The sequence below is a fragment of the Grampus griseus genome (assembly GCF_964374135.1).
Source record: "Grampus griseus genome assembly, chromosome: 1".
Taxonomy (NCBI): Eukaryota; Metazoa; Chordata; class Mammalia; order Artiodactyla; family Delphinidae; genus Grampus; species Grampus griseus.
Window position 1 is genome coordinate 74,279,415 of NC_139017.1, and position 103,315 is coordinate 74,382,729.

General features: G+C 40.5%; 1 protein-coding gene and 1 pseudogene across 2 annotated transcripts; one reads left to right on the top strand and one right to left on the bottom strand.

Moving 5' to 3' along the window:
• Nucleotides 1-10,263: 10,263 nt before the first annotated feature.
• Nucleotides 10,264-93,069, bottom strand: SNX27 (sorting nexin 27). Its single transcript, XM_082656790.1, has 12 exons — nt 92,604-93,069; nt 68,919-69,150; nt 39,980-40,172; nt 38,305-38,369; nt 36,390-36,494; nt 33,360-33,438; nt 30,955-31,118; nt 23,284-23,373; nt 12,556-12,705; nt 12,098-12,226; nt 11,655-11,714; nt 10,264-10,756 (listed from the first exon to the last, which is right to left on the bottom strand). Exons 1-12 carry the CDS (start codon nt 92,918-92,920, stop codon nt 10,709-10,711), a joined length of 1,632 nt encoding a protein of 543 aa, XP_082512916.1. The 5' UTR covers nt 92,921-93,069; the 3' UTR covers nt 10,264-10,708.
• Nucleotides 44,173-45,534, top strand: LOC309829511 (protein FAM117A-like; annotated as a pseudogene). Its single transcript has one exon. The product of its transcript is annotated as a protein FAM117A-like (transcript).
• Nucleotides 93,070-103,315: the final 10,246 nt, after the last annotated feature.

Genomic DNA, 103,315 nt, shown 5'->3' on the forward strand with positions numbered 1-103,315 from the left:
CCCGTGTCCATTGTCGGCCGAAGCCCCCATCCCCGGACCCCTGCTCCGGGCCCCTGTAAGTTGCATGGAACGAGCGTGTTGTCTTTGGAGCCGATTGTTTGTTATTTGGGGAGGGGTCCGCGGAGGGAAGCGCCCCCCAGCCCAGAGTCAGGGCCGGGGGCAGCTCGCGGGATGTGCTTGGTCAACAGTGGTTGGTGACTGTGGTCTGTGTTCCGTGCATTTCTCTCTCGCTTTCTTTGTTCCTTTCCAAAAAGGAATGAGAGCGCCCCCTAGGGGCTGGGGGGGGTCTCGCTCGCCCCCACTAGACTCCAGCCCTAAGTCCAGCCCTGGTTCCACCCTGGCCTGCTCTGCCGCCCTTTTGCGGATGCCCCCTTGCTCTTTTTCCAGGTGTCTGTCCCGACACTGCACCCTCCTCCTTTCTCTGAGTCACCTCTGCCTGCCTGTTTGTTGTCTCATTTCTTTGCCCCTCCTCCTCTAGTCCCTGTCTCCGTTATCTTCCATGTTCCTTCCCTCACGGGCTGTTTGAGTATTTCCTTCCTAATATCCTTTGGTTTCTTGTGTCATTCGCCCCTCCCTCCCGTCTCCTCCATCCCTGCCCCTTGTCGAATGGCTGGGGGGCCGGATGGTTCAGTTTGGACGGAGGCCTTTCTGATGACCTGCCTTCCTCAGCCGCCCCAGCTCCCTCTCCTCACCCAGGGCCTGGGACCTGCCTCAGCTGCCATCTTCTCCATAGCTTCACCCACGTTTCCTTCCTTCACAGGCCTGGAGACACCAGAGGAAGGGGCGCCTCACCCCCTCGCCCCACGACTGGCCCCAGCCCTCTCTGCACATCCGCCCTGGGCCTTGATTGGGCTCTGGGGCAAACGCTGCTTCATGGCCCTGGGGGCACAGGACACCGGCCCACTCCCACCACCCCGCCTCCCCGAAGGGCCTGTTTCCTCCCAGGTGCCCTTTTGGCCTTTGTGAGGGAGCAAGGAACAGGCTCGAAGGCTCTGGGGTATCTGCCTTCTGCTGGGGCTCCTGTGACGGGCCTTCTGCGCCCAGCCTTCGCACTTGCCTCCCCCAGCAGCGGGCCTCTTCTACCTGTGCGGCCCGGGAGGGCAGCAGGGGCCTCCCACATGCTCCCTGCCCACCCTCGCCCCAGCCTCGCCCCCATATTCGGGGTTTCTCAGAAGCTGGTTGTCACACTCCCTGTGGCCACCCTCAGCTCGAGGTAGGATATCCCTGAACCCTGGGCTCCCAGCCCTAAAACTCACTGCCTCCCCCAAGGGCCCCCTCCAAGGAGAACGTGGAGGAGCCCTGAGGGCTGCCTCTCCGCCAGTCAGCCACAGAGACCCTCCTCCTTTCACGAGGAAAAGACCTCCCCCAAACCCCTAAAAATGTTTACAGTCTCTGCTGGCCCCTCCGTGTAAATAGCACTACCACCCGTGCGTTATCCAGCCCGGCCCAGCCCGGACGCTGCCATTTCTCTTTCTGGGGGTTTAGACAATGTTTCCCTTGGATTTTCTCTCTCTCTTGAGTTCTCCCTTTGCTTTGGGGGGTAATTGGGTATTTGGGAGGAGGGGTGTGGGGCGGGCTAAAGGGGTTTATTACCTGATCATTTTCTCTAGAAAGAGGTTTTAGGGAAGAGAAATGGGGTGGGGGTGGGAGTGGTCCGGGGAGAGTGGGGAGTCCGTTTCAGACACTTCTCTATGCTTAACTTATTTATTTATTGCATTTTACTTTTAAAGAGTTGGTCTTTTCTGTCTAAATAAAGAAAAAGTTTAAAAGCATCAAATAAGTGTCTTGGGAGGTTGAAGGTAGGGGATGGATCGGGGACGGGGTGGGAGGGACGTGAGGAGAGTGAGGTTTGGGAGAGAAAACTCTATCAGGAAGGCCCAGCCCTTGCCTTTGAGCAGTGTCCAGGCACTGATCACGGCTTCATGATCCTATTCTTCTGCCCTTCTTTTGGGCTTAATTCTGGAATGCTCTGTAGAGCTGGGCACAGAGGGAAGAAAGCAGGTCAGCAGGCCTCTCTCCCGCATCCAGCCCTGTCCCCCGCATCCAGCCCTGTCCTTCTGAAGGCTGAGGACGTGCAGCCTCACACTCCAGACCTCCACTTCTCCCTTGTTCGTGTGAGGGAGCTGTCCCAGCACCCAGCCAGTGGGGCTACTGGGAGCTGACTATACCATCACCGTTTATGAAGCAGTTGCTCTGCATGTGATTCTGTTCTAGGCCCGTAATGTGCATTTTCTCATTTAACCTCCCAACAGCCCTATGAGGCAGGACAGAATTTTACAGACAGGGAAACGGAGGATTTGGAGGTTAGTTAACTTACCCAGTGTCACAGAGCGACTAAGGGATGGCTGCAGGAATAGAACCCAGGCCCCAAAGCCCATGAGGTGCTTGTCTCATAGCTTCAACTACCTGTTCTGTGACCTGAGGCAAAGATCCCAAGGAGTATCTAGCAGGCTGGAGCAGTGAAGGTGGACGCATTAGCCCTAAGGTCCCTGCAGTTTCTAGATTCCTCTCTGTGAATTGCTTTCAGGCTGGGCTTCACACAGGTATCGTCTTTAACTTCACAACATACGGGCCATTTGCTTCTAGGCAGCTACCTGCTACCCCACCCTCACTACGTCCTGCTTATAAAGTTGCTCACTTTCCAGCCCAGATCTGGCCTGAGGCCAGGATGAGTAAATCCCCACAACTCACCCCTCACTCTGCCCCATACTTCTGCCTTCTCTTAAACTGCCCCAAACTAAGAAGAGTTAAAAACAGAAGTAACATGTGCAGCACTATAGGGACTATCTGTGGACATTGTTTCAGGAAAAAACGTCTCTCGGATTGGAAAGACATCAGGGATGGGACTTACTCAGAAGAAAGAGAATCCAGTCAGGATTCTGAACCAAGTACGCAGCATCTGAAATCTGTTAAATAGAGAGATGTGTGTGTGTGTGTGTGCGCGCGCGTGCACGCGCATGTGCGTGCAGTCAGAGATGGGAAGAAGTGTGCAAGGAGGAAGGTAACAGGAGTTGGTATTAACACTATGAATTTTCCCCTGAGCTGCTCACCGTGGCTTTGCAACAGTTTCTGGTCAGGACAGAGAGATGGAAGGTTGGGTTTAAACCAAAGGGCATCTCCCAGAGTGATTTACTGACTGGTGGGTTCTCCTGAGATGTGGGAGCTGGGGAGACTCGGAAGTCTCCTCCTTCCTGGTATCTTTCCAGATCTCAGGCAGCCCCTCAGTGTGGTAGCCCTTCACACAAACATTGAAGACTACACTTATTGTCTGTCACTGCTCACTGCTGTCCCCTCTCCCTGCAAGGCTGCAGCCAGATTTTCTCCAGAGGAGCAGTAGATAAGTCAGGCTGAATGATGGGGATGAAGAAGACACAAAGGGTTCTTCTGGGGAGTCAAAACAACATCTGGGCAGGGATTCTCCAGGCCCTTTGACAGCAAAACATAGGAGGCCATCTGAGACGGAAAAGGAAGCTCCTAACTTGTTTCTTGTATGAACACAGACTTTTTCAGACATCATACTGGCTTCAAATGTAGTAGGAAGGGTATAAAGGAGGGATAGTTCTGCTAACTACCAAAGTTCACTAACATCTCTTCTGAGCAGAAGAGGCCCCAGTAATAAAATGCAGAAGAAACAGAAAATGATGACAATAGGATCTCCTAACTTCAGACCAAACAAGATGAAACTCAGCACCAGTTTCTTCTAAAATAATCAAGTTACTGTTCAAATGTTAATGGCAGAATAAAGAGAAGAGAGAAGGAAAATAACTTCTCGAGGCAGAAGAGTGGAGCTGACAGGTTAGTAGCAGGGATTGGGAGAAGCCTTCTAGTTTTAGAAACAAAAACAGACATTTAGAAAAACATCCTCACTTAGGGGGGACTGTGGTGATGAGAATGTGGCAGGGGAAGCCCTGGATCGTTCCTTCAATGCATTCTCATCCCGTCTGTATTTTCTGAGCTTTAAAATGTATGAATGTGATGCAAAGTGTCTTGCTTCCTTAGGGTTGGACCCTTCAGTAGCTTGACACCCTCTCTCTGACTTTCAGGGTTGCCTTTGTCTTTTCATCCTCCTGCTAAAATTTCAAAGGCTGTCACAGCCTTGGCTGCTTGTATTTGTGATTGAAGGAATTGCCACTCATGGCCAAGCCTCATTCTCGTCTCCAAATCTGAGAACTTGAGCAGCCCTGGCTCAAGCTCCCGGCTCTTAGATTCTCCCTTCTCTGGCCCCTCTTTCGGTCTATCTCCCTGAGTAGTCAGCTCCCTCTTGCTCCCCATAAATGGGGTTGCATCTTCCCATCTGCTCAGTGAAAACAACTCCCAGCTATGTGTTTCTAACCTAATGTTTCTCCTGAACTCAGTTTCAGTAGTGCCTTTCCTCGCTCAGTCCTCCTTGCTTGTAAAGATCACCAGTGTGTATCCACCCAGGCCAAAACTCTGATCACACCCTTTCTCTCACATTTCATATCCAACCCCACTGCAAAGCCCTCCTGGTTCTCTAAAATGCATTGGTGATGTACTCACGTCTGTCTCTCCATCTCCACCGCCATCAACACTGTCCAGGTCACCCTCGCCCACCTTGGCCTGCAGTATCCTCCTTACCTGTCTCTGCATTTCCCCTCCTCCTCTCCTACAACGTGCTCTCCAGAGAAGACACCTGTCTTCTACGAATTCATTCACAGGTATTTACTCTGCCTTATCACCCCTGTATCCCCACCATCCTCATCAGTGCCCAGAACATTAGAAGGTGCTCAGCAAATAATTAAGAAATAACTGCTGGACACCTGTATCTAGATTTCTCACACATGCCTGAATTATAATCGGTCCAAAGCTAAAATATTTTCTTCCCCAAGGTTCACCTAGCCGTGAAACCTTGGGAGTCTTTTACTCCTCTCACATCAACTCAGTGTTTAATGCTAAATCATAAATGATTGTACTTCCACAGTTTTTTCATACCCATTTCTCTCGTTTCAAGTTATCACTGCCTCCACTTACTAACTAATCACGGCAGTCTCCTAATTGATCCCTCTGTACGTATTCTGAAATATCAGTGTTTCTAAAGCGGAGCTGATGAAAAACAAAACTTCTCTGGTTCTTTTTTCTGGCTGTGCCGTGGCTTGTGGGATCTTAGTTCCCCAACCAGGGATTGAACCTGGGCCATCAGGAGTGACAGCGAAGAGTCCTAACCACTGGGCCGCCAGGGAATCCCCCCTCCCTTTTCTTTTTTTTAACGTAGAGCACTTCACCTGGCATTTAAGGCTCTTCGAAGGCTTATCTTCTGTTTTATTCCTACACACACCTTCAGTTCTAATCAAACAGGACTATTCGTTGTTCATCTGGCCAAGTTTGATCCCCACCACACCCATGTCTTTTCATTCCCAATTACTAGTGTCTGGCACATAATGGCTCAGTAAAGCTTGCTGAATGCCTTCCTGTTGAAATTCTGCTCATTCTAAACAGTTCACTTTCTTCATCAAGATTTCCTTCATTGGGCTTCCCTGGTGGCGCAGTGGTTGAGAGTCCGCCTGCCGATGCAGGGGACACGGGTTCGTGCCCCGGTCTGGGAAGATCCCACATGCCGCGGAGCGGCTGGGCCCGTGAGCCATGGCCGCTGAGCCTACGCGTCCAGAGCCTGTGCTCCACAACGGGAGAGGCCACAACAGTGAGAGGCCCGCGTACCGCAAAAAAAAAAAAAAAAAAGATTTCCTTCATTGCCTTCACCCAGAGATCTTTCTCCCCTCCTTTTCTAGTCCTTCCGGCACTTAACCCTTCCACAGCTAGGTCATATGGTCATTCCTCTGAGAGGCTGCAAGTTAGCACAGTGTCTCTTACTTCGCTTCTGTATCTATTGCAGTATCTAACACAATACCCTGCACACAGTAGATGTTCAATAAATGTTTGACTTTAACTTCTATAATTCTAACTCTGGAGTTCCACTTTCTACTTCTCTGTGGATTCTTCCCTTGTTAAAGAAAAAAAAAATTTTTTTCCCCATTAGCACAGTAATATGTACCAGATTTCAATTATTGAATGCTGACGGCTCAGTGAGAGACCCACAGCAATGTCTCTCCCCGAACTGCCAAACCAAATGTCAGACTACACCTTGCTCTTATGGTCTCCAATCAAGGAGCAAAAGCACATGGCTAGGGATTAGAAAAACAAAACAGGAAGGTTTATAAAAAATAATTTTAAATATCCGACCTAACACAAATGCTGAGCTTTTCAGAATAGATTCAGCCCATAAACTAACACAAAGACAGAGTAGGGTAGGCATCCTTAAGAGTAGTACTCAGGCTACAACACCTGAGATTCCTCCGCAAAAGCAAAGAACATGCAAGACCACGCTTATTCTCAGGAGTGTGGGCAGAGGGGAGAATATAATCACCCAGAGGACACGGTATTGAGCTGGCATTCGTTAGGGGTAATATTAAGGTACCATTCAGTTCAGATTCCAGAGAGAAGTTTCCTAAGTAACTTGAAAAATGAAAAAGTATATACATGTGGCTGGGGGCAGGCGGACAGTGCTAAGATCTGTCCCAAGGGCTCTGCCAGGCTCTATCTGCATAAGGCTGAGGAACAGAAGTCCTGTGAGTCTTAACGTGGAGTTTGTGCAAGCTGGCACAACCAACCCTGAGGGTTGAGGGGGAAGAAGGAATTTTCAAAGGAGGAATTTTCTGGAAATAGAACTTTGGACCAGGGGCCTCCCAGCTTCTCCTTTTCCCACCCTTCCCCATCTCCTGCTCTCAAACAACCGCCTCACTAGCTAGTTGGTCAGGAGAACTAGTCAGATGTTCCTTCCCATTTTCAGACTGATCATTCAAACTCAAATCTCAAACGTGTTTCTTCACCTCTTCCCACACAACCCGAAGGATTTGTAAGTCTAGGAAACCAAAGAATAGTTTCATCAATAAATCAATTTATTTAAAAGAATATGTTACAATTAATTACACTAAGTGACATTACCAAACAATTTTAGAGTGGTTAGCTCTAGAACAAGGAATGAAAGAAACACTGTTAGCCATTATGTGTCTGTGTATTTTCTCTTCACATTTCTTAAATCACAAATAAAAAATACAAGATACTGCAGTGAAAATACAATTAGAGTTTCTCTCAAATAAATTAAAAGTGTGCATGGTCTGGGGAAAACTGAAGCCCTGCTCACTGGCTTACAAAGGGGGATGTGATATAAAACTGGTGTCCAAGTTTAGCAGTTAGTTGGCCAGTGCCTCCACCCACATCATCCCCTCTTCGATTCTGTTCTTCCCCAGAGCCTTAAGCTTCCCACACACCCTAGATTACTGCTGAGGAGTGAGCTGACACCATCCTGTATGAGTGAGGCCTGGCATGATGTGCTCAGGTTTAGGGCAAGAGGAGGGCAGGAGGTGAAACCGGAAGATGGGGAACTAAAGATGCGCACCCACTGCCTCTGCTATCTGAGTATTTAACCACGTCACCCTCCCTCCAAAAGGAAGCTAATGTGACACAGTGACTCTGGAAGGAACCTAGCGGTATGCTGGGGTGCAAAAGACCAAATGGTTTCTACCGCTGAATCAATCCAGCCAGAGAACATGAAGCAGAGAAGGGAGGGCACAGTTGTCCCTCTAGGTCTGGAGACTTCGGGTCACCCAGGATGCAGTCCCCTTTAAGAAAACTGCCTTCAAGAGCCAGGCCCCTAAGCTGGCAAATTCTGAAATGAAAGAGAGAGGTATCACCTCCTGTTAGAGCTGCTGCTCCAAGCATTGGGTTTGCAGATATAAGAGGGGATAACCCGAAGCTACTGGCCTGCGTAACTAAAGGATGAAACTGGATGGGCCAGGCACGGGGATGCTGAACATTTCTCTAATTCCTCCCTGAGAGCTGTCCAGGCCTAGGAGCTGCCCCGAGCACTCGCCTGTGCTGAGCTTAGACCTAGGGCAAGGGGAGGGCAGAAAAATGGAGAGTAAAATAAAAATATAAGGAGCAGAAAACCCAAAGCATGGCCCAAGGGAACCCTTTCTGCAGGGATAGGTGTCTCAGGGCCTGCATTTTCTCCTGATCCATAAAAACTCTGAGTTTTTATGGATAGAAACTCTCCGTTGGGAAGGGAGGACAACAAGAGATCAGAGAGATCCTGCTGGCTCTGCTGGGGCAAAGTAGGGGGAAAGGGGAGCCTCTCTATTTCCCGGAGACAAACTGCAAAAAGAGACTGAGCAGAAGACTCCCTGGGCAGAACCCTGGACTGAGAAAGGTGGTAGGGATTCAAGAAAGGAAGTGCAGAGCAAGGGGGAAAGGGTATCACACTAACACTGCTTCGTGCAAAGAAGAGCTTGACTGGATGGAGCTGTACAGCCACAGCGACCTCTGCCTCCATTGCAGGACGCTGCTGTGGGTGGGAGAGAAGGCGGCGCTGTCCTCCAGGGCTTCCCTGCTTTCCCCTTCTCACTGTAGCTGGGGCTTTGTTAGTGGTACAGCCTCAAGCAGGGGCCAAACAGGCTAACTACCTACAGGGCCCTCACCCAATCTCCAAGCACCAAGTGAGTGCCAGGTCAGAACGACACAGGAGCAGCGTCTATGCACGCTAAAGGCATCCCCGCTACTCTCACATCACAGGTCAGCATCTGGGCTTCCCACGGACTCCCGGATTTGTTCATTCCTCTCCCACTCTGAAGGAATAGGGGCAAACTGCTATTTTTAAAGTTTGAACGAAGCTGGTGCCAAAAGCCTCTTCAGCATCTTGGAGTGGGCAATCAACATACCTTCTTTCCAGGGTCCCTTGGCTCATTATTAAATTTATTTAAGCCAGAAGAAGTTAATTCTGTGCCAAAGCCTCCAAATCAGGGATCACGCCCTGCAATTTTAAACATTCAGCTTTCTTACATTTTGTACTCTGTGATTCCACCTGGGTTTGGAGAAGGTGAGGAAAGATAGGATGTCCTATATGATCCCACACCCCCTGGGGCAAGCGCCTGCCAAGACAACAGAGTGAGAGAGAAAGCAAAGTGGCCTCACAACAATCTGCAAAAACAAGTTACAAAAACAGAAACTTCAAACCACCCCAACACTGCTCAGTGGAGTCGACTACAACCAACTATGGTTGCCTCCCAGTTAGACAAAGCAAAAGATGCCATCCTATGGAGGTTTCTGCTTAGAAGGTAGAGAAGGAAAAAAGTAAAGAAGGCTCAAAAATGTTTCAGGTGCATCGGAGCCTGACTGCATCAGAGCTCCCAATGCAGTACCTTTGGAGGCTGGGGGTTGAGAATGTTGCTCTACCCCAGTCAGCCCTGGCCCCAGATCCTGGCATGTAGCTCTCAGGTCTCAAAAGGTCTAACTGCAAGATCAGATGAGGAGCTCTTTGAGGGACAAAAAGATTTTCCTTCAGGTTCCTTTTAATTCAAAGCTGAGATCCAACCCAAATCAACCGTATTACTACTGCTCCTTCCTGGGTCCTCAGCTGGCTTGGACGGGGTATGGTTTGCCCGGCATGGGCCACCGACCCTTCCAAGTTTCCCCAAGGCCTTGGGGATGCTGTCAGATCCTTCCCCAACATGGGCGTTTAAGGAAGTCACAGAGAATGTAATAGTTATGGGTGGTTATTGGTCAGCAATGGAGTAGGGAAAAGCTTATATTCATAGGGACTTTCTTCTTTCCCTCCCCCTACTTAAGTCCAATCTTTGTGCCTAAAGGTATCAGCTTTAACTCTGGTCCCGAGTACCATCCCTGCTTCAGAACGAGCGGGGAAATGGGAAATCATGACCACTGAGTGTTTCAGGTGTCTGTGGCGTCAACCTCCTGAGCCCGCCCTCCCCTTCATTCTAGGCCTGTTGAGGGAAACCATACAGGGGGCCCTCGGGAAGCAGGAAGATGTGGAATGTGGCTAAAAGCCATGAGTGGAAGAGACAGAGATGGACCAGGAAAGTTGTCTTGGAATCAAGAGAGACCACACCAAGTCTTTAGACTCTCGCTGCAGATCTGCAGCCTTGCTGCCCTTGAGAAACACACCTCTTTCTCCTCCCCAGCAGCCTCTTGGAAGATAAAGAAACTATGCTCCTTGCTCCTCAGACTCTATGGCAACCCATGATCCAGAATCTTCATTCAATACAAAAAAGGGGGGAAAAACCCAAGCAGGTTGTAAACTTTTCGAGTCCTTCATGAGGAGAGGTATTTTTCCCTGTAAATTTTTTTTTTCCTTTTTAAAGTTTGTTTCAAAATAAAGAGAGCAAGAGAGAAGTCATGAATTCTAGTGAAAGGTGTGTAAAAACACAAGCTAAAAAAGGTACTGCCATCAATATGAAATTTAAAAAGAAATATATATATGTATATACGTGCAGCTAATTTGTGTATATATAATTTTTACATACATACATATATATGCCTGAACAGTGCAAATGGATGGAGTTCATAGTTCCAGTTCTAAAAATATAGTACAAGGAGAGTCTGTTGGTATGAGGCCCAGTTGAAAAGACAAAGATACCTTTGGCGAGTCGGTTGGGCTTATTTCTTTTCCTGTCTTAACTCAGTTGACTCCTGGTGCTGACCCATCTGTTGTTCTCTACCAGCTCAATTCCAGAGATATGAAATTCAGAGGGATTATTAATAATATTTAGTTTAGGGCTTTTGAATATAATGACTTTTTTCCTTTTTCTCTTCTTTCGTGTTAATGGTTACTCTGTCTGACATGGGAGACGAAAGGGATAAGAGGATGAGGGTGAAGAGAAGGGAAGAGGGTAACGAAAGGCTAGGTGGCCACATCCCTCTGCTGTGACCTCGCCATCTGGAAAATGTTCTGAAAGGAAAAAAAGAAAAGAGTTACTGGGAAGCCTTAGGTGTCCTCATCTCCTCCCATCTAGAGACAACCCCTCACACAGAAAACGTATGACTGGATGGATGACTTGATCTGATTGGCCTCTTCACTTGATATAACTTTCCATCAAGAATCATAGCCTTTTAGAGTTGGAAGGGACCTAGGATATTAACTATCTGGTTCAGCCTTCCTGTCTCACAGATGAGGAAAGATGAGAAGACTGAGATCCAGGGAGGCTGATTTGTCCAAGATCACAGAGAGAAAAAAAGCTGGGAGAGAATCCAGATCTGATTGCCAGAGCCCAATGTTCTTTCTACTATACCAAGAATATAAATTTTCTTATTCCTGACTTTACCCTCTGAACCTTGGAAACATCTTCTCTGAGAGTAAGTAGCTAATTATTCTGAATGTTTTAAATTCTGTTCCAGCACTGGCATATACAGACAGCAGGAAAGCAGCAGCAAAAACCTTCTCATGCACACGCACTCCTGGTTAGCCTAGACAGACTCTTTCACGTCTCACCCAGTCAGAATGGCTAAAACTGAGGACAGCTGCCCTTCTGGGTCAGGAAGAACACGGAGGGCGACTGACAAAAAACAAGCAGAGGAGGGTGCATGAAGTCATGAGAGATGGAACAGCCTGTAGCCAATGGCCAATCTCTAGACGATGGAAGAAGGGCTTTTTGGCATAGTCCGTTTAGCGTCCAAGGCTAATAACCTCTCTGGAAGAAGATCCTGGCTCACATGGGATAACCAGTCTCTAACTAATACTCCTAGACAGATGGAGATGAGGGCCCCAGGTATTTGGCCACAGGACTATACATTTTAAACAAACAAACAAAAAAAGATAAAAAGGTCAATTCAAGATTGTTTAGAATTACCTCTTTTCTCCACTTGAGCTCGCAGAACACCCTCTCGAAGCATTCATGCATGTAATTGAACTGAAAAAAAAAACAGAGCAACACTCACTGGCTTCTCAAGACCAGGCACCAAAGGACCATGCCTTTGAACTCCTGCCCAGAGTCACCTTCCAAACTTGCTCAGCCTAGAGAAAAACCTTAACAAGCTCCATAAAACCCAGGCCTGGCTCATCTGCTATTCTCTGGCTCCTTCTAGTGGTTAACTGTGAGTCAAGTGGGATATGAAATTGCCAATCCTACTCAGGCCTAAAGGAAAGTCAGGAAGAACCTGGGGCTCTAGGATTCAAACAGATTCAGATCTCAAAACAACAGCTCTACAGCTCTCTCCATTTACGCATTTAGCTTAAGGAGAACTTTAAGCCCAATCTACTTTCCCCGTGCATGCTTCCCCAACTACCACTCACATATGGTGTGAAGATTTTAACCCATCGAGGCTTCTTCTCTCCTCGAGCATATTCAAAACAGAAGGCCATTCCTTCTTCATCTGTATCCCATCGTTGCATCTCATCCCATTCAAATGCTATTACCTGGTTCTAAACAACCGAGAACAAGAGCATAAGTTTGAGAATGCTGGGGAGCTTAGGTAAGATGGTTCTGAACCAGACAGCAGAAAAGAAATCAGTAGAGATGTCTACATCATTTCAGGGAAAAGACTGTGACAGAAGAATAAAAGTCAGTGTAAGCAGCCAGTGAAGGTGAGGAGCAGTGTAGATCCAGAGCCTATTTACCCCAGTCAAAACAGTCTTGATATCATTTCCCCCACAAGGAGGAATTAAAACATAGCAAGTGAGTATCAAAGTATTCCCGGTGTTCCTGGACCATGCCCCCTGACTTCCCAGCTACATGCTAAATGAACTCTCACCTCCAGCTGTCCTTCTTCAGTGCAGGCATGCAGTTTAAAGTGCGTGATGCTGATGGCTGTGATAACATGCCCCTTTCTCCTGGAGTCGCAGGCACAGTGGGGGAAGATGATTTCATTGTAGCCCTCACAAGTCCTTAGCATGTTGAGGTACTAGAGAAAAAAGGAAAGAGAAACAGTGTTACTATGGAACTACACCGTCATCAGGAGCTGCTGCGATGGCACACAAAAGAACCGAGAGAAACCTCGCAACCTGGAGACCTTGCCTCTGGTCTCACGTCCATTGCCAAGCTGGGACAGGGCTCCTAGATGATCCACTATCCTTCTAACTTCCAACTCCATACTTCCAACCCTGCTCTCTTTCTCTACTTATATATATAAATGAAGCCAGAAGAGATACCGCAACCAAGAGCCCTAGGACTAGAGGGAACTCACAATGCCATTTAGTCCAGCCCTCTATTTTCACTGTACCTAAGGGATGGAATCAAATCTATCCTTATAATTAAGGTAAGAGAGCTAATGTTTCTCATCTCTTCTCCAATCAAAAGTTAGAATGATCTCAGTGATGAGGATTAAGCTATCCCAAATCTCATATTCATAAAAAGTTTAAGCTGAAGGAAACTTTAAAAGTTAGTCATTTTACAGAAACTCAGAATAATAATGAGACTTGCTTAATGTCACAGGTAATAGTAAGTGGCACAACCAGGATTAGAAGCCAGGTTTAATTTCTAGGCCTCTGATCCTTTCTCTATTACCAACTAGTCCCATTTAGCCCCACTGCCCCTGGGTCTCCCGCATATATGTCTCCTTAAAAAGCATCTAGACCCAGAACAAGTGACATACGTGACCCTCACAGGTACAATGCGCCAAGACTGACCCAGAGAGGCCTCTGAACTCTTTGTCCCTTCTCCTCTACAGTTAAGGCTGGCCTCTCTCTTACTTAACTCACTATGTTGAGTTGAGAGGGGAGAGAGTAAAAGATAATGAATGGGAAGGAGAGAAGAGAAATAGGGAAAGATGATAAGGAAAAAAGAAGATGCAGGGACTCTGACCTGGTTTCCTCAGTGATTGCCGGGGAAACAAGCAAATAGTCTCAAGTCTGTGTGACACCCCCATCTGCATGTCACACAGGAAGAACAAGGCATAGTGGTGACGTGCGCAGAGAGTTAGAGAGAAGACAAAGGTCTAGCACCCTAGTTGATTTCACCTAGATGGGTACGGAGGTTAGAATACACTGGAGAGCTGCCTTCCGCCTCACCAAGAGAAAAGAAGAGACAGGCACAAAAAGGACCCTAGGCAACCTATGGCTCTGGTACCAAGGAATCGCACCTAAGACTGTCTCTACTGCCACCAGGGACTTTCCGGGAAGACCTAAGGGCCCAGGGGGAAAAAAATTACACCACAGGCTCCCTTCCCTACTTTGTATTTACTTCTGCTTGGGTAAAATAATAGCAACTTTAAAGGTGAAAACTTATAAAGGGGTAGCAAGAACACAGGGACAGGGTCAATACAGAAGTGCCAAAATACTTCATTTGCATCATTTTTCTTCTCTGTCTCCCTCCATTACCCCATCCATCCCCCTTGACCATCACCCATCCTGAACCAGTGATAAACTGCTTAGGCCTTCTACTGGCACTATGAACAAAAATAAATCGCTGGCTACTATCTATACTTTGGTAAATATGACAGGCAGTGGATGATAGGAGAGAACTCTTCTGGGGTTATAACAAGCAGCAAACAGCACAGAGTAGTGATCAAGAGCCTGGGCCCAGAACGCCCCAGGCTTGAATCCTGGACCCATAACTTCCTAACTCTGTAACCTTGGGCAAGTTATTTGAACTCTAGCAAATTATTAAATCCTAGGAGCCTTTGTTTCCTCTTCCATAAAAAGGGAAATAATAGGGCTTCCCTGGTGGCGCAGTGGTTGACAGTCCGCCTGCCAATGCAGGGGACGCGAGTTCGTGCCCCGGTCCGGGAGGATCCCACGTGCTGCGGAGCGGCTGGGCCCGTGAGGCATGGCCGCTGAGCCTGCGCGTCCAGAGCCCGTGCCCCGCAATGGGAGAGGCCACAACAGTGAGAGGCCCGCGTACCGCAAAAAAAATAATAAATAAATAAAATAAATTTTTTTAAAAAAAGGGAAATAATAATAGCATCTATACCATACAGTTATTTGTGACCTTGAAAAGTATCTAGCATAGTACTTAGAACATAATTAGGTATTCAATACATGACAGCTTTAAAAAAAAATTTTAAAGCCTCCATTAAGGTAAGGTGTCATTGGGGAAATTTAAGGTTTTCCCGAGATTATCAGGTCAGGTAGTATCTCTCAGTTTTAAGTGGGCAATCTCTACATTCCTCGATTTGCAGAAAACATAGAGAAGAAATATTTAAAATTTTACATACATCCAAATTTCCAAAGGAAAGTTAATTTTTGTTTTCAAACATGTTTACATAAGGGTGTAGCTATGTACTTCAAACAAAAAATTATCCTGTCTATTCTCCTTTCATATTAAATTCTGAGTAGCTAAATATGTATCCCAAATTACCCTCCTTGACTTGTATACCACTTAGATGATGGTGCACATCAGGCAAGAGAAGAGGACAGGTATGGCATGGGACATTTTATAAATGTTCAATGTTCAGCAAGATAGGTAAATACTGAAACAGGACGGTTATTAAAGCAGAGACAGTACTTAACAGAGCAAAACACTTTAGGTGAGGGATGGAGGTCCATTCTGGAGAACTCTCTGTTCTCCCAAACAACCTGCCAAGGGTCAAACCAGATCTAAAATTGAAATAAAGGCCTGAGAGGAAACTTGGAAGCCAACTCTCCCAAATTCCAAGGGTAGTGTTTCTCAAGCACCTAAAGTTGCAGACTCACTAGGGTGCTTCTGTAAAAATCTTCACAAATATTTCTAGGTCATACCCGTAGAGGTTCTGGTTTAGTAAATGTGAGGTGGGCTCCAGAAATCTGCATTTTGAGCAGGCTTGACAAGTGATTCCCATGTAACTGGGCTGGCAACTACACTTTGAGAAACACTGACTTCCACATAATACTGCCTTTTGTGAAATCATTAAAAATTATGTTGACAAACACAAACCCAGAAACTTTTTTTCTTTTTTAATAAGTTTATTTATTTTATTTATTTATCTATGGCTGTGTTGGGTCTTCGTTGCTGCATGCAGGCTTTCTCTATTTGCGGCGAGTGGAGGCTACTCTTCGTTGCAGTGCGCGGGCTTCTCATTGCAGTGGCTTCTCTTGTTGTGGAGCACGGGCTCTAGGCGTGCAGCTTCAGTAGTTGTGGCGCACAGGCTTATTTGCTCCGCGGCATGTGGGATCTTCCTGGACCAGGGCTCGAACCCACGTCCTCTGCATCGGCAGGCGGATTCTTAACCACTGCGCCACCAGGGAACCCCAAACCCAGAAACTTCTTATTTGTCAGTTCAACAATGGCAAGATATAAGTTACACATGTTCACTGCTTGTGTGAGAGTTGAAAAAAAAGAGAGAGGGACTTCCCTGGTGGTGCAGTTGTTATGAATCCGCCTGCCAATGCAGGGGACACGGGTTCAAGCTCTGGTCCGGGAAGATCCCACATGCCACAGAGCAACTAAGCCTGTGTGCAACAGCTACTGAGCCTGCACTCTAGAGCCTGCAAGCTACAACTACGGAGCCCGCGAGCCACAACTACTGAAGCCTGCGCGCCCAGAGCCCGTGCTCCGCAACAAGAGAAGCCACTGTAATGAGAAGCCCGTGCACCGCAACGAAGAGTAGCCCCCGCTCGCTGCAACTAGAGAAAGCCCACGTGCAGCAACGAAGACCCAACGCAGCCAAAAATAAGATAAATAAATATTAAAGACTTAAAAAAAAGAGAGAGAGAGAAAAAAGAAAAAACAAGTCTTATGTACACTATATTCTCAACCATCCTAATTTGAGATTCAATCTAACTTTGCAAACCGGTAAAAAACAAAAACATTTTGATCACACTGGGTATTACAAACTATGGCAAAGGTATGAGCTGTCCTCTGTATTCGGAGAGCAAGGGAACTTACACAAAGCTTATTTATCTGTTAACTTTGGAATATTTTGTCAAGATTCTACTTGAGAGCTAACAACCTGAACATCCCCAATTTACAGAAAAGAAACTGAAAGTGACAAGTTTGTGAATTGCTGAAGGTCTCACAGTGATCTGGCAACTAATCGTAGTGATACGGCCTAATCTCAGGCCTATCAACTGTGCTAAGTTGTTATAATGGTATCAAGACCTACGGGCTCTGAAGGGTCCATCTGAGGTGGTAGTTTCAATGTATTGACCATTGACTAGGCTAATGTCTTTGAACACTGATACCTGAATAAAACCCAAACTTTTGTCAGGGGGGAGGTCTTTAAAATAGGACTGCAGTATTATGGGGCCGGTACACACTTGTACACTGGCACTAGGTTTTCAAGAGAAGCATATTTTATACTCAGTTCAGATGACCCACGGGGAAACCTATCAATGTACTAACTGCACTTGTGTTCTTAACTGAGGATTACAAGATACAAACTTGAGTCTAAAAAATAATTTCATAATAGATTACTATGCTTGTTAAACTCAGATTTTCTATATTTTGCCACAGAACAACCCAAACCTATTTATTTCTCTAGCACTTTGCACTGTGCTTGGCACACACTTGGTGCTCAACAAATATTTTTTGTTAAATGTATAAATGGAAGCTAGTGTGTTTAGAGTGCTATATGTGCAAAGAAACGATCTGTATTCCATATTCAGAAGGCCTTATGAAATTACTTTGATTCTGCTGGCTTTGACAAAGGCAAAGAACTATTGCAGAGGTGGATAGCCCTTTTCAGTAGAAGATGCAGATGTGTTGGTCAGAATCATGCATTAATATATAGAAGACAATACCATTATCTTAAAGAAGAGGTGGAAGTTGAGTTTTAAAATCCTGTCTCCCACATAGCAAAATTCCCTTTACCAAAATTCTGCCAAGACTTTATTCTATTTTTTAAAAAACATTTTTATTTATTTTCAAATATTTATTTATTTATTTGGCTGCCCCGTAGCACACGGGATCTTCGTTGCAGTGTGCGGGATCTTTTTAGTTGAGGCTCTTAGCTGTGGCATGTGGGATCTAGTTCCCTGACCAGGGATTGAACCCAGGCCCCCTGCATTGGGAGCATGGAGTCTTAACCACTGGACCACCAGGGAAGTCCCAAAACTTAATTCTATTTAAAAGATTTTTGTGTTGTCTATTTCAGCCTGTTGGTATGCAGAACATTGGTGGATGGTTCCCTTTTTGTTACGTGAGTGATAAAATAACTATTCCACCTAGATATAAGACTATGAGCTTAAGTTCAGTGGCTAACTTGTTTCCATTCTTATTCCAATACAATTAATTAATTTAAAAAATAAATAAAGTTATTTATTTATTTTTGGCTGCGTTGGGTATTCATCGCAGTGCGCGGGTTTCTCATTGTGGTGGCTTCTCTTGCTGCCGAGCACAGGTTCTAGGCGCACAGGCTTCAGCAGTTGTGGCACACCAGCTCAGTAGTTGTGGTTCACAGGCTCTAGAGCACAGGCTCAGCAGTTGTGGTGCATGGGCTTAGCTGCTCCGTGGCATGTGGTATCTTCCCGGACCAGGGCTCGAACCCATGTCCCCTGCATTGGCAGGCAGATTCTTAACCACTGTGCCACCAGGGAAGTCCCAATACAATTAATTTAGATAGATCAACATTCCCTCCTAAGAACTGCTCAGAAAGTACAAAAGAAATTCAAGTGACCTATCAGAATTATTACCAATGCAATTACTGCCTTGTGTAAAAACTGTACGAAAACTATTATGAAAAACTATAACTGGAAAATTTTCAACTATCTGAATTGGCCAAGAAAGAAGTTTTAAGATGATATGAGTGGAAGTTTTCATAAATGTTCTTCACAAATTTTATTTTTGACAATTTTCATCCCTCTATTTACAGCAGATACCAATTCAAAACTAATTTTGAAATATTCCAAGAACATCATAGGTAGCCCTCTCCAACAGAACTTTCTGTGATGATGAAAATGTTCCATATCTGGGCTGTCCAATACAGTAGCTACTAGCCACATGTGACTACTCAACACCTGAAATGTGCTAATGCATCGGAAGAACTGGATTTTAAATTTTATTTAAGTTAAATGAATTTAAAATTAAATTTAAATAGCCACATGAGGCTAGCAGCTATGGAATCAAACAACACAGCTCTAGGATATCATACTAACCAAACGCACTACTGAGCGTAAATGTTTAAGCAACTACACAGATGGGAGTTAGGAAAACAAATGATTTTGTGATTGCTAAATCACAACTAAAATAATTTCTAATGTTAAACATCCAAATATTAATTCTTACAGAATCTTATTTTTATCATATTAAATGTTTTACACATCTAATTTTAGGACTTTTTATTATCAAAAAGAATACTGTTTGGTTATTATTAATAATAAAGTTATATACCTATATATACCACAATAAGCTTTCTGTGTGCTAAATGGAGGAACACAATGGACTTTATATCAAGGTCTGTATCTCCCTCCTTCTTTTTAAATCAGTTAAGCCACTGACCAGGTTGTAAACATCTTTCAAAAATGACTAGAATAGGTTTCAGAGATAAGAAGGGGCATTTTCAAAAAGCACATGAAAAGATGCTCAACATCACTAATTATTAGAGAAATGCAAATCAAAACTACAATGAGGTATCACCTCACACCAGTCAGAATGGCCATCATCAAAAAGTCTACAAATAACAAATACTGGAGAGGGTGTGGAGAAAAGGGAACCCTCTTACACTGTTGGTGGAAATGTAAGCTGATGCAGCCACTGTGGAAAACAGTATGGCAGTTCCTCATAAAACTAAAAATAGAACTACCATATGACCCAGCAACTCCACTCCTGGGCATATATCTATACAAAACCGTCATTCAAAAAGATATATGCGGGCTTCCCTGGTGGTGCAGTGGTTAAGAATCCGCCTGCCAATGCAGGGGACATGGGTTAGAGCCCTGGTCTGGGAAGATCCCACATGCAGCAGAACAACTAAGCCCGTGCGTCACAGCTTCTGAGCCTGTGCTCTAGAGCCCGCGAGTCACAACTACTGAGCTGGTGTGCCACAACTACTAAAGCCCATGCCCCTAGAGCCTGTGCTCGGCAACAAGAGAAGCCACTGCAATGAGAAGCCCACGCACCTCAATGAAGAGTAGCCCCCACTCATCACAACAAGAGAAAGCCCGCACACAGCAACAGAGACCCAACACAGCCAAAAATGAAAATAAATAAAATAAATTTATAAAAAAAAATGCACCCCTATGTTCATAGCAGCACTATTCACAATAGCCAAGACATAGAAACAACCTAAATGTCCATCAACAGATGAATGGATAAAGATGTGTTACATATATACAATGGAATACTACTCAGTGCTATAAAAAAGAACAAAATAATGCCATTTGCAGCAACATGGATGCAACTAGAGATTATCATACTAAATGAAGTCAGAAGGAGAAAGACAAATACCATACAATATCACTTATATGTGGAATCTAAATTATGACACAAATGAACCTATCTACAAAACAGAAACACAGACACAGAGACCAGACTGGTGGTTGCCAAGGGGGAGGAGGTTGAAGGAAAAATGGAGTGGGAGGTTGGTGTTAGCAGATGTAAGCTTTTATATACAGAATGGATGAACAACAAGGTCCTACTGTACAGCACAGAGAACTATATTCAATATCCTATGATAAACCATAATGAAAAAGAATATTAAAATGAAGTATGTGTATATGTGTGTGTGTATATATATATATATTTTTATATATATATATATATATATATATATATATATATATAGCTGAATCACTTTGCTGTGCAGCAGGAATTAACACAACATTGTAAATCAACTATACTTCATTAAAAAATATTGAAAAATAAAATCTATAAAACAATAAATACTGGAGAGGGTATGGAGAAAAGGGAACCCTCCTGCACTGTTGGTGGGAATGTAAATTGGTATAGCCACTATGGAGAACGGTATGGAGGTTCCTTAAAAAACTAAAAATAGAGCTACCATATGACCCAGGAATCCCACTCCTGGGCACATACCCTGAGAAAGCCATAATTCAAAAAGAGACATGTACCACAATGTTCACTGCAGCTCTATTTACAATGGCCAGGACATGGAAGCAACCTAAGTGTCCACTGACAGATGAATGGATAAAGAAGATGCGGCACATATATACAATGGAATATTACTCAGCCATAAAAAGAAACGAAATTGAGTTATTTGTAGTGAGGTGGATGGACCTAGAGTCTGTCATACAGAGTGAAGTAAGTCAGAAAGAGAAAAACAAATACCATATGCTAACACATATATATGGAATCTAAGAAAAAAAAAACACAGTTATGAAGAACCTAGGGGCAGGACAGGAATAATGACGCAGATGTAGAGAATGGACTTGAGGACACGGGGAGGGGGAAGGGTAAGCTGGGATGAAATGAGAGAGTGGCATGGACTCATATATACTACCAAATGTAAAATAGATAGCTAGTGGGAACCAGCCGCATAGTACAGGGAGATAAGTTCAGTGCTTTGTGACCACCTAGAGGGGTGGGATAGGGAGGGTGGGAGGGAGACGCAAGAGGGAGGAGATATGGGGATACATGTATATGTATAGCTGATTCACTTTGTTATAAAGCAGAAACTAACACAGCATTGTAAAGCAATTATACTCCAATAGAGATGTTTAAAAAAAAAAAGTGTGTGTGTATGTATATATATATACACACACACACACACACACACACATATATACATACACACACACACACACACACACACATATACATATATGGCTGAATCACTTTGCTGTGCAGTAGAATTAACACAACATTGTAAATCAACTATACTTCAATTAAAAATATATCGAAAAATAAAATCTATAAACAGTAAATGCTGGAGAGGGTATGGAGAAAAGGGAAGCCTCCTGCACTGTTGGTGGGAATGTAAATTGGTACAACCACTATGGAGAACAGTATGGAGGTTCCTTAAAAAACTAAAAATAGAGCTACCATATGACCTAGCAATCCCACTCCTGGGCATATATCCGGAGAAAACCATAATTCAAAAAGATACATGGACCCCAATGTTCACTGCAGCACTATTTACAATAGCCAGGACATGGAAGCAACCTAAGTGTCCATCGACAGATGAATGGATAAAGAAGATGTGGCACATGTATACAATGGAATATTACTCAGCCATAAAAAGGAACAAAATTGAGTTATTTGTAATGAGGTGGATGGATCTAGAGTCTGTCATACAGAGTGAAGTAAGTCAGAAAAAGAAAAACAAATACTGTATGCTAACGCACATATATGGAATCTAAAAAAATGGTACTGATGAACCTAGTGGCAAGGCAGGAATAAAGACGCAAACATAAAGAACGGACTTGAGGAGGGAAGAGGAAGCTGGGACGAAGTAAGAGAGTAGCATTGACATATATACACTACTAAATGTAAAATGGATGGCTAGTGGGAAGCTGCTGCAGAGCACAGGAGATCAGCTCAATGCTTTGTGACAACCTAGAGGGGTGGGATAGGGAGGGCAGGAGGGAGGCTCAACAAGGAGGGGATATGGGGATATATGTATATATGTATACACATAGCTGATTCACTTTGTTGTACAGCAGAAACTAACACAACATTGTAAAGCAATTATATTCCAATAAAGATGTAAAAAAAAAGTAAAGAAATTAATAATTGTTGGACTTTAGTTAATATATAACAAGTGTACCATATTAAGTAAGATAGGAACTCTGTACTATCTCCTTAGTTTTTTCTGTAATATGAAACTGCTATAAATTCTGTCAATAAAAAAGTAAAAAAACCAAAAAACAAAAAAAAACTAAAAATAGAACTACCATATGATACAGCAATCCCACTCCTGGGCATGTATCTGGAGAAAACCAAAATTCAGAAAGATACATGCACCCCGATGTTTACTGCAGCACTATTCACAATAGCCAAGACACGGAAACAACTAAATGTCCATCAGCAGAGGAATGGATAAAGAAGATGTGGTACATATATACAATGGAATATTACTCAGCCATAAAAAAGAATGAAATAATGCCATTTGCAGCAACATGGATGGACCTAGAGATTATCATACTAAATGAAGGAAGTCAGGAGGTGAAAGACAAATACCATATGATATCACCCATATGTGAAATCTAAAAAATAATACAAATGAATGTATATACAAAACAGAAACTGACTCACAGACTTTGAAAACAAACTTATGGTTACCAAAGGGGAACGGTGCGGGGGAGGGATAAATTAGGAGGTTTGGGATTAACATATACACACTATATGTATTAAAGTAGGAGGTTTAGGATTAACATATACACACTAACACATACACTCTATATTTTACTATATGTAAAATAGGGATAAATAGATAATCAACAAGGACGTACTGTATAGCACAGGGAACTCTACTCAATATTCTGTAATAACCTATATGGGAAAAGAATCTGAAAAAGAATGGATATATGTATAACTGAGTCACTTTGTTGTATATCTGAAACTAACACAACTTTGTAAATCAACTATACTCCAATATAAAATTAAATTAAATAAAAAAAAGAGATAAAAAGGGGCATTTTATAAAGAGATTATGGGGACATAAACCTACCATGACCATTTTCCTTTGTTCATACAGCTTCTGTAATTGGTAGGATTTTTCCTCTGCTTTGATGTAACCTTTTTTCACATCATCAACAGCCTGTCACCAAAACAAGGCAGGGAAGAAAGAAATGTAAAAATTAGTATCAAGTACATTCTTGATAAAAATAAAGAGACATAGATTCATTTTCACAATAACTCTTATCCATCTGGTTATCACCAGTAAACTCTGCCACATGGGTATATTTACTGGAATAAGTAGTATTTAATGAGTGTCTGGTATGTGCTCAAGGATTGTTCTAGGCACGTGAGGGATCTGGTTTCTCCTGTAAAGAGATTTAAATTCTGGTTAATTTATACATGAGAAAGAATTACAGAACACTGCAAGATAGTATACAATACTGTATTAAAGATAATAGTGAAGTAGCAAAAAATGTGTGACATAGATAGTAAGTGATACATGCAGCCAGAACAGGAGAGCTTATTGCTAACCGTAGTTATCAAGGAAGTCTCGGTTGGACCTCAAAGGAGAGGTTGAATAGAAGAAACTACAAGCTAAAGTCAGGAAACAGGAATGGGTTTGACCTTAAATACATTCAGGAGACAGACTTGCCTGATTTGAATAAAGGGTACATGTTAGGGGACAATGAAAAATAATTCTGAATGGGTAGGTTAATAGGGTATGAAGGATCCTAAAGAGCAGGCACAGGAATTTAGACTTAAGGAGAGTAGAGAGCTAAAATAAATAATAAAAAAACTGTTGTTATTGTTGTTTTTTAAGAAAGATTGATCTGTATATGACTGCCCAAATGATTTAAGCCAAGGAGAGAATGAAACAAGGGAGATCAACGATGTTGTGGTACTTTAAGCATGAAATGAAACAAGACCTTAATCTAGGGTGGTAACAACTGGAAGAGAGGAAGTGATAAATCTGAGACCATGAACCAAAAAACTTTCAGAGAGGACTTGATACAGGCATGAAGGTACCCAGATATAATATTCTAATATGCTAATTCTAAACTATTCCTGGTTCAGCCATATGAAACATACGTCCCCTTTCCAACCTTACTCTACTCCTCCACTCCAAGAAAAACGTAAAAAATCTAATGGAAGGGAAAACTGATCTTTGGAAGGAAAAAAAGAAAAAGAACAAATAGAACCATTTGTCTAGGGCATTCAGGATCTAACCTCAGTGAGTTACTGAAAGGACAACTCTACACAGACACCAGGCAGGGGCCCACTTGAATCTTTATCAGAAAACTGCTGATTTCCTTAAGGCAGAAATCATTCCCCATAGTCTTTTAAGGGAAAATATTTGCATAACAGAATGAATTCAGGACTGAAGTTAAGAGACTAGTTCAAATTCTAGCTGTCACCTACCAATATGCACTTGAGTAAGTCACTTAAACCCTCTCAGTCTGTAAAACAGGAATAACATTCATCTTGTAGGTGGACAACAAAATGAGATAAAAGATGTTAATAGTTTTGTAAAGTATATATAAATATATATAAATAGTTACTATTACTATCATTTATATTAGCATCATTTAGCTGTTAAAATTCCTCTAAGAACCACACAAGGATATTAATATCCTGCCTGGGACTGCCTAATGGAAAGATTATGGCAGTGTCTCCCCAGTCCTAGCCGTATAAGCAAGGATTCACTTAGTCAGAGAGGATTATATTCACAGAGGCGATGCTCAATAAGAACTGCCACCAATGTCCTGAAGAACCTGAACATTCTGTTGTTTATCACCAAAAGACTCAGCTGCTCCAGGTCAAATTTAAATCAGTTACTGAAAAGCTGGGAGAGAAGTAAAGAGGGAAAACAAACAAATGAATACTGGTTTATCTATTCAGTTTCCCCAATACCTAGAACTGTGTCTGACTAGTAATAGCACTTAAATATTGATGAATGTTTCCCCAGGGCAGAGGTGGGTCATCTACCCAGAGTGAACATCTACTCCAGCAGCTCTAAGTGACCTATTTTCACATGGGGCAGTAAAAATGTTCTCTCCTCACTCATTTCTAATCAAGATTATACTGCTTGACTAGCCCTGAGTGAAAAACATAAATATTACCACACTAGATTCCTTTTTCCCTTAATTAAAAATTTTTTATTAAGGTAAAAGACATACATAATTTTTTAAAATGTGTATTACTAAGAGGTGCCTAATAAAAATAAGTCTCCTGATTCCACAGCCTCATTACACAGATACTTTAAAGCACTGTAAACAGTTTTTTGTGATATTCCTTTCATAATTCTAAATGTCATGCCTATGCTGCTAATTCCTAACTTATCAATTTTAGACAATGTTGACTTGCTGTTAAAAATAGTAAGTTTTAGGGACTTCCCTGGAGGTCCAGTGGTTGAGAATCCATGCTTCCACTGCAGAGGGCATGGGTTCGATCCCTAGTCAGGGAACTAGGATCCCACAGGCCACACAGTGTGGCCAAAAAAAATAATAATAATAAAATAAATAAATAAGTTTTAGCTTTCTTATACCACTCCTACACTCTCACTTCTTCTTCCTTCAACACCTCAATAAAAATTAAATCAAGGGCTTCCCTGGTGGCGCAGTGGTTGAGAGTCCGCCTGCCGATGCAGGGGACACGGGTTCGTGCCCTGGCCTGGGAAGATCCCACATGCCGTGGAGCGGCTGGGCCCGTGAGCCATGGCCACTGAGCCTGCGCATCCGGAGCCTGTGCTCCGCAATGGGAGAGGTCACAACAGTGAGAGGCCCACGTACCGCCAAAAAAAAAATTAATTAATTAATTAAATCAATAATGAGTATTGATTATTGTAAGCATGTAAACATTGTTCACAACTAAATCATGTACTGTACCAGGGCTTCCTCTCTTGTACATTTTTTTTTTCCTCTTAGGTTAACTGCCTGTTTGTTTGTAACCTTCCACATGCCTCTCACCAATTCTTCCATGATAACCAAAGTCATGTTGATTCATTCAAACATTCATTTTCTAAAAACTGTTGACTGTTCTCATCTGCTGTGTCTCATCCTCTTCTCTTTGCAGGTTTATGCCTCTTAAAATCCATTAATGTTACTTTAGTGAGCTTTCAGGAAGAAGTAGTTTAAAAGTATGTTTAGTCTGCCAGGCTTAGCCAGAAATTAAATATATCCTACTATGGATTTTGACCTTATCAATTTTTTAAGGAAAAGGCACATTACTATCATTATTATCCAGTATTTCATCAATTCTAAGGTGCACATTTTTTCACATTTTATTGTTCCTAAAATTGGGATGCATCTTATAATCAACGTGTGTTGTTTAATTGGTAGCTTTTTTCTCTTGGCAGTACATAAAATACTAGCGCATCTTACAACTGATGGCATCTTAGAATTGACGAGATGCATGAGATATTCCCAACATCAACATATGATACAAAAAAATAACTAAAATTAAGTGAGGGAAAAAATTTAGTATTATTTTCCAAAAGGCACAACTGTTTACCTAGTCAATCAAAAAAATCATTTGAGCTGTTGTGCACTGCTGGGAATGTAAAATGGTACAGCTGCTATGGAAAACAGTGTGGCGATTTCCTCAAAATTTAAAAATAGAATTACCATATGATCCAGCAATCCCAATTCTGGGTATATTAAAAGCAGAAGTTTGAAGAGATATTTACATAACCATGTTCATGACAGCATTATTCATAACAGCCAAGAGGTGGAAGCAACCTAAATGTCCATCCACAGATGAATAAACAAAATGTGATATACATGTACAATGAAATATAATTATTCAGCCTTAATAAGGAAGGAAATCCTGTCATATGCTACAACATGAAAAAGCCTTAAGGACATTACGCTAAATGAAATAAGCAAGTCACAAAAGGAAAAATAACGTATGATTCTACTTACATGAGATACCTAAAGTAAGTCAAATTCACAGAGTGTAGAATGGTAGTTGCCAGAGGTAGGGGAGGGGGAAATGAGTTGTTTAATGGGTAGAGTTTTAGTTTTGCAAGATGAAAAATTTCTGAGATTCCACTGACAATAATGTGAATATATTTAATACTACTGAACTGTACATTTTAAAATGGTTAAGGGGGTAAAAAAAAACGTATTAAATTATAAATTTTAAATATGTTCAGTTTATTGTATGTCAATTATACCTCAATAAAGTTGTTTAAAAAATTGTTTGAAGAAACAGAAGAGTTCAGAAAAGTTGTTGCATATGAGATACTGCTACAAAAGTAACAGCTTTTCTTTCTATATACCTAAATATTTTATTTTTGCTTTACAGTTTTATAATTCAAAAAGTAATTTCACAAGCTCTGCTTTGTTTAAATTTTGACACTGATTAAAAAAATGTGAGGTACTACTATTACCCTTTAATAGATCATAAAACAGATCTCAGCAAAGCTATGTTAAGGATTTACCCAATGGAGAGCTTGTACTTGAACCAGATATTCTGACTCCTGGTAAATAATTACTCCGTTCCAACAATACAAAGAAAAAATATCCCATTCATAATTGTAATAAAAATATAAAATACTTGGGAATAATTTAAAGGGGCATATGTGAAACATAAAATGACAGAACTTTATTTGGGGAAACAAGATGAGATGAATAAAACAGAAACTTTATTTGGGGAAACAAAAGATGAGATGAATAAAACAGAAACATCACACATTTAGTTGGGAATACCACATTTAATAAAAATAGTGACTCTTCTTCAGTTAAACTATAAATTTAACAAAAACCCAATTAGAATTGTAATGGGATACTTTATAAAGTGTTATGAAATGGGTTAATTATTTTCAAAATAATTTTAAAACAAAATGTTTAAAAGAAAGTAAAAAGTAAGGATAGTATTCTCTATGTGGCTCTGCTAAATTCATTATTTACAGTCACAGCAGTACAAACACTGACTATTAATCTAACAAATATTGTAATTTGACTATAGTAAGAAGATAGGACAGATGAAAAGGTACGAATATGTAGTGGAGTGGGGGAGGAAATGGAGCTAAAGTCCCATCTTCAATAGCAGGTAATTAAGCAATATTGCTTGAATAGGAAACATCAAGTAGGAGTAATATAATCAAATTATAATAGAGGTATGGAAGTAAATATAAAATGAAATAAATATCCCATATTCTTGGATTGGAAGAATTAATATTGTTAAAAAGGCCATACTACCCAAAGCTATCCACAGATTTTATGTGAGCCTTATCAAATTACCCATGACATTTTTCACAGAACTAGAATAAATAATCCTAAAATTTATATGGAACCATAAAAGACCCAGAATTGCCAAAGAAATCCAAAAGGAAAAATGACAAAGCTGGAGGCATAATCTTCCTAGACTTTGGACAATACTGCAAAGCTACAGTAATCAAAACAGTGTGGTACTGGCACAAAAACAGATATATGGATCAATGGAACAGAATAGAGAGCCCAGAAATAAACCCACACACCTATGGTCACTTAATCTTTGAAAAGGAAGCAAGAATATACAGTGGAGAAAAGATAGTCTCTTTAGCAAGTGGTGTTGGGATAGCTGGACAGCCGTGTGCAAATCAATGAAGCTAGAACACTCCCTTACACCATGCACAAAAATAAACTCAAAATGGCTTAAAGACTTAAATATAAGACATGACACAATAAAACTCCTAGAAGAGAACATAGTCAAAACATTCTCAGACATAAATTGTAGCAATGTGTTCTTAGGTCAGTCTCCCCAAGGCAATAGAAATAAAAGCAAAAATAAACGAATGGGAGCTAATCAAACTTTTAAGCTTTTGCACAGCAAAGGAAGCCATAAACAAAACAAAATGACAACCTACATACTGGGAGAAAATATCTGCAAACCATGCTACTGACAAGGGCTTAATTTCCAAAATATACAAGCAGCTCATACAACTCAATAACAAAAAAATAAACAACCCAATCAAAAAATGGGCAGAAGATCTAAACAGCCATTTCTCCCAAGAAGACATACAGATGGCCAATACGCACATGGAAAGATGCTCAACATCGCTAATTATTAGAGAAATACAAATCAAAACTACAATAAGATACCACTTAACACCAATCAGAATGGCCATCGTTAAAAAAATCTACAAATAACAAATGCTGGAGAGGATGTGGAGAAAAGGGAACCCTCCTATACCTGTTTGTGGGAATGTAAGTTGGGGTAGCCACTATGGAAAACAGTATGGAGGTTCCTCAGTAAACTAAAAATAGAATTACCATAATACCCAGCAATCCCACTCTCGGGCATACATCTGAAGAAAACTCTAATTTGAAAAGATACATGCGCCCCAATGTTCATAGCAGCACTATTTATAATAGCCAAGTCATGGAAGCAACCTAAATGTCCGTGGACAGATGAATGGATAAAGAAGATGTGGTATGTGTGTGTGTATACACACACTCACACACACACACATACACACACACACACACACACACAATGGAATATTACTCAACCATAAAAAAGAATGAAACAATGCCACTTGCAGCAACATGGATGGAGCTAGAGATTATCATACTGAGTGAAGTCAGACAGAGAAAGACAAATATCATATGATATCATTTATATGTGGGATCTAAAATATGACACAAATGAACTTCTTTACAAAACAGAAACAGACTCACAGACATAAAAAACAAACTTCATGGTTACCAAAGGGGAAACAGGCTGGGGGAGGGATAAACTAAGAGTTTAGGATTAGCAGGTACACACTACTATATATAAAACAGATAACCAACAAGGACCTACTATGTAGCGCAGGGAACTATATTCAATATCTTGTAATAAACCGTAATGGAAAAGACTATGAAAAAGAATATATATGTATAACTGAATCACTCTGCTGTACACCAGAAATTAACACAACATTATGAATAAACTATACTTCAATAAAATTTTTTAAAAAGATGAAATAAAACAAAAAACAAGCTAAAAGAGATGAAATGGTTGCCTATGAGAGGAAAAGAAGTGGGAATAACTAATATTTTTCATAATAACCTGTGTAGAACTATTTGATACTTTAAGCTCTGTGTATGTATAATTGTGATGAAAAATTTTTTGAAAAAGAACATAGCCCCATAATGTTCATTTGTTATTGCTTTAAAAAATAATAATAAATACATTTTGAACTCCAGGATATCCCCTTATTAAACTTTTTTTTTTTTTAATGGCTTTATTTATTTATTTTTGGCTGCGTTGGTTCTTCATTGCTGTGCACCGGCTTTCTTTAGTTGCAGTGAGTGGTCGCTACTCTTCAATGCAGTGTGAGGGCTTCTCATCACGATGGCCTCTCTTGTTGCGGAGCACAGGCTCGAGGCGTGTGGGCTTCAGTAGTTGTGGCACACAGGCTCCGTAGTTGTGGCTTGTGGGCTCTAGAGCACAGGCTCAGTAGTTGTGGTGCACTGGCTTAGCTGCTCTGCAGCACGTGGGATCTTCTTGGACCAGGGCTCGGACCCGTGTCCCCTGCACTGGCAGGCGGATTCTTAACCAGTGCACCACCAGGGAAGTCCCCCCACCTTCTTAAACTTATCTTTTGTCAAAATGGGACAGAACATTTTACAAATTTAACTAAGATCCAGGAGACAAAACAGCTTACTCAAGGATTCACACTGTATTGGCAAATGACCACTACATACAAACAGAAAAAGAAATCAGGCCTTTCCAGGGAGATCAGTTCACCCACCTGATGAAAGAAGTAGGTAACAGCAAGGTCATTGTCATTTAAGAGGATTTCTTCTTCTGTCGTAAAAAGCCACTTTCGAATGGTTAGGCAGGTGCCTGGCACAGCTGATGTGTAATTCTGGACGTAGAGTTTATGAGGAAATTCATTAGGTGCCAGCTTACGTACTAAAGAGAAGACAAAGCAAAGAAAGCTAGAGTGAGAAGACATACAAGGCATCTCCCTAGTATGAACTGTGTAAAGCAGACAAGAATGGAAGTTATCATTAACCAGCACATCAGCTTAGTTCCATCCAGGAGCTCTGCCTTGGGACCACAAAATATCAATTTGCCTAGCCAAATCTACGCCTTCTAATATGACTGGCCAACTGAGCCTCAAGCTAACTGAAATCTTTCACCTGAATGACATGCCTTTCAGTTAACATGCTGACTTTGCAGACATCAGCTACTCCAAAGTCAGTTAAAAAATCTGATCCATAACTGAGTTAAGTTACAGCAATGTCCACTGAACATCTTTACAGCAAGCCTCCCCCTCTTACCCAGTTATGGTGCATTCAGAGTCTCTCATGTGGCAGTTCTCAATGAACAGCTTTTATTGTTAAGAGCTGAAAGGCTCTCCACATCCCCCCACAAGTCTAGACATTTACCAAAGAAAAGTGACTTCTGGGTAGCCTTACTTCCTCTTCCTAACAATACTCAAGCAGTATAAAACACTACCACTTTTAATTTCTATATTGTTTTTCTTTAAAAAGGCGGAGTTTTCTTCTCTTGATGTTTACTTGGCTTTATAACAGAGCAAAAGACAGATTTAATATTTCCCATTTTATTTGTTAACTAAAGCTTAGAGAAGAAGGTAAGATTAGAATCCAAGTGTCCTGGATCCTTAGCAATCCTTTGTAATATTTATATCTGCCTAGTTAGACTGTAGAGATTTGGGAAGACAATAAACAATTGGGAGATAGCTGCTTTAGGGGGCATCAAAGTTGTTCTACCTTGACCTGGGATGGCAAGGCGACTCAAATCTACCAAACTCTCTCCCTTTCCGGGATGAGGAAGTTCTGATCAGTCAATATTATCTGTTGTTTCTGGCCTTAGCCCTGTACATATATGATGTGGAAAAGACCCATAAACCGTAGGAAATCTGTCATTTAAAGCAAGCCTTCCAACTTCCTCCCCTTTGTGGTCTCAGTGCAACTATCCCTAGCTTTTATAAAAGAATATATAAGAGAAAATCTCTGTCACAGTGCAATAAAACTTCCTAGGAAGAGGATATCTGTTTACACAAACTTAAACACCGGGTTGGCCAAAAAGTTCGTTCGGTCTTTTCCATAAAATGGCTCCAGTAGTGCTTGGTTGTCTTTAACTTCATTCGAAACAGACTGTATTGTGACAGCTATCATATCAGCATGCATTTAAAAAAACTTATCAAAATTGGTGAATTTTTGTATAGCCATTTTAATATTGAAGATGGAAGAAAAAAGCAACATTTTCGGCATATTATGCTTTATTATTTCAAGAAAGGTAAAAGCGCAACTGAAACGCAAAAAAAGATTTGTGCAATGTATGGAGAAGGTGCTGTGACTGATCAAACGTGTCAAAAGTGGTTTGCAGGACTTCTCTCGTGGAGCGGTGGTTAAGAATCCACCTGCCAATGCAGGGGACATGGGTTCGAGCCCTGGTCCAGGAAGATCCCACATGCCACGGAGTAACTGAGCCCGCGCACCACAACTACTGAGCGTGCACTCTAGAGCCCAAGAGCCACAAGTACTGAGCCCGCGTGCCACAACTACTGAAGCCCGCCCGCCTAGAGCTCGTGCTCCACAACGAGAAGCCACCGCAATGAGAAGCCCACGCACTGCAGCGAAGAGTAGCCCCCACTCGCCGCAACTAGAGAAAGCCTGCACGCAGCAACGAAGACCCAACACAGCCAAAAATAAACTAATTTTTTTAAAAAGCAAAGGCTTTTAATCAACATATTTCTTTCTAACTCCTGAAAACAAAAAGCTATTCTTAAAAATCTACAAAAACCATAAAGTACGCTAAAACAAGCTGTGGCTAAGTAGAAAATCCCCTCTTTTTAAGGTTGTTTCATTGGAATATATTAATTTTGAACTCTGATTTTTAAAAATCTCATGAAAGTATCTGATTCAGTGCTGGGTGTAAGTAACTGATACTGCCAACAGAGGAAAAAGGGGTGATCAGGTATCTAGCCTTAGTGGGATTATGCTTAATGGGATTTGTCCTGTCTGCTTGTTAGAAACAGTCCCAATTAGTGGGATTGCCCCTTGTCTTCAAGATCTTCTTCTCTAGGCAAACAGTTTCAATTTGACAGCTTTTGGGAGCTTCAGTTTCTTAGTATTAGGATAAAATATCCTCAAACAAAACGTAATATTAGTTACTGGCACTTACCAAAGGAATGATTGATCACTTCAAATAAGGCAAAGTAATTCACTGTCGTACTGTCCATGCCAACCTTTGCTGCAATAGCCTAAAGTGTAAACAGGATAGATTAGTTTCAGGAAAACAAAATCAGACAGTGCTGTGGGAAAAGACAGGTATATGCATGAGGAGCAGGGAGAAGAGAAGGGTTTTGCCATCTTGGTTTCATAGAAACTAAATTCATGGTCCACAGCTACTCTTTTTTGTATGTATGAATACATATGCATGAAATAAAAGAGAAAAATACCTTTATTTGATCCAAACAGCTATGATCTCTAAATATGAGTTTCTCCCCTCCAATTAAAGCTAATAACAGTCTCTCCTTAAATATCAGCTTTGCTCTCTGAAACAGGACTTCATATCATGAGGATCTTTTAGAATAGCACTTACAAAAAATGTGCTACATAAGGACAGATTTTAAAAAGAAAATAAATTCTTAAATATCTAGTCTCACACATTCAGCCTACATTTAATATACAGGCTGTTAACATACAAGATCTATATCTTTGGTTCTTGAGCTTAAAACATTGTTTATCAATTTTGCTCATACTTCACAAATTATTCTTGTTTACTTTTCAGATGATCCACGTCTCATGCTGGGGACCTCTATATCCTAAGAATTATCATCATCCTTATCCATGTGAAAATAGCAAAATGTTGGGACAACAGAGACATTTTAAACAAGTATCAGTCCTTCTCTCTAGGAACTAAGGTCCCAACATGATAAATAAAAAGAAATTGAAAGACTCCATATGCAAATAAAGGAAAATTGAAATTACATACAAATAACAACAAGAAAACACAAAGCAAAAAACACAAACTAGTAGTACCAAAATTCCTTTTCAAGATCAATCCCAAAATGTATAAATAAGGTGTTAATTAAACAAGAGAAAATTATTGAGTATTAGTGTCTCAGTAAACCAAATATGATATCCTTCTTCCTGTATCTACTCACATATCAGACCTAGGTTCATCCCTGATGTGAGGCAGAAACTGGAGACTGTAAGTGTTCTAAGTTACCATTCTATACTGCACTAGATAGAAACTGAAATCTTCTCAAGGTTTGGAAAACGGCTTATAGCTAGAAGTCTCAGTAACAGGGTGAGGAGAGAAGTGAAAGAAAAAGTTGGGCCTTGCTAGAGAAGTATTGAAAATGAAACAAAACATCAATAAGCTATATAAAATTAATGTTTTCCTTGCAATCAATCCACCATTTTATAATTTCTGAAATACCTCAGATCCTGTACATATCCTTTGCCATGGTATACAGTAAATATTTGGGGGGTAAAGTTTTTGTTTGCCACAAAGGAGAAATAAGTACTAATATCCAGAAACCCACTAGTCTCCCTGAAAATCTTGATCAAATCAGGATTAAAGACCAATGAAAAGGCCTAAAAGAAACAATTATACCCAGCACCCGGATCATGATCTTTAAATATCATTCCTCACTGAAAGGAAAGACTCCTTGGGGAAATGACTCATTCAAGATCTAGTATAGGAAATATACAAAGATGAGCCCAGAGCATCTTGTTCTACCAAAAAGCCAGGATGCTATCATAAACAAATGGGTTGCACCACAAAAATACAGGAGCAGACGTGAAGGAGATTCCACTGACCAAAGACAGAACAATGTGAGCACCAAAAAGAATATATGTTCTTGATTAAATCATACTGAGTATCTAAAAAGCCACATGACACTAAAAAAATAATTATCTCATTGGACATCACTGGAATCAGCTAGGGCATTGATCCTTTATGCCAAAAACTGACAATAAAAGGGAAGAATTACATATTTATCCCCCTTTTCCTATAAACTGTATTTCAGGATACTAAATAGCCTCAGTTGATAAGGGGAAGTTCTTTACAGAAGAATTCTAGTTAATAAATGTGAAGAAATGAGAAAATTGGAAAATCAGCGTTTTGCAACCCTTAATGAAATCACTGGTTAGGACAGTAATCATCAGTGATACACTTATTGGATAAAAGATCAGTGAAGAACTTAACAATGGAGACATCAGGTTATTACCATGTAAACCTACTGATTAATCACTAAAAGTGGATAACCAGATATTGTGTTCCTCCGGTTGAGAAGCAATATGAAGTACACAGCACCGATTATGAAGTACTCTCATCAAAAAGCTGAACCTGAATCTAATCAAGCCTCTAGAGAAAAATTCCATTGATAGAAAATATAAGTAGACAGAAAGGCATATTAAATGACACAAATAGACAAAAGAAGCAAACAAATAAATTCAGAATGTGGGACATTCCACAGGACACAGACCCAATTTCTGCAATAAAACAATAACATAAGGGAAAAAAGTTGGGTAAGGGAAGGGAAGGCAGACTGCTCTATATTAAAACAAACATAAAAACCAAATGTTTTTTAAGGACATAAGGACCTTGTTTAGATCCAAATTATAACAAACCAACTGTTAAAAATCATTTTTAGACAATTGGGAAAACTTGACTATGGATTTATTATTAGTTAATACCATGGAAGTAGTTAATTTTTTAGGTTTGATAATGGCTTTGTGATTATGTAAGAGGAACATCCATATTTTTTAGAGATGTATACTGAAATATACACAGGTCGAAAAACATGGAATTTGCTTTAAAATATTTAAACAAAGGAAAAGGAAAAAAGGATATATAACACAAATGTGGCAAAATCTTGAGGATTATTAAATATGAGTGATGAGTACATGGAGTTTCACTGTACTATTCTATTTTCACATACATTAGAAAGTCTTTTACAATTAAAAAGAGGGGGTGCTAATCACAACCATTACAACCTGGGGATATTTATTGTATCTTTCTTTCAAGGAGGACAAAGTACTTCCACGTTAATAATCATAACATCAACAGCAGCAGCTAACATTTAATAAATTTAATACATGCCAGATACTCCAAGCTCCTTATATGTATTAACTCATTTAATCTATCTTTCTTAGTTTTAAACCAACCAATGTCAAGCCTACTTGTTCAAGTTTAATTTACCTGATATACTTGGTCTGTAGTACTGTTCTTTTTAACCCTGACTGTAACTGTTGTTCCATCTGGTAATGCTACTCTCAGCTCTACGTCAGACACACCATTGTAGTTCTGGGGAAAAGGCAGAAAAAGAATTAATTAAAAAAAAAAAAAGAATTTATGACCCAGTATATCCTCATTCTCCTTGCAACATGCTAGCTAAACAACCTAAACTTGTGATAGAAAGAAAGTGAGTTCCAATGAAAAGGGGAAAAAAGACATAAGTCAATACATTTCAAGTCATAAAGCTGACTTTAGGCTGCAGCAGAAGTTAACCTTTAAGATGAACAGGGAGGAAAGAAATATGTTGAACCCAACGTGTTCATATCTCAAAACAGAAAACTTGTGTGAATCAGTCTAGGTCAAACACAGATAAGATTTTTGGCTTACTTTCAAACATTCAGAACTCACAAATGAGAAAAGAAAACAACCAAAAGCAGTAGTTTCAACAAATATTCTTTGGTTTTAAATGGTTAGGCATGCTAGATTGGCTCAAGAGGTATCCTAAGTTCCTTTCTGAACCCTGAAATAATCATGACACCTTTGAAAGGAAAAATTGATGAAACTCAGGAATCTGAGTTAGTCTGATGTCCAATTTTCTTCTAGCAAAGAGTAAACAATTCTTATCCTCCTTAATTCGAAAGAAGTCTTTCTCTCTTACTGCTTTTGAAAATTAACACATTCCTCTAACAAATTTGTGACCTTGTAATTTTTATTACAGAGAAACAACTATTTAGAAACAAGTCCATCTTCATTTACCACTTTAAAAAAACTACTATTCATTGCCTAAAACTATCCTAAGCATTACTTTGTTATAAAAGCCCTTGTCTGCAAGAAACTTATAATCTAGCTGGGGAAATAAAACATATACATATAAAATAATTAGTGGATGACACACTATTTAATACAGCAGCATTACATAGTCATTCTTCTATTTAATTAATATTTATTAAGCACCTACAAAATGCCTGACATTGTGGTAAGGCACTGGGAATATAAAGATGTTCAAGATTTAGCTCTTGTTCTGAAGATCTAATGTACAGCGTGGTGATCATAGTTAACAATACTATATTCTATATTTGAAATTTGCTAAGGGGGTAGATCTGAAGTGAAGAAAGGAAGGAAGGAAAGAAGAGAAAAGGGAGGAGGAAATGGTAATGAGATGATGGATAGGTTAGTTAACTTGATTATGGTGATCATTTCACAATGTATACAGATATCAAAACATCAAGTTGTACACCTTAATATATACAATTCATATTTGACAATTATATTCAAAAAGCTGAAAAAAAAAAGATTTAGCTCTTACCTACAGGTAGCTCATGATCTAGTAAAGTAAAATTATAAAGGGATCATCTGACTATATGTATAAAAAATTAGAGGGCTTCCCGGGTGGCGCAGTGGTTGAGAGTCCGCCTGCCGATGCAGGGGACACAGGTTTGTGCCCTGGTCCAGGAAGATCCCACATGCCGCGGAGCGGCTAGGCCCGTGAGACACGGCCACTGAGCCTGCACATCCGGAGCCTGTGCTCCGCAACGGGAGAGGCCACAACAGTGAGAGGCCCGCGTATCGCAAAAAAAAAAAAAAAAAAAAAAAAAAATTAGAGACTGAGATAGCAACAAGGTGATAATTATGTGTACTGACTGCAGAAGTTCTTGGTGGAATGAAAAATCAATGTGTATCCCCTGAATATCAGGGGAGGCTTCAAAGAGAAGGTGGACCTAGCACCAGGTCTTGAAGGATAAGCAGGACACATAACAAAAGGAAGTTGAAAAAACAGTCATTTAGAGAATTTATGGCAATTCAATCCATCATCGATATCTTTATTTTCCCCCACAAGGAGCCAAGAGGTAAACAGTCACTATAGTGGGTATTCACCTACCTCATCTGATTCTGATAAGAATTCCTGCATGATGTCACTCTCACCAATGACTCGTATTGAGCACACTATAGAAAACAAAGACAGAATCTGGCATGAGGCCCTAAAATCAAGAATATAAAGTCAAGAACATATCAAGGTTTAAGTATAAATCATCATTAGCAGGCAGTGCTGAGGTAGTATGCCATCCCTGACACATGATATTTTACGGCACAACAAACATTTATATAAATATGAACCAGAACAGAGGAATAATAGACGTACAAAGATGTAGCTTATTAAAAACATTAAACATAGACAAAGGAAGTTACCTGTAAAAGAAAAATAAAAGTTCAGTAAATCTAACTTTGCTGTCTTGTGTTAACTATTAATAAGCTAGACAATAGAGCAAGGGTAAGGTCAATTAGGAATAAACACAAAATTAAAATACAAAGAAAAATATCTATTTGGCCTAGGAGCAGGCCAGTAAGAGAATCATAAGCATTTAAAGCCACTTTGGAAAAAAATGGGTAGGTAATCAAGTATTAAGCTGAGCACATCTTCTCATCTTCTCACCTCACTAACTTTAACTTCAAAACAACTACAACTAAAAAAAAGAGAGAGAGAGAAAGGGAGAAGGAAGGAAAAGAAAACAGGCAGGTAGGTAGGTAATCATCTAAATCTAAGAGAGTTAATTTCCTAACATTCTCCTGAGGATAATAAATTACACTGCTGATTTTACTTCATTTTATTAAAAAAAAAATTGTACTCTTTCTCATTTCCCAAAGGCTGTGTTAGGAGGCCATTCCATGTTAGAGAAAAGCTAAAAATAGATGAAGTTTAACTACCTTCTATGGGGGAAATGGTTTTTCTTCAGGGATAAAGCTCTCTACCAAAGTTTAAAAAAAATTCAACTAGGTCAATTAGTTCTTCTACAAGGACACAGAATTATTAAATACCACATAAGACCATTATTCTGTTAAATTAGTATTTTAAAGAAAAGCCTATTGCATGCCTAGCAAATTATGTAACTATAACGTAGCAAAACAAGGTCTCTTCTCTGAGCCACAAACTGAACCATCTTATTCAGGAGATCTGTGTCATTTCTCCCTGCCTTTCTAGACAAACGTTTCAGCATCCACATCCAAAGACTCCTATGTATTGTTTGGAGGTCCTGAGATAACAAATAAGTTTTAATATTTCTACCTATAACCTACTTAGAAAAAGGGAACATTAGCTTACCTACAACTCATCAAACCTATCCATGGACACGTGTAAGAGGAATAAGGAATTTTCAAGTAGGACATGCCAGTGAACCAAAATCACTTTCATAAAAATGTCTTAAATACTGCCCATCTAGTTCCCAAATCAATTTAGCATGTTGCTGAGTCTGTATATGTTTGCTGTGTGCAAAAATATAACCCTACAAATAAATAAAGGTCCTTAATGCATCAAAAAATAATTATGCAGTTTTCTGTTGTTGTTAAGTGTTTGGCGAGTCAATAAAATAGGCTATTAATTGCTGTACTGAACATTTTACTCTTGGCTTCAAAGCTCAGATCATTCAACATCTAAGTCAAAAACTTGATTTACTTTCACTGTTGAGTTTCAGGAAACTTAGCTATGCAGTTTAGGAGCTGCAATATATACCTAGACCCTATTTTTACTCAAGATAGTAGAGTTTAATAGCCTGGCTTACCTTTTTCTAGATATTCTTCCAACCCCCGACGTCGGGCATCTAATTGCTGTTCTGATAAAGAGAATGGCCACTTCCCTGGAAGTCGGGGAAATGTAAAGTTGGCAAACTCTCTCTTCAGGTTCTGGTGTAGGATGGCAAACTCCCGGTACCGCTTAGAACACAACTGCCTCCCTGCCATGTAAACATTGTATACCTGGTGAGGGTGAAGAACAAAAAAAAGCCTACTTACTGCAAATTAAATCACAGAATCACCTACAGTCAGGCTCAGATTGATACCGGTTAGGCATATTCTGATACACACTTAACAGAGAATATATGTTCAAGGTCACTGTAAAACAAGATTTACTTTTAATAAAGATGCCTGAAATTATATGTACAAAAGAGGGCTACTGCCTTCAGGGGGCCCATGATCTTATTTTTGATATTACAATTACCTCCAACACATTGTTTTAAATATCTTCAGAGGCAATTACCAGATTTTAAGGGTAGATTTTATTTTCAGAAAGTGAAAGATCATTCAAAGCCAATGTGGTAAGTAAAGTGAATGAACAAGCAGGCAAATTTGGAGAGAGATGTAAAAAATTAGAATTGATTATAAAGCAATGTGACTAATATTTGTGTGTGAACCACACTTCCAAAGACAAGATCTAAAATTGATGTAAGCAATAGTGACATTTTTGTTACCAAATAGATCATTTTTGCAAAAACTCCTTTCCTGAAGTCAGATATCCCTAGTTTTGTTCTTCTCCCTTCCATCATTAAAACAGGGTTAACAAAAAGTTGAAGAATAAATGTACTCTAAGGACCTCCTCATATAAACAGTTAATAATCCTCATAAAGAAATAGGTAGAGGGACTTCCCTGGTGGTCCAGTGGGTAAGACTCCGAGCTCCCAATGCAGGGGCCCTGGATTCAATCCCTGGTCGGGGAACTAGATCCTGCATGCATGCCACAACTAAGAGTTCACATGCCATGACTAAGAGTCCGCATGCCACAAATAAGGAGTCCGCATGCCACAACTAAGGAGTCCGCACACCATAACTAAGAAGCCCACATGCCGCAACTATGAGCCTGCATGCCGCAACTTACAGATCCCGCATGCCACAACTTAAAAGATCCCGCATGCCACAACAAAGATCCCACGTGCCACAACTAAGACCCAGCACAGCCTAAATAAATAAATAAATATTTTAAAAATAAAAAAGAAATAGGTAGAGATTTCTGTCTACTGTTCACAGGTGCATGCCAAACTTCTAGAACAGGGCCTGGCACACAGTAGGCACTCAGTAAATATTTGATGAAGAAATGAATGTATGTATGTGTAATTCTTAAATATGTGTCCTCATAAAGGAAAGTGGTGGGATGCATAATCCAAAAACATCAAATAATCTAAGTTACTTTGTATTCTCAGAACATATCAAATTATGCAGAGATGGGAAAATTAGCCCCAAATCACATTTACTGGCTTAGCAAAAATCATTCAAAAATTTAAATGTGCACAAAATAGGTCATCTACTCATGTAATCAAGACTTAGTCACTGAGCATAGAGAACAGACTGGTGGTTGCCAAGGGAGAGGGGGTTGCGGGAGGGATAGAGTGGGAGGTGGGTGTTAGCAGATGTAAGCTTTTATACACAGAATGGATAAACAACAAGGTCCTACTGTACAGCACAGAGAACTATATTCAATATCCTATGATAAACCATAATGGAAAAGAATACAAAAAAAAGTATATTTATGTATAATTGAATCACTTTGCTGTGCAGCAGTAATTAGCACAATACGGTAAATCAACGATACTTCAATTTAATAAATAAATCAATAAAGACTTAGTCACTGAGAATGTATACACCAAAGCCCTTCCTTCAATCTCAGGAAGAATCTTTTCCATGCTTCTGTGATTTAGGAAGTATAAATTAAATGCAACAATAATTTAAAAACTCCTCTCTCACAACTCTCCTCCTATGATCCCTCCCCTACTTGAAAGCAAAGCCTCTAACCACTATCAAATAGTGTCCAGGGATGAGTATGATCCTGATCAATGAGTTTTCTTCTTATAATTATCGCTCAAATTTATAACTGATTGTAATGAATCACACATATTACCAAGTATTCCTTCTTAAGTACAAAAGCATTAAAAGGAAAACAGTCTTCCCCTCAGACAAGACCACACATTCTCTTAAGGGCAGGCAGTCTCAAGAAAGTCTTATTCAGTCAACCTGGTCTTATATACTTACTTCTCAAACTAAACTTCCCAAATTTCTCAAGAACATCACCATTCCTTTGCTTAAAAAGCAAGTCTACAACCCTACTGGTGTTAAAAATCAGTCTGAGTTCCTCACACAAGGAAGGAAGGAAGGGAGTAAAGCTAGCTTAGTGGCATTGGTGAATTAGGTATTCCCCAATGTCTTTTTCCAGGGAAGAGTAGACTAGGTCTTTGATAACACACAGAAAGACTATGACTGGATTTCCTCAATGATGATGACTTGAGTGATCGCAAGTCTAGAAAAACATTTCCTAGGGTAGAAAGAACCCTACAACTTGAGAGGCCTTTGTGACAATTTCAATCCTAAAATTTCAGTTTCTTATAAGGTGAGAAGAGTAACATCAAATAGCCTCTCACCACCCACCTCTTTCCACTTAAATGTGAAGTCAAAGGGAACAGAACTATAAATAGGATGCCTGACAGTTCAGTAATACTTTAATGCAGGTAGGAATGGCTTCCAAAAGAGCCAAACCGTTGTTGTTTTTTTAATAGACCTTTATTGGAGGATAACTGCTTCATAATACTGTTAGTTTCTGTTGTACAACAAAGTGAATCAGTCATATGCATACATATATCCCCATATCCCCTCCCTCTTGAGCCTCCCTCCCATCCTCCCTATCCCACATTTCTAGGTCATCTCAAAGCACTGAACTGATCTCCCTGTGCTATGCTGCTGCTTCCCATAACTATTTTACATTCAGTAGTGTATATATGTCGATGCTAATCTCACTTCGCCCCAGCTTCCCCCTCCGCCCTGTGTCCTCAAGTCCATTCTCTATGTCTACATCTTTATTCCTGCCCTGTCACTAGGTTCATCAGTACCATTCTTTTTTTTTGAATTCCATATATATATATATATGTGTTAGCATATGGTATTTGTTTTTCTCTTTCTTACTTCACTCTGTATGAGACTCTAGGTCCATCCACCTCACTAAAAATAATTCAATTTCATTTCTTTTTATGGCTGAGTAATATTTCATTGTATATATATGCCATATCTTCTTTAACCATTCATCTGTCGATGGACATTTAGGTTGCTTCCATGTCCTGGCTATTATAAATAGTGCTGCAATGAACATTGTGGTACATGTCTCTTTTTGAATTATGGTTTTCTCAGGCTAAAACACTGATGAAAGAAATCAAAGATGACATAAACAGATGGAGAAATATACCATGTTCTTGGATTGGAAGAATCAATATTGTGAAAATGACTGTACTACCCAAATCAACCTACAGATTCAATGCAATCCCTATCAAACTACCAATGGCACTCTTCACAGAATTAGAACAAAAAATTTTACAATTCGTATGGAAACACAAACTGTTTGTAAGTTAACTGTGCTTATTAGCAAATGAGAAACATACAAAAAGAGATCACAACAGACTACTTTGTTCTTCACTTGCCCTTAAAATTAACCAAGATCCATTAGCATCCATTTCCCTGGTTTGGACACACTCATTTGCAAAGAAAATGACTGACTCCCTGCTGAATCAACTCATGAATGTCCATGATCCATGAGAAACGACCATAGTCTCATTACAAATGAAAATATCCGTCAAAAAATATATTCTCTGGACTTGAAGGAAGATTATCAAATAGGAACTAAAGATATACACAGGCTGACAGTGCTTCTAGAATTTTTCCACCTTAATGTAAACCCTCAGACTGGCTGGCTCATACACGGAATTAGATGATGTTTGTCAAGCTTGCGATAGCACGCTGAATTTAATGATCACTGGTCACTGTCTTCTCCAATTGACCATATCCTACAAAACTTCAAAAGTTAGAATATTCATACAGATGGGCAAGAGGCACATGAAAAGATGCTCAACATCACTAATTATTAGAGAAATGCAAATCAAAACTACAATGAGAGTGTGGGGCTCGCTGTGGGGCCGAGGCAGGCCAGCAGTCAGGCGGGCGGGCGATGGCGGGGGCCGCAGTGGGCGGCAGAGGCGGAGGTGCCTGGGGGCCAGGGCACGGAGGGGCAGGGGGCCTCCGGCGGGGCTGCTCTCCCCCAGCCCCCGCCGGCTTTCCCCGGGCTGGGCTGCAGCCGCTCAGGGCCACCGTCCCTTTCCAGCTGCAGCAGCCGCACCAGCGCCGGGACGGGAGTGGCCGCGCAGCCAGCGTCCCGTGTTCCGTGGCCCCAGAAAAGCCAGTGTGTAGGCCTTAGCCACCCCAGGTCCGGCGTACATTCTCCCTGGACACCATCCTCAGCTCCTACCTTCTGGGCCAGTGGCCACGAGATGCTGATGGGGCCTTCACCTGCTGTACCAATGACAAGGCCACCCAGACCCCCCTGTCCTGGCAAGAGCTTGAAGGTGAGCGGGCCAGCTCGTGTACACACAAGCGCTCAGCGTCCTGGGGCAGCACAGACCACCGAAAAGAGATTACCAAGTTGAAGCAACAGCTGCAGAGGACAAAGCTTAGCCGCAGCGGGAAAGAGAAGGAGCGGGGCTCCCCCTCCAAGGGGACCATGCTGTGCGGGGAGCACTGAGGGCGTCCCCTCCCAGCTTCCCCTCAGGGTCCTCTGTCCTGCGACTGAGCCCCTGCCTGCACCGGAGCCTGGAAGGGCTCAACCAAGAGCTGGAGGAGGTGTTTGTGAAAGAGCAGGGTGAGGAGGAGCTGCTGCGGATCCTTGAAATCCCTGACGGACACCGAGCCCCAGGTCCCCTCCAGAGCGGCAGCTGTGATCATCCCCTCCTCCTCCTGGAGCCTGGAAACCTTGCCAGCTCTCCCTCCATGCCCCTGGCATCCCCCCAGTCTTCTGGCCAGACTGGCCGTGAGGAACACCAGGGTGCAGCCGAGGAGCTGACGTCCATCCCCAGTGACAAAGCTTCCCCTCCAGGCCACCCAGCCTTCCTTGAAGAGGGCAGCCCATCTCCAGTCCTTGCCTTTGCCGCCTCCCCTCAGCCCAATCACAGCTACATCTTCAAACGGGAACCCCCGGAAGGCTGTGAGAGACTGCGGGTGTTTGAAGAGGCCACGTCCCCAGGTCCTGACCTGGCCTTCCTGACTTCCTGTCCTGACAAGAACAAAGTCCGTTTCAACCCAACCGGCTCGGCTTTCTGCCCCGTCAGCTTGATGAAGCCCCTCTTCCCCAGCATGGGCTTCATCTTCCGTAACTGCCCCTCAAGCCCGGGGTCCCCCCTTCCCCCGGCCAGCCCCAGGCCACCGCCTCAGAAGGATCCAGAGGCCCCCCCAAGGCCTCCTCGCTGCCATTTGAGTCTTGGCAGCGCCCCCACCGTCAGAAGAGCCTGCGCTTTTCCAGAGCTCCCTGGTGGTCTGAGGGCCCCACTCCCACTTCACCATGGAGATCAGAGCCTTGGTGGCAGGCCCCTCCCGAGCTCCCCTGAGATGGGGGATGAAGGAGCCCTTCCCTCCTGGCCTTTGAGCACTTTCATTTATTGTGTCAAAGCCCTGGGTCCGCTTTCCGATGGACCCCTGCCCCTTCGAATGTGAGGGGACCTGCCTCCTCCACTAGAAGCTGGGCAGCTCACAAGTCACACCCGTGTTCTTGTCACCCCCTCACTTGGTGGAAAACTCAACCAGAAGGTCTTGGGTCCCCCACCCCTGGGTGTGAGTCCGAAGGACAGTGTATGGGGCCCATGTCTTTATCATGGAGCAAGCTAGCCATGATTAAAGGAGAGGGGACACCACAGATTTCCTTACCTCTCCTCCCCAGACACAGATGAGGAGACCCGAATAGATTCCCCGATCCTCTCAGTCCCATCCCCCTACCTCCCTCTCATTGGAGGAGCTGACCAAAGCAGCTCGAAAGGGCCATAATACTTGACCAATCCAGCTGCTGGCAGAGGGGGAACCAAGCGTTTTCCTAAGTGGCATTTTCATCTCGCTTTCACCCTAAGATTGTCTTAAGCAGCAGCCCAGCCTGCCCAGCCCCAGGTGGGTAGTAGGGGAGAGGGAGAACTGGCATTCCTCCAGGTGGCAAGTGGTGACTCTCCACCCTCCACCTGCCCCAGGACTGGGCTGGGTTAGAAAAATGCCTATTTTTCTTGTATCGATGTAGAAACTCTATTTTCTCCCAAAGACACTATTTTTGCAGCTGTTTGAAGTCTGTATATTTTCCATACTGCAGAGCTTACACAAAATCGAAGAAGAATGTTAATGTTCAAGTTTTATTATCCTGTGTTTAGAAGTTGTGTTTTTTTGTTTGTTTTTTGCAGATCTTGGTGTTAATAGACCAAATAAATAAGTATTCCCAGGGGAAAAAAAAAAAAACTACAATGAGGTATCACCTCATGCCAGTCAGAATGGCTATCATCAAAAAATCTAGAAACAATAAATGCTGGAAAGGGTGTGGTGAAAAGGGAACCCTCCTGCACTGTCGGTGAGAATGTAAATTGATACAACCACTATGGAAAACAGTATGGAGGTTCCTTAAAAAACTAAAAATAGAACTACCATATGACCCAGCAATCCCACTACTGGACATATACCCAGAGAAAACCATAATTCAAAAAGAGACATGTACCACAATGTTCACTGCAGCACTATTTACAATAGCCAGGACATGGAAGCAACCTAAATGTCCATCGACAGATGAATGGATAAAGAAGATGTGGCACATATATACAATGTAATATTACTTAGCCATAAAAAGAAACGAAATTGAGTTATTTGTAGTGAGGTGGATGGACCCAGAGTCTGTCATACAGAGTGAAGTAAGTCAGAAAGAGAAAAGCAAATACCATATTCTAACACATATATATGGAATCTAAAAAAAAAAAAAAAAAAGGTACTGATGAACCTAGTTGCAGGGCAGGAATAAAGATGTAGACATAGAAAATGGACTTGAGGACACAGGGTGGGAGGGGGAAGCTGGGGCGCAGTGAGATTAGCATCAACATTTATACACTACCAAATGTAAAACAGTTATGGGAAGCAGCAGCATAGCACAGGGAGATCAGCTCGGTGATTTGCGATGACCTAGAAGGGTGGGATAGGGAAGATGGGAGGGAGGCTCAAGAGGGAGGGCATATGGGGACATATGTATGCATATGGCTGATTCACTTTGGTGTGCAACAGAAACTAACACAGTATTGTGAAGTAATTATACTCCAATAAAGAGCTCTTAAAAAAAAAAGTTAGAATGTTCAGATTGCAAAGCCAGCTTCCAAGGGTAACAAGTTACAGCCCTCCTGAGATACTCTTTGCTGAGTTAGACCCCAATAAGGGAAAAGGAATGAATTACGAGTGGGCAAAGTGTACAACTTATCTCTGATCAGTGATCTAATTTTGTCTCTCTGGATTCTGCAAGTCAAAGTTTCAAACTTCAGCTTTGAAATAATTTCCAAATTTCTCAATATGTAAATGTTGAAAATCCACACCATGCCATTTCTCTCTTTATCCTCATGAATTAATTCTATGGAATGAATGCCAGAAGACAGTAACTGATAAATTCTCACAATAGCACAAACCACTGAAGGGAAAGCAATTCTAGTAATATCTGGGCTCTGTATTCAATAGCAAAACCCAAAATTCCAGATATCAGAGATCTTTATTTTGTTGCTTCCTTAATTCCCACCTACAGATTTCTTAAGGCTTTTAAATGGTAACATCTCATTCTATGTAGGATCTGAATATTAAAATGTTCTCACTTTCTCAAACCTCTAGTAACCAACAGGAATTGTGCTACTGAACACACAGAAGAGACTCTCCTTATACAATGCAAAAGTGATTAGAAGAAAAGAATGATGACAATTTGGCCATGACAACATCACCCAAGTTCTGCTTACATATGTCAAATAGACCCTGATCTAGTCCATGCTATTGATCTGAATGAATCTTCAATGTACATTATGATCAACAAATTGTTTCCAATGCTCCCTTGCCATTTAATCTTGTTTTTAGCTGAAAATTCATCTTCAAAGGACACATTATTTGCTATTCATAAGCTGCTTATAATAGCAAAAGGAGATACAGCACTCTTAGCTGATTTCTGGGTGAAAGGTGTGAGATCCTTAACTAAGGGATTCTTCCCAAATACTGAAGTATTTAGGCTTCTTCTTGGAAAGAAAAAAAGCAAAAGGAAACAACATGATCCTAAAGAACTTAGGTTTAGTGTGTATGTGTGTGTGTGTGTGTATGTGTTTTCCCTAATGTAGGTCATAAATGGTATCTATTTTCTTTATTTGGACCTCAGGTGTACAGAACTGGATTAATCACAATCCTTGGTTCATAACACAGTCTCATTTTGGCAAACTCTTTGTTTGGATATTTAATTTGGTTATTTTTATTTTACTTTTATTTTTTTGACCATGCCATACATGATGTGGGATCTTAGTTCCCCAACCAGGGATTGAACCTGTGCCACCTACAGTGGAAGTGCAGAGTCTTAACCACTGGACCACCACGAAAGTCCCTATTTAGTTATTTTTAACATTGTGAAAAGCAAACTAAAAGCTAAGACCTTGACAAAAACATTTCTAACCATATAGTCTCTGCCTCCTTCACCCTATCTCCCTGTTTCTCTAACTCCCAAAATTATTATGCTCAACCATGTTTCGTTATTCCCTTGTTTTTCTTTTTATAGTTTTTTCCTGCATTTATATGTAATCCTTATATTTTTTATTTTAATTTTTGAAGGGTATTTTAGTTTTATGAAAAGGCTATCATGCAGAATGAGACCTTTTGGGACTTATTTTTTCACTTAGTCTCATCCACAACGTTATATATCTTTGTTGTTTATTCTGTTGTATACGACACTTCGTTGTTTCGCTTTTCAAAAATCTGTTCTTTTGATGGGTATTCAGGTTGTTTCTGGGTTTTACTACTTCTTAGTTTTGGCTATTATGAACAATGCTGCTATGAACATTTGTGCATATGTCCCCTGTAGTACATATATAAGAGATTCTCCTGGGTATACCCTAGAAGAGGAACTGCAGAGTTATAAGGTATGTGAATATTCAACCTAAGGAGATAATGCCAAACTGTAAGCTAAAGCAGTTACATCAATTTTTACTCCTTTCAGTAATAATATAAAAAGATTCTCTTAATTTTTACCAGTGGAATGGGTATGAAAAGATTTCTCACTATGGTCCTAATTTACATTTCCATGATTAGTAATGATGCTGATCATCACCTCTCCATATATTTATTGGCCAGCTACCCAGGGATCCAGCCCCACCTACCAGTGGGTCAATATCAACTCTGGGAAACCCTGGGCCCCACAGCCAGCGAAGTCAGGAACTGGCCCCACTCACCAGCAGGCTGACACCAGCCCCAGAACCTTCCCAGGACATGGCCCCACCCACCAGTCACTGGCAACTTCTGCACTAGGCAAGGCCTGGCAACCAACCTGATCAGGGGCCACCCATGCTTACCAAGGCACCCACAGTAGTCAGCCTGACACAACAGAAGGGCCCATGCAGCCCACATAGATGGCACCCCTAAAGCATAGAGGTCTGGTGACCAGAGGGGAGTATGCTGCTGGCCCATAGGCATTTCCTACATAAGGCCACTTCTCCACGATCAGGAAACATACCAACCTACCAAATACATAGAAATAAGAACACAGAATTTGGCAAAATGAGGCGATAGAGGAATATGTTCCAAACAAAGAAACAAGACAAAACCCTAGAAGAAGAACTAAGTGAAATGGAGATAAGCAATTTATGCAATAGAGTTCAAGGTAATGATCATAAAAATGTTCAAAGAACTTTGGAGAAGACTGGATGAACACAGTGAGAAGTTAGAAGTTTCTAACAAAGAGTTAGAAAATATAAAGAAGAACCAAGCCGAGATGAAAAATACAATAACTAAAATTAAAAATACACTAGAAGGATTCAACAGGAGATTAGATGATACAGAGGAATGGATCAGAAAACTGGAAGACAGAGTGGAGGAAATCACTCAAGCTGAACAGAAAAAAGGACAAATAATTTTCAAAAATGAGGACAGTTTAAGACACCTCTAGGACAACATCAAGCTTATAACATTCACATAACAGGGGTCCCAGAAGGAGAAGAGAGAGAAAAAGGTGCAGAGAACGTATTAGAAGACATAATAGCTAAAAACTTCCCTAACTTGGGAAAGAAAGCAGACATCCATATCCAGGAAGCACAGAGAGTCCCAAACAAGATCAACCCAAAGAGGACCACACCAAGACACATTGTAATTAAAATAGCAAAAATTAAAGATAAAGAGAGAATATTAAAAGCAGCAAGGGAAAAGCAACTAGTTATGCACAAGGGAACTCCCATAAGGCTATCAGTTGACTTTTCAGCAGAAACTCTGCAGGCCAGAAGGGAGTGGCACAATATATTTACAGTGATGAAAAGAAAAAACCTGCAACCAAGAATACTCTACCTGGCAAATTATTCAATAATTTGAATAATTATTCAAATCATTCAGATTTGAAGGAGAAATCAAAAGTTTTACAGACAGGAAAAAGCTGAAAGAGTTTAGCACCATGAAACCAACTTTACAAGAAATGTTAAAGGGATGTCTCTATGCAGAAAAGACCACAACTAGAAAGAAGAAATTATGAAAGGAAAAATCTCGTTGGTAAAGGCAAACATACAATGAAGGTAGTTGATCAGCTACTTATAAAGATAGTAGGAAGGTTAAAAGACAAAAGTATCGTAATCATCAATATCACAATAAGCAGTTAATGGATACACACACCAAAAAAGGATGTACAAGATGATGTTAAAAACAGTAAACGTGGGCTTCCCTGGTGGCGCAGTGGTTGGGAGTCCGCCTGCCGATGCAGGGGACGCGGGTTCGTGCCCCAGTCCGGGAGGATCCCACATGCCGCGGAGTGGCTGGGCCCGTGAGCCATGGCCGCTGAGCCTGCGCGTCCGGAGCCTGTGCTCCGCAATGGGAGAGGCCACAACGGTGAGAGGCCCACGTACCACAAAAAAAAAAACCAGTAAATGTGGCGAGGAGTAAAAACGCAGGATTGTTAAAATGCATTCGAAATTAAGAGATCAGCAACTTAAAATAATCATATAAATAGATGGACAGATAGATTGCTATATATATACTTCATGGTAATCACAAACCAAAAGTCTATAAAAGATATACACACAAAGAAGAGAAAGGAATCCAAACATAACACTAGGGATATGGAAAGAGAGCCAAAAAAAAAAAAGAAGAAAAGAACAATAAGAGCCATAAAAGCAACCCCAAAACAATAAAATGGCAATAAGTACAAACCTATCAATAATTACTTCAAATGTAAATGGGCTAAATGCTCCAATCAAAAGACATATGGGCTTCCCTGGTGGCGCAGTGGTTGAGAGTCCGCCTGCCGACGCAGGGGACACAGGTTTGTGCTCCGGTCCGGGAAGATCCCACATGCCGCGGAGCGGCTGGGCCCGTCAGCCATGGCTGCTGAGCCTGGGCGTCCGGAGCCTGTGCTCCACAACGGGAGAGGCCACAACAGTGAGAGGCCCGCATACAGCAAAAAAAAAAAAAAAGACATAGAGTTGGGCTTCCCTGGTGGCGCAGTGGTTGAGGGTCCACCTGCTGATGCAGGAGACGCAGGTTCGTGCCCCGGTCCGGGAGGATCCCACATGCTGCGGAGCTGCTGGGCCTGTGAGCCATGGCCGCTGAGCCTGCGCGTCCGGAGCCTGTGCTCCGCAACAGGAGAGCACACAACAGTGAGAGGCCCACGTACCGCAAAAAAAAAAAAAAAAAAAGACATAGAGTTGCTGAATGGATACAAAAACAAGAACCATATATATGTTGCCTAAAAGAGACTTACTTCAGATATAAAGACACACACAGGCAGAAAGTGAGGGAATAGAAAAAGGTACTCCATGCAAATGAAAATGTAAAGAAAGCCAGAATAGCAATACTTATATCAGACCAAATAGACTATAAAACAAGGACTGTAATAAGAGATAAAGAAGGACATTACATAACGATCAATGAATAAATCCAAGAAGAAGATATAACAACTGTAAATATATATGCACCCAACATAGGAGCAGTGAATACATAAAGCAAACATTAACAGACACAGAGGAGGAGAAACTGACAGTAACACAATGACAGTAGGGGACTTTAACACCCCACCTACAACAATGGACAGATGATCCAAACAGAAGATCAATAACAGAACACTAGCCTTAAATGACCCATTAGATTAGATAGACTTAACAGATATATATATAGAACATTCCATCCAAAAGCAGCAAATTGCTCATTCTTTTCAAGTGCACATGGAACATTCTCCAGAACAGATAACATGCTAGATCACAAAACAAGTCTCAGTAAATTTAAAACTGAAACCATATCAAGCATCTTTTCTGACCACAATGCTATGAGACTAGAAATGAACTACAAGAAAAACCTGCAAAAAACACAAACACATGGAGGCTAAACAATGTGCTACTCAACACCCAATGGGTCACTGAAGAAATCAAAGAAATTTAAAAATACCTGGAGACAAATGAAAATGAAAACACAACGATCCAAAATCTATGTGACACAGGAAAAGCAGTTCTAAGAGCAAAGTTTATAGCGATACAAGTCTACCACAGGAGAAAAGAAATATCTCAAATAAACAAGCTAATTTTACACCTAAAGTAACTAGAAAAAGAGCAAACAAAACAAAGTTAGTAGAAGAAATCATACAGATCAGAGCAGAAATAAATGAAATAGAGACTAAATAACAACAATGACAACAACAAAACAATAGAAAAAATTGACGAAACTAAGAGTGGTTCCTTGGTGTGACATTTTTAAAGTACTGAAAGAAAACACCATCACCCCAGAATATTATGCCCTGTAAAAATATCTTTAAAACATAAGGGTGGACCAGAGGGCAGAGAATAGAAGCAAGAAGAACTACAATCCTGCAGCCTGTGGAACAAAAACCACATTCACAGAAAGATAGACAAGATGAAAAGGCAGAGGGCTATGTATCAGATTAAGGAAAAAGATAAAACCCCAGAAAAACAATTAAATGAAGTGGAGATAGGCAACCTTCCAGAAAAAGAATTCAGAATATGATAGTGAAAATGATCCAGGACTTCGGAAAAAGAATGGAGGCAAAAATCGAGAAGATGCAAGAAATGTTTAACAAAGACTTAGAAGAAGTAAAGAACAAACAAACAGAGATGAACGATACAATAACTGAAATGAAAACTACACTAGAAGGAATCAATAGCAGAATAACTGAGGCAGAAGCATGGATAAGTGACCTAGAAGACAGAATGGTGGAATTCACTGCTGCAGACCAGAATAAAGAAAAAAGAATGAAAAGCAATGAAGACAGCCTAAGAGACCTCTGGGACAACATTAAACGCAACAACATTTGCATTATAGGGGTCCCAGAAGAAGAAGGGAGAGAGAAAGGACCAGAGAAAATATTTGAAGTGATTATAATCGAAAACTTCCTTAACATGGGAAAGGAAATAGCCAGCCAAGTTCAGGAAGCGCAGAGTCCCATACAGGATAAACCCAAGGAGAAACATGCTGACACATAGTAATCAAACTGGCAAAAATTAAAGACAAAGAAAAATTATTGAAAGCAGCAAGGGAAAAATGACATATAACATACAAGGGAACTCCCATAAGGTTAACAGCTGATTTCTCAGCAGAAACTCTACAAGCCAGAAGGGAGTGGCATGATATACTTAACGTGATGAAAAGGAAGAAACTACAACCAAGATTACTCTACCCGGCAAGGATCTCATTCAGATTCGCTGGAGAAATCAAAAGCTTTACAGAGAAGTGAGAGCTAAGAGAATTCAGCACCACCAGACCAGCTCTACAACAAATGCTAAAGGAACTTCTCTAAGTGAGAAACATAAGAGAAGAAAAGGACCTACAAAAACAAACCCAAAACAATTAAGACAATGGTCACAGGAATATACATATCGATAATTACCTTAAACGTGAATGGATTAAATGCTCCAACCAAAAGACACAGGCTTGCTGAATGGATACAAAAATAAGACCCATATATATGCTGTCTACAAGAGACCCACGTCAGACGTAGGGACACATACAGACTGAAAGTGACAGGATGGAAAAAGATATTCCATGCAAATGGAAATCAAAAGAAAGCTGGAGTAACAATATTCATATCAGATAAAATACACTTTAAAATAAAGAATGTTACAAGAGACAAGGACGGACAGTACATAATGATCAAGGGATCAATTCAAGAAGAAGATATAACAATTATAAATATATATGCACCCAACACAGGAGCACCTCAATCCATACGGCAACTGCTAACAGCTCTAAAAGAGGAAATCGACAGTAACACAATAATAGTGGGGGACTTTAACACCTCATTTACACCAATGGACAGATCATCCAAAATGAAAATAAATAAGGAAACAGAAGCTTTAAATGACACAATAGACCGACAGATTTAATTGATATTTTTAGGACATTCCATCCAAAAACGGCAGATTATACTTTCTTCTCAAGTGCGCATGGAACATTCTCCAGGAGAGATCACATCTTGGGTCACAAATCAAGCCTCAGTAAGTTTACGAAAACTAAAATCACATCAAGCATCTTTTTGACCACAATGCTATGAGATTAGAAATGAATTACAGGGAAAAAAAGTAAAAAACACAAACACATGAAGGCTAAACAATACGTTACTAAATAACCAAGAGATCACTGAAGAAATCAAAGAGAAAATCAAAAAATACCTAGAGACAAATGACAGTTAAAACACAATGATCCAAAACCTATGGGATACAGCAAAAGCAGTTCTAAGAGGGAAGTTTATAGCTACACAAGCCTACATCAAGAAACAGGAAAAATCTCAAATAAACAATCTAACCTTACACCTAAAGGAACTAGAGAAAGAAGAAAAAACAAAACCCAAAGTTAGCAGTAGGAAAGAAATCATAAAGATCAGAGCAAAAATAAATGAAATAGAAACAAATAAAACAATAACAAAGATCAATAAAACTAAAAGCTGATTCTTTAAGAAGATAAACAAAATTGATAAACCACTAGCCAGACTCATCAAGAAAAAGAGGGAGAGGACTCAAATCAATAAAATTAGAAATGAAAAAGGAGAAGTTACAAGAGACACCACAGAAATCCAGAACATCCTAAGAGACTACTACAAGCAACTCTACACCAATAAAATGGACAACCTGGAAGAAATGGACAAATTCTTAGAAAGGTATAACCTTCCAAGACTAAAGGAGGAAGAAATAGAAAATATGAACAGACCAATCACAAGTAATGAAATTGAAACTGTGATTAAAAATTTTCCAACAAACAAAAGTCCAGGACCAGACAGCTTTCCAGGTGAATTCTATTAAACATTTAGAGAAAAGCTAATACCCATCCTTCTCAAACTCTTCCAAAAAATTGCAGAGGAAGGAACACTCCCAAACTCATTCTATGAAACCACCATCACCCTGATACCAAAACCAGACAAAGATACTACAAAAAAAGAAAATTACAGACCAATATCACTGATGAATATAGATGCAAAAATCCTCAACAAAATACTAGCAAAGAGAATCCAATAACACATTAAAAGGATCATACACCATGATCAAGTGGGATTTATCCCAGGGATGCAAGGATTCTTCAATATACACAAATCAATCAATGTGATACAGCATATTAACAAAGTGAAAAGTAAAAACCATATGATCATCTCAATAGATGCAGAAAAAACTTTTGACAAAATTCAACACCCATTTATGATAACTCTTCAGAAAGTGGGCATAGAGAGAACCTACCTCAACATAATAAAGGCCATATACGACAAACCACAGCAAACATCGTTGTCAATGGTGAAAAACTGAAAGCATTTCCTCTAAAATCAGGAAGAAAACAAGGATGTCCACTCTCACCACTATTATTCAATATAGTTTTGGAAGTCCTAGCCACAGCAATCAGAGAAGAAAAAGAAATAAAAGGAATACAAATTGGAAAAGAAGAAGTAAAACTGTCACTGTTTGCAGATGACATGATACTGTACATAGAGAATCCTAAAGATGCCACCAGAAAACTACTAGAGCTAATCAATTAATTTGGTAAAGTTGCAGGATACAAAATTAATGCACAGAAATCTCTTGCATTCCTATACACTAATGATGAAAAAGCCAAAAGAGAAATTTAGGAAACACTCCCATTTACCATTGCAACAAAAAGAATAAAATACCTAGGAATAAACCTACCAAGGGAGACAAAAGACCTGTATGCAGAGAACTATAAGACAGTGATGAAAGAAATTAAAGATGATACCAACAGATGAAGAGATATACCATGTTCTTGGACTGGAAGAATCAATATTGAGAAAATGACTATACTACCCAAAGCAATCTACAGATTCAATGCAATCCCTATCAAATTACCAATGGCATTTTTTACGGAACTAGAACAAAAAATCTTAAAATTCGTATGGAGACACAAAAGACCCAGAACAGCCAAAGCAGTCTTGAGGGAAAAAAACGGAGCTGGAGGAATTCAACTCCCTGACTTCAGACTATACTACAAAGCTACAGTAATCAAGACAATATGGTACTGGCACAAAAAACAGAAACACAGATCAATGGAACAAGATAGAAAGCCCAGAGATAAACCCATGCACCTATGGTCAACTAATCTATGACAAAGGAGGCAAGGATATACAATGGAGAAAAGACATTCCCTTCAATAAGTGGTGCTGGGAAAACTGGACAGGTACATGTAAAAGAATGAAATTAGAACACTCCCTAACACCATACACGAAAATAAACTCAAAATGGATGAGAGACCTAAACATAAGACCGGACACTATAAAACTCTCCGAGGAAAACATAGGAAGAACACTCTTTGACATAACTCACAGCAAGATCTTTTTTGATCCACCTCCTAGAGTAATGGAGATAAAAACAAAAATAAACAAATGGGACCTAATGAAACTTCAAAGCTTTTGCACAGCAAAGGAAACCATAGGGTTTCCCTGGTGGCGCAGTGGTTGAGAATCTGCCTGCCAATGCAGGGGACACGGGTTCCAGCCCTGGTCTGGGAAGACCCCACATGCCACGGAGTAACTAGGCCCGTGAGCCACAGTTAATGAGCCTGCGCATCTGGAGCCTGTGCTCCACAACAAGAGAGGCCTCGACAGTGAGAGGCCTGCGCACCGCCATGAAGAGTGGCCCCCACTTGCTGCAACTAGAGAAAGCCCTCACACAGAAACGAAGACCCAACACAGCCATAAATAAATAAATAAAATTTTTTTAAAAAAAGGAAACCATTAACAAGACGAAAAGACAACCCTCAGAATGGGAGAAAATATTTGCAAATGAATCGACAAAGGATTAATCTCCAAAATATATAAACAGCTCATGCAGCTCAATATTAAAAAAACAAACAACCCAATCCAAAAACGGGCAGAAGACCTAAATAGACATTTCTCCAAAGAAGACATACAGATAGCCAAGAAGCAAATGAAAAGCTCCTCAACATCACTAATTATTAGAGAAATGCAAATCAAAACTACAATGAGGTATCACCTCACACCAGTTAGAATGGGCATCATCAGAAAATCTACAAACAATAAATGCTGGAAAAGGTGTGGAGAAAAGGGAACCCTCTTGCACTGTTGGTGGGAATGTAAATTGATACAGCCACTATGGAGAACAGCATGGAGGTTCCTTAAAAAACTAAAAATAGAATTACCATATGACCCAGCAATCCCACTACTGGGCATATACCCATAGAAAACCATAATTCAAAAAGACACATGCACCCCAATGTTCACTGCAGCACTGTTTAAAATAGCCAGGTCATGGAAGCAACCTAAATGCCCATTGACAGACGAATGGATAAAAAAGATGTGGTACATATATACAATGGAATATTACTCAGCTCTAAAAAGGAACGATATTGGGTCATTTGTTGAGACGTGGATGGATCTAGAGACTGTCATACAGAGTGAAGTAAGTCAGAAAGAAAAAAACAAATATCGTATATTAACGCATGTATGTGGAACCTAGAAAAATGGTACAGATGAACCAGTCTGCAGGGCAGAAATTGAGACACAGATGTAGAGAACAAACGTATGGACACCAAGGGGGGAAAGCGGTGGGGGGGGGTGGGGGGTGGGGATGGTGGTGTGATGAATTGGGCGATTGGGATTGAAATGTATACAATGATGTGTATAAAATTGATGACTAATAAAAATCTGCCGTATAAAAAAATAAAAATTCAAAAATTTTAAAAGAAAAAGGAATATGAAAAATAGTATATATAGATATACATATAGATATATGTATGTATAACTGTGTCACTTTGCTGTACAGCAGAAACTGGCACACCATTGTAAATCAACTACACTTCAATAATTTTTTTTTTTTTTTTTTTGCGGTACGCGGGCCTCTCACTGTTGTGGCCTCTCCTGTTGCGGAGCACAGGCTCTGGACGTGCAGGCTCAGCTGTCATGGCTCACAGGCCCAGCCGCTCCGCAGCATGTGGGATCTTCCCGGACCGGGGCACGAACCCGTGTCCCCTGCATCAGCAGGCGGACTCTCAACCACTGCGCCACCAGGGAAGCCCCAATAAAAATTTTAAAATAAATAAAAATCTCCTAAGGGAAAATGAAACTAGACCCTTTTAAACCCAGCTCTTACCACAGGTTTAGTTTGGGTCAAGTTATGTCCCTGACATAACTGCCCATTTTAAAAAGGTGTCAGAACACAACTTACAAACTCCGAAAAAAAATAAAATAAAATAAGGGTGAAATAAAGCCTTTTTCAGATCAACAAAAGCTGAGAGAATTCATTGCCAGCAGATCTACACTACAAGAATATTAATGGAAATTCTTCAGGCAGAATCAATATGATACCAGATGGAAACTGCAGTTACACAAAGGAATGAAGTACACCAGGAATGGTAAATATGTGCTTGAATATAAAGAAACTCTTCTCATTTTCAATCTCTTTAATTATTTTTTTAATATTTATTTACTTAGGCTGTGCCAGGTCTTAGCTGCGGCACACGGGATCTTCGTTGTGGCGTGTTTAGTTGCCACATGCGGGATCTTTAGCTGCAGTATGCAGGCTTCTTAGTTACAGCATGCAGACTCTTAGTTGCCACACGTGGACTCTTAGTTGCAGCACGTGGACTCTTAGTTGCAGCACGTGGACTCTTAGTTGCAGCGTGCGGACTCTTAGTTGCAGCATGCAGACTCCTTGTTGTGGCATGCATGTGGGATCTAGTTCCCAGACCAGGGATCGAACCCAGGCCCCCTGCACTGGGAGTGCAGATTCTTACCCAGTGGACCACCAGGGAAGTCCCCTCTTTAATTATTTAAAGCAAAGACAACAAGAAAATATCATGGACTTTATAGTACATATAGAAGTAAAATGTATAACAACAGCACAAAGGATAGAAAGTGGAAATGAAATGTACTGCTATAAAATTCTTATACTAAATGATAAGTAATATTGTATTATTTGAAGATAATACTTAAAAAGATGTATCCTGTAAATGTAGAACAACCACTAACAAAATAAAACAACAATTATATGGAGATAATATAGGATCATTAAAAATACTCTATTAATCGAAAAGAAGGCAAGAAAGGAGGAAAAAGGAATAAAGAGCACATGAGATATAGATAATAAAGAATATGGTAGATTTAAACCTAACTACATCAATAATTATACTGGGACTTCCCTGGTGGCACAGTGGTTAAGAATCTGCCTACCAACGCAGGGGACACAGCTTCGAGCCCTGGTCCGGGAAGATCCCACATGCCGCGGAGCAACTAAGCCCATGCGCCACAACTATTGAGCCTGCACTCTAGAGCCCGCGAGCCACAACTACTGAACCCATGTGCCACAACTACTGAGCCTGCACTCTAGAGTCTGCGAGCCACAACTACTGAAGCCTGCGCGCCTAGAGCCTGTGCTCCGCAACAAGAGAAGCCACCACAATGAGAAGCCCGCGCACCACAACGAAGAGTAGCCCCTGCTCACCACAACTAGAGAAAGCCTGTGCACAGCAAAGAAGACCCCATGCAGCCAAAAATAAATTGATTAATTTAAAAATAAATAAATAAAATAATTATACTAAGTATGCAGACTATACACTCCAAGTAAAAGACCAAGATTGCCAGATTGCACAAAAAAAGCAAGATACAACTATATGGTGTCTACAAGAAACCCATTTTGAGTATAATTATACAGATCGGTTAAAAGTAAAAGAATGGAAAAGATATCCAATGAAAACAATAACCAAAAGAAAGCTGAAGCGGCTATTAGTGGCTATATGTTAATATTAGAGACAGACTTCAGAACAAAGAACAATGCAAGAGATGTTTAAGGTGTCAATTCAATTTAAGACATAATGACTTCATTATACATAAAGAAAACATGGATAGAACTGAAGATTCTGCTTCAGGTAAACTCTCTATAGACCAACCCTCCCAGTGAACAACTACAAGCTCTGGAAAAAATACAAAAACCAATAACCTGAGGATTCTGAATGGTACACTAAAATTGTAAAGGGGAGTCAAAACATGAAGCAATTGACAGAGTTGGGGAGTTTCCTGCTTTTAGGGGATTTTGCCCTGAGAGGGAGTATCAGTCACAAATTAGCATAACTTAAGCAACTAAAACTCCAAGAAAAACTGTGACATCTTTCTGGCCAGAGGAAAGAGAGAAAGGTTCTGGGCAATCATGGATGCCACCAAAATGAGTAGAGAATCCCAAAAGAGACAGAACCAGAAAAGGGGATGCCTTAATTCTGTGAACGAACATCACATACATCTCAGGCTGATCCCTCCCTAAATGATATATACACAAGACAGACTCAAAAGTAGCACAGCAAAAGCTGAAAGAATTGAAATGAGACTTGAAGTGCAACTCACAGAAGCTGACACAGCTTACAGTTAACTGCCAAGTAAAACAAATACATCAATATTCCTCAGAGGAATATCACAGAATCCAGAGTCTACACAATGTAACATTCACAATACCCAGGATACAATCCAAAATTACTCACTGTACAAAGAACCAAGAAGATATGACCCATTCCCAATGAAAAAGACACTAAAAAGAGAAGAACATCAAAATGACATAAATATTAAAATGTTCAGACATACACTCAATGGAACAGAACAGTATACAGAAATAAAACCACACATATATGTTCAACTGATCTTCAACAATAATGTCAAGGTATTTCAGTGCGGAAAGAATATTCTTTTCAACACAAGTTGCTAAAACTGGATACCCATATGGGGGAAAAAATAACCTTGACCCTTAAATCATACAATATACAACAATCAACTCAAAATGGATCACAGACCTAAACATAAGAATAAAACTATGATGCGGCCACTTTGGAAAACAGTTTGGCATTTCCTCAAAAGGTTAAACATAAGAGTTACCATATGACCCAGCAATTCTACTCCTAAGTATTTCTTTCCAAGAGAAATGAAAACAGGTATCCACACAAAAACTCATACACACATGCTCATACCAGCAATATACACAAGAGGCAAAAAATATAAAGAACCCCAAATGTCCATCAATAGAAGAAGAGATAAATTAAATGTGCTATATTCATACAATGGAGTGTCATTTGGCTGATACATGCTACAACATGGATAAACCTTGAAAATACATATGGCTTCACTTATATGAAACATCCAGAATAGGCAAATCTATAGAGATGGAAAGTAGATTAGTGGTTGCCTAGGACTAGAGGGGATAGGAGGTTTGGAGAATGATGGCTAAAGGGTATAGAGTTTCTTTTTTTTTTTTTAAAATAAATTTATTTATTTATTTATGGCTATGTTGGGTCTTCGTTTCTGTGAGAGGGCTTTCTCCAGTTGCGGTGAGCAGGGGCCACTCTTCATGGCGGTGCGCGGGACTCTCACTGTCGCGGCCTCTCGTTGCGGAGCACAGGCTCCAGACGCACAGGCTCAGTAGCTGTGGCTCACGGACCTAGTTGCTCCACGGCATGTGGGATTCTCCAAGACCAGGGCTCGAACCTGTGTCCCCTGCATTGGCAGGCAGATTCTCAACCACTGCGCCACCAGGGAAGCCCCTAGAGTTTCTTTTTGAGATGATGAAAATGTTCTAAAATTGTGGTGATAGTTGCACAATTCTGTGAGCATATTAAGAACCACTGAATTGTACACTTTAAATGGGTGAATTTATGGTATGTGAATCGTACTTCGAAATAAAGTTATTACAAAATCAGAAAGCTAAAACTATAAAACTTTTAGAAGAAAACATAAAAATTTGTGTTCTTGAGGTAGGCAGATTTCTTAGAACACAAAAAGCATTATTCATAAAAGAAAGAAATTGACAAACTACACTTCATCAGAGTTTAAAACTTGTTTTTTTGAAAGACACTGTTAAAAATAAAATAAAAAGGCAAGCCTCAGACTGGGAGAAATATTTTACAAAGCATTTATCTGATAAAAGACTTATATACAGTATACATAAATAACACTTAAAACAAAATAAGACAAACAGCCCTTTTTTTTTTTTTGGTACGCGGGCCTCTCACTGTTGTGGCCTCTCCCATTGCGGAGCACAGGATCCAGACATGCAGGCTCAGCGGCCATGGCTCACAGGCCCAGCCGCTCCGCGGCATGTGGGATCTTCCCGGACCGGGGCACGAACCCGTGTCCCCTGCATCGGCAGGTGGACTCTCAACCACTGCACCACCAGGGAAGCCCCAGCCCAATTTTTTAAATGGGCAAGAGCAGAACAGATACTTTAACAATGAAGATATAAGAAAAGCCATTAAGCACATGAAAATACACTCATCATGAGTCATTAGGCAAATGCAAAATTAAAATCAGAATGAAACACCACTATACTCACTAGAATGGCTAGAATTTAAAAATCTGAAAATACCAAGTATTCAAGAGGTTACGGAGCAACTGGAACGCTCCACTACAGATGAGAATACAAAAACAGTACAGCCTCTTTGGAAAACAGTTTGACATTTTCTCATTTGACCCTGCAATTCCACTTCTAGCTGTGTATGTACTCAAGAGAAATGAAAACATAAATCTACATAAAGACCTGTACATTAATGTTATTTCATGGCAGCGTCATTAATAATAGCCCCAAACTGGAAACAACACAAATGGGCAACAACAAGCGAACAGATAAATAAACTGTAGTAAATCCATCCAATGGAATACTATCAGTAATTAAAAAGGAATAAACTATTGATATATGCAACAACACGTATCAATCTTTTTTTTTTTTTTTCAGTACGCGGGCCTCTCACTCTTGTGGCCTCTCCCGTTGCAGAGCACAGGCTCCGGACGTGCAGGCTCAGCGGCCATGGCGCACGGGCCCAGCCACTCTGCAGCATGTGGGATCTTCCCAGACCGGGGCACGAACCTGTGTCCCCTGCATCGGCAGGCGGACTCTCAACCACTGCGCCACCAGGGAAGCCCTCATGTATCAATCTTAAAGGACTATACTAAGTGAACAAAGCTAGACATGAAAGACTACATATTGTATGCTTCCATTTATTTGACATTCTAAAAAAGGCAGAATACAGTAACAGAAAGGTGATCAGTGGTTGACAGAGGCAGTGGAAGGGAAAGAGGACTGACTACAAAGGGGCATGAGGGAACTTCCTGGGACAATGAAAATGTTCTATATCTTGATTGTGGTGATTATAAAACTATGTGCTTTAATTAAAACTCATGAAACTAGACATTTAACATGGGTGAATGTTAATGTTAGTAAATTATGCTCAATAAAGTTGATTTTTTAAAAAAGGACAATTAGTAGTTTCATTCCTTTTCTAAGTCTACAGAGGTTCTCGAGGTCTCAGGTAATTCCCCAAAGGTCTCAATATCCAATCTGCTCCATTTTTAGGGCCCAATCTTGATTTCTACTTCTTACATGTCTTATGATTAAAAGTATAGCACCTCTACAAAGGATCATGAGAGACTACTACGAGAAACTATACATCCATAAAATGGACAACCTAGAAGAAATGGACATATTCTTAGAATGGTACAATCTCCCAAGACTGAAGCAGGAAGAAATAGAAAATATAAAGAGACCAATTACCAGTACTGAAATTGAATCAGTAATTTAAAAACTCCCAACAAACAAAAGTCCAAGACCAGATGGCTTCACAGGTGAATTCTACTAACATCTACAGAAGAGTTAACACCTATCCTTCTGAAACTATTCTAAAAAATTGCAGAGGAACGAACACTTACTAACTCATTCTATGAGGCCACCATCACCCTGATACCAAAACCAAACAAAGATATCACAAAAAAGGAAAATTACAGGCCAGTATCACTGATGAACACAAAAATCCTCAACAAAATACTAGCAAACTGGGACTTTCCTGGTGGCAAAGTGGTTAAGGAACTGCCTGCCAACGCAGAGGACACGGGTTCGAGCCCTGGTGCGGGAAGATCCACATGCCTCAAAGCAACTAAGCCTGTGCACCACACCTACTGAGCCTGTGCTCTAGAGCCCGCGAGCCACAACTACTGAGCCCGCATGCCACAACTACTGAAGCCCACACGCCCACAGCCCATGCTCCGCAACAAGAGAAGCCACTGCAATGAGAAGTCCGCACACCGCAATGAAGAGTAGCCCCCGCTCGCCACAACTAGAGAAAAGCCCTTGCGCAGCAACGAAGATCCAATGCAGCCAAAAATAAATAATAAATTAATTTTTAAAAAATACTAGCAAACCGACTCCAACAATACATTAAAAGGGTCATACACCATGACCAAGTGGGACTTATTCCAGGGATCCAAGTATTCTTCAACATCTGCAAATCAATGTGATACACCACACTAACAAACTGAAGAATAAAACCATATGATCATCTCAATAGATGCAGAAAAAGCTTTTGATAAAATTCAACATCCATTTATGATAAAATCTCTTCAGAAAGTGGACACAGAGGAAACATACTTCAACATAATAAAGGCCATATAGGGACTTCCCTGGTGGCGCAGTGGTTAAGAATCTGCCTGCCAATGCAGGAGACACGGGTTCTATCCGTGGTCCAGGAAGATCCCACATGCCGTGGAGCAACTAAGCCCATGCACCACAACTACTGAGCCTGCACTCTACAGCCCTCGAGCCACGACTACTGAGCCCGCGTGCCACAACTACTGAAGCCCATGGTCCCGTGCTCGGCAACAAGAAAGAAGAGAAGCCACCACGATGAGAAGCGCACACACCGCAATGAACAGTAGCCCCCACTCACCGCAACTAGAGAAAAGCCTGCGCGTAGCAACGAAGCCCCAATGTAGCCCAAAATAAATAAATTAAATAAATAAATTTTAAAATAAAATAAATAAAGGTCATATATGACAAACCCACAGCTAACATCATACTCAATGATGAAAAGCTGAAAGCATTTCCTCTAAGATCAGGAACAAGACAAGGATGCCCACTCTCATCACTTTTATTCAACACAGTTTTGGAAGCCCTAGCCACAGCAATCAGAGACAAAAAGAAATAAAAGGAATCCAAATTGGAAAAGAAGAAACAGAACTGTCACTGTTTGCAATTGACATGATGCTACACATAGAAAATCCTAAAGATGCTACCAGAAAACTACTAGAGCTCATCAGTGAATTCAGTAAAGTTGCTGGATACAAAATTAATATACAGAAATCTGTTGCATTTCTATACACTAAAAATGAAATATCAGAAAGAGAAATTAAGGAAACAATCCCATTTACCATATCAAAAAGAATAAAATACTTAGGAATAAACCTAGCTAAGGAGGCAAAAGATTTGTATTACAAAAACTATAAGACACTGATAACAGAAACTGAAGATGACACAAACAGATGGAAAAATATACCATGTTCTTGGATTGGAATAATCAATATTGTTAAAATTACCATGACTACCCAAGGCAATATACAGATTCAACACAATCCCTATCAAATTACCAGTGGCATTTTTCACAAAACTAGAACAAAAAAATTTTTTATTTGTATGGAAACACAAAACACCTTAAATAGCCAAAACCATCTTGAGAAAGAAGAATGGAGCTAGAGGAATCATGCTCCCTGGCTTCAGACTGTACTACAAAGCTACAGTAATCAAAACAGTGTAGTATTGGCACAAAAACAGACATATAGATCAATGGAACAGGATAGAAAGCGCAGGAAAAAACCCACACACTTATGATCAATTAATCTATGACAAATGAGGCAAAAATATACAATGGAGAAAAGGCAGTCTCTTCAATAAGTGGTGCTGGGGAAACTGGATAGCTACGTGTAAAAGAATGAATTAGAACATTCTCTAACACCAGATACAAAAATAAACTCAAAATGGATTAAAGACCTAAATGTAAGACCAGATACTATAAAACTCCTAGAGGAAAACATAGGCAGAACACTCTTTGACAAAACAAAATCACAGCAATATTTTTTTGGATGCATCTTCTAGAGTAATGGAAGTAAAAACAAAAATAAACAAATGGGACCTAATTAAACTTAAAAGCTTTTGCACAGCAAAGGAAATCATAAACAAAATGAAAAGACAACCTACAGACTGGGAGAAAATATTTGCAAATGATGCTACCGATGAGGGATTAACTTCCAAAATATACAAACAGTTCATACAGCTTAATATCAAAAAAACCCCAAACAACCCAATCAAAAAATGGGCAGAAGACTTAAAAAGACATTTCTCCAAAGAAGACACAGAGGCACATGAAAAGATGCTCAACATTGCTAATTATGAGAGAAATGCAAATCAAAACTATAATGAGGTATGACCTCACACCAGTCAAAAAGGCCACCATTAAAAAAAATCTACAAATAATAAACGCTGGAGAGGGTGTGGAGAAAAAGGAACCTTCCTACACTGTTGGTGGGAATGTAAACTGGTGCCACCGCTATGAAAAACAGTATGGAGGTTCCTTAAAAAATTAAAAATAGAGTTATCATATGACACAGCAATCCACTCGTGGGCATATATCGGGAGAAAAACTCTAATTTGAAAGGATACATGCACACCAATGTTCATCGAAGCACTATGTACAACAGCCAAGACATGGAAGCAACCTAAGTGTCCATTGACAGATGAATGGATAAAGAAGATGTGCTACATATACAGAATGGAATATTACTCAGCCATAAAAAAGAATGAAATAATGCCATTTGCAGCAACGTGGATGGACCTATAGATTATCATACTAAGTGAAGTAAGTCAGAAAAAGACAAATATTATATGATACCACTTATATGCAGAATCTAAAAAAAATGATACAAATGAATTTATTTACAAAACAGAAATAGACTCACAGACACAGAAAACAGACTTATGGTTAACAAAGGGGATAGTGGGGCACGAGGTTGGGGTGGGAGAGATAAATCAGGAGTTTGGGATTAACATATATACACTACTATATACAGAATAGATGAATAACAAGGACCTACTTGGGAAACACAGGGAACTATCCTGTAATAACCTATAATGGAAAATAATCTGAAAAAGAATAGATATATATGTGTATGTATAACTGAATCACTTTGCTGTACACCTGAAACTAACACAACATTGTAAATTAACTATACTTCAATTTAAAAAATGGTTAAAAAAAAGTATAGCACCTCTGAAACACAAAACTCTAAATTTTGTGTGTATAGTTCGGAGAATACATAGACCAGACTGACATAAAACCTACACGCTATCATCTCCAGCTAAATTACAGATGCAGTCAAACATTATTTGATCCTTCTGGAACTTTTCAGGCTTCCTTGCTTGCTTTTCTCATGTCCCCATTAAAAAGAATTTACCATAAATATCTAGTAGCTCATTCCTATACAGGGGACAAATCTCAGTTTCAGAGACTGCAACATTAAACAGCAGATCAGCTTTAAACACATGTCAGCTTTAAACACATGTCGTCGTTTGCCAATACCTACAGAATGCACTGCATTTTCCACAAAGATTAATGAATTTCTCATTATACCATCACTCCCAAAATAATCAAAGGCAAATAAAGAATACTGCAACCAAGGGAAAAATTAAGCAGATTGGGCTATCAGTTGTAATTAGGTTTTAAAGAACAAACAAAGGCATTTGGGAAAGGGGCTGGCACACATCATCCAGAATTCAAGATGGGCTTTCCTGCATATCTACAACAGCAAGAAACTGGAAATGTATAAAATAGCCCATGTGAATTGCATGCAGAATATAATGAGGACCTTGGAGAAAACCAGAATTAATCATTCACACAGATATCTCCAAAGAAAATGAAAAAGAACAAGATATGAAGTGGGGTATAGGGCACTTGTAGGTTCTGACATGGACAAACTCTGTATTACCCAAATGTTTTGGAAGACACACCACACTTTAAAATTAATCTTGCTCTATAACTCTACAGAGTCAACAGTGAGAGACTGCTATTAGCAAAGAGATATGACAACCAATAAAAGAACAAACAAAATAAACTCACACATGATTGCAAAAGGCCCAAATCCAAACTTAAAACTGTCTAGAATAAAATGGAGTTATACTAAGCAGAAATATGCCTCTTCTTCCATTACTGTAGTTCACTCCCTGCAATAAATCAGGGCCAGTGTCTTTTATTTATGTGTAAACCCATATTCCTGGTAGGCAAACTGACCTAGGTGGCAGTCATTTATCCTAGTGCTCTAATATATATCATAAATGATAAGATTGGGAGAAACAAAAGCTAGGTGTTTGAGGATGGAGTTGGGCTGACACTCACCACAAACTTCTCACCATTCTGCTCCACATGTTTGTATGTGGGGACCGATATGGGCACTGCTTGCTTTTCTGTGTAATCATAAAATGACTGTCCCAACGAGTCGTCACTGGGATCTAGGTTATCTGCCTCATGAGGAGGTACAGATAACACTGTCAAGATCAATTCCTTCTCGCCTGCTCGGATCAGGTCCACCACCTGCTTGTGTGTCGCCCCCTCAACATTCACGCCGTTCCTAAGGGGAAAAAGGGAAAAAGACAATCCCATAAACCAGAAGGGTCCAAACACCTTATAGCTCCACCCTCCTGCCCCCACTCCAGTGTCATGAAGTATGAACCACAAAATAAAAAGATCAGTTTGGTTCCAGAAAAGCTGTTTATGTTTTTACAAATCATAATGTGAAAAAGTGTGTGTGAACTTATGGCAGGGGGAAAAATGGCAACAGGTGAAAGGACCTACCCTTCCTCTATGCTAAAACCTCGCACACAGCCTCAGGAAAACACAAGGGAAGGAGGGTGAAGCTGATGAGGGAACAAAGCTTTTAAAGCCAATTCCCTCATCCTAACTAAGCACGTATACAATACAATAAAGTGGCTTTTAACAATCCTGCCATTTGAACTGTTCTTTGTCCTTTTTAAATTTCTTAGAATTCGGAATTCTGTCAAAAGAAATTTTTCACAAAATATGCTCCCTTAATTTGTAAAGACCCAAAAAGTATGACTTAAGATAGTTCTTTTACATTTGTATCTGATTTCTCCCCATATCTTAAAATCGGTCAACTTAATTTTCCTTTATACCAAGTTTCATCACCTTGGGAATTAAATGATATATATCTTCATACACACTAGTTTCCTCTATCACTCAGTTTTTAAAAAGGCAAGGAGATAAACTCTCTAAAATTTTATTATCTGACCCAACTTCCTTTGTTCTCCCAATCACTTCAATTAGTACCTACTTTTTTTTCTGTTCTGTGCTATCTCACTTAAAGCCCTGTGTAATCAGTTCAAACTAAAAAATGTATCGCTAAGTTTACATAGTAAATCAACCTACGCATTCTCCTTCCTGTTCCACTGTGTATAAAAAGGCTGAAACTAGGAAAAGTACAAGGTTTGGAAGAACAATAATTTTGTCAAGAAAGATGCTGAGTCTCACAAAACTCACTCAGCAAACTGAACTACCCTTCCAGAATGCTGACCCCGCCCCTTATCTCAGCAAAAACCACTAGGCAGCTAGCTGACCTGGAGGTTCCCCCCATGGCTATCCCAAGAGGGTTAGGAAATACACACCTGGCCTTTAGTCAATTTCATAAAAGCTTATCTACCCTTTAAACTCTTTTTCACTCTTGTTCCAAACCATTAGGGTTTTTCCTTCCTGCAAATGATGCTAGGTTTAGTAACAAGCCTTCCACAAACTTTTCAATCACTGGAATTGTCTGTCAGAGTATGGTATCTGAAACATCCATTTATATAAACAGAACAGGCAGGAGATCATCCAGCTAAGCCTCCTTCCTTATTCTAGGTTTAACAATCTAGCCAGTAAATTCAGTGCTCTTGACATTTCACAACCTAAAATCTAACTTAAATACACACACACACACACATACACACACACACACACACACACACACACACACACACACTACAGCAATTTTACAACTGGCTAGCTATAGAAGAAAATAAAGAGCTCCCTCCACTGATGGAAATTTGAGCTTTTAAAATTCAGATCAGGTCAGACCAGTGGCCAGAAAAAGTGGTCAGTTCTTTGATCATAGAGCAGGATGGTAAAATAGAAGAAAATGGGCTTTGGAGCTAGATCTACATGGGTTCAAATCCTGGCCCTGCCAGAACTGGTCTTAAGTCATTTAACCTTTCTTAGCATTGCTTTCCACGTCTATAAAAGAGAGACAATAATAAGTCCCTAACAGAGTCGTTGTGAAGATTAATGTAATAAAACATGTAACTTGCCAAGATCAATGCCTGAACACTCATACCAGAAAGTATATTAAGGAAAGAAGTACTATGTATCTATGGGTTATGAAGAGATTTTGGTTAAAGAATAAATGTAAACCTAAAGTTGGGGATTGGTAAAGCATTTCATCTGAATCTTTGACCTAATTACTAGTTCTGGGAAAATATTTTGATGGTAGAAGAAATAAAATGGAAAAGGCAAAAGTTAAAAATCAACAGAGAGAATTTGATCTATCCCTAGGAATCTTAACTCACGAATATCCTTGTTAATTTTTTTTTTTTAACAAGGTGAGGAAAACTAATACTGTAGAGACTGAAGTAAATATCTTGGATACTAAAACATGATTTTTATGTTAGTATAATCAATTTTATGAGATCAGCATTTGTGAAAAAAGTTTAAGAACTGATGCTCAAATCTTATTTTTCAGCTCCCTAATTTTTCCTAATTTTAAAGGATTTTTAATCTGGACTACTCTGTCGATAGGCTTGGGGGCGGGCGGCGGTCAGTGAACCCCTACAGACTTTGTATGTAAAATTATATTTGTCTACATATATGCATTGTTTTCTGGGAAGAGGGCCCACAGCTTTCATCAGCTTCAAAAAAGGAGTATGTAATCTCCAGAAAGGTTAAAAACTATTGTTTTCAATGCATACCTCCACCCATTCAGTTTTCAAGTTAGAATACACTGTTCCTTGGGTCACTCACAGAAATAAGCCCTGAAAATTGGCAAACTTAAGTGACGCTTACTCCAAAGGCAGGCAGGGAGCAAGGAAGCTTGCTTAGGTTTCACTTCTTTAATAGTAAGACCAAGCTTCAAATTGGCTATCATCCCCAAAACCCTCTTAAAAAAACCCAAAATAACAACAAAAACAAAAAAAACAGGAAAGAACTACCAGTGTCATATTCTAAACACACTTGCTAATACTTATCTGGTTCAACTGTAGAAGGAATTCTATACATTCCACAATTTAATACAAGTTGGAAATTCCTTAATTCTTCAGAGAATGAAATAGGTCAGTAAAAACCCCAGGAGGCCTGATTTCAAAAAGGGCCCTCCCTCAAGAATTAAGAGCCCTTCATAGTCATAAAAATGTTTATATGATATCCCCTTTTCCACAAGAATGCTACTATACCAGACTCATATTAGGTGTGGCCCAATTTGGCCGATTCTGAAGACAAAAATGAATGTAAACTATAAATTCTGCAGAAAGGGAACTTTCAGCACTAAAGACTTCTGGTTCAAAGCATGGGTTTTGGAGTCAGAGAGACTTCCGTCTGAATACCAGTTGTGCCATTTAAGAGATGAGACATTTGGCAAATGATTCAATCTCATTAAGCCTCAATTTCTTAACTCATAGAATGGGGCTAATAAGATAACAGAGTTATTGTAAGACCCCAAATGAGATAAAGCTCTAGAATACAGTAATCACTCAATAAAAGGTAGTTATTCATGTGACAGCATTTCTATCAGCTGGGCAAGCAGGTTGGCAGTATTTTGGCCTCCTGATGATACAAACAAACCCTTTCTATGACCAATTTCCCTTGCTTTTCTTTTGTCTTTGTAACATAATCTAGATGGAATTCATTTGAAAATAAATGACTGAGCTCTCAACCAATGATAATAGGAAACACAAGACAGTCAACTTCAAAAGAGAACTACCGCATCAGAGAACCACTAAGTCCTATACCACACAAAAGTAACTACTGCCCAGTAAGTTCTACCCATCAATGCTTTTTCTACAAAGAAAGGCTTAAACACACCATCAAATATTTTCAACAGATATGTGATTAAACAAATACAGTAAAATGTTAATTATAGAATCTAGGTGGTAAACGGGTATTCTCGTGCAATTCCTTCAACTTTTCTGTATGTTTGAAATTTTTCAAAATAAAATGTGGAGAGGGTTTCCCTGCTGGCGCAGTGGTTAAGAATCCGCCTGCCAACGCAGGGGACAAGGGTTCAAGCCCTGGTCCGGGAAGTTCTCACATGCCCTGGAGCAATGAAGCCCATGCGCCACAACTACTGAGCCTGCACTCCAGAGCCCGCGAGCCACAACTACGGAAGCCCGCGTGCCTAGAGTCCATACTCCGCAACAATAAAAGCCAACGCAATGAGAAGTGCACGCACCGCAACGAAGAGTAGCCCGCGCTCGCCACACCTAGAGAAAGCACGCACGCAGCAAGGAAGACCCAACACAGCCAAAAATAAATAAATAAAATTAATTAATTTTAAAAATAAATTAAGGGCTTCCCTGGTGGCGCAGTGGTTGAGAGTCCGCCTGCCGGTGCGGGGGACACGGGTTCGTGCCCCGGTCCAGGAGGATCCCGCGTGCCGCGGAGCGGCTGGGACCGTGAGCCATGGCCGCTGAGCCTGCGCGTCTGGAGCCTGTGCTCCGCAACGGGAGAGGCCACAACAGTGAGAGGCCCGCATAACGCAAAAAATAAATAAATAAATAAATAAATAAAATGTTGAGGGAAAAAAGAAGGCAACCAAAAAATCCAACCATCCACAACTAAGACCAAAATTTAGTTTCCTTACGCATCTAGATGACACCCAATTACTTTGTGTCTTCAGCATTGTAAAGATACACTTGGTAATTTTAATAAAATGCCCCTCATTTTTTACATAAGACCAAAATTTGACCCCACTGGAGAGGCCTTTAGCTAGCTAACAGGAATGGCTTTAAGTAAGACTTTTATTCAACTAAAGTTAGCCAGCTGAGGAAACTGCAAAGCTAATATAAACACTCCCAAAAAAGCAGGGAAAAAAAGTTCTAAATAGTCAGGATTTGTATACTGTTTATGAAGGAACCTGTATATAATGAAACTAGGTATGGATGGAAGTATGACACAGCTGATCACTATACGTGCCACAGGAAGGAGCCATTCTATGTGGTAAGCAGAATATTATTTTGACCCCCTGTGACACGCAGGAAAGTAATTAAAGTGTAGTTAGTCCCCCAGAGGCAGCCTGTAAAAAACAGACAATAAAGTCCTATAACTGCAAGCAGTAGGAGACACTTCTCAATTCTGTAGGTTAAAACACAACGGCTACATGTTCACAGAAAGGTTAAAATAAAAAAAGTTTTGCCAAGGATGTGGAAGAGATGGAATTCTCATGCATGCTGATGGGAGCATAAAGCAAAAACAATCTGGCAGTTTCTTATAATGTGAAACATAAACACATTTACTATATGACCTACCAATTCCACTCCTACGTATCTACCCAAGAGAAATGAAAACATGTCCATACAGACAATTATAGTTGAATGTTCACTGAAGCTTTATTCATCATAGTCCAAAACTGAAAACAGCCAAATGTCTATCAAGAGGTAAACAGATAAACTGTGGCACATTCATGCCACAGAGTATTACTCAGCAATAAAAAGGACCAAACTACTGATGCCCACAATATGGATGAATCTCAAAAATACACTGAGCAAAGAAGACAGAAAAGAGTCTGTTTGATTTGATTTCATTTATTTGAAGTTCCGAATAGACAAAACTATTCTATAGTGATAATTATCAGATCAGTGGTTGTCTGTCAGGGAGGGGGCAGGGGTAGGGGGTACAACAGACACAAGGAAGCTTTCTGAAGTAATGTATGTGCTCTATATCTTGATTGGGGTGGTAGTTAAACGGATCTATACTTTTCTCAGATTTAAAACTCTCAAAATGTGTGCATTTGACTGTATGTAAATTAAACCTCAATAAAGTTGATTTTAAAATAAAATTATATAATATCCTCATTTAGAAATGTAAAATAGTCCATCATCAGAGTGAAACAGCCCCTATTCTACTTTTAGATTACTCTGAATTTTTTTTTTGCTGTTATTGACAATGTTGTTATGAAGATCCCAATAGATGAATCTCTACACATATCTGCAGTACAAAATTGTTTAATGGATAAAACACACCCTTTTTCCTTCACCTCCCGTATCTTTGTGGAAAATAAGCTAAGCCTTCAATACTTTCACGTCTTACAAGCCTATTTCAACAAAATAATGAAGAGAAAATTAAGCCAGAGCTAGTTTTACCCCTACTACTGCTTTGGCCTTTTGTCTTAACCTCCTAAAAACAACAGGACACGTATTTCAAGCCTAGTGTAGTTAAGAATGTCAGCAACAGATGATTATAAAATTAAGCCAGAGAGCAACAGCATCTCTGTCTAGTTTATTAAAGCCATAATGTGAGAAACATCAAACTCACTCAACACTTGATTAATACTATTGTATTACATTATAAATATAATTGATCTTTTTTAGGAGTCCTAGAATCCCCTTTTTAGATTTTTAAGCATTCAAGGCTGTAAAGCATTTTCTTCTCACAGAGTATTTGAAAAAGAATTTGTCCAGCCAAATAGCTAACATTAGAAAAACTTCTAATAACATTGAAGTACATCAAGCAAATGAACTTACAACTCAAAAAATATTTAAGAAGACTATATGCAAACATGGAAAAGTCCTTATAATATGTAAAATGCAAAAAACAAAGACTATAAATATTGTTTGAGGTTTTTTGCATTTAAAATATAAAAATATCGTCCATTGTGATCTTATGAGCACATAAGATATTTCTGCCCCCAAATAGACACAGTATGTAAACTATGAAAATAGCTAAGTTACTATGGGTAATTTTAAAAATTTAACATAGCTTTTCTATCTTTTCAATTACACAAAGCTTTTTAAACAAACTCCCTATCTTCTCTGCAATATATTTTCTTGGAAATTGGGTGAAGATCTTACAAGTTGGAGAAAAACAGTCCCCTAACTCATCAAAAGAACAACCCTTCCTTTGACTTTTCTCTGGTTCATTGCCCAGTTGTTGAGTACATCTATACTAGACACTAGACTTTAAAAACAAGGAACTACTCTACTGAAATGTAACGACATGTCCTTTTAAATTTTGCAGTTAAATCATCTGGCTGGCTTAGGTTGACTCCTTTTCATCCACCTCTGCCTCTTTGATATCTAACTTAGGCAAACAATCAAATCACATAACTGACTAATTGTATTAGCAATCATGCTGTACTTTGCCCTTACACTCTGGAGATAAGGGATGCAGACATGCATAAGCAATAAAAATAGCCAAAGGAAGTCAAGCTTGATCGTGTCTGTACCAAAGTACAATGCCAGACCACTAAATACCAAGAACTTTTTGGAATTTTGTTTCAGAAATAATAACATTTTAGAACACCTAATTTACTGACAGGACAAGAGAAGTACAACTAGAGAAAGTAAATGGTCGAAGGTTTCTAAAACGCTTGCATTTTTTCTAATAAACAATCTGGTTAACAATTTTAAAAGCACAAAACTATTATCTCAATTACTCTTAATGTTAACTTATGTGGAAAATGAGACGATGACTACATAAACAGGTAGAAAATGGAAAGCCATTTCACTGGTAATATGCATCTAAAGTCATAAAAATGTTCATGTTCTTTCAACCCAAAATGGCCTTACTGAGAATTTATCCTAAGGAAATCATCATAATATGAGCTCCATGAGGGCAAGAACTTTACAGTGGCATTTGGACCATTCTCAAGTATTTGTTGAAAGAAATGAAATAATCCTGAACACAGAAAAAGCAAGGTACAAGTATGTTCATTATTTAGGTTGTTTCCAAATTTCTGTTCTTATAAAAAGTCAGCAATAGGGGGAAATGAATGATAAAGAAAATTATAGCAAAACAATTTAACTATAAAGCAACCATTTAAAATTGTAAATATGAAGAACAAAATAATCTGTAAATATGTTTGGGCCACTGTTATGTTAAGAAGTGGATTATAAAAATGCAACTTCTAAAAGATAACACAGGAGAAAATCTAGTGATGGGTATGACAATGAGATTTTAGACAACAAAAATGTGATCCATGAAAGACAAAATTGCTAAGATGAATTTTATAAAAATTAAAAACTTCTGCTCTGTGAAAGACACTGTTAAGAAAAACAAGTCACAGACTGGGAAAATATATTTGGAAACCACATATTTGATAAAGGACTTGTATCCAAAATATAAAAGAACCTTAAAACTCAACAATAAGAAAACAAGCCAGTTAAAAATGGGCAGGGACCTCCCTGGTGGTCCAGTGGTTAAGACTCTGCACTCCCAATGCAGGGGGCCCGGGTTCTAACCCTGGTCGGGGAACTAAGATCCCACATACCACAACTAAGCCCGAGTTCTGCAACTACTGAGCCTGTGCACTCTAGAGCCCATGAGCCTCAACTAGAGAAGCCCATGGGCCACAAGACCCAGCACAGCCAAATTAAATAAATAAATAGATAAATTTTTTTAATGTATTAAAAAATGGGCAAAACATCTGAACAGACACCTCACTAAAGAAGAAATACAGATGGTAAATAAACATATAAAAGTTACTCGACATCACTCATCATTGGAGAACTGCAAATACCATTAAATACCTATTTGGTTAAAAGAAACACAATAATATCAAATGCTGGTGAAGATGTGGAGCAACAGCAATTCATTCAATGGTAGAACCACTTTGGAAGACAGTTTGACAGTTTCTTAAAAAGCTAAACATAGTCTTACCATAAGATCCAGCAATCACACTCCTAGGTATTTACCCAATTGAGTTGACAACTTATATTCACACAAAAACCTGCACACAGATGTTTAGAGCAGCTTTATTCATAATTGCCAAAAACTGGAAGCAACCAAGATGTCCTTTATAAGTGAATGGATAAACAAAAGTGGTACATCTAGACAATGGAATATCATTCAGCTATAAAAAGAAATGAGCTCTCAAGCCACAAAAAGACATGCGGGAGTCTTAAATGCATATTGCTAAGGGAAAGAAGCCAATCTGAAAAGGCTACATATTGTATGATTCCAATTAATTATATGACATTCCAGAAAAGGCAAAGATCAGTGTGCTGCCAGGGGCTTGGAGGGAGGAGAGGGATGAATAAGTGAAGCACAGGGGATTTTTAGGGCAGAGAAACTATTCCCTATGATACTGTAACACTGCATACATGAGAGGATGCACTTGTCAAAACCTACAGAACTTTACCACACAAAGAGTAAACCTTAATGTATGCAACTTTTTCTTAAATCATAGGTTCAGAGAATTCCAGGCTATAACAAGAGACTCTAACTGTATTTCAAATCTTTTTTTTTTTTTTTTGCAGTACGCGGGCCTCTATTTCAAAAAACCTCATGGAAGCGGGTAGGAGGGAAAAGGTACAGACCTAAGTAACTGGAAATGAATGAATTCTGTAAGATTAAAGGCCAAAGGGACTGTACATAAGTACTGTATTCTAGTTAGTAAAGTTGTTTCCCGCAGGGGTACAGGTTAACAATTCTGGTATTACTACACATGTATACTGGAATTGAAAAATTAAGTAAATAAATGGTGGATGTAGGGAGCCAAGTTTCTCATTGTTGGAGTGGAAATGTACAAATCAGCAAGGGGAAGGGGATAAAACATCTATATGGTAATGAAGAAAAGCTATAGACATCAGTAAGAACTCATGTTTAACTTAATATAGATACAGATGGTTACATATAGAAATATTTATAGATATGTGTATATACAGGGGTTAATAAACACTCATATATTTCTTTGCTCTGACAGCTGAGAGGGCCTGAAAGTACACCCTCTTAGCAAGAACCATACCTAATGCCTAGATCTTGGTTTCTAATAACATTCTCCAGTAAAAAGAACCAGTGCCTCTTGGAGAAATGGCTGATTCTAGGACTGGGGCAGGAAACACACAAGATGAGCCTGGAGCACTGTGTAGTACCAGAAAGTAAGGAAGTGCTCAAAAACAAAACAAAACAAAAAAACACACATTGATGAGAGTATGGTAGAAGGGCACAGAAGCCAACTGAAAGAGCTACCAATGGCTGATTCTGGAACAACTGGAGCAACAAAATAAAGTGGCAGTCTCAGATTATACAAGTATAAAAGTATAAAAGTATAAAAGTATAAAATTATTATCCACGAGCCCATACTGATATAAATAAATGACAGAATAAATACACAGGGGAGAAGAGACATTCTTCTCCTATGGAGAATTCCAAATAAATTATACAGTTACTACATACTAAAGGAGAAAAGCATAACTTCCCACTCCTTAAGTGTGGGCTGCATATAGTGACTCCTATCCAAAGGGTACAGTATGAAGAGGGGGGAGAGGAGGAGGAGAATAACTTTAAAGTCGAGAAACCTGGCAAACTACTTTAGCCAGATGATCAAGGTCAATATCAACAGTCATAAGTCATGATGATAGTATGTACAGTTGATATGAACTGATGAAAATGATACTTTACCTCTGTGACTGTCCTCCCAAAATCACCAAAACTCCAATCTAATCATGAAAAAAAATCAGACAAATTCTAATAGTCAGGCATACAATACCTGACCAGTACTCCTCAAAAGTGTCAAGGTAGGGGCTTCCCTGGTGGCGCAGTGGTTGAGAGTCCGCCTGCCGATGCAGGGGACACGGGTTCGTGCCCCGGTCCGGGAGGATCCCACATGCCGCGGAGCGGCTGGGCCCGTGAGCCATGGCCGCTGAGCCTGCGCATCCGGAGCCTGTGCTCTGTGACGGGAGAGGCCACAGCAGTGAGAGGCCCGCGTACCACAAAAAAAAAAAAAAAAAAATGTCAAGGTCATCAAAAACAAGGAAAGACTAAGAAAATGTCACAGCCAATATGCGCCTAAGGAGACATGACAACTAAATGTAATGTGGTATCTTGGATGGGATCCCGGAATAGAAAGACATTAGGTAAAAACTAATGAAATCAGAATAAACTATGGGCTTCAGCTGGTAATAATGTATCAACATTGGTTCATTTATTTTAACAAATGTTAAACATGTAACAAATAACCATATATAAGAGAAAAACTGTATGGTGGGAGTGGGGGATGTATATATGGAAACTCTACACTATCTGTTCAATTTTTCCATAAATCTAAAACTATTCTAGAAAATGGTCTATTAATTCTAAAAATTAGATCACAAATTATATGTAACAGTATGACTTCATAACAAATACATTAAAAAAGGACAGCCAAAATACAAAAAGTAGTTGTGTTAGGATGATAAGATAGGTGATTTTTTTTTCCTTAGTCTCCAAATTTTCTAACATTACTAATACATTACTTTTATAATTTAAAAAATGAATTTTATACCACTAAACACCTACTAGAATGACCAAAATCCAAAACACTGACAATACCAAATGCTGATGAGGATATGGCTTAACAGGAACTCTCATTCATTGCTGGTGGAAATGCAAAAGGGTATACTTTGGAAGACAGTTTGGTGGCTTCTTATAAAAATAACATACTCTTGGGCTTCCCTGGTGGCGCAGTGGTTGAGAGTCCGCCTGCTGATGCAGGGGACACGGGTTCGTGCCCTGGTCCAGGAGGATCCCACATGCCGCGGAGCGGCTAGGCCCGTGAGCCATGGCCGCTGAGCCTGCGCATCCAGAGCCTGTGCTCCGCAACAGGAGAGGCCACAACTGTGACAGGCCCGTGTACCGCAAAAAACAAACAAACAAACATACTCTTACCACCTGGATCCAGCAATTACGCTCTTTGGAGTCAAAAACTTTTGTCCACACAAAAACCTGTACACAGATGTTTATAAGCAGCTTTATTCATAATTACCAAAACTTGGAAGCAACCAAGATGTCCTTCAGTTGAGGAATGGATAAACTGTGGTAGATCCAGAAGACAATGGAATATTATTCATCACTAGAAAGAAATGAGCTATCAAGCCATAAAAAGACATGAAGGACACTTAAATGTATATTACTAGGTGAAAGAAGACAAGGCTACATACTATATGATTCCAACTGTATGATAATCTGGAAGAGGCAAAAATATGGAGACAGTAAAAAGATCAGTAGTTGCCAGGGCTTAGGGGGAGAGAGGAATGAATTGGCAGAGCATAGAGGATTTTTAGGGCAGTGAAACTACTCTGTATACTACAATGGCAGATACTGTTATTACAAATTTGTCCAAACCCATAGAATATACATCACCAAGAGTGAACCCTAAAGTAAACTATGGACTCTAAGTGACAATGATGTGTCAATGTAGGCTCATCAATTCTAACAAATGTACCTCTCTGGTGGGGAAAGTTTATAATGGTGGAGGCTGTGCATTCTATGGAGAGCCCTAATTCACAAACCCTTACCGAAGCCTTTTTTAAGTATCAAAAGCAAAATTCAACATTTATACCAATATTTTAAAGCACCTACATCCAAAAATTTAATGCTGGGCAAAAGAGAGTACTAATAACGATAAAGTATGGCCCTGGCAGGGTTGAGAAACTGAGAGGTATGTCAATCAGCATCTAGTCTTCCCAAAGAGGGAAAAAAGAATAAATAACGTGTCAAATAAGCTGCTCACCATTACCTTTGGCTGGGTGTTCTATTCACAAAGAATGCTGCCTGAGGCAGGAAAAGTACAAATAAGCATCATCTGTCTTTCGACCATAATACCTCCAGCCACAAGTAACAAGGGTTTACTACTTGGGAAGGAGTAATAGATTCCTCAAAACTTCTAGTTCCAAGGCAATCAGGAAACAAATATAATCTACACAGGTAGACTTATTTCTAAATAAACGAATCTTGTCATTCAATAAAAAAAAGTATAATAAGGCTTAAGGTTTTAAGGTATTTTAAAAATCAATATAAAATTATAATCAAGCTATTCAGAAGTTCATTTGTTATCTGATAATTATCTGTAAAGCCAATGTAACAACTTGACACCAAGAGTAAAACAAACTTGTTCATTTCCCTCCTAATAAAATACAAAATTCTAGTCTTAGGATTTTAAAACAGCCTCCTATATTAAAATTACTAAGGCTTTGGATCTGTGCTCCACATGGCCAGGACACAACTAGTTTACACCTTTTATCCTAGCATAATTAATGGGCCCCTTTCAAGTGTCTTGGTCTGGACAATAAACTATACAGTCCTCCTAGTTTTAGTACATTTTGTGTCTGGAAGACTCCTGTGAATATGCACATAGTCTCTAGGCACTTGCATTACTAGTTTAGATAACTAAGGGCAGAAGAGTACTTATGGCGGCTTGGAGGAATTGCTCTAAACTTGTTCATCCCATTGTGGTGAGGCAGGACGGGGGGAGGTTAGGGAGGAGGAATAAGAATCAGGTCAACTATGCTTAAGAAATAACCTAAGGCTGCCGCTTTCTCCACCAAACCTAAAATTCCTTAGTGCAAAGACTACATGTCATTCAGCTTCCTATCCCCAGTGTCTAATATTGTATGTGTCATGTAGTAAGCACTCATTAAAAGTTTTCCCTGAGTGAATGAAAAAAATTATTAAGATTAGCACATAAACTCAATACTGGTTTTCCTTCATGCACTTCCATAATTTAATTCCTTATTTTTAACTTTTATACTGGTTTCACTATTTAGAGGGAAGTACTAAAACTATTATGCAAGCTCTACATTTTTCAAGCCTTAGTATTAGTGATCATTTTGTTTTCTATTGTGGGTAGCAATAAAAATAATGGTTAAGAGTAAAATATGACATTCAATTATGTAAGCAATTCCAAAGTGAGGCTATGTTTTCTTTTACTGAAATATACTGAAAATAAAAGTAAATTGTTTTTATTAATTTTTTAAAAAATAAACACTGATTCCAAGGATAGCAAAATGAGCTAAGAAGAAGGAATAAGAAATAAACATGTTGACATTTAAAAAGCAGCCTGTATTTTATGTTAATTCTGGGAATAATCTATTATAATTATATTGTTTCATCTCATAAAAACTAAATGTACCACATTTAGTTAAAAAATTTAAGCACAGGGGCTTCCCTGGTAGCGCAGTGGTTGAGAGTCCGCCTGCCAATGAAGGGGACACAGGTTCGTGCCCCAGTCCGGGAAGATCCCACATACTGCGGAGCGGCTAGGCCTGTGAGCCATGGCCGCTGAGCCTGCGCGTCCGGAGCCTGTGCTCCACAACGGGAGAGGCCACAACAGTGAGAGGCCCGCGTACCACAAAAAAAAAAAAAAAAAATTTAAGCACAATGGGTTTCCTCACACGACAGAGGCTAAAGTATTACCAGTAAAGTCTTAAAGAAATTTCCCGATACTAAAGCTATAGAAGTATACATTTATCTTGTTTGGATAAGATTTTTTTGTTTGCTCACTTTTCAACTTTGGTCTTTAAAAACTTGATCAGCGTATAACAACTCTATGGTTCAATTTAAATGTAAAGCTAGATGTGAAAATAGGTTACTTCTTCACACTGCGGGGATAATGAATGCTAGATAAAGGTAAGAAAGTTGCTAATAGCCATAATGGTTTCCCTAACCTGACTAACTCATTCTCCTCCTATCTACCCTATTTCTCAGGCCCCCTCAATCAATTATTCACCAGCAAAACAAACATAATCAGTCCTAAAGCATTTCTCAACACCAACTCAGTCTCTGAGATCTGCTATAATTTGAACCATTGCCTAAATGGCCAATATAAATGCAACTCCCCAATGTTTTTAGTTTGGTGTACAGTGAAAGTTAATTAAAGAATAAAATCTACTTGCTTTATCAACAACCTTAGTTTGCAAGTCAGGTAAGTTACCAAAGGAGGAATCTTAATATTTTAAAGTTCTATTTCACTACTATTTCTGAATTATTCACATAATGCAATTAAAAACATGATTCTTCATGTGATCTGATAAGTCTGTTCTGCGGTGACAAACTGCACCCTGAATCCCAACACCCATTTCCTAAATATTCAATTCGTCTCCAGAGGTACTGTATTTGAGTGTGAGGAAAAGTGTAAATCTATCACTACTACTGAAAAAACAGTTCAAAATACCTTCATCTATGTAACAAGCCCTTAGAAATGAATAACAAGATAGATACTTTTTAAGTCATATGGCCCTTCAGCAATCAAATACCATCTTTTAACCCAAATTAAGTTTGCACAATTTTTTGGAAGCTGAGGAACACAGACTACAGTACAGTTTTTGTTAAGTTGTAGTCTATTTCAGCATATTGAATAAGAAGAAAGTTACAGTAAGACCTTTTCCAAATCAGAAACATAAAGGATAATTTGGTAGGCCAGGGAAATCTAAAATAATCTATTAGCACACAATTCAGAAAGGGAAACTTTAGTGTCACATTTCCTTGGATTCAAAACACCAGGTAAAGAGAACAAAACTCACTGTCGTTTCTAAGAAAAGAGATGCAAGTTACCTACCTTGAGAAAACAGATCCAAAAAATAGTTTTTAACCCTACCAGAATCAAAATGATCATAATTTTGGGTAAAAAGAATTAAGTAACCTGCATGATACATTCAGTAGACAAACTGCACACTAAATTACAAACTTTATCATGATTAAACTGATCAGCAAAAGAAGTGGAAGAAGTTTCCAAAACTTTCACAGAGGTCATCACATCTCCAAATATTAAGTTAATCAATTTTCAAAACATACTAAATAAATATAACTAGATAGGCCCACAGATATAAAAGTACTGTCGGGGGCAGGGGGTTGGAGGGGAGAGAGAGAGCTTCCTGGTTAATCACACTGAATAGTTCTGTAAGAGTAATCAGCCTCTTCAAAGCAGCTGGGAGAAAATCCACACAAGCAGCTGACTCTGCAGACTGCTCTGTACTTTTCCAAAGAGAAGTAAACTAATTACTTGTGTTTCAAGTCCACAGAATACACAGACCTGTCATTCTAGTCTTGCTCTGAGGTCTGACATACGAATCTGCAATTTCAGATAGCTTAAGCAAAAACCATTTTTTTAAAAGATGTTTTCATAACAACGGAAGTTCATTAAAGGAAGTACACATAAGAGTACTCAAATGCAGTACCTTACTCTGCAACTTTAATACCTTGCAGATAGGTATATTTCCTCAACTATATAAAAACCTTATTAGTTAGCAGGGAGCAATAAATAATAAACAAAAAAGACTACACACATACTACCTAGCATTTGACTGATACCATATCACAAAATCTAATTCTGAAGTACCCCTCACAATACTGACAGGAGAAATTCACTGTACGGTCACCACCAATTCTTAAACTTATCTGGGGCTTCCCTGGTGGCGCAGTGGTTAAGAATCTACGTGCCAATGCAGGGGACGTGGGTTCGAGCCCTGGTCCGGAAAGATCCCACATGCCGCAGAGCAACTAAGCCAGTGCGCCACAACTACTAAGCCTGCACTCTAGAGCCCACGATCCACAACTACTGAGCCGGCGTGCTGCAACTACAGAAGCCCGCGTGCCTAGGGCACGTGCTCCGAAACAAGAGAAGCCACCGCAATGAGAAGCCCGCGCACCACAACGAAGACCAGCCCCCCACTTGCCACAACTAAAGAAAGTCCGCACACAGCAACGAAGACCCAACACATACAAATAAATAAATAAACAAACTTATTTGAAGGATCTTTGTAAGAATTTTCATTTTGAATGTAGACTTCAGGTATAAATCTTAGTACTATACATATTAAGTTCCCTGTCTGTCTTCCGTCCCACTCAACTCCCAGCAACATGCTGTCTGCCAAAATAAAAGATTTAAATTAAAGGAGGCATCTTCAAATCAGAGGAGTACAGCTAAAACAGAACATCTGTAGGGCAGAGCACAAGTGGACCTACGGCATATAGGATCAAACTTACCAACTGTAAACACAATAGTAAGTACAGTCATATAAAACATAAGAGAAAGAGAAACAGATATTTGAGAAGCTGAACTGTGCTGTGAGTAAAATACATATACAAATTAAAGGCAACCAGCTCCTCACCAGCTGCTCCCAGCTCTGGGCATTAGAGCTTAGTTGTCTTTAGTTCCCTTCTTTATATAGTACAAGACAGCCCAAGAGAGTAGATGCTCTGAAATTCTTCTAACAGTGATTTTCCTCTTTGGCCTTGGAAATGTTATTCAACCTCTTCAGGTAAATAATTAAATAAAAACTAGATTCTCAGGGAGTCCTGGGTATTAATGCACATATAACGATATTCTGACCTCAAAAACAGAATAAAATCCAAACTTTTTAGCACGGCAATCAAAACCCCATTTGATCTAACCTGAAGCACAGGTGTCTATAAACAAACAGCAACTTTCGATTCCTTGTTATCCTAAGATCCTCCCTTTGGTCACACAGTTACTTCAGCCTATAAAATCTTTCCCCCTCTTCTGCCTACTAAAATTATACCTGTCCTTCAATCACAGTTTAAAAGCCTTCTATGACCCATCCACCCACCAATCTTCCAATCTTCTCAAGCATATTCACTCTTCTCACCTCTAAACTCCATTGTGTTTTTCATTTATCTCCATTATTTCATTTTGCTTTACATGCAGTAAATTGTTTACATGCACCTTCCCCACCGCAGTGTAAGTTTCCCAAGGGCAGGGATGCAGGGACTCTGTGACTCATACAAGCCTAACAGTACTTTACACATAGTTTGTGCTTAATTGTGGTACCAGGCTGAACATGAGGTGATTATTAGCCAACATCATAAAATTGATACCCTAAATCACTGGTTTTCAAACAGTGGATTACAACCTAATGAGTCATGAAATTAATGCAGTGGGCCACCATCAGCATTCAAAAAACAAAACAAAAAACCCAAAATACTGACGGACTAAAAAATACCAGAGTGCATGATACTAATAAACACAGTTTTGTGAAACTTGTTTCAGGTGGTTTTTTTTTTTTTTAACTGGGTGTAATACAAAATCTATGAGTTTCAATTTTTTTAAAAATGGTTTTAAACTGCCTAAATTTTTTTTTCCAAATGTGGGCCTGGAATTGCACCACCCATACACTGGCTCTTACTAGACTGCCTAAGTGAAGCACAGAAACCATCTCTATAGTTGACAGTAGAAGAACAGAATGACCCTAACTGGCGCTAACCTAAACCACTACAATATCCTTTGTGCCAGCAATGTCAGCATCTAACAATGAACTTACCACAGATCATGCTCCCAAAGCACCGTGCAGTGATCATAAATCATAAATGTTTGCTTGTCAACTGAGTCTCTTTGCTTATCTACCAGATCATAAGAATTATTCCCAACGGGACTTAAACAATTATCCTTTAGAGCGTGTTAATAAACCCTCTCCTGAAACAAACTGGAAAAGTGGTGGCTGGAAAAAGAACTGTTCTTCACCATAACTTATATGACCCAAACAAATCTTCACGTTACTAACAAAAAATCTTTTTCTGGTCACAGCAACGTTGCAGAAGACATTTCTGTGGGGAAGATAATGCTATTTTCAAATTTAGTTTTATTATTTTGCCGCCTCCACTACCTATGGAATTAAAAGTATTTCTTGGGGTTGCAATTACGATCGTCATGCTCTCTTCACTGATAACCAATAAAGATAGCAACAAATAAGGGCAAAGAATGCCTATTTTGGTCCCCCGTCTTCTACCCAATTTAACAATAAGAGAGACAGGGTAAATAAAGATATAACACAGTTACATTTCAAAATCATAGAACCAAAGTTCAACTGCTATCCAACTTCATAGGGATATGACTGAATTTTAAGAATTTTAAGTGACTTCAGTCAAGAATAGTTGACTATTAACAGTCAAGAATAGCTGAGAAAACAAAGAAATGGAAAATACACTGGATTTAGCTTCCAAAGACCTGGGTTTAATTCTGGTTAACATTCATTAGTGCAACACCCAGTTTCCTCTCTTATGAAACAGGGATAATACTCATACATTCATTCAGCAAGCGTTTATAGAAGAGTACTTTCTATGTGCCGCTAGATATTTAGCTACGGAAACAGCATAGACATAGTCCCTGCCACCAAGGAGCTTATATTTTCCCTATCTCACAAGGCTCTTGTGAAGATCAAATGTAAAAACACTGTGCAAACTGTAACACTATACAAATTGCAAAGTAATATAATAATTATTATTAACTTGCTCTACCTCTTAACCCTCACCTTTATTACAACAGCTTATCAAGATTCAAAAAATAAAGTGTAGATGATTAGATACAACAGTTAGTCCACTATCTACTGAACTGATTTTCCTAAGGGCTGGGATTTCAAGAGCCTAATAAATCACTTTGTTCATATAGTCTTAGCTAACGACTCTCTACATAATCACGACAATAAAATGAACTGAGAATTAAAGGCTTGTAGTTTCACTCCAGGTATGGGGTGGGTATGTTGGCTGCATTACCCACACCTGGCCAGGGAGTAAAAACTAAAGATTTCTAGGCCCCGTGCAAGACCTACTGAATCATAACCTTTAAAGGGTGAGCCTGAGAATCCATACTTTTGACAAGCACACCCAGTGATTCTTACGCTCACTAAAGCTTGAGGATCACTGCCATAAAAACTTCCTTTGATCAATAACCATGATTTCAAACACCATTTACAAAACCTACCTGGAAAATCTAAGCCAAATAGAATTCAGCTACAACTGAGAAAGCAGATCCTAAGAATGTACTTTTTTAACTCATAAAAATATTTCGTGTGGCCCCAACCTCTTTTTAGTCAATTTTCAAATTTTCACATAAAATTTTAAAAAAACAAAAACAAAAAAAGAATGCCCATGACATATTTATATGTTTTTAAAATAAATTATCACTAAACAAATATATATACACCCACAAACATCTTTTTCTTATGGTTTAACTTTAATACAGAAAAGTTATATTATCTTGTAGCTATCAAGAAGTAAGGTGGGACTTCCCTGGTGGTGCAGTGGTTAAGAATCACCTGCCAATGCAGGGGACGTGGGTTCGAGCCCTGGTCCGGGGAGATCCCACTTGCCACGGAGCAACTAAGCCCATGAGCCACAACTACTGAGCCTGTGTTCTAGAGCCTGCGAGCCACAACTACTGAAGCCCACGCACCTAGAGCTCGTGCTCCGCAACAAGAGAAGCCACCGCAATGAGAAGCCCGCACACCACAACGTAGAGTAGCCCCCACTCGCCGCAACCAGAGAAAGCCCGCACGCAACAACAAAGACCCAACGCAGCCAAAAATAAAATTAATTAATTTTTTTAAAAAAGAAGTAAGGCATATACTCTCTGCCTAGCATAAATATATCATGATATTGAACGCTTACAAGCCAACCTTAGGGTCCATGCTTACTGAAGACCGTATTACCCAAACACCAAAGAGACAAAACAAACTAGCCAACAGACAAACCTAATCTCTCAAAAATAGACAGTACAATATCCATATCCACTGCACACTTAAACCCTCCTAAGGGCATCTCTCAAGAAATCAATCAAGAGCCCTTGAAACTATCTTAACCTTAAGAAAATCACCTGAAGTCTAATATTTTTTCACATGCTATATGATTAGTGCAAAGACATATTTATTTTGGTTCTATTTGTTGAAAGCATCCTTTACTCACTAGTCTCCAAGTGTATATACATCAAAGGGAAGACACTCAATATATGTTACACTGGAAAAATTACAAGGTGAAGGCTAACATTGCCATTCAAGAAAACTTTCCATCTGCAGTAAAATTCAGAGCCCAGAAGGCTTGTTCATACTCCAGCACCAAGCCCTGCAACATGACTCTTTCCCTAACCAGTTAGAATCTAGTCAGCTTTGAAGGGAGAAAGGACAAACCAAATCATATTGAATTTAATTTAATGACTTCTCCTAGATTCAGTTAGGACAAGGCCTTGGTAAGCAGCCTTTAAAGAAATGCACAGAAAAAATGCTCTTTTTTGTCCAAGCTTCTATTCTCATAAATCTCATCTGTTCTTTCAAACCTCTATCAGTTGTCCAAACTACTGCAATATATGAAAACTGGAATACAATAATTTGCATATTGGAGGAAAGTGTCTAAAATCGGGAAAAGTCTTAATCAACAATGATCTGTTTAAGAAGGTCCACACATCCACCTATAACTCGATACAAACTACATCTACACAATAATAATCTACCTATGCCTACTCTGACCCTACTTCATCAACATGATGGCACTTCATCAACATGCAAAGCTTACCTGGGACAACAGAGAGGTTAATTTAAGGAACATGGGTGAGAGACAGAAAAAAGTGTTGCCTAAAGAATGCTTTAGGAAAATCAGCATCAACCTAACCAAGATCAAAACAAGTAGCAGATACAGATATCCCTCAAGAACAATGTCTGTTTGCTCTCTGTTTTCCTCCTCTCACTTGAAAACCTAAGGAGAAGATGTAGACTTTGGAAGAAGGGAAGGACAGAGAAAGAAACTGTATAGTTGAGGACCCAAACAATTTACCACCTATCTTGGCTCTGTTACAACTATTACTATTTTCACTATAGTAGCAGAGAAACTTCAAAGAATTTGGAAATCAAAATACAGTTGGAAGGTGAGAATCCAATGCCAGGTAGATGTCCAATCATCACAACATTCCAGAAAAAAGTTCTCTAAGCAAAGAGTGCTCTTTTTGCCCCACCCACTAAAAGAGAGAAAGTTGTATACTCATCACCACTAAAATGTAATGTCTTTTCTCTAGAAGAAGAAATGGGCCTAGACTGGAACCTGGGCCTGAGGCAAGTCCTTCTGTCTGTCTGGGGAATCATCTGAGGTCTCCTTTAGAGTACCTAGTTTATATCTGGACTCTGCTGCAAAAACCACAGTACTCTACTCCAGTAAAGAGAAAATGATTTAGAACTTTATGATAAATTTATAATTTTAAATAAATACTTCAGTATTAAATTTAAAAATAAACAGCTGGATACAAAGTTAACTTCCAAAGCGAAAGGAAAATGACAATTCCAAGAGCTTCTATCAGAAGGAAACATCAGCCACAGATTTTGAGTTATCTAGAAAGAAAAGAATTAGGTGCCCAGGTACAAAGCAAAAGGTCACTACTGCATTCTGCATCTGAATGCCCTGACACCCAAAAAATTAAGCATATATTGCCAGAGTACCAGAAAAGTCATAGGACATTAACAGAAAAAAGAACGCATCTATTTACAGGAAGGACAGAGGATAGGTATAATAGCTTCAAACACTTACTTGGGTGAACTACTCTTTCTTGAGGTGGAAGGTAAGAGGAAACAGAATGAATGGATACCATAGAGTAAGAATGTCAAGGATAAGGGTAAGAGGCATAAGCTGAATAAGAAGGGATAGACTACTCTATAGGTCCTTCAAAATACTCATCCCCTTGAAACATTGATCAAACGTACTGTATAAACCTACTGTTCTACTAGAGGAAAGACTGAAGGTTATGGAAATTACGGTTAAAATAACATTTATAATATTGAGAAAGAGGGAATTCCCTGGCGGTCCAGTGGTTAGGACTCTGCGCTTTCACTGTGGTGGGCCTGGGTTCAATCCCTGGTGGAGGAACTAAGACCCCTCAAGCCGCGCGGAGCGGCCAAAAAAAGAGAGAGAAAGATTCATGAGGGCAAATCCTAGCACTGAAAGAGAGGGCAAAAGTGTGAAAAAAGAATATACAAGAGTCAGTAAGCAGGAGAGAGATATAGGATTGAAGACTGCTGAGGAGAATGGAGACAATGAGAGCATACACCATCTACCAGTCAATCAGCAATCACTATACAAATCTTAATACAAAGTATAAAAACACAAATGTAACACCTGGATTAAAGGAGTAGGAGGAGGTCTGCAAAGAAACTGCAAGACAGGGCAGCATCCTGCCAGAGCTTTAAGGTATTCGGTGAGGAAGTAAGGATGAAGGAATATGAAGCGGGAGGCACTGCAGCAAGGAAAGAGGATGGGTTTCAACATGAAGGAGCCTAAAAAAGAGAAAGAAGGGAAAACAACCTCAGAGAGAAATAGGATAAAGTCAAGCATGATATCACAAGAGAACAGACTAGAAGAGAGAATGAAAATGGCATGCCCTGAAAAAGTGGGGAGGTCAAAGACCCAAAAGGGGCTGTAGTTGGGGGGAAGTAGGAGCTAAAGAGAGCTCTACCATAAACCCGACGAAAAAGAAATATGAGTATGGTGCAGAAGTGAAGACAGGGGCCAGAACAGGGATGCTCTCAGACGGATGTGGTGATGGAGACGCTAGATTCAAAATACTGGTGTGATAAGGGGACTACTGTGAAGAGAAACTGTCGTGTCAAAGACGACACCACCATCAAAAAAAAAAAAAAGCAAGGGTCAGAAAAGAAGGTATTCTCAGAGTATGAATACAAAAAAGACGGGAGGAAAGGGACACACGGTAGGACAGAAAAATATAGAGTGCTTAACCATAAGGAGAGGGTAACTAAGGAAAGAAAAAGGAGTGCAGCGTGGAGGGATGATGTTTCCGGAAGAAAAGTAGGAGCCGACCAAAGGTCCTGCCTATTTGGTTTAGAGGGCAGAAGCGTCGGTCCACGGGGGCTAAAAGGAGTGGTGGAGAACAAGAAACTATGATGCTCAAGATGAGAACTTGAGGAGGACACACAGTGGCTGGGTCAGAAAAGGAGATGCTGTCAGTCAGAAGCAGAAAAAGGTTCAACAAGAGGAAAGCAAAGGGGCACCGAGGAGCAGAAAGCAGCATGCCAAAGGGGAAGGCAAGGGGGCAGAAACGAAGCCAAAGCAATGGGGGCAGGGGTAAAAGCAGTAGGGGCGCTGGGACACTGGAGATTACAGGGAGGGTGCGGGGGTCCCAGAAACCCGGGGTGTGGGGAGGTAAAAGGGCCAACCTCCATGGAGGGGCGGGGGGCCGGTTCGGGGGTTGAGGGGAGGTGCGGCCTGAGGGTGACAGGGGTAGAGGGGAAATGCAGGGACAGACAGAGGGGAAGGGGTGGGGCGGCGGGCAGCCCCGATACTCACACCTCCAGAATGCGGTCCCCCTTGCGCACCCCGGCCCGGTCGGCCGCCCCCCCGGGCAGCACGGCGCTCACATGCTGCAGCGGCGCGTACAGCTCCCCGTTGATGCTCCGCAGTTGCCCGCCCTCGCTCACTTGGCCCCGCACGTTGAAGCCGTAGCCGGACTCGGACTTGACGATGCGCACAACCCGCGGGCCGCCGCCTCCCCCGCCGCCGTTCCCGGCGCAGTGGAGCCCAGACCCCCCACCGCCGCCGCCGCCGCCACCTCCGTTCCTGTGAGGGGCTGAGGGGTGAATCCCTTCCCCGTCCTCATCCGCCATCTTGCGAGCGAGCAAGCCGTACTCCCACCACCCTACGCCTCCACTCCCTCCGCGCGTGCTCGGCCTTCTCAGCAGCCGCGCGACCCCCGGCGCGCGCGCCCGCTCCGCCGACGGCGGGACCCGAGTCGGCCACGGAGCTGCCGGCGCGGGTAAAGGGGAGACAGGGGGCGGGGGGAAAGAGGACGGTTTAGACGCCGTGAAGCCTCCTGGGAGTTGTAGTTTCTGAATGGTGGGGGCGGGGAGAGGGCTGGGCCCGGGCCGGAGCTGAGGTTATGTGACGCAATTTGGGCGCAAAGCCTGCTGGGGGTTGTAGTTCACCTTTCAAGCTCTTCTTACGAGTGTCCTTTCGGATGGTGAGCAGGTAACCCAGCCTGGAGTGGAGGTGACAGATTCATCTGCTGACGTGGAGGATATTTTATTTTTCTTTCATTTTATAATCTTTAAAAAACAATAATATTAGGACAACTTGATGTTTGTGTCAGCATAGTCTTAAATTATAACAACTCGTTTGCTCAGTACCTTATGTGTCTACATACTTTTTTTTTTTCAGTCCCCGCGGGCTCGCAGGCGGAATCTTAGTTCCGTGACCAGGGATGGAATCGGCGCCCCACCCCCACCCCCTCAGTGGAAGCGGGAGTCTTAACCACTGGACAACCAGGGAAGTCCGTATATACATTATTTTATTGAATGACCCCAACAGTCTTGTGAGACAACTGGGTCATGAATTCGCTTCTCTATTTCAGTATTGGGAAACTGAACCAAAGTCATCCAGCTGTTAAGTAACAGGAACCAAGGCCCAGTTATTTCTGTGCAACTTTCTTTTCATGTATTGCAACTACATAAAAACTTGCCCCATCTATGTAAAAAAGCATATGTAGAGGAAACTATATGGTCTCAGTGATTTAGACCTGGACATTAGAGTGTCCAAGTAATAATTTCAATTGAGCAATGATTTTGTTTTTTAAGTTTTAAAATATCCATATTTTTTTTCTTATTGAAATATAGATGATTTACAATATTATGTAAGTTTCAGGTATACAACGTAGTGATTCACAATTTTTAAAGATTATACTCCATTTATAGTTATTATAAAATATGGGCTATATTCCCTGTGCTGCACAATATATCCTTGTAGCTTATTTATTTTATACACAGTAGTTTGTACCTCTTAATCCCCTACCCTTATCACGCTCCTCCCCCCTTCCCTCTCCCCACTGGTAACAACTAGTTTGTTTTCTGTAACTGAGAGTCTGTTTCTTTTTTGTTATATTCACTACTTTGATTTATTTCTTAGACTCCACGTATAAATGACAACATACAGTATTGAGCAGTGATTTTGAAGTTACCGTTACTTCAAATTCATTTTGTTTCCCCCAACAACACAGTAGAGTTCTTTGCATATGGCAGCAATTGATGTTTTTTGGCTACCTACCCGAACACAAACTTGCAGATATTGTGCAGAATGCCTGGCAAAGGCAAGTAAGAAGAGCAAGAGCAAAAATAATGAAAAATAGCTTACTTAAGCACTTAACTGCTCAAGTCTGGTATTTGATTTTACTCTACTGGCAGGCTAATAAATTAGTCTGTTACTGTATCATGGATGCTGATAAAAGACACAGAATTCCTGGGTCAGAGACAAAGGACTTTTACTCGCGACATAGGGAGCCACTTGAGCTTCAGCCCCTTTGTATCAATTCCTCTTGCCCCGCCAAGTGCCACAGGGATGACATGAAGGGCTCAGATGAATGCTGTGCACTTGGTGGGCTTACACCACAGCTGGGGAACCCGCTGTTTTGTAGGAAGCAGTAAGCAAACCTGTTGTTTGTCCTGGAGGGAGAGCTTACTTCAATACTCACAGCTGCTAACTGTAAACATAACCCTGAGAAATGACCCTGGTAAAAAGCGGTCAGGGCTTTGCATTCTTGTCATACCCAGGAAGATGGGTAGAAGCATGAAAGACCCATGAAGGACTGTCTCTCTCAATGTAACTATGTGCCAAACACTATTCTAAGCACTTTTTTTTTTTTTTTTTGACTGCGTTGAGTCTTCGTTGCTGCGCACGGGCTTTCTCTAGTTGCGGTGAGCGACTCTTCTTTGTGGTGTGCAGCCTTCTTATTGCGGTGGCTTCTCTTGTTACAGAGCAGAGGCTCTAGGTGCACAGGCTTCAGTAATTGTGGCACGCAGGCTCAGTAGTTGTGGCTCGCGGGCTCTAGAGCGCAGGCTCAGTAGTTGTGGTGCACGGGCTTAGTTGCTCCACGGCACGTGGGATCTTCCCGGACCAGTGATCGAACACGTGTCCCCTGCATTGTCAGGCGGATTCTTAACCACTGCACCACCAGGGAAGTCCCCTCTCTCTTTTTTAAATCCCTGCAACAAATACACCTTCCAGTGACCCCATCTCCCCTTCAGTGAGTCACACGCTTTTGTAATACCCTCCCCTTGAGTGTGGGCAGGACCCGTGACTTGCTTCTAGACAATAGAATACAGTGAAGATGATGATGTGTCACTCCCATGGTTACAGGTACATTATATAACATTCCTTCTTAGCTGACTGGGGTGAGAGTCTCTTGCTGGCCCTAAAGAAGAACGCTGCCATGTTGTGAACTGCTGGTGAAGAAGGCCCATGACAGGGAACTGCAGGAGCCTCTAGGAACTGAGAGTTGCCCTGAGTGGACAGCGAGAAAATAGGGCCCTCAGTCCTAAGCCTGCAAGAAATTCTGCCAACAACCTCGTGAGCTTGGAGGAGGATTCTTGGCTCCACTAGGGAACATAGCCCAGCCAGTGCCTTGATTGCAGGCTTGTGAGACCCTGCAGAGGACCCAGCTAAGCTGAACCCTGACTCCTGGACCACAAAAGTTGTGAGATAATAAATGTGTATTGTTTTAAGCTGCTAAATTTGTGGTAATCTGTTACAGGACAATAGATAACGAATATAACTCCTGTTGCATCTATGGTCAGTGCTACTCAGTTTAGATCAATTTAATACTTAGTTTAGCTTTACCTTTCCAATCTGAACATAAGCTTCTTGAAAACAAGGAACTTGTTACATGTGACTTGTCATGCCCTCAGAGTGTATCAGAGTGAGAGGCACAAGAGAAGGAGCTCAACAAAGGTTGATAGAACGTTAGTCCAGGAAAGGACCATAAAGTGGCTAATAATACCTGCTGCATAGGGACATGGTGGGGACCAAATGAGAATATGTGGGAAACACCTAACATAATATTAATACTTAGCACAGAGCTATTATTAAGAGTACTAATAGGGAGGGAGGCTCAGGAGGGAGAGGATATATGTATACACATAGGCTGATTCACTTTGTTGTACAGCAGAAACTAACACAACATTGTAGAACAATTATAATCCAATAAAAAATACTAATTAATATCACATCTAGCCCTATTCCCTCATTTTGCTGGTATCACCCTTTGAAAAAGGAAGTAGATCGAGCAAGGTACAATGATTTTCAAAAGTCATTCAGCAGGGCTTCCCTGGTGGCGCAGTGGTTGAGAGTCCGCCTGCCAATGCAGGAGACACGGGTTTGTGTCTCGGTCTGCGAAGATCCCACATGCCGCGGAGCGGCTGGGCCCGTGAGCCATGGCCGCTGAGCCTGCGCATCTGGAGCCTGTTCTCCGCAACGGGAGAGGCCACAGCAGTAAGAGGCCCGTGTACCACCAAAAAAAAAAAAAAAAAAAAAAGTCACTCAGCAGATCAGTGGCCAGCACCCAACCCTAAGCAGAAAAATTAAATGGCGTGAATGAGGAAATAAGGCATGCCATTTCCCAGGGAGTCATGAGTTGAAGAAAACAAAAAGAGGGCTCTTTTTTTTAGGCCTTTGCACTAATTCTGACTCTTCTTTCATTTTCACTACCTTTCTGTACTTTTTTCTGTGAAGACCACATGAAAAATCACTTTTTTGGTAAACTGAATTAACTGATTTGCTAGAGTGGATAAGACCTAGAGACTAGGGCTTCCCTGGTGGCGCAGTGGTTGAGAATCTGCCTGCTAATGCAGGAGACACAGGGCTTCCCTGGTGGCGCAGTGGTTGAGAATCTGCCTGCTAATGCAGGAGACGCGGGTTCGAGCCCTGGTCTGGGAGGATCCCACATGCCGCGGAGCAACTAGGCCCGTGAGCCACAACTACTGAGCCTGCGTGTCTGGAGCCTGTGCTCCGCAACAAGAGAGGCCGCCACAGTGAGAGGCCCGCACACCATGATGAAGAGTGGCCCCCGCTTGCCACAACTAGAGGAAGCCCTCACACAGAAACAAAGGTGCAACACAGCAAAAATAAAATAAAAATTAATTGATAAACTCCTACCCCCAACATCTTCTTTAAAAAAAAAAAAAAAAAGACCTAGAGACTAGAGGGTTTATGAGTCAAGATTCCTTTAGTTGCAAGTGACAAACTCAATTCAAATTAGCTTAAGCAAAAAAGAGAATTTATTTGTTCACATAGCTAAGGAGGACACTGGGTATTTCCTTAATTGTAGCTGTGTAACAAACCATCCCAAAGCTTAGTGGTTTAAAACCATCGATTTATTATTCTCTTGGACTCTGTGGGTCAGGAATTCAGATAGGATACATAGGGATGACTTGTCTCTGCCCCTGCTTGATGCCTGGAGCCTCACTTGGGAAGACAAAGGCTAGGGGTGACTCGATGGCTGGGTTCATCTGGAAATGTCTCATTTCTGGTGGTTGAGGCTGGCTGTCTGCTGGGACCTCATCTAGGGCTGTTGGCATGACTCCTATACATGGTCTCTTCATGTGACTATCGGCTTCTTCAAGCATGGTGCCTGGTTTCCAAAATCAGATGTCCCAAGAGAATAAAGCAATAGTGTATGGCGTTTTTATGACTCTGTGTCAGAAGTCATATAGCAGCACTTCCACCATACTTTTTTGGTCCAAGTGGTCATAAAGTTCTGTCCAGGTGCAAGGGGAGGGGATATAGACACCACCACTCCATGGAAGGAGTATCGATGTTGCAGTGTAATTAGAGTATATGGGATGGGATGTATCATGGTGGCCATTTCTGGAAAACATAATCTGCCACACTGGGATAGCTCATAGATTTAGAGCAAATGCTATAGGAACCTAGGCCTTAAGGTCTGACACAGAGAACTCAAGGTCATCTCCCTCTTTTTCTTCTGCCTTTCATTTTTGCTCATCTCTGTTTCTCTTTGTCTATTAGCAAAAAACACCTTGTTTTTCGCAGTGTCTGTATCTAATTTCCTAGGGAAGGACTTTTGCCATTCCTTGAGTCATGTGCCTACCACCTGGACTGATTGAAGTTGCCTTGAGAATGAAGAACTGTGATTGTCCAAACCAGGATCACATGCCCAGCTCACATGTCTAAAAGAAAGTTTGCTGTGTAGGCTCTGAGGAATAGCTAGTACAATCTGCCACAGGTTTAATGTAAGTGAGCGTTGATGTCAGCTTCGTGTGTAATTATAATTATGTGAGTTTCCTATCAGTATTCTGTAGTTGCAGTATTTCAAAGCCCTTTACCTGGTCATCTTCATATGATGCCCTTGTCTTCTACTTTGTCACACAACAACTCTCTGAGATTTGCTGGGTTTCCCATCGGAGAGAAAAGCTCCCTGGCTCTTACAGCCATACTGGCTGGCTTTTTTCACCCATTCCGTCTCACCACACCTGACTGGCATGTTTCACAGAGCTATTCCCAAATATCATTTTTTACCATCCTTCCAGTTGCAACTCCCTAGGCAATTGTCACCCTGTTATTTGTGTCTCTCTTCATTTTCTCCAACGTCTCCCCTCCCCTTTCTTTTCTCAAAATCAAACTCAATTTTCCAGGGGTCCCTTTTCCTAGAAATTGCTTCCCAGAGCCAACAGTTCAGAAATAATACAATAGGTTGGGCTAGCTCATAACAAAAAGACCAATGCTGAGTCAATAGCATCATCCAGTGGAAAAGCATGTGAGACTTGGGTCCTCTGCATTGGTTCCTGTTTAGCTTTAATCCTTAACAAGTCATTTATCAATAGTATGCTTTTGGCTGCAAGTACAGAAAATGCAAAAGTGGTTTAAATAATAAGGAAATTTATGATCTTGCATAAATAGCAAGACTAAAAGTGGGGAGTTCCAGAGTTGGTTAATTCAGAAGGTCATTCACATGATAAAGGATCCAGATTCTTTCCATCTGCCCCTCTGCCATCTTCAGTGTATTATCTGGGTGATGTGGCTAACTCTTCTCATGGTGACAAAATGGCTGCTGAGCTCCAGGCATCACTCACACATGTGGCCACCATACTGAGAAGCAGAAAATAGGAAGTGTGTATTTGTCAAAGCAAAGAAACCCTTTTTAGAATCCTTGCATCAGCTTTCTCTCATGTCTCATAGGCCAAAAGTGTATCACCTACTAATCCCCTATACCAATCATTGGCAAAGGAACTGAAATTACAGTGATTGACTCAAATGCATCAAGACATACTCCTGGGGCTAAGAGTAGCCCCTTCCCTGTGTGCATAGTTTGCCTGTGAATACCAACAAAATTTGGGACTTGCTGAAAGAAAGAAGGGTGAGAGGGAAAGGGAACAGGGCAGAATAGATTTGGAGAAGCAGCCACTTGTATCTGATGCACTGAACTTCTCTTCAGCTTGGTTTCTCCAACTACAAACTAGGCATGATGATACCTACTTCATCTATATGAAGAGATACTTTTAGAGATAAGATTTTGCAGGACACTCTCATGAAAATAGTCTAATTACAAAACAGTGAGGTTCCTAGAATAGTCAAATTCATGCAGACGGAAAGAATGGTAGTTTCCAGGGGCTTAATGGGGGAGAAACTGGGGAGTTAGTGTTTAATGGGTATAGAGTTTCAGTTGGAGAAGGTGAAAAAGTTCTGGAGGCGGATGGCGGTGACGGTCGCACAACAATGTGACTGTACTTAATGCCACGGAAAGGTGCACTTAACAAGGGTTATAATGGTAAGTTCTATGTTGTGTATATTCTATCACACACAAAAAATTAACAAAATAGTGAGGTTATTTAAGACATAGAGCAAAGAAATTGTGCTAAACTTGAAAAATGTACAATATAAATTCATGGTTCTAATAACCATAATGTTGAACTTTTACCTATTTTGATTTGTGGGTGGTAATCATTTCCCAGCCTCAGCTATCACTTCTGTCCAGATCATGTGCCATTCTCTCCTCTTTCCTCATATTCATTGTTATTTTGACTGAGGCGCAGATCAAGAAATTCCGTCTCCGAAAAATGCCCTGCAAGGGAATCCCCTGCCCGGAATGGAATCAACTACGATACCCATTTACTTTCCCCTTGAAGGTTACCTTCCCCTTCCTTCCTTTGTCTTCTGGTCCTTTTCAATACAGCTGTCTCTCCCCACATCCTTGCCCAGAGGCTTTGGGACAAGAAGGCAGAGAGGAAGACTCGGAGCCAGAGAGAAGCACAAGCACAAAGCATCGGGAGGTGTTGGCAGCTCTCGCAAACTCTATTTACTGACAACACATGTGTACTAATATTTACTCATTCCTCAGAGGTCTGCAAATGAGGCAAAGCTGCTGTGTAGAGAAATGGCAGCTAGGTATCCAACCCAAACACCCATTCATAGAGGACCAGGTCATTCCCGCTGCAGCTACCAAAGCCCCTGCCCCCAGGTCCAGAGCCCAGAGCTGAGCCATTCTATTACATAAACTTGAAAGCAGAGGTCTTCTATTCATATTTATTTGGGTTTTTTTTGTTTGTTTGTTTTTTTGGTTTTTGGCTGTGCCATGCAGCATGCGGGATCTTAGTTCCCCCTACCAGGGATCGAACCCATGCCCCCTGCAGTGGAAGCACAGGGTCCTAAGCATTGGACCACCAGGGAAGTCCCATCATCTACTCATATTTAACCTACTCACTCTGGACAGTCTTTTCTAAAACATATCATAGATTATAAAGACCTTCAACATGGAACACTCACCACTCCCTTAAATTCATGTCCCAGAGCTTAGTCACACCATCAGAAGGTGTCTCCTTACACGTAATCTTCTGCTGTAAATAAAATGGATTCTAGACAAATGGCCTCCATTGAGTTTTGAGTGATGTGTGCCCTCCAATGCAATTGAATGTTAGCAATCAGTTATAGGTATTTAGCTCCTGATACTAGGCAAGTGCCCCAGGGCTCCCTTCAGGAATGACTGTCTTTTGTTCAGTGATCCTGGTCAGCCACCTTGCAAAACACCCTGCTGGTTACAGGAAAGAGAATCCATTTCCATTCAGCCAGCATTGACTGAGTATGCAAAGTGTGCCAGGCAACATAGGACTGAGGATACAGGGATAAATCACCAGCCCCTGCCCTTTAGGAATTCTCAGGTCTGAGGGGAGAAGCAGACATGAAAACAAACAATTACTGTACAATGTGATGTTTTATACCAGCTGCTCTGGGAGCACAGATGAAGGATAATTAGCTGTCTGGGGATTCTCTGGGAAGTCATGGAAGAGTTCACCAGTATCATTGACTGGGGTTTGGAAGAATGAGTACAAGCTTGCTGGAAAGATAAGGCAGGGAAAAGATTTCCAGGCAGAGGGAATAGCATATGCAAAGGCAGAGAGGTGAGGAAAGACAAGTCCTACTGTTTTGGAAACAACTGGCAAGGTAGCAGAGGCTCAGAAATGAGGCTGGTTGAGTAAGGCAGTGGGCAGCTTAATCCCAACCATGACCCCTCCTTGGCCCTGGGAGAGGGGGACAAAGACAGAGCTCTAGCTCTTTTGCTGGTGAATGAGCAATGTTATCTTCCTATATAAAGCTCATGTCCTTATAGATCCTGTTCTGTGGGTGTTCTAGGTATTTTGCAAGATTATAATCTAAGGGGAACTGTCTTCTCAAGGAACAAAGTTCTTTTATATATTTGAAAGGCCCTTGGGCAGGCCATGTGGAATCTTTGGGCTGCTGTGATGACCTCAAATGTGATTATTGCTGAGTGGAACTCTGAAGAGGATAAGCCAAGGCAGCACCCAGCCCTCCTTTGCACCCTCACTGAGCTTCCTCTCCATCCTTTCAGACCCTTCAGGTGCCCAGGCCGGTGCTCTTCATTCAGTAAACACATGATAATTTTCATCCTCTCCTTAATAAATTAATTAATTAATTTAGTGTTGGTTTGGCTGAGCTTTCTGGAAACTTCCAGAACGAATTCTTTCTTAAGAGCTTATTAAACATGAGCAAAATGAACTGAAATTTCTCAAGGAACTCTGAGAAATGCTGGTCTAACACACAAGTCTTCCAAATGAGCTTTAAACCTTTCAGCCTACTAAAATGTTTACTGGTCTGTAATATACTCCCAGCTCTTCTCAAAGCTCTGCCTCCGATGATGCGAGCCGTAGGCAACTTAAACTAGGACAGGGATACGTTTTCAATTTTTCATAAAGTATTTACTTTTCTAGAATCCAATTTCTTTTTAGGCCTGGTCTTTCATCTTTCTGGTGCTAGACTTAATTTGCAAAACTGCTCCCTTGTCTCACTCCAATCTGGCTGGCTGCCCTTCGCTAAATAAGTGAGTTTGGGATTTACAACAGGAAAACTCCGGGGGCCTAGGCACGGTCAGAGGAGAGAGCCTGCTTGTCTTCCTGTGGGGCCCACAGTAGGCACCTGCCCAGGTGCTCAAGGCCCTGCTGCCCTCTTGTGGCAAGCACCACCGCTTGGCAAACAAAGAAACTCCTCTTGTTTTCAGGTTCACTGGCTGACGAAATGTGCTCTGAAACATTGCTGTGCCCCCCTCCACCCCCCAGCGCCAGCATGTGGGATCTTAGTTCCCCCGACCAGGGATCGAACCCATGCCCCCTGCATTGGAAGCACAGAGTCTTAACCACTGGACCGCCAGGGAAGTCCCAGGACCCGTGTGATTTTAGAACTGGAAGGAACCTTGGCCGAACCCCCTTTTTTTGGTGGTGGTGGTGGTTGTTTTTTGGTGGAGAAGGAGCCTGAGGATAAGAGAGATATGGTCATTTAGCTAAGGACACACCCTGGTTAGAGAAGTGAGCAGGAATGGAGCACCCACCCTCATGAGAAGACAGGAAAGCAAAAGGAAATGGCCAGTTGAAATTTAGGAAAACAGAGAATGCTAAAAAGTTGCAGACCAGCTGAGACAGCTGAGCCGGGCGGATCTGGTGGGCTTCCCTCCATCCGTCAGAGACCACTTCTCCCATTTTCTGCATCCCAAGGAAAGCCGCTTTGTAATTGCACACAGGTCTTGGATAAGGACCATCTCTCTGTCTTTTTTGAACACTTTCTTATGCCAAGGACACACCACTCCATTGTAGGAGATCAGGATTTTTGTCCAAGCTTCAACCTTTAGTTACTCATACCACACTCCCACTTTTGGGCCTCAGTTTTCTCCTCTGGAAAATGAGGGAGTTGGGTTGGATGTTTTCTAAAGTTTG

What these genes read in the sequence shown, in the direction of transcription:
- SNX27 (XM_082656790.1), bottom strand. Translation starts at nt 92,920, where the DNA reads ATGGCGGATGAGGACGGGGAAGGGATTCACCCCTCAGCCCCTCACAGG. An exon ending in TTAAAATCTTCACACCATAT is followed by an intron (nt 11,715 to 12,097) that starts GTGAGTGGTAGT and finishes TTTTTTTTTCAG; the next exon opens with TTCAATTACATGCATGAATG. An exon ending in AGCTCAAGTGGAGAAAAGAG is followed by an intron (nt 10,757 to 11,654) that starts GTAATTCTAAAC and finishes TTTTCCTTTCAG; the next exon opens with AACATTTTCCAGATGGCGAG.